Genomic DNA, 144,179 nt, shown 5'->3' with positions numbered 1-144,179 from the left:
AGAAACATACTGAACAGTAATCAATCCTTAGCAACCAAGCTTTAGCTACCCTGGAGAAGAGTCATACAGACTCGAAACATTAACTCTGTTTCTCTCTCCATGGATGCTGACAGACCTGCTGAGTTTTCCCAGCATTTTCTGTTTTTATTTTAGCTACCCTATCCTTGGCCCCAGCTCTCCATTTGTCCTAGCCACATTTGAAGATGAAGATCCTCTCATTTTTTTTAACACCAAACACAGAGGGCAGCCAAAGCAATGACGACTGATTTGGGCCAGAGCGTGGCCACTTCCTTAGTGTCCCACCACAATTCCTGCCCCTTTGCCCTGGCCACTAATTGGGCGGCAGACCCAGATCTGAGGTCATTAAGACCCCAAATTGATGAAAATCGCGCGCGTTGGTGCCTGAGGCAGGTTCGTGACCTGGAATCAGACTCGCTTCCCATTCCCACCTCCAGCGGGAAAATACAGCCCAGTTGAAAGTTTGGTCAGAAATATGTGTTTGAAGAAGGGTTTTACAAGAGGTCGCTGGTTTATGGAGAGTTCCAGGTTGTGGAACTTTTTCCTTTATTCTTTGTGGGATGTGGGTATCACTGGCGGGGCTAGTATTTGTTGCCCATCCCTAATTGCCCTTGAACTGAGTGGCTTGCTAGGCCATTGCTGAGGGCAGTTAAACCACTATGTTATGAGTCTGGAATCACATGTAGGGAAGACCAGGTAAGGATGGCCGATTTCCTTCCCTGAAGGGCATCAGTGAACCAGATGGGTTTTTACAACAATCTATGATAGTTGTCATGGTCACTATTACTGATATTAGCTTTATATTGCAGATTTATTCACTGAATTTAAATTCCACCAGTGGTGGGATTTGAACCCATGTCCCCAGAGCATTAGCCTGGGCCTCTGAATTACTAATCCAATAGCATTACCATGATCCAACCTTCGTCCCAACTGAAGGCTGTAGCATCAATTATGGGACAAAGGAAGGGGTGGGCATGCACAACAGGCCAGAATCAGGAGGTTAAAGAGTGGGGAAGGCATGGAGTGCTAAAGGGGGGTAGGGTGAGGTGAAGTTGTGTTGGGTTTGGAGGATGGTTTTAGAGACAAACACCTAGTCTATCCTTGATCTGTAGTGTTCTCTCTGTCTAAGCTCTAGGTAGGGGGGAGACCTCCTGCCAAAATTGAGACGTCACCTCCTCCTTTGTCTTCCTGCACCTCCCAAGCTCATTGGCAAATCTGATAACTTTCTTCGGAGAACAGGCAGAGCCTTGCACTGTGGGTGATAGTCTGATTGCATTCAGACCTGTTTGAACCCACAAAGCACAGTCTGACTGTAATCAGTGTGTTCGCCATAAAAATTTCAACTTCAAGTTACAAAAATAAAATTAGTTATTACTACTCAGTGCAGTGTTGCTCTTTGTGAAAACATGGTGAATTGTGGTTTCTCTTGGATTGCATTGGCAGATAGGTTGGGGTCAGAAATGTTACCTGACTATAAAGTGGAGTCTGTTGCTCTGTACTTGTGGTTAAGACAAACACTGAGCTAAAACCACACTGCATCTTGCTGATTGCAGCCTCCTTGCACTATAGTTCTGCTAAGAGTCAAAGTGAAACTCAGGAGCTCAAGCTGCACTCTTGGTCAAATCCTGTTGAATTTGGAGTCAGTTCTATTATTTGTTTAGCTGCTAATAAGAACCCATTGAAATCCCAAGGTCTTTCCTTCTTAATAACTCAGAGCTCCACTTGATGACTCACAGCAGGAAGCGGTCAAAAGGCTCTCGATGGCTTGGTGGGTAAATTTAGGTCCCATTATAGCTGAGCCCCACAGGCAAGTTATTCCCAGATTCCTGGTCTGTGTTGTTATGGGGCTGGAATGTGCTGATAAAATAAAAGCACATGAATGACACTTACTCACTTACATGCAAATGAGACAGCAAATTCAGGGGTTAAGAGATATGACATGAGTTGAGAAGCAGAATAGTTGATTAATGCCTCTCTTCCATTTACCTTAATTGTACAACCAGCATTTCACCTGTAAGATCTTGCTGGATTTACATATGAAATGCTCAATAAATTCGCAGCAGAAAGTTAAGTCTAGTAATTAATAGCGTAAGTTTCTTCAAGCAACATGATAAGTGTTAATGACTGCCAATTAACCCCTCCGGCCCAGAAAGTGAAAAACTGTGTAGTGTCAAGTCTTCAAATAGTAAATTTATTATTGGAGATTTTAAACATGTCAAATTTTAATTTTTTAAATTTCTTCTCTCACATCTCTTCTGTCTCTTCTTTCTGTCAATCCAATCTTTCTTTCCCTCACTTTATTTTTCTTTCTGCACCTGATTTATCCCTAATTCACCCCAATTCTCAGTCTCCCCTCTGTTTATTTCTCGATCTTTTAATCTCATTGGTTAAGAAGATAGATAATTGGTCCTAAGTTTCGCTTATGTCCCAGATGCCCTGTTGCCCTAAACGCAGCATTATCAGCTTGCACTTTCAGCAAGTTAGGACACAAAACATTTTGAGCTGAACTTGTAAAATACATCTAACTATGGTAAACACTGCAAGAAGCTCCACTCCAGCAAGGTTCAACACTTTTGAAGTTCTTTCAGGCTTCTCTCTCTGCACTACTTGTTGACTCCTGCTAGAGATGTGAGCATCACATGATGGCAGAATCGAGTTGACTTCTTTAACTTTTTAATAAAACTAACTGGCAGAGGAGTCTCCCTGAAATGTCCCCATCCTCAATGATGGGAGAGCCCAGCACATCATTGTAAAAGACAAGCCTGAAGCATTTGCAACAATCTTCAGCCAGAAGTCTTGACTTCCTCCTAAGGTCCCCAGCATCACAGATGTCAGCCTTCAGCCAAATTGATTCACTCCAAGTAATATCAAGATACAGTTGAAGGCACTGGAAACTGACAACATTCTGGCAATAATACTGAAGACTTGTGCTCCAGAACTAGTTGCACTCCTAGCCAAGCTGTTCCAGTACAGCTGCAACATTGGCATGTACCCGGCAATGTGGAAAATTGCCTGGGTATGTCCTGTCTACCAGAAGCAGGACAAATCCAACCCAGTCAATTACGCCCCATCAGTCTACTCTTGATCATTAACAAAGTGATGGACAGTGTCATCGACAGTGCTTACTCAGCAATAACCTGCTCACTGATGCTCAGTTTGGGTTCTGCCAGGGCCACTCAACTCCTGACCTCATTCCAACCTTGGTCCAAACATGGACAAAAAAGCTGAACACCAGAGGTGAGGTGAGAGTGACTGTCCTTGCCAGAGTATGGCACCAAGGAACCCTCGCAAAACTGGAGTCAATGGGAATCAAGGGGAAAACTCTTCACTGGTTGGAGTCATACCTATAGCACAGGGGAAGATGGTTGTGGTTGTTGGAGGTCAATCAGCTCAGTCCCAGGACATCACAGCAGGAGTTCCACAGGGTAGTGTCCTAGATCCAACCATCTTCAGCTGCTTCATCAGTGACCTCCCCTCCATTATAAGGTCAGAAGTGATTATGTTCACTGATGATTGCACAATGTTCAGCACCATTCATGACTCCTCAGATACTGAAGCAGCCTGTGCTCATATGCTGCAAGACCTTGACAACATTTAGGTTTGGGCTGATGAGTGGCAAGTAACATTTGCGCCATACAAGTGTCAAGCAGTGACTATATCCAACAAGAGAGAATCGAACCATCTCCCCTTGACATTCAATTCATTACCATTGCTGAATCCCCCACTATCAACATCCTGGGGTTATCATTGACCAGAAACAGAACTGGACCAGCCATATAAACACAGTGGCTTCAAGGATGAGTCAGAGGTTGGGAATTCTATGGTGTGTAACTCACCTCTTGACTCCCCAAATCCTGTCCACCATCTACAAGACACAAGTTTGGAGTATGATGGAATACGCTTCACCTGCCTGAATGAGTGCAGCTCAAACATCACATAAGGAGCTGGATACCATCCAGGACAAAGCAGCCCGCTTGATTGACACCCCATCCACCACCTTCAACACTCACTCCCTCCACCACCTACGCACAGTGGCAGCAGTGTCTACCTTCTACAAGATGCACTGCAGCAATTCACCAAGGCTCCTTAGACAGCACCTTCCAAACCCACAACTTCTACCACCTAGGTGGACAAGAGAAGCAGATGCATGGAACACCACCACCTGCAAATTCCCCTCCAAACCACACACCATCCTGATTTGAAAATATATCACTATTCCTTTGCTGTTGCTGGGTCAAAATTCTGGAACTCCCTTCCTAACACTGTGGGTCTACCTACACCACATGGACTGCAGTGGTTCAAGAAGGCGGCTCACCATTATCTCAAGAGCAATTAGGGATGGGCAATAAGTGCTGGCCTAGCCAGCAATGCCCACATTCCATGAAAGTATGAAAAAAATTATTGTACACAGTCACTTGGTAGTGCATAAGTTGACTATTGCTGAAAAGAGAGACATGTTGCCAAAGCTTTTTCGTCTTGCACTCATCAGGACAAACACAATAATGCCAAATTTCCAACAATCAGATCAATTTATACTAAAGGAAAAAACGGTGCTGATTGGTTGGCAAATTGACTCTGATTGGCTGAGGCATTGCCATGGTGGCTTCCCAAGCTTCTAGGTAATTCAAAAATGTGCAAGGCTTGAACATATTCCTTGTGTCCCTGTGTATGAATGTATGTTGATTCTAGCAAGTGTAAATAAGCCTTGTTATGAGTTCTACTGATTATCTTAAATTGGTTGTTAGTGTAGCTATTAGCACACTCAGGATTGTTGCACCGCAATCAGCCTACACTTGCAAAACCCAAAATAAAATGTTTACTATTAGGTGTGACTTGCAATTGGGCAACACTTGCTGAACAATGCTGAGTGCGCTAATAGCTACACTAATAATCAATTTAAGATAATCAGTTGAGCTCATAACATGGCTCACTTACATTTCCTAGAAGCAACATGCCGTACATTCTATGCAGGGACCCGTTCTCTGCAAACAGAAGGAATATGTTCAAGCCATGTGCCTTTTTAAAATTATCTGGGAGCTTGGGGAGCCTATGGTTCCCATTGCTTTCTCCATGACAACACCTTGGCCAATCAGAGTCGACTTGCCAACTAATCAACACTCTTTTCTCCTGTAGTATAAATAGTGATCATTTGAAATTGGGCATTCTTGCATTTGTCCTGATGCATGCAAGATGAAAAGCTTTGACTACGTGTTTGTCTTTTCAGCAAAATGTTTGTATATTTGTTATTTTTGGGAAATTCTTGGCATTTGAGCTAGCACCATGGGGAGGCATAGTGGTATTGTCACTGGACTGGTAATGTTCTGGGGACCTGGGGTTGAATCCCACCACGGCAGATGGTGAAATTTGAATTCAATAAAAATCTGAAATTAAAAGTCTGATGATGACCATGAAACCATTGCTGATTGTTGTAAAAACCCATCTGGTTCACTAATGCCCTTTAAGGAAGGAAATCTGCTGTCCTTATCTGGTCTGGCCTACATGTGACTCAAGACCCACAGCAAATGTGGTTGACTCTCAAGAGCATTTAGGGATGGACAATAAATGCTGGCCTAGCTAATGACACCCACATCTTAGGAACAAATGAAAAAAAACAAATATGTGGAGTAGACTTCTATGGTTGAATTTCCTGCCCATACTCATTGCCTAGGTCTGTACGTGAAGAACAAGGTACCAAAGGTGACTAGCAACCCCATGGAAACACTTGACAATCAGCAGATGCATTTGAGAGAGGGGAAAGAAAAGCTGGGTTGAGAATGAACCTTAAGTGGCCCAATTTCATAAGGGAATTTCCACATGTGGTGAAATTCCCAGGGGAAATTTCTGATGTCAGCTGCTTGAGGGAATTCCCTGTTCGCGTTGAAATACAGCAATTGCCACCAACGTCCTTGAAGGAAATGGGAGAGGACTTGGAGAGTTGTGGTTTAGGCAAACATTTTGTGTAGAATTATGTAGAATGTACAGCACAGAAACAGACCACTCAACCCAACTGGATTCCACTCGAGCCTCCTCCCACTCTACTCCATCCAACCCTATAAATATATTCTATTCTTTATCCCTCATGGGCTAATCTAGTTCCCCTTAAATGCCTCCATGTTACCCGTCTCAACTATTCCATGCGTAGGCGTATATTTCCAATTAGTCAGTTCCCATACGAATGCTAATTGCGCTCGTCTTCTGCGAACTTTCTTGTGCATTCATTACTTGTACAAGGGTTAATGTGTGTGTGTGTGTGTGTGTGTGTGTGTGGTGGAAGGGCATAATGTAATCGTCTAGGATCAATGCTGGCCTGAGAATGCATGCCAACACCCTGTGTGCTGTGATAGAGGCAGAACTGTCTGGTCCCACTACCACCAGGAAAGGAGGCCGATGGGACTGAAGAATACAGGTGCTGGCCAATGTGCTGCTTGTCCAACCCTATTCCTGGCTCCAGCTCTTTTAGGGAGAGCGGGTTCTGGACCCAACAGTTCTGCATGTCCCCACAAGGTGGGCAGCCAATTAGGCTCATTAAGATTCTTGAGGGCACTGAGAGGAGGCCAGCTGGGATTTTCCAGTCAGCCTCCAGTTTCTTGATGCAATGGATCAATTTAATTGCCTGGAGATGGGCACCCAGCGGCAGGCCGAGTATCAGCGTTCCTGGCAGGCCTCCCTGTATGCCTGGCTGGAGGTACAGCCAAAGGCTGTCCTGTAGAGCAATTCCTCCCCTCAACCCCTGCCCCCAACACGCAGTGGTATCCTGGCTGCCGTTTCTGTTCTTAATTTAAAGTTTTCAAAAATTTGGTGAGAGGGCGCCTCCATGTTGAAGCACCTTCTCAGTTACTTACTCTCTACTGCAGCCTGCTGTTCCTCTTAAGTCGGGTGGCTCCAATTGGCCCTCCAACTTTGAAAGGCTGCCTGCTGCCCTTAACTGGGCAAGGAACCTGTCTCCATGAATCTGGAATGAAAAGTTAATATCAGCAATTGTTAAAAACAAATCTGGTTCACTAATGCCTTTCAGGGAAGGAAATCTGCCATCCTTAGTCAGTCTATTCACAACTCGAGACCCACGGCAATGGCCTGCTACAAGAAGGTTGTGCCAACCTGCTACAAGAAGGCATAATAAGAATAAAATTGACAGCAACCTAAAGACCGAATTCAGATACGACAAAGACACCAAGCCCAGTCAACCCTGCAAAGTCTTTCCCATTAATAAATAGGGAATTGTGCCAAAGTTGGGAGTTGTCTCAGAGACTAGTCAAGTAACAGTCCAACATAGTCATACTTGCCAAATCATAACTAACAGCTGATATCCCAGACTCCTCCATCGCCATGCGTGGGTATGTCCTCTCCCACAGGGAGGAGAGACCCATCAAATGTGGGAGTACAGTGGGTATTCAGCCAAAAGGGAGTTGCCCTACAAGTCCTCAACATTGACCCCAGACCCTATTAAGTTTCTATCAGGTCAAACATAGGCAAGGAAACCTGCTGATCACCACCATCAGCTGATGAATCAGCGTTCTTCCATGTTAAAAACTACTTGGAAGAAACACTGAGGACAGCAAGGTCACAGAGTATACTCTGGGTGGGGGAACTTCAATGTGCATCATTAAAATTGACCTGTAGCACCACTACTGACCAAATTGGCCAAGTCCTGAAGGACATATCAGCCAACTTGTTGGTTCTCTCACCGCCTACCACAAGAGGGAAAACCCTCATCCTTACCAAACTACCAGACAAAGTTGCATCTGTCCATGTAAACATTGGTAGGAGTGACCACTGCACAGTCCTTATGGGGATGAAATTCTGTCTTCACACTAAGGACACCCTGTATTGTGTTGTGTGGCACTACCACCACGCTAAATGGGATAGATTCAGAACAGATCTAGCAGCTTAAAACTGGGCATCCATGAGGCACTGTGGGCCATCAGCTGCAGCAGAATGGTATTCAATCATAATCTGCAGCATATTGACCTGGCATATCCTTCACTCTACCATTACCATCAAGCCAGGGGACAAACAATGATTCAATGTGGAGTCTAAGAGACCATGCCATGAGCAGTACCAAGCGTGCCTAAAACTGAAATGCCAACCTGGTGAAGCTAAACACAGAACTGCATTCGTATAAAACAGCAGGAGCAGCATGCTCACTTCCTCAACCACCGATGCACAGCAGCAGCAGTGTGTACCATCTACAAGATGCACTGCAGCGAATAACCACGTCTCATCAATAGCATCTTCTGCTTCAAAGGACAAAGGCCACAGATACAAGGGAACACTGCCATCTGCAAATCCCCTCCAAGTCACTCACCATCCTGACTTGGAACCATATCGCTGTTCCTTAACTGTCACTGGGTCAATATCCTGGAACTCCCTTCCTAACAGCACTGTGGGTGTACCTACACCACATGGACTGCAGCAGTTCAAGAAGGCAGCTCACCAACATCTTCTCAAGAGAAATTAGGGATGGGCAAGGGAGTAGGACTAGGTGGAATGCTCTTTCAAAGAGCCAGTGCAAACTCGATGGGCCGAATGGCCTCCTTATGCACTGTGATACTGTGGCATTAAATGCTGACCTGCCTAGTGACATCCACACTCTGTGAATTTTTTTTTTTAATCCTATAGACAGAGCTAATCAATTCCATGACCAACGGATCAGATTAAAGTTCTGCAGTCCTGCCACATCCAGTTGTGAACGGTGGTGGTGGATAATTGAACAACTAACAGGAGGAGGAGGTTCCACAAACATCACCATCCTCAATGATAGGGCAACCCAGCACGTGATTGCAAAAAAATAGGCTGATGCATTTGTGCCCATCTTCAGCCAGTGCTGACTGGGTGATCTACTCAGATCTACTCCTGAGGTTCCCAGCATCGCACATGCCATTTTTGAAGCAATTTGATACACTTCACATGATGCCAAGAAACAGCTGATTGCACTCTATACAGCAAAGGCTATGGATTCCAACAATTTCCATGTTGCAGTGCTGAAGATTTGTGCTCTAGAATTAGCTGTGCCCTGAGCCAATCTGCTCCAGTACAGCCACAACACTGGTATTTACCCAACAATATGGAAAATTGCTCAGGTATGACCTGTCCGGAAAAAGCAGGATATATTCAATCCCGCCAATTAACAGCCCATCAGTCTACTCTCAATCAACAGCAAAGTGATGGGAGGTGTCGCTTATATTTATTAAGTGGCACTTATTCAGTAACAACCTGCTCACTGATACTCATTTTGGGTTCCACCTGGGGAACTTGGCACCAGAGCTCTTTAAAGCCTCTGTCCACATGGACAAAAGAGCAGAATTTCAGAGGTAACGGGAAAGTGACTGCCCTTGACATCAAGTCAGTATTTGACCAAGTGCGGCATCAAAGAGTTCTAGTTATATTGAAGTCAATGGGAACCAGGGGAAAACTCTCCACTGGCTGGAGTCATAGCTAGCATAAAGGAAAATGTTGTAATTGCTGCAGGTCAATTATCTTAGTCTCAGTACATTGTTACAGGAGTTCCTCAGGGCAAGGTTCAATTAGCCCAACCATTCTTCATCTGCTTCATTATTGGCCCCTACATCATAAGGTTAGACGTGCAGATGTTTGCTGATGATTGCACAGTGTACAGTACCATTCACAATTCCTTAGATAATGGCTGGAATTTTATGCCCGCTCAGGCTTGCAGGCAGGGAGGGGTTAGGGCATAAGATCAAGTGGCATGGTCTACCTGCTCTGCAGATATTTTACCAGTGGCAGTGTATGTGTCTTGTACCTGCCTGCCTTTGGACCAATAAATGATCACATAAAAGCCTCTTTCTGCCACTGTGGGATTTTACCAGTTGGGGGGGGGAGGATGGCAGGTGCCCACACCACACCACCTGACAAAGCACCAGGTAAACGCTGTGCCCAAAGGATGGCCCCCACCTGATGGAAATGGCTGCCTCAGCTTACTCAACTCTCAGCCTCTCAATCGAAATGCCCCCCTCCTTCGCTAGGGCCTGTCTGACTGGCTCAGTTGGTTATCCAAGCTCCTCCGTGGCTGCTTGCATTGACTGCAGCCCAAATAGTGAACACTGCTCTGTGGGTGGTGCTGCTGGGACTGGAGAGCTGATTGGCCGGAAACACTTAGAAGTGGGACATCCTCCCACGAGGGCAGTTAACTGCCTGACAACCATAAAATCCAATCATGACTTCCTGGGCCAGCAAAGCCAGGATCGCTCCGGACTTTTCAGCTGATGGGCGGAGTCACCGCCTCCACAAAACATTCAAGCCAATGAGGCAGTGTGTGTCCACAGATTGCAAGACCAAGAAACTTTCAGGCTTGAACTGATAAGTGTCAACTAACATTCGCACCACACAAGTGTCTGGCAATAGCTATCTCCAACATGAGATGGTTACTTTCACAATTTTGGAAGTCTAACCACTTGTCCTTTACATTCAATGGCATTAGCATCATCATCATCATCCTGATAATCACTGTTACCCAGAAACATAAATATTGTGGCTGCTATACGAAATTAGAAGCTAGTAATTCTGGAAATAATGAGTGACTCACCTCCTGACCTCCCAAAGCCTGTCGACCATTTATAAGGCAGGCTACACAATACATAAACTGCCGCTGGCAAGATACCAGCAGAGGCAGGTAGACTGTGCCACCCAATTTAATGCCCTAACCCCTCCCCACTGCAAGCCTGGGCAGGCATAAAATTCCAGCCATTATCTAAGAAGCTGCGAATGTGATGGAAAATTCCCCAATACTCAAGAAGCTCAACACCTTCTCAAGGGTAATTAGGACCAGTCAAGATACTGGTCTTGCCAGTGAAATCCATATCCAGTGAAGGAATAAAAAATAACTCACAGTTATTTACCGACATGATTGGCACCCTTCCACCACCATCAGCCTGCAGTCACTGCACGGTGACTGTAATGTGTGCCATATACAAGATGCACTGCAACAACTTGCCAAGACTCCTCTGGCGGCATCTCCCACACTCACAGCCTCTACCAGCTAGAAGTACTAGGGCAGCAGGCACATGGGAACACCACCACCTGAAAAGATCCCCTTAAAATTACACATCTTCTTAAATTGGAAATATATCACCATTCCTTCATTGTCATTCGGTCAAAATCCTGGAATTCCATACCTAACATCACAATGGAAATGAGTGACATCCTTCGCCCCCGTCGCATCTGTTCTGATGATGCCACTTTCAAAAACAGTTCCTCTGACATGTCTTCCTTCTTCCTTAACCGAGGATTTCCACCCACGGTGGTTGACAGGGCCTTCAACTGTGTCCGGCCAATCTTCCGTGCATCCGCCCTCACAACTTCCTCTCCCTCCCAGAACCATGATAGGTCCCCCTTGTCCTCACTTATCACCCCACCAGCCTCCGCGTTCAAAGGATCATCCTCTGCCATTTCTGCCAACTCCAGCATGATGCCACCACCAAACACATCTTCCCTTCATACCCCCAGCGGCATTTTGCAGGGATCGTACCCTCCGGGACACCCTGGTCCACTCCTCCATCATCCCCTGCACCTCAACCCCCTCCCATGGCACCTTCCCTTGCATCCACAGAAAGTGCAACACCTGCCCCTTTACTTCCCCCCTCCTCATTGTCCAAGGGCCAAAACACTTCTTTCAAGTGAAGCAGCATTTCACTTGCACTTCCCTCAATTAAGTCTATTGCATTCGCTGCTCCCAATGCGGTTTTCTCTACATTGGAGAGACCAAACGCAGACTGGGTGACCGCTTTGTAGAACACCTTTGGTCTGTCCGCAAGCATTACCCAGACCTCCCTGTCGCTTACCATTTCAGCACACCACCCTGCTCTCATGCCCAAATGTCCGTCCTTGGCCTGCTGCAATGTTCCAGTGAGGCTCAACGCAAACTGGAGGAACAGCACCTCATCTTCCAACTAGGTACTTCACAGCCTTCTGGACTGAATATTGAGTTCAACAATTTTAGATCATGAACTCTCTTCTCCATCCCCACCCCCTTTCCGAATCCCCTTTTTCCAATAATTTGTATATATTTTTCTTTTCCCATCTATTTCCATTATTTTTAAATGTATTTCCATCCATTGTTTTATCTCTACCTTTTAGCCTATTTCGATCCCCCCCCCCATACCATCCCCACTAGCTCCCTTGCTCAACTGTCCCTTGCTCATCTTGCTTTCTACCCTTAATGTCCCCATTAGCACATTTCTTAGCTAATCTCACCACCGTCAACACCTCTTTGTCCTTTGGTCTATGACATCTTTTGGCAATCTCCACCTATCACTGGCCCTCTATCCAGCTCTACCTGTCCCACCCCCCCTTAAACCAGTTTATATTCCACCTCTTTTCTATTATTCCTTAGTTCTCACAAAGAGTCATTCAGACTCGAAACGTTAACTGTATCTCTCTCCGCAGATGCTGTCAGACCTGCTGAGTTTTTCCAGGTAATTTTGTTTTTGTTTTTGTTCTAGATTTCCAGCATCCGCAGTATTTTGCTTTTATCACAATGTTAGGACCTTCAGCAATTGAATTGCGGCAGTTTAAGATGGCAGCTTGCCACCTCCTTCACCGCCACCTTCTCAAGGGCAATTCGGATCGGTCAAGATACTGGTCTTGCCAGTGAAATCCATATCCAGTGAAGGAATAAAAAATAACTCACGGTGAACTGATAGATCACAGCTCCAAGATAGAGATCAGATGTACAAACGGCCAAAATAGTGAAAGTAACCATCAAGGCTGTGAAAAACCACAGCTCAGCACATGTACTGTGAACAAAGGCTATGCAAAATCAGACAGTAAGGCATCTGGGAGTTTCCAGTAATTACTGGCATCTTTCCCTGTCATATCTTCAGCCTCCTGAATTGCCTCTGTGTTCTCACCTTGTTTTCACTGGCGAGTTCCAGGAAACCCGAGAAACTCATCCACACCCACAGTTAAATTCCAAAAGCCATGCTAATATCACTGGAATTGAGTAATTAACACAATGAAATTGACATTCCTTCTACCCCAAGGTTGCCTGGCTGCATCCAGCCTAACATGGCACAGTTACATGTGGGTTGGAGCTGCTTTCCTCATGCACTGTCATTTTCTATGTCTTTAATTTCCACCCACTCCCAAACCCACATGGGCTCTCCAAGTTAAAATTCACTGCAGAATGACTATTCCATTTTTCATAACTTTACCCTATTTTCACAGAATCACAGAATTGTTACAGTGCAGGAGGAGGCCTTTCAGCCCATCATGTCTGCACTGGCTCCCAGAATGAGCAGTTTACCAAATGCCATTCCCCTGCCTTCTCTCCATAACCCTGCACATTCTTCCTTTTTAAGGAGGCATATTCAGGGAAACCTCCTAAATCAGGAATATACAAGCAAGGCTCATTGAATTATCAATAAAACTCACTCAATAGCTCTCTTGCTTGTTGAATAAGTGCCCCACCTGCTGAAGCACTAAATCAAGTAGACAAGTAAAAACTGGTCAAACAAGTCAGCATGGATTTGGGAATGGCAGATTATGTCTGACTGATTCAGGTTCAATTTTTTTGAGGAAATTACTCGCTTGCCAGATAAGGGAGTGCCTCGAATGTTGTCTACATGCACTTCCAGAAGGCATTTGATGATCGTACAAGAGATTGTTAGCAAAAATGAGAGCACATGGAATTGGGTGTTAGGAGGTAGGCATCGATAGAAGGAGTAAAGTGAATGTTATTTAATTGACAGGATTTGATAAGTGCTGTTTCCATGGATCTGTACTGCAGCCTCAGCTTTTCACCTATATGTCGATGATATGGATGAAGGAATAGAGAGTTGTATATCCGAGTTTGCAGCTGACGCTAATTTTGGAGGGCTAGCAAGTTGTGCAGATGGAACAAGAAGTTACAGAGGGATAGAGATAGATTAACTGAGTGCGAAACATGTGATAAGCAGGGCAGGCTTTTTAGGCCCACCAAGGTTGGGAATGGAAGTGAACAGGCCCAAAAATCCCAGTGCAGGCAGGTGCCAGTTTTCCGACCCTGTTCCTGGCGCTGGCCATTTTGGTCGAGGTGAGTTCCGGGCCCAGCAGGCCACCTGCCTCCAAAAGATGGGCAACCAACTAAGCTCATTAAGAGCTGAAAGGAGGTCAACTTTGAATTTCCAGTCAGGCTCCAGTTTCCCACACTACAGAGTGATGAGGCAAGCACCGAACAGCAGGCCAGGTGGCCAAAGCTTCAGGTAGGCCTGTAGGCTCTGGCTGCCTGTCTGGGCATGGGTGCAGCAAAAGGGCTACCCTGTAGAGGGATTTACCCTTACTCCTTCCCCAACACCTGCAACAGTGATGGCCTGGCTGCTTATGCTTTTTGTTTACATGTTTTAAAAGGTTGGTGAGAGGATGCCCCCATGTTGAACCCTCAGTTGCTTACCTTCTACTGCAGTCTGCTGCTCCTCTCAAACTGGAAGGCCTCTGATTGGCCCTCCAGCTTCAAGAGTCCTCCCGCCACCCTCAACTGGATAGGGAACCCATCTCCATGTCAATTAAAGGGATTTCTCGGTGAAAATCCAAGATCAGTGATCGTTTCCTGGGGAAACAATAGGGTAGGTTCGGTACCTCAAAACAGTTCCAACTCCTGTTTTTTGTCCCCAAAGCTAAAATTCACTTCATGGAGTTCAATGTGGGGAACTGTGATGCCATCTACTCCAGATACAAGAAAAAAATGGAATAATGGTGAACTGTAGGGAAACAATGGGATTTAGGTGCCCATGTACACAGATTATGAAAAGTTGGTGCACAAAAACAATTCGTAATCTAAAGACTCAAATATCTCAAGGGGATTGAATTCAGGATTGATGCCTCAGTTGTACAGAGCTTTGGCCAGATCCCATCTGTGCTCAGCGTTGGTCACTGAACACCAGGAAAGAAAGGAGTACATGCAGCTACACCAAAATTATACCAGAGCTTAAATGGTTAATTTCTGAGACTAGGGATAGAATTTTGTAGGGCTGATGAGGGTCTCACGTACTGGTTGCAGAACCAGCAGGGATCCCCCATCGGTCCTGTGGGGGAGGCTCAACGGAATCAAGTGTCCTTTAGGCACTTAAGTGGCCACTGTTACACCTGCACCTCTCCCACCCCCAACTGAGTTCCCCAGCAGCAGAGGTCCCGCCCGCCAAGTGCTGTCAACCAATCAGAGGCTGGCTGCTACTCACTACTGCCAGCACCAGGAGAAGTGGTGGCTGCTGGCAGTACTGTGCCCACCAGGGGCCCAGGAACATTGTGGGACCCCAAACATAAGGTGAGTGAGGGTGGGCTGGAGGTTGCTAGGTGGGGGTTGCAGGAAGGGCAGGGAGGTAGTTGCAGGTTGTGTCAGAGGCAAGGACAGGGAGTTGGATTTCAGTAGATGCCTGCCTTCCCGATGCTGGGTCCCTATCAGGCACAGAGTGCCTGAAATGAGGACGCCCACTCCCTCCTGGGAGGTCACTGGTAAACCCGACAAGGTTTGCTGGGTGGCCTTCTAAAGGCACGAGAAAGCCACGCCGATCCCGCTAAATCCCTGAGGCACCACTACACTGCAGTGGCCTCAGGGATAATGTGTGTTATTTGGCTCATTAATGAACCTAATTGACATCCTGCTGTCAGTGGACGGGAATCCAATGTCAACCCTTTCCACTCTCCAACTTACTCGGGGGGAGGTTTTCCCACTGCTGGGAAATGGGGCTTTTCTCATGATTAAGTGGGCCCGGCCGCCATGGTTCCCGTTGTGACGGGTTACATTAAATCCAGCCCTAGGTTGCTTAAGCTTGCCTTTATTCTCTTGAATTGAGGGGAGATCTAATTAAGGTGTTTAAATGACTAAAGGATTTGAAAGGGTAGATACACAGAAGCTATTTCCTTGATGGGGGAATACAGGACAGGAAATATAATTTTAATATTAAAGCTAGACCATTTTGGAGTTATATCAGGGTCTTTCATACGAAGGATAATGGAAATCTGCAAAGCTCTGTCACTATGGATACTGGGACATTTGGAATTGTCAGGTCTGAGATCAATATCTTTTTGTTAAGTAAGGGTATCAAGTGCTAAAGTGGGTAAATGGTGTTGAGGTATATGTCAACCATGATCTAATTGAATAACAGAACAGGCTCGAAGAGCTGAATGGCTTACTCCTGTTTCTATCTTCCTATGTAGAAAAAGGGGCTCAGGTTGGTGGCCCTGGAATTGTGAGGGAAAAATTGGCAGTGGTTCCTGCCCCAGTTTACTATCCAGTTCTTCCTGCTGGTCTGTGTGTGGCTACATTTTGAGCAGAGCATTGTGCAAAGCACTGTCTAGACGTAACAAAGACTTGTATTTATATAGTGCCGTTGACAAAATAAAATGCTCTAAGGTGCTTAACAGGAGCATTATAAAGCAAAATTAGATACTGAGCTATACGAGGTGATATTAGCGCTGATGACCAAAAGCTTGGTCAAAGAGGTAGGTTTTAAAATGCATCTTAAAGGAGAAAAGCAAGATAGAGCATAGAGAGGTGTAAGGGGGAATTCCAGAGCTTATGGGCTAGGCTGGGGTTGCCAACTGTGATTAAATATATTCCTGGAGGTTTGGCTTGCACATGACTTGCCCCCACACACCAACCAACAAATCCATCCTTGTGATTGCCTTCCTGCACCAATTGGAAAGCAATAAGACTCATTATCCAATTGGTTGATGCTTGACCATTAGCCAAATAGTCTTTTTTCCCCCATTTTCAATATTTTTATATCTGGTGAAGGGAAATGTTCAAAGAAAATGACAAAAAAACCACACACTTTTTCAATGTCCCCATGATTTTTCTGCACACAGCAGTGTCCTGGAGATTGATCTTCAATTCCTGGAAACTCTGGGCCAATTCTGGAAGGTTGGCAACCTAGGCAGGTGAAAACATGGCAATTAGTGGTGGAGCGGTTAAAATCACGGATGCTCAAGAGGCCAGAATTAAATGAATAGAATCAGACCCACAGATAAAGAATGGCCACTCGAGTGAGGTATTGAAAGGAGGCCAGGTACCTCCTTGGCATTGGAGGTCTCCCCACCTCACTTTCATGTTCCTGAACCTTGCAATGGTGTTGGTGTTGTGTTCCCCTCGGTATTAAAACAATGTATGGTGAGAGGGAAGGGGAGGATATTGGAAGAGATTAAACTGAATGGTTTGGTTTGTTGGTGATCAGCAGCTGTTGCTGTCCCAATTTCCAGCCCTCATAGAGACTCATAGACTAAAGATAATCAGAAACATGGGGCATGGAGACGGGGTGAGAAATGGATAGTGAGAATCGAGGAAAAGGACAAAGGGTGAGAAAGAGGGATGAGGGGGGAGGGTGAGTAATGAGGGATGAAAAGCAATGGATGAGAAACTAAAGAGGAAGGCAAGGGGTAAGGAGTGATGGGAGAGGGCAGAGGGGCAAGGGGAAAAGAGAGGAGTGAGGATCGAAAACTGAAGGATGGTGAGAAGCAAATTGAAAGGACTGATGTATTTGTACAGTGAGAGTCAGAAGTCTGTCGATAAGGATGTCTACAAAGGAGATGGACGAAGCTCTTTATTGAGTTTGAACAATGGGTGATTTGAGTGCAACACGGCTAATGGGAAAAAGTGACCTCTACACCAATGGGCAAAACCACATTAGCCATTTGTGTGCTGAACATAGTCATCTCCAACCTCATAATTTTCACTGAAAATGTTAACCTTTTCACCAGTGTTCAGTGGGTAAATGCCTCCTTAGAACATTTCTGAGTTTTACTGGGTGGAAAGGTCCAGAGTTCAAAGTGTACTGAATTACCTTATACAGCTGGTGCACCTTTTGGGATGCTATAGTTTGCCTAAGTGCTCCTGGTGTTAAGGAGATCAGGTAGGGCTTCTGCTACTCAGCTAGCAAGTGACCCCTGCTGGAAGATAGATGGGAATTGGCTGTCAGGTGTGTACTGGGCCTGGTGTCTTTTAGAGTCTACAATCTCTGTCCAACCTCATAACTGCAGAATGCTAGCTTGACTGAGCTACCACAAGGAGTCCCTGTGAGGAAAGGAAGAAAATCAAAAGTAAATACAGCTCAATTACTGAACCTTAAACACTGGCCAGAGCTATCATCTTGATTGGGTACATACAAATGTAAGAACATATGAAATAGGGGCAGAAGTAGGCCATTCGACCCCTTGAGCCTGCTCCACCAGTCATTAAGATCATGGCTGATCTGTTTGTGTTTCGAATTCCACATCCCCATCTAGCCTAGTATCCAGTTAGTTATGACCACAGCTGGTGTTAGTTGCTGGGCAACTTAAATCCCAGAGGGGAACTTGGCTTATGGGCCATACCTTTACTTTTGTATTCTGAAACCGAGAAGAAGTCATACCAATCCCAGCAGTAAGAGGTCTAGTAACACTTCTGGGATTTTAAAAGTTAAAAGTACAAGTTGTATTAACAAAAATAAAAGAAAATTTAAGCACAAAAGATTAAGTCACACAATTAAGGTTATTCGGACAAAACATTCTCCCAAAAGCTCTACTTGGTCAAACCCACAAGTAAACGCCTTCCAGGCAACACTCCCTTATAGATATCTACTATGAAATTCAGTAATATAGCTCAAGGCAAGTTGCTGTAGCTTCAATAAAGGTACACCACATAAACCGCTACCCTCTTCCACTCTGTGATGGAATCTGCTTCAGAATAAAACTGCTTGCTGCAGCCCAAGACTATTCTAGCTTGACTGGATGGATGATTCAAACTGCATCCTCTCCCAGCCAGGAGCTCCAGCTCAACAGTTCAAGTAGCTCCATCTACCTCCACCTATTTCCATAGCTCCATCTCAACAGCAACTCCAAAATACTGTTTTTCCCCTTTCTTCTCAGTTCCATTGTTCTCACACCTCCGTGAAACTCAAACTCTTCCAAATATAAGATCTTTAATGTTTCCACCTAGTCTTTGCTTTCAGGTCAATAAAATATATTCCCACTACTACTTACCTATGGAACTCCTGCAAGATGCAATAATGTTTCTTGCTACCTCTGACTCCCCTTTGATATTCAAACAAACTCCCAACTTATCTACAAATGCAAATGTTAGATCTAACCTATTTAATTGTACCTCAAACTTAACACCTCTATCCTTTTCATGTTTTAAACCCCCAGGCAACCTGACTCCTATCAATCTTTTCCTAACTTAATTAAATCACACACATACATACACCCAGCCTTCTTTACAGAATAACATAATATCCCTCAAAATATTTTTTAAAAATCCATTCTCACACAGTTCACTTCAGCTAGCTCAGCTTTCATGCCCACATAGTTGTCCTTATTTAAGTTTAAAATACTTGTCTTCAACCCACTCTTCTCCTTTTCAAACTGCAAGTAAAATTCAACCATATTGTGGTTGCTGCTACCTAGGGGTGCCTTCACTCTGAGGTCATTAATTAATCCTGTCACATTACATAATACCAAGTCTAATATAACCTGCTCTCTGATTGGTTCCAGAATGTGCTGCTCCAAAAAACTATTGCTAAAGCATTCTAATAATAATTCTAATCATTCTCATAACTTTGTGACAACAATTCTATTATCTATATATAACTATATTTGAAACATCCTCCTTGCTAGCCTTCCTTAGTCTCCACTTGGCTTTATCAGGTAACAGAATAGAATGGGTAATGGAACACACACAGATGAGTAGCACAATTGTTCTCCCAGTTACTTGCTGGAGCAGCCAGTTACTTTGGGTTTGTTCCCAGTAATCGTTAAGACCTTTGACCTTAAAAGGGGTTATGGCACATTTGTGATAAATGCAAGACTGATCTTATGTTATGTAATGATCACAGTGTTATGTGACAGCTGGGGATCAGTGGAGGTCGCTGAGTGTCTGGATAGTTGGAGCAGCTGGCAGCTTAGGATGCAGCCTGTCCCAGACAGTGCACAATGAGTTTTTTCTGAATAGAAATTTTTTTATGAGCGATCCAGTGAATTGAAGTTCAGGGTGACAGCCTGCAGGGTCGCACTTGTGGTTCCCAACTCACTGTGCCCTCTGTCTCAGCAGAGCTGTCAGGATGAATGCAGAATGCAGGGCAGGCATGTCCCAACACAGGCAGGGAGAGAGTCACTGTGCTCCTCTTCCTTGGAAACAGTGTGGGAATGGGACAGGGAACAGTCAGGGGATGATGAATAGGTAGAGAAATGGAAACTGGTAGAGGATTGGGAAAAGGTTGGAGATTACGAATAGGTATGAAACTGGGAACAGGTAGAGCATTGGAAATAGACAATATGTTTATGATTGGGAAGAGTCAATGACAGATAATGTGTTAATAGCATTTCGAGATTTTCTGAATTTATATGTATGTAAAAAAAAATTCCAAGGGTCAATGTTGACGAGCCTCATTCCATCCCCACTGCCTATGATCCAAATATCCTTGACAGTGGGACTTCCATTATCCACACTCCAGTTATCTGTCAGAATTTTTATGGGACAAAGCCATGCATGGGATTTTCAAACATAATTTTTTATTACCTGATGTTCACTGTTCTTCCCATCATTCCTGTGCTGCAGTTATTGTGTGTCAAACGTGAAAAGGTGAAATTTGGGAGTCTCCGTTTTCTGCCTGCTCACTGCTGTGTTTAATGGAGACTCCAGTGCACCTCTAAGAATGCAGCTGTTCGATGGTACAAAGTTTACATCAATACTCTCAGTAAGATATATATTGCCTCAGTCATCCTTTTCTCCTAAAAACCCAATCTCGGTGTCTCGTAATCTCTACTTGATTCTTCCTTTCCTTTTTTCAATGCGCTCCCAGACTTCTGACTCAGTTTCTCAATAATACAACAATGCTGCTGGAAGGCTTCAGGATAGCTATAGGCCTCATTGGAGTTAGCTACCTATTAATATTCTATTCATTTCTAGGGTTGACAACCCTCCAGGTTGGCCTGGAGTTCCCAGGAATTGAAGATCAATCTCCAATTGCTTCAATTGCTGTGTGCAATCGTGGAGAAAACTTATTAGGGCATTAGAAAAGATTGGGGTTTTTTGTCATCTTCTTTGAACATTACTCTTCACCAGGTATAAAAATATTGAAAATGGGGAGCAAAGGCTCTATGGTTGATAGTCAAGCATCATTCAATTGGGTAATGAATCTTTTGGCTTTCCAACTGGCGTAGGAAGGCAGTGCTTCACAGAGGTGGATGTGTTGGCCGACTAATGCTGGAGCGTGGGGGCAGGTCATGTGATGAAACCTTCATGAATACGTTTAATCACACTTGGCAACTCTATCCACTTAATTCTTAATTTATACATTGCAATTGAATATAAATTATATATCCCTGATATCAAATGTATATCCTTTGCATATCAGTCAAACCTCGCTCCCATTAAGTCTTTAAGGGTAATGTCTCCAGAACAATATAGAAGAAGAGGTTTAGTTTGAACTGCTGCTGGCCCCTGTTTTCACTGGCTTGGCTGATTGTTTCCTGTACTTGGTATTGTTAAACACTCACTTCCAGATTTGCAAAAATCGGCCTTCACCAGTTTCAGGCTTCATGTTGTAAATTGTATCCATGATCCAAAAAAAACATTCTGTTGAGACCCCAGGGCCTGGTGGGTCAATATCTTTCCCACAGTAGTTCTGAACCATACGGGCCAGCAGGGTCCCGGGTCCCACTTCACTGATTTCAGCCAGGGTGGGGGTTTGGGCTCTACAATTGGCCCCCAACCAGGTTGAGAGGAAGGGAAATCAGCCAGGTACCTGACCGCTGTCCAGTGATTGTCTGATGTCTGCCGGGAGCTGGTCTTAGCTGTGACAAATCTCATTCACCCCACAGCCAAATCTGCTGTCAGCACACAAGAGAAAGAAATACCTCTTCAGAGTAGGATACTAGACAGAGCAAGTTGACCACAGAACGCAAGGCCAACAGTGAGAGTGAGTACCAGTGGAACTGTGCCTAGTCAGATCTGTGTCTGAGGAACAGTGGGGATCAGGAGGTGACGGGTGGGGAGAGGTGGGAGTGGGGGTCACCTCTGAGTCAGAAAGACACGGGCTCAAACCTAACTTCAGGATCTAAACCCATAATCTCGGCTGAAGTTTCTGTGCAATAACAATAACTTGCATTTGTACAGCACCTTTACTATTATAAAACATCCACGGGAGCACTTTAAAGCAAAATTGGACACTGAGCCACATAAGGTGATATTAGGGCAGATGGTCAAGGCTTGTAAAAGAGCAAAATACTGCAGATGCTGGAAATCTGAAATTAAAACAGAAAATGCTGGAAATACTGAGCAGGCCTGGCAACATCTGGAGAGCGAAACAAAGTTAACAGTTCATATGTGTAATCTTTCAACTGTTGCATGTTCATCCTGTCTGTCCATGCAGATGGATGTAATATACCCAATGGCACTATTCAAAAGAGAACAGGGGAGTTATCATGCCAACATTCATCCCTCAATCAACCTCCAAAAACAGATTATATACTCATTTTTATTTCATTGCTATTTGTGGGAGATTGCTATGTGCAAATTGGTTGCCACATTTTCCTGCATTATAACAGTGACTTCAAAAGTATTGCATTGGCTGTAAATCAATTTGGGAATGTCCTGTGGTTGTGAGAGGCGCTATATAAATGTAACTCTTCACAACCCAAGCTGAGTTGCCAAAACACATGAAAGTATCTCCAATCGCAGCGATGTCACCCTGAGGACACAACACCTGACCCCTTCAGTTTGTGTCATTCAGAGCCCTGTGGTCCCAGCTCTGGGAATGTCGCACATGTGAAACATGGGAGCGGAAAACCCAGATCAGTTTGCTGACCTCTGTGGAGGAAACATACAAATATCAAGTTGCAGGAGAGGTCAAGTCAGGATTAGCATTGAGGAATGAAGTCATTAGTCAGCTACTGTAAACCTTGTGCCTAATTGTTCTGTGTTGTCATTTGCTTCTAACGTGCAGCAACAGGTTTTGAATTCTTGGTGCCAGCAATGTGAACTTGTTGTTTGTTACATCAAAGAGCTCTAATAAATTTGTCACACATGATTTCCCTTTCAGAAGAAAATCATGTTGACTCTGCCTGATTGTATTATGATTATCTAAATATCCTGACACTACATCTTTAATAATGGATTCTAGAATTTTCCCAATGACACACGCTCGGCTAACTGGCCTACAGTTTCTTGTTTTCTGTCCCCCTCCCTTCTTGAATAGAGGTGTTACAAATGCAGTTTTCCAATCCACTGGGATCTCTCCAGAATCTAGGGAATTAACAATATCGCTAATTCACAGGACAAATTCAGAATTTATTTTACACTCATTTCATGTTTTTTTTAGCCCTGGAGTTTGATGAATGAGGCTGTCCCTTGATTTGAGGATGATGTCTGCTCATGGTCACGAGTTTCTGTCAAGGGTCTTCATGTGACTTAGCAGGCCAATTCTTGACCTGCAGATCTTTGGGCACGTGGGACAGGATGTCCCAAGAGGTAGTGGGATCCAGAGTGCAGGATTTGCTTCGTTTCTTCCCTTCTCTGCCTTATTAATACAATGTGACTCAAAGCATAATGCAGCTTGATGGACAAGTTGTGGCCACTGATTATTTGTACAGCATCTTCTAAAATTGGGTTTTAAAAAAAATGACTGTGCTGAATCTGGGTTAGCAAGAAAAATAATTATATACTTTGTGGAGGAAACACACAAATATTAAGTTGCAGGAGAGGTCAAGTCAGGATTAGCATTGAGCAATGAAGTCATTAGTCAGCTACTGTAAACCTTGTGCCTAATTGCTCTGTGTTGTCATTTGCTTCTAACGTGCAGCAACAGGTTTGGAATTCTTGGTACCAACAATGTGAACTTGTTGTGGGATCATGAATTACTGCATCAGTTATCAGGGCCCTCTCTTCTCATTCAGAACATGGCGTGTTCAAGACACACCCCAGCCCTTCAGCACCTCATTTAGATTGCAGTATTGAGGGAGTGCTGCATTACCAGAGGTACCATCTTTTGGATGAGGTATTAAACTGAGACTGCAGGGGTAATTTTAACTGAACTGTGTCAGGGGGAAACTAAAGGCATTGGTTCGGAAGCTTCCCACTCATTCCTGTCAGCTTCTGAGATGGCTTGGTTAGAATTAGTGCTTTCCTCCATCACTTCTCCGTTCAGGCCAGTGTAAGAGATCCCATTGCATTTGTGAAAGAAGAGCAGCAAAGTGGTCCTAGTTTTCTTGAGACAATGACTCATATTTATTCCTCAACAACACCTGCAAAACAAATGAATTGGTTATTTGGCTCATTGCTGTTTGTGGGGTCTTGCTGTGCGCAACTTGGTATTACAATTGCCTACGTTACAATGTGACTTCACTTAAAATATAATTCATTGGCTGTGCTGCACTGGAATTTCCTCAGAATGTGAAAGGCACTATACAAATGCAAATTCTTTCTCTCACCGATGGAAGGGTGCGACTTTGGCAACCAGTGTTAATGGTAGAGTTCTAATGCCCTCTGGTGGTTGCCTGGTAACTCAGCCATTTTCAATGTTGGTGCTTTCTCACCAGCTTTCTCCCCTCCTCTCAGGTGCTCTCTCATTTGATATCTCACCCAAGTAATTGATAGCGTGCTAGGATCAAAACTGAGGCCAACTCCTGTCCTGACCTAATGCCCACCAGCGGGCATTTTCCAAAAGGAGTTACTACACAGTGATCAGACACAGAACAATGTCAATTGAACCTGCAACTCCATCCAGCTGAGACCAGGCCTCGCGTGCATGATGCAGTAACGCAGTGGGCTATGAGTTCACACTCTTGGACATTGGCAGGGAAATTATTTCATTAAATTTCATGCAAGCTGATTAATAATGTGCCCATTCTCAGCATTAATGGTCGATATAACTGGCACAAGGTAAATCTACATTCATAGGCAAAGAGAGGTTTGTAGCATCTATTTTTAAATAACTTGTGCAGAAGACAAAAAGATAAGCATCTGGTGAAGCCATGGTTAGGATTATAATGAATGTTTTCTATAATAAATGGTACTAGGTGGTTGACAAATTGTTGAAGGTCTGAGGCTCTGAGTGAGTTTATGTGTGAGTGGTGTATTTGTGTAACTGGGGTGTTCCTTTGAGCGTATGTGTGCATTGAAAGTGTCTCATGTTGTAAATAAGATTTATTTTGTTTAATTTGCGCCTTGAATGATTTTTTTTTTGCAAGGCTGAAAAGAGAAGACAAGGTGAACAGATTAAAGCAGCTTGTACACAGCGAGACCATTAACACTGCAGTTTTTCGATGCATGGGTTATGCTGCAACACACAAACAGAACCTGTCAGAGTTGCTATGGCTGGCTGCCAGAAATATCTGGTTAAAAAGAAATGTCAGGATTCATCAATGCTTGCGTGGTCTTCATGTTGTTCAAAAGCACTTGCGATAACACTAAACTCAGGCCATAGGTTCTAGAAGGAGGGAGGAACTGAGGAGCTCCATCCTTCTAATGTCTGGGCATGAGGCTTCATTTAACCCTGCTGGTAGAGAAGAAAGGGGGATCTTGTGATGCAGTGGTAGTGCCCCTACCTCTGGACCAGAAGTTCTGGTTTCAAGTCCCAGTTCAGGAGGATGGCTATTGTAAGGCAAGTTCAAAAATTGAGAAAACAGATTGATTATCAACCTGTAAATCCTTCCAATACACTTGATTGCAGGTGGTAACGGTGGGACAATTTCCTGGTCAGCCATACTACAGAAGGCAATGGCAAACCACTGCAACTCTTTGCTAAGCATCAATGGAGGAAGTCCATGGTTGCCAATGCCCTCTTAGAGCATGGTACCTGAAGGAGGAGGAAGAGTGGAAGACTACAGTGAAGTGAAACAATAGCAACAGCTACTTACATTTATGTAGCATTTTTAACATAGAAACCATTACAAATTATTTAACAGAGGTAACACGGGCAAAGAGTAGGAGAGGACTTAACAGATGTGACCCGAAGCCTCAAATTATAGGAAGAGCTTACTGGATGATGTGTTTGGAGTTTAACATGAACAAGAAGGGGAGCATTCACTGTGTAGCACCAATAAAATGGAAAGAAACACAAGGAAAGCTTTAAGGTGGAGAGTAAAGGATTGCAATGACCATCTGTCAAGTTCTCTTATGCTTCAGCTTCACCCACACGTCACCCTGAAATGTGCCGAGCAAAATCACAACAAACGACAACCTGAGGGGGTTAATCCAGATTAAAATACTGGGTTGGAAGACCTTCGTCCTAAAACATTAACTTTTGTTACTTTCTTCAGAGATGCTGCCTGACCTGCTAAGTATTTCTAGAAATCTCCACTTTTTATCTGAACAGTTTGGTATTGGCCCATTAAGAACATTAGAAACAGGAGCAGGAGTAGGTGTCAGCTCCACCAGTCAATAAGATCATGGCCAATCTAATGCGGCCTTAACTCCACTTTCCTGTCTGCCTCCCCATAATTCTTAACCCCCTTGTTGATCAAAAGTCTGTCTAGTGCAGCCTTGAATAAATTCAATGACCCAGCCTTCACTGCTGAATGGTGGAGAGAATTCCAAAGACTAACAACACTCAGAGAAGAAATTCCTCCTCTCTGTCTTAAATAGGAGACCCCTTATTTTGGAACTGTGCCCTCTGGTTCTAGATTCCCCTGCAAAGTGAAACATCCTCTCAGCATTTACCCTGTCAAGCCCCCTCAGAATTTTATATGTTCCAATAAGATCACCTTTAGTTCTTCTAAACTCCAATGACTGTAGGCCCAACCTGCTCAACCTTTCCTCATAAGACAACCCCTTCATCCCAGGAATCAGCGTGGTGAATCTTCACTGAACTGCCTCCAATGCAATAAGATGACCAAAATTGCACACAGTACTCTAGGTGTGGTCTCACAAATGTCCTGCACAGTTGTAGTAAGACTTCCTTACTTTTATATTCCATCCCCCTGGCAATAAAGGCCAACATTCACTTTCTCTTCCTAAATACTTGCTGTACCTCATGCTGACTTTTTGTGATTCATATACAAGGACACCCAGATCCCTCTGTACCACAGCATTCTGCAGTTTCTCTCCATTTAAATAATACTCTTCTTTTGTATTCTTCCTGTCAAAGTGGACAACCTCACATTTTCCCACATTATAATCTATCTGCCAAATTTTCGCCCACTCAATTAACCTATCTATATCCATTTGCAGATTCTTTGTATCCTCCTTACAACCTGCTCTCCTACCCATCTTCATATTGTCAGCAAATTTGACTACAATATAGTCTGTCCCTTCATCCAAGTCATTAATATAGATCGTAAATAGTAGAGACCCTAGCACTGATTCCTGTGGCACTTCACTAGTTACAGTTTGCCAAACTAAATGACCTATTTGTCCCGGCTCTCTGTTTCCTGTTAGATAGCTAGTCCTCTATCCATGTTAATGTATCCCCCCAAACAACATATGTCTTATCTTGCGTAGTAACCTCTTATGTGGCACCTTAAGTCACTGGACTGGTAATCCAGAGGCCTAGGCTAATCCTCTGGGAACATGGGTTCAAATCCTACCAAGGCAGCTGGTGGAATTTAAATTCAATTAATAAATCTGGTGTATAAAGCTAGTCTCAGTAATGGTAAACATGACAACTATCATCAAAGGTTGTAAAAACTCATCTGGTTCACTAATGTCCTTCAGGGAAGGAAATCTGCCATCCTTTCTTTGTCTGCCCTACATGGGACTCCAGACCTACAGAATTTTGGTTGACTGTTAACTGCCCCCTGAAATGGCCTTGCAAGCCACTCAGTTGAAGGTCAGTTAGGGATGGGCAACAAATGCTGGCCTTACAAGTGATGCCTACATCCCAAGAAAGAAGAAAAGCTTTATCAAATGCTGTTTGGAAATCCAAGTACACGACTTCTACTGGTTCCCCTTTATCCATGTGGTTTGTTACATCCTCAAAGAGGTCTAATAAATTTATCACACATGATTTCCCTTTCAGAACAAAATCATGTTGACTCTGCCTGATTGTATTATGATTATCTAAATATCCTGATACTACCTCTTTAAGAATGGATTCTAGAATTTTCCCAATGACACACGTTCGGCTAACTGGCCTACAGTTTCTTGTTTTCTGTCCCCCTCCTTTCTTGAATAGAGGTGTTATAAATGCGGTTTTCCAATCCACTGGGACCTCTCCAGAATCTAGGGAATTCCCAGGAGTTTGGGAATACAAACAGGCTCTTCATTACCTGATTGAATGTCTTTTGACTGAATACATGGAACAACCTTTATTCCAACTCCATTTAAGTGACTAATAAGTGAGTGTTCAAGCAGACAATTCTAATTGCCTCAATCTATCTCCTGCGTTGCTTGGAACAGTGTCCTGAAGATTTGTCCCAAATTCCTTGGGGCGCCAGGCAATGCTCCCAACCTCTCCCATCCTAACCTGCTGACAAACTTTCTAGTTTTTTCTTGTTTCAGGTCCCCAATGTTATTTTAATTTTTATGGCATGAAGCAGTGTTTATTTTCCAGTAACTGACGTATTAAGAAAGGTGGAGTTTTACAACTGATACTCACTCAGGGCGTTATTTAGAAATTAAAACGACCACGTGATCGCGAAGCTCAGGAGGCCGCGGGCGAAACGACGTCATCATACAAATGAGGGATTGATGTCGATCGTGCGTCAGGACGTAGGCTGTGCGTCAGATGTCACGACGTCCAGTCGGGGCCGGTGCCGGTGCCAGGCCTACTGTTGGAGGCTTCCCGGACTTTGGCCGGCGGAGTGGGAGCAGCTAGGTGGCCTGCAGCCTGTCCGATCCGATGCGCAGGCGGGAACGGCAACAGCCAGGAGTTTATTCAGGTCGGGACCGCGGCCTCGGACCTTGCAGTAACTGCAGCTCGGGAATGGCTTGGTGCTTGGGCAGCTCGAGTGGTCCTGAAACAGCCCCATCCCAATAGGGGCTTCACCAGAAGGCAGAGCTGTGTTCACTGTGAGCGGGCTTGGGCTCTCTGCACCCAGAGTGGGGTTCACTTTAGGTGGGTTTCACTATAATCGGGGTTTCGACACCCTAGGGCAGTGAGAGCGGGTTCCTTTGTCAGTTTGTGACCCTTCCATATTCATCAGCGTCCCCTTGCCCTGACTTAGAAAAACATCTTCCTGTACAAATAGCAATAATGGGAGATTGATATGAACAATCAGGAAAATCTCACTGAGGTTGATCACCCCCTTCTTGCTTCAAGTCAATGCATGAATGGGGTGAGGATGGATGATCAAGAACTGGAAAATGATGATGAAGTAAATGTGGAAACTGTCCTGACTGAGGTTAGTAGAGATGGCTCTGAGGAAAACCTTCAAGGCAGCAGGAATGCCAATGGAGAGGGCTTGGGGGATGACTTTTATGTGGATAAACACTGTGTGCTTGTGAACGAAAATATTAACGGAGATGACAACCGTCCGGACAATTTGGAACTAGAAAACTCAATGACTAAAGGAGGCAGTGCCTCTGTTGGTGCTGTGCACTTGTATCCGGCAAACCTAAATGCAGATTCTGAAAATAATTTGATTGAAGATGGTGTGATAGACTTCAGTTCAGGAACTGACAACACAGAGGAAACTTCAGACCTTCAAGATAATAAGGATGATGATCACTGCCAGATCAAACTGCTTTTGGCTCAACTACGCCTTTATGAACAGGGCACGGTGACCTTGGAAAATAGAGCAAAACTGGCTCCCCAGCCTTCCCAGTTTGATGGTTTTACTTTAGAAAGTGGCAGCAAATTCACAACCGATGGAGAGACTGATTTATTGACAGGTGATGACAGGCAACGATTTGGCATGATTAACCATCAGGATGATTTGACTGAGATGAATCATGAGCCTTTCATGTCAACTGAGAGACCTAAAAGTTTGAACAGTAATGAAATGGAAGATCTGGTTCATCATGACAACGAACTAATCCAAGTAAGTTGTCTTGGCTCAGGATCTAGTGTTATCGGCCACGTGGTTTGTAATGATCAGACTATGGGTACATTCAGTCACTCACCAGAAGGAACTGATAGAAAACGCAGAACCTCACGAGAAGCTTGCTGTTGGCTAGAAGCCTCATCTGGGAATGAGTTTGGTCAATCTGAGGAAAACATTGAGAGAATGCTCCAGGATCAACAAACTCCCGATTTCTGTCCAGACAAAGATAGGTCAATTGATGATGATTCAAATTCCCCCCTAGATTGTGGACCATTATTTAGGCTGAAGAAAGACTGGAGGAAAGAGGGAGAGGCTTTGTCTTTAGCCCTTAAAGAGTTAAAGGAAGAGGTCGAGAATATTAGCAAATCCTTTCTGCCTGAAGATGGTGTTGAGCACATTGATCTGGAGAAGCAAGGCACTTGCCACGCAGAAAGCTGTGTCTATGAACATAATAGACAGGTAAGAAAGAAAACTGATTAGAATACTGCCTAATGACCTCTAATCTAATCCAGCTCAGACTAATGAAATACAAGAAATAAAAACAGAAAATGTTTAAAGTGCTCAGCATTTTTAAAGGGAGAAACAGTTAATGTTTCAGGTCAATGAGCTTCCACCAGAATGAAATACAACCTTTGTTTGACTTTGAGTCAGAGGTGATAAAAGTCAGGACAGCTTCAGCTCCCGGTGCAAACTTTTGATAGTCTTATTAAATTGGCAGGCTCACTCTTCAGCCTCAATGTATGATCTGGGAAATGGATTTGGCACTGGCAAGATGGTGGTGCTTCTCTGTCTTTAGAAGTGAAATCTGTCATTAGGATAATGTAGAAGAAACATTGGGGTGGTTCCAGTGCTGAGATTCCTCTGCCGGTCTATAAAACCAGCCTTGGCTCACTGGTGACCTGAATTAAATGAAGGCCCTGAAGGTAAATGACAACAGGGACAGCCATGTACCTTTGTGGACAGCAGCTCTCTGTCTCTGGAAATGCATCATTTATGCAATAGTGGGGCCTAATTCAATCTTAATGATTTTATACACTAACTCTTCGATTTCCTGTAATGTTGCGTATAGTAAACCTTTGGCTGACTGAGATGTACCTGTGACATTTTCAACCCCTCTCAGCAGTGTTACGGGCAGGCTAGATGAGTTCAATTAATGAAAAATTTGCCAATTGAAGCAAGCAGCAAGGGGGGAGGTGTTGGTAAAACAAACTGGTACCATAGGAACCCACAGTGTTACTTCTGATCATTCTGATCATTCAAATATACCTGTGTTAAACTTCTTTGCTTTACTTTGCTGGCAGTCTCAGAGCCAGTTTGTACTTGTTGCAGCAATAATTTCCAAGTAAGGGAACCCTACACTTCTACAAGCACTGAACTTTTTAGTGAAGAGGTGTTTAAAGGGTGGGTTTGCATTCCTGTTCGAATAAACTCCACTCATGTGTAATATTGAGGGCCACTTATTCCACATCTGCAAAAGGGCATCGAGCAAGCAAGAGTTACAGAAAATTATGCATACATTCAGATACGCAAATGTACACGTGAAGTACATACATAGCATCTACAGCACAGATAAAGGCCATTTGGCCCAACAGGTCTGTGCTGGTGTTTAAGCTACACACGAGACTCCTCTCACATCACTTCATCTCACCTTGTCACCATATCCTTCTATTCCTCATTCCCTCATGTACTTATATACACCTATGTTGTTTGCCTTAACTACTCCACATGGGGCCTGGGGCCAAATTAAATGTAGGAATTTCGTGGATTAGTGGTGCATCTTGTAGGTTGCTGTACTCTATTATTGGAGATTAATATTGGTTCTTGCTTTTAATTTCTTACAAAGTGAGTTCATATCATTTGTCAAGTTGTTACGAGTGGTCCTAGAGTGAGGGTGGGACTCCTGCATTCAAGCAGAAAGTGGAAGGGAGTGAAACAGTGACTCTAAGCCTGTGCACCCCATTTGGTGCCCTGACTGAGCTCAACTGATTCTGCTTGGGAAGAGCCTTCCATTTGGCTCAACAATACACAGGATGGTTTATTTACTAGAATTCTTCTTTTTATTTATGTGTTCAAATAGAAACAAAAACTCTGCTAATTATTTAATTAAATCACCTTAAACAAATGAACAAATGTATTTAAATTTCTTTTGTTACTGAAAGTCTTCCTTTTTTAAAATTTCAGCCAAAGAAGAAACTTTCTTACCCAGCATTTAAAGAAGGTAAGTTGGTTCCACCTTGGGAATCTTCAAATATCTGCCTATTGTTACTGTACAGTGAGTCAGAGTATTGAAAAGAAAAAGAAAGACTTGCATTTTTATAGCACCTTTCACAGTCTCAGGAAATCCCAAAGCGCTCTACAGCCAATGGTTGAAGTACAGCCATTGTTGTATTGTAGGAAACACAGCAGCCAATTTGCGCAGTAGAAAACAGTAGGCCTTATATTTTTATTCTGTAAATTAAGGAGACCAACATTTTGCGACATATTGTAATTATTAAAAAGAACAAGGGAGGATTAAACACGCTCCTTAGTGAGATGCGCAATGCATGGTTGTGTCCACTTACATCACATTAGCACTGGATTATCTGTATACTTAAATGTTCATAATTGTGCCAAATCTTTTATTATTTTATACTTTATTTTTGTTTTAATTGTTTATAACCATGCTATGAATTATGATGACTTGTTTTATTTGTATCGTCATCACAATTCAGCACCTGATGATTTTCAATAAACTAATTATCTATCTCTCTCAGGCCCAACAGCCGTGTGATGGTGATCAGAGAATCTGTTTTAGTGCTGTTAATTGAAAGATAAATCATATCCACACCACTCGAAAAACACTGTTCTCCCAATGGTGCTATGGGACCTTTATGCCCAACTGAGGGGGCATATGTGGCCTCAGTTTAATGTCTCATCCAGTGCTAATGTTGTGATGTAAGTGGAGGCAATCATGCCTTGTGTATCCCATTAAGCAGCAAGTTTGATCTTTAGTTGCTCTATGTATGTATCAATCAACAGGATGCCAGTTCCTTGGTCAGCGATAAATTGGCTGATTTCCACTGGGCGATGTCAGAGTCTCTGCAATTTGTCTTGGCATCTCCTGGGTTAGAGAGATAGAGGAGGAGGGAAGAAGCCAGGCTTCCAGCTCCTAAACATTATCAATGGACTTTTGCTGGAAAGTACATTTGCATGGATTTCAGTTGAAGACCATTTCAGTTTCAGCTGTAATGAGTTCTAAGATCAGAAATACCTGGCAGCATTCGTTATGCTTACCCATGAAGAATGGTCACATGGGCAGGTACGGGAGGACAACCAGCACCCATGGAATCCATACACAGTGCCTTGAAGAAGGCAGGGGGTGGGAGAGGAATGGTGTAAAATGCAATGTTCAGTAACAGTGCTCTTGTTGCTTTTTGTTCCCCCTGAAGTGTCGGGACCCTGCGATTCTGAGGATCTCCTTGATGGAATCATATTTGCAGCAAGTTACCTTGGGTCAACCCAACTGTTCTCTGACAAAAATCCATCAACCAGCGTCCGAATGTCACAAGCGCAGGAAGCAGTGGGGAGGATAAAGGTGTTTGTCAAAAGTGTTACAATTTATTTAATTCGTTTGCCGAGCACATTTTCAAATTCTAGCAGTTTGTAATGTGATGCAAATATAGGTAGAGCAGCATTCAGTTGCCTTTGTGTTCATTGTGGTATTGATGGTATTCAGTGTAGTATTGCGTCAGACAGACCAGGAGGCTCACATGGTTTGGTACTTAACCTGTACCTTCAGCTAATCTTGAATATGATATTGCAGTTGGCCTCAGTGTTCCTGGGCAAGGAGAGAGGAAAGATTTTTTGAAAATCAGGTATACAGCTTCTTATTGCTGTACAGTGACTCCTGCTGGGAGGATACCATTGGGTTTGCTTGTGATGTCCCTTCATTGTACAGATTGCTAAAATTCACTGACTGGGTTCATACTTGAAGAATGGCTGCTTGAATGAGGCACTGAGGAGTTCCTGCTACTTGAAGACTCCAGCAGGGTGTAAGCTTCTCCAGAGGAGCAGAGAAATTTACAGGAGGGCATAATGGGAATATAGATGAAGTAACTATCTTGTTTGTTTATTAGGCACCAGAAGGAGAGTCGCAGCCAATGACTGCAGTGGATCTGTTCATATCAACGCAGCGAATTAAAGTATTGAATGCAGAAACACAGGTAACAGAAGAAGCTACGATTAAGAAGTTTACTCTGGGGTATTCTAAGCATGATACACTGTCACTGGGCTTATTCAGTCTGTTGGTATCAAGAGAGTATATGAAAAATCCCACTTAATTCATTTTAATTTTGTGAAGTGCCCTTAGTTTGTCATTATCAATTGCTCCTAATGGCATTACCACCATCAGCATCAGTGAGAGACCTGCAACCATCAGTAAAGAAAGAGAGCACTTGCATTTACATAACACCTTTCACAATCTCAGTGCGTCCCACGTGTAGTCTTTTGTAATGTAGGAACCACAGCAGCCAATATGCATGCAGTAAGGTCCCACAATTAGCAGTCGGATAATGACCAGATTTTCTGTTTTAGTTGAGGCAGAAGCATTGACCAGGAGACAATTAACTCATTTCCTCTTCTAAATACTGTCTTGGGATATTTTACACCACTCCCCACCCCCGAGAGGATAGATGAAGCTTCATTTTAATATCCCACCTGAACGATTTGCTTCCGATTGTGCAGAGTTCCCCCAATTCTGCATAGAAATGTAGGCTACCTTTTGTTGCGCAGGTCGAAAAATTTTCCGCAGTCACCACCCAAGCTTGGAATGGCAGACTGATTTTTTACAGGGTATTTTCGCAGTTCATATGGATAGACTGAAGATTTCAAATGCCTGTTAGACTTATTGAAATCCTCATGGCAGAGCCAAACAGCTGTATATTTAACTGGAAAACATTTTTAGCATATTTAGCAACTGATTGCAGGAATCTGTCTTTGGATTATCGCAAATGTGATCACTGTTTCTGTAGGAAACCCTGATGGATCACCCTCTGCAGACCATTTCGTACATTGCAGATATTGGAACTACAATAGTTTTCATGGCTCGCCGACGACTGCCACGTAAATCCCCAGACCGGGAGACCGGGAACTCTCCTGCTGGAAAACGAGAATACAAGATGATATGCCATGTCTTTGAGTCAGAAGATGTGAGTAGTTTGCATCATTTCATTATAGCCATAGATGTTTAAAGTTCCCAGATTATAGGGGACCTCACAGCTTGAGTCATAAGAATTCTGTATTTATTGACTTAGCAGCATACTATTTACATTGCTGCAAATTAATTAATGTTTTCTGCAATAATAATACTGTTTTTCTTTGGCTGCCTGTTATTTCTTTGAGGTCAGAGTTCGAATGGGATCCCCAGGCTTTTGTTGATTTTGCAAACGCTTCCCCACATTAAAAAAATCTGATAAATTCACTGCTACAAAATGCCCTGTAAAGAACTTGTGGTTGTATGTGTGTGCACGTATACAAATCCCATTGTGCGATCCATCTGTATGTTTGTTTTAACTGCTTGCAGGCATCACTTATCGCACAAGCAATAGGCCAAGCATTCACTGTGGCATACCAGCAGTTTCTAAATGCTAATGGCATCAATCCTGCGGATCTGAGTCCTAATGAATATAATGATTTACTTGATACTGAGTTTTACAACGGGGATCTAGTACACTTCTCCAAATCGGAGAACTCCAAAGAGGTGAGCATCTGCCCTGAAGTGAGAACTAACATAGTTTTACTTGTTTCAATGTTAAGAGGCTGTTTGACAATATCTGGTGGTGGGTAACTTTGGATTCACAAAAAAAAACTTGTGGGAGGAGAGGGGCAAGATGATCTATTAATATTGGATGTTGCTCAGGAGTCATCTTTAATCTCCAGTATTCCAAGATTTTTGTTTGTCAGCTTTTCTCCCACCACTCCTAAAGGCACCGACTCTTCGTGGTTTATGGTTCCACAATCCAGGCAAGCCTCCACCACCTTGCTGAAATGGTCATTCATTGTGTGTGAGTCTGTTCTTTTCTGGACAATGGGATATTGCAGCCAAAACTGATTCTTCTCTTGTATTAACCTAGTAGCAAAGGTTAGGAACCCTCAGGCTGACTTCTCTCCCTTCCACCCCATCTTTCCCAAATCCAATGTGTAATTTGGAATGCTTGGCCATTTATAATGACACTATTACTGAAACTGAACATGTTAGCACAGTCTAGGATTGTATCCTTAGACCATTTAGTCTTTATGGCTCAGTAGGCACAATATCTAACCAGCTGGGCTGCTTGGTGAGTTGTGAAATCTCCTAGGTTAATTCTTGGTGTTTTCTTCCTAAATTGGTGTCACTGCTGGAGCTTAGTTTTAAGCAGTACATTTAATTTGCTGTAATGTGCTCTGATGGATTTACTAAAGTAGCAAAGAGGGAGAGGGCAACAGAGTGAACAAGGAAGAAAGGCATTGTTGTATTTGAATTTGGGGCATATAGCAGCCAGAAGTTAATCCGAAAATAATTAGTCAACTGGGGACCCTGGTTTATATATAATGTGTTTATATATAATGTAATAGAACATCTATTCTATAGTGGCTCAAAAGGTATATTAGAGATGTTTCTATGAAGGGACACTATGCACTAAAAAAAATGAAGGGAATCTTAGTGCATATGTATTGGGTTATTTTCTTTATTGACCTACAGTTCAGAAGAAAGTGGTGTTGAATGTTAATGGTGGTTGTAATTTTGTAAACTGCAATCCTGACACAGGGTCAAGTTAACAGCAAGCACGGTAGTGGAGATTGGGCCATATTATTGTAGCCCTGATTTTTTTTTATTTCATGGAATGTGGGCGTTGCTGGTTAGGCCACCATTTATTGCCCATCCCAAATTGCTCTTGAGTGGATGGAGTTGTGCTGCCTTCTTGAACCGCTGCAGTCCATATAATGTAGGAACACCAACAGTGCTGTTAGGAAGTAAGTTCCAGGACTTTGACCCGGCAAGGAACGATGATATAGTTCCAAGTCAGGATGGTGTTTGGCTTGGGGGAAATCTTATGGATGGTGGTGTTCCCGTGCATCTGCTGGCCTTGTCCTTCGAGGTGATAGAGGTCACGGGTTTGCTAGGTGCTGTCAAAGGAGCGTTGGTGAGTTACTGTAGTGCATCTTGTAGATGGTACACACTGTTGCTACTGTGCATTGGTGGTGGAGTGAGTGAATGTTTAAGATGATGGATAGAGTGCCAATCAAGCAGGCTGCTTTATCCTGGGGATATTTGTGGAGTCTCCTCCTCCAATGAGTTGTTTAATTGTCCACCCCCATTCACGACTGGATGTGGCAGGACTGCAGAGCTTAGATCTGATCCATTGGTTGTGGGATTGCTTAGCTCTCTCTATTGAAGACCGCTTCTGCTGTTTGGCATGCAAGTAGTCCTGTGTTGTAGCTTTACCAGGTTGACACCTCATTTTTAGGCATGACTGGTGCTGCTCCTGACACATCTTTCTGCACTCTTCATTGAACCAGGATTAATCCCCTGGTTTGATAGTAATAATAGAGTGGAGGATATGCCAGGCCATGAGGTTACAGATGTGGTTCTATAAAATTCTGTTGCTGCTGATGGCACCTCATGGATGCTCAGTTTGGAGTTGTTAGATCTGTTCAAAACCAATCCCATTTAGCACCGGTATCCTCAATGTGAAGACAGGATTTTGTCTCCACAAGGACTGTGTGGTGGTCACTCCTACCAATAATGCTCCTACTAATACTGTCATGAACAGATACATCTGCGACAGATTGGTGAGGATGAGGTCAAGTAGGTTTTTCCCATTTGTTGGTTCCCTCACCACCTGCTGAAGTCCCAGTCTAGCAGCTGTGCCCTTTAGGACTTAGTCAGCACGGTCAGTGGTGGTGCTACCGAGCCATTCTTGGAGATAGACACCTGAAGTCCCCCACCTGGAGTAAATTTTGTGCCCTTGCCACCCTCTGCTTCCTCCAAGTGATGTTCAACATGGAGGAGTACTGACACATCAATTGCGGGGGGATGGTAGGTGGTGCAGAAGGTTTCCTTAACCATGTTTGACCTGATGGCCTAAGACTTCCTGGAGTCCAGAGTCAATGTTGAGGACTCCCAAGTCAGCTCCCTTCCAACTGTATACCACTGTGCTGCCATCTCTGGTGGTGATGGGGGTGTCTGGGGCATTGTCTGTAAGGTATGATTCTGTGAGTATGCCTATGCCAGGCTGTTGTTTGACTAGCCTATGGGACAGCTCTCCCAATTTTGGCACAAACCACTAGATGTTTGCAGGGTTGACAGGGCTGGGTGTGCCATTGTAGTTTCCGATGCCTAGGTCATTGCAGGGTGATCCTGATTTCATTCCTTTTAGTAGACCTCGTAGTGGTTCGATACAACTGAGTGGCTTGCTAGGTCATTTCAGAGGGCGTTTAAGAGTCAAACACAGTGCTGTGGGTCTGGAGTCATATGTAGGCCAGAACAGGTGAGGACAGTAGGTTTCCCTCCCTGAAGGACATTTGTGAACCAGATGGGTTTTTACGACAAAGCGAAACACTGCAGACACTGGAAATCTGAAATAAAAACAGAAAATGCTAGAAAAACTCAGCACGTCTGGCAGCATCTGTGGAGAGACAAACAGTGTTAATGTTTTGAGTCCATAAGAATCTTCTTCAGAGCTAAAAAAGAAGAAACGCGATGAAATTTATACTAAGGAGGGTGGTGCCGTTGAAGCTGGATAGAAGGTCAGCAAAAGGTGGGGGCTAAGTAGAGATTGACAAAGATGTCATGGACAAAAGAGAAAGGGAGTGCTAATGGTAGTGGTAAGGGCTAAAAAAGGTGCTGGTAGCGGCCTAAAGGTAAGAAAGCAGAACATGTGAATAACAGAACAATGGTCAGCACTCTTTGAAAGAACAACATGGAACAAATAACAAATGGCCCTTTTGGGGTGAGGAGGGAGGTGGTTGTTGGGGAAAAGGATAGAGAAAGGGATAAAAAAATGAATAAATGAATAAGAAGTAAATAAAAAATTAATTAAACTTAAAGGAGTTAAAAAAGGGGTGAAAATAGAGGAGAGAGTTCATTGTCTGAAGTTGTTGAATTCAATGTTAAGTCCAGAAGGCTGTAAAGTGCCTTACTGAAAGATGAGGTACTGTTCCTCTAGTTGGCGCTGAGTTTCACTGGAACATTGCAGCAGGCCAAGGACGGACCTGTGGGCATGACAGCAGGATGATGTGTTGAAATGGCAAGCAACAGGAAGGTCTGGGTCATGCTTGCGGACATACCAAAGGTGTTCCGCAAAGCAGTCACCCAGTCTGCGTTTGGTCTCCCCATTGTAGAGGGGACTGCAATGGGAGCAGCAAATGCAGTAGACTAAATTGAATGAGGTGCAAGTGAAGTGCAGCTTCACCTGAAAGAAGTGTTTGGGCCCTTGGACGATGTAGAGGGAGGAGGGGCAGGTGTTGCACCTTCTGCGATTGCTTTGGAAGGTGCTGTGGAAAGGGGATGAAGTGTTGGGGGTGATGAAGGAGTGGACCAGTGGGAACAGTGCCTACGGAATGCTGACAGGGGAGTGAGGGAAAGATGTGTTTGGTGGTGGCATCATCCTAAAGTTGGTGGAAATGTTGGAGGATGATCCTTTGAATGCAGAGGCTGGTGGGGTGAAAGGTGAGGACAAGGGGGACCCTATCATGTTTCTGGGAGTGAGGGGAAGGTTTGAGGGTAGAGGCCTGGGAGATTGGTTGGACATGAGGGTCCTGTCAACCACAATGGGTGGGAAAACCTCGGTTAGGGAAGGTGGAAGACATGTCAGAAGTGCCGTTTTGGAAAGTGGCAACATCATCGGAACAAATGAGACGGAGGTGAAGGAACTGAGAGAATGGGATGGAACCCTTACAGGAAGCAAAGTCTGAGCAGCTATACTTGAGATAGCTGTGGGAGTTGGTGGGCTTGTAATGAAATTTGGTAGATAGTCTATCACCAGAAATGGAAACAGAGGTCAAGGAAAGGAAGTATCAGAGATGGACTATGTGAAGGTGATGGAGGGGTGGAAATTGGAAGCAAAATTGATAAATTTTTCCAGGTCCAGACGAGAATTTTTACGACAATCTATAATGGTTGCATGGTGACCATATGCTTTTAATTCTAGACTTAATAATTGAATTTAAATTCCACCTGCTTCCATGGTAGGATTTGAACCCTAGATCATTACCTTGGGCCTCTGGATTATTAGTCCAGTGACATTACCACCACAGCACCATCTCCCCATATTTTCCAGCTAATGCTTTCTGGTAACCTTGCAAAATCACTTGTAGTTTTCTTCACCTAATTGCCTGATACAGTACTGAGCCCCAGAGACCAGAAAACCTCTGGCATGCATCGGTGGAGAAGAAAAGAGTTGACGTTTCGAGTCCTCATGACCCTTCGACAGAACTGTCGAAGGGTCATGAGGACTCGAAACGTCAACTCTTTTCTTCTCCACCGATGCTGCCAGACCTGCTGAGTTTTTCCAGGTAATTCTGTTTTTGTTTTGGATTTCCAGCATCCGCAGTTTTTTTGTTTTTAACCTCTGGCATGCATTGAGTTGTCAGCTGTCAGCTGTAGTGACAGTAGGAGTGCCAAGTTGGCCTCTCAAAGTCTGCACTAACCTGAGGAAACATCCATCTGAATTAATGAACCATGAGGGTGGGGAAGTGGTATCTGATTTTGAATTAACTTGAGATAAATGTAGAAAAATGTAACAGAGATCAGAGTCAAACAGAAGCTAAGTGGTCCGCATGTCTAGCAGCATCTGTGGAGAAAAAAAAGAGTTAACGTTTCGAGCTCTGAAGAAGAGTCATAAAGACTCGAAACGTTAACTCTGCTTTTTTTCTCCACAGATACTGTTAGACCTGCTGAATTTTTCCAGCATTTCTGTTTTTGTTTCAGATTTCCAGCATCTGCAGTATTTTGCTTTTATAAGAAGGTAAATGGTATTGCTCCTCAGAACTGTTAGTGCTGTGGGATAGCAACTGAATGTCCTCAAGAGGTGAGGGGGAAAATTGGGATGAGAATGTGGGGTTGGTGGGAAGACTGCTGGTTGGAAATTGTGTGTCCCAACATGTAATTTTTTTGGCCTAATTGAGAAGTCATGCGGTTATTTTATTTGAACCTGTGATGCTGTTTTACCAAGAGGATTTCCACTGTGAATGTGAGTGATTAATGCAGTTCTGTTCTTTACACAGGTCCGTATAGAAAAGGCAAAGGGAGAGATCCTTGGCCTTGTGATAGTGGAGTCTGGCTGGGGTTCCATCCTTCCCACAGTGGTGATAGCCAACCTCATGCATGGTGGGCCCACAGAACGATCAGGAGAATTGAACATCGGTGACCAGATCATTTCTGTAAATGGCACTAGTTTAGTTGGACTGCCACTTGCCACCTGCCAGGGCATAATCAAGGTACCGAATTCCTGCAGCTCTGCAGTTTCTGAGCGTTGCTCTCTTTTTATTTATCTCTTTTTAAAGTATAGTTTCTGAGCAGTAACAGCCTTTGTTATAGATTATAGTTGGTTCCTCAGATATAACTTAGATGTGCATTGATATAAGCCTCTGAATGCAACATCCCCAGATGTGTCAATTGGATTTCCTGCTGGCAGTGACACTGAGCCACAGAGACCAGGAAGGTCTTGCATTCAACCTAAGTTAATGTCATAGTTGAGCACAATTGATCTTAACACCCGTGAACTATGAATGGGCAGTCACCTAAGGCCTTGATCTGTATCTAGTAATTGCTACTGGGAAGTGAAAACTTGTGGACGTCAGGTGAAGACAGTATTGAACTCTTTTGATGGCCACGGTGTTTGATTAGCTAGATAGCATTCTATTGTCTAGGCTTGCAGATAAAGAATGGTCAATTGTGTGCAGTACTGGGAGCACATTGCCACTTTGGGATTGTACTTCAAAAATAGATGTCCAAAGGAGGGATGAAGACAGAATTGGACACATCAAAAAAAAATTTGGGGAGAAGATATCAGACTTTCAGTAAATGCTTTATTCGAAATGCCAGATTTTTTGAGCACAAAAGCAAAAATTTGAAAGACTATTATTGAGTGTCAGGATGAGTGGATCTGTGCAACTGTGAAGGCAGAATTTCAAATTATTCGCTTGTCAGAACCCTCAAGATACTGTGGTTTGCGTAGTCCTTTTTTGCGGGTGAAGTTGTTTATACAAGTGGTAGAAAAAATATAGCTAGGATGTATTGATACACAGAATCACAGAGTTATTATAGCGCAGGAGGTGGCCATTTGGCCCAGCACTGAAGAAGAGTCATACGGACTCGAAATGTTAACTCTGTCTTTCTCTCCACAGATGTTGTCAGACCTGCTGAGTTTTTCCAGCATTTTTTTTTGTTTCAGATTTCCAGTATCCGCAGTATTTTGCCCCTAACTTCTCCAATCTATCTTCATAACTGAAGTTCGTCAACCCTCATCACAAAGGGTCATTTGAATGTGTAATCCAGTGCAGCAAGTGAAGTTGAGTTGATCAGAATATTTATGCTGTCAACACGCATACATTTATATTCTGAGTTGAATAGGATGCTCTGCTTCAGAGGGTCTGGTTTAATCTTAAGCAGTGGCTGAAAGCGGGGATGGAATCAATGGCATGGGGACAGAATTTATTGCAGGAGCTAAAGATGCTGACTTTGGCCTTTTCTATGTTTAATTGGAAGAAATTTTGGATCATTCATAATGACTGTTGGACAAGCAGTCTGACAGCATTGAAGCAATGGAAGGGAGAGAGGTAGAACTGAGTTGTCAGTGTATATGTGGAAGCTCACACCATGCCTTTGGATAGAACAGCATGTAGAAGAAGAGGGCTCCCAGGAGGTGATCAGGTTTCTGTGAATCCATCTGATCTGTAGTGGTGTAAAACTTTCATACTTTGACACCTCAAAACAGTTTGAAAAGTATGCTTAGCTATTCCACTTTATAGCTCACCATTCAGCTACCTAGAGGGCACCGTGAGAAGAAATTAAACCATATAGGTCAGAAAGTTCAAAATTTAATTAGACAATTCTAGCTGGGGAAGCAGTTGGGGTGCTACAGATGTCCTGCGGCCCTGAAGTTAGGGAAAGAAAATTCAGCCAGAGAGAGGTTCTTGATCATCACCCCAGTGCTGCATCTGGTTAAATGCATGTATGTGGCAGTCAGACAATGACAGGATATAAATACAGAAAATGTTAGAAATAATCAGCAGATCAGGCAGACACCATGGAGGAGAAACATTAATATTTCTTTTTCCATAGATCTTGCCTGACCTGCTGAGTATATTCTGTTTTGTTTTATTTCAAATTTGAAACATCTGCAGTATTTTGTTTTTGTATTCATGATCAGATATAGTTTGGCAGTATTGCCCCCAACAGTGAAAATGAAGCTGCTGTACAGCTTCAGCATAGGAAGAATGGCTGCTACGTCCATGAAGCTACACCTCAGCAAACCATTGAGAAATAACTAAATGAATAAGAAATTAAGCAAATGGCCAACAATTGCTCTAAGATGCAACTGAACCATGGAATGGTTACAGACAGGAAGAGTCTATTTGGTCTGTCATATCCTTGCCAGCTTCCTGCAGGAGCAATTTAGCTAGTTCCACCTCCCCAACCTTTCCCTGTTGCCCTACTAATTTTCTCTGTTCAGCTGCTTATCCAGATGGCCTATTCAAAGACCTGATTGTACATGGCTCCATTACATCTTCAGTTCATTCCAGAGCCTAACTGCTCGCTGCATTTAAAAAAACTTTTCCTTGTCTCACCTTTGATTTAAAGTAATTGGCAAAAGAATCAATGTCCTGTGATTCTCAACCCTTCCAGGGAACAGTATCTAGCTACTCTGTCTCGATCCCTGATAATTTTGAACACGTATTAAATCTCCCTTCAAATTTTTCTTCTCTATGGAGAATGACCCCAGCTTCTCCAGTGTACCCACATAACTGAAGTTCCTCATCCCTGGAACCACCCTTGTTCATCTTTTCTGCACTCTTTCTAAAGACTTCATATCCTTCCTATTCTTGTTGAGGCCAAAGCAGAGTTTTACAACTTGCTTGTCTTTGTACTTGATGCTTCTATTTCCTACCACTTAAGCTAAATGACTGACATATAGTTGCTAGGTTTATCCTTACATCCTTTTTTTTTTAACAAGTTTGCTGCTTATTCAGTATGACTCCTACTAAGATGAGGAATGGTTAGCACAGCTGAGCGGCCTTTGCATGGTTTTTGTGGTGATCCTAGCACCAGTTAGAGACGTTTTTTGCAGCAAATCTTTCTTTCTGACATTTAATGTATTGCTTTTAAAGGACTTGAAATACCAGTCTGAAGTGAAGCTCAACATTGTACGCTGCCCACCAGTCACAACAGCTATTATCAAACGACCAGACCAAAAACACCAGCTCGGATTTAGTGTACAGGATGGCATTGTAAGTAAGATATTGTGTTTTGAGATGTTAAAGTATGAAAGTTTTGCACCACTGCAAATGATACTGTAAAACAATTTTAAGTCTTAACCCTGAAGGAACTTCTAGTCTCTTAGGTCCTGCCATTTGGTAGAAAAAATGTTGACACTGTTCAGAGAAACAAGTACTAATATTACAGCATTCTACTCGTGTCAGGAATCAAAGTAAGTTTAACCCCATACTATGGAAATAATTTAAGCTAAACTTTTAAACATGTCTTTTACCCTGTCTCATTTACCTTCTCTCTTATTATAATTTTAAAGGCTAAATTTTAATAAACTCTCCATTCTAAACCTTTTTAAATTTGATTTACTTAATTATTTGTTTTGCCTGCTGGGTTCCACTGTTTGTGATAGAGCAGGGAGTAATGAATAGTGTCCGCTAGCTGACAACTTGTCACCAAGCAGAACCAGTGGCCATTGTGATGCTGGCAACTTCATCGTATTTAAGTGGGATAATTTGTCTGTTGTACCGAAAGGATTAAGGTCGATTTTCAGTTTACGAATCAAATTGAATTTAACCAAATGATGTTTAACTTAGAATTCACCTGAATGCCCAGGGGAAATTAAGTGGCATTATCCTTTCTGTCTATTGCATTGATAAGTCAAGGTATCTGTGATTATTAATTAAATCAGAATCTTGATAATTCTGTTGAGTATCTATTTAAACCAACATCACTGAAACAGAGATTATCTGGTCATTATCTTATGGCTGTTTGTGTGACCTTGCTGGAAACTTGCCTGCTGTGTTTCCTGTATTATAACAGTGACTGCACATAAAAAAGCAGATAATTGACTAAGGTGCTTTGCAACGTGGCCCTGTGAGGTGCTATGTAAACTCTAGTTCTTTTAAAGGGTTTAGGTTAGGTCCTAGTTATAGCACGTTCATGCCCATGTGTGAATCGTACTAAGTTCCCATGTTTTAAAATCTTTGCATATGTTCAGACAGTATTAACTTTTCCTACCTTGAGCTGTTTACTTCTTTAATAAAAAAGTACTGGATTTTGAATGAGCTAGCATTGACTTACATTGTAGGAAAAAGTGGCAGTCCTTTTGTACATAGCAAGATCACATTAACTGCTATGAGATGAATGAACGAGTGATGTGTTTTTGGCGATGTTGGTTGAGGATGGAATATTGGCCAAGACAAGAGAGTGGTTCTTCAACTAGTGTCATAGGGTGTTTAACAATCATCTGAACAGACTGACAAAGCCTGAGTTGAAACTTTCATCTGAAGGACAGCACTACTGACAATGCAACACTGTAGAAATGAGTACATTTACATATGTTGTGTTGGAAACATATCTTCAAGAACTGTATTTTCTTTTAAAATTTGGAAGGACATTGCATTATTTGGACACTTGGTTTTTTTTCAAAAAGGTAGTAAGTTCATCTTGGACTTCGAGCAAGCACGCTTTTCCCAAGAAATCACCTGACCTGCATGGTACTTGAGGAGAGCTATTTGCTAATTTGAACAGTAATTACTCTAATAGCTGGGGGAAAGAAATTGCTTTAAAGGCAAAGGCCTTGGCAATTTACTGGAAATTACCTGACAAAGATGAGCTTTATGTTTTGAAAGCTAAGATAAAAGCAAAATACTGCTGATGCTGGAAGTCTAAAATAACAACAGAAAATGCTGGAAAACTCAGAAACAGACCCTTCTTCAGAGCCATATGGACTCGAAACGTTAACTCTGTTTCTCTCTCCACAGATAATGCCAGACCTGTTGAGTGTTTTCCAGCATTTTTTGCTTTTATTTATGTTTTGAACTTGTTTTTTTAACTCAATTGGGAATAAACTTAGAAGGGGAAAAGCTGTCCAGCTTGTACTTTCTTTGCCTTGCCTGAATGTAGTATGGCTATCAGTATCCAGCTAGGAATCCTCATCTCAGGGGAACTTGCCTGTATTTGGAAACCCAAAAGGCTGAGACAAGAAGGATTGGCCCAGCTTTATTCTCCTCCACGCTGAAGCTGTTGGTGAAAACTTCTAGACGTCCATTGGGACCAGCGATCCGCCTTCACATGAGGAAGCACCAGATCAACAAATTCAGAACCCCACGAACTTTGTTTTATTTTTACAAAGTTTTTCTTCAACTGTCCCTCTCTGCAGAGACCCTATTTGTTTGTCCTTTATTTATGTGTGTGGTGCGCATGCTACAGTACTTTAAAAGGGCTAGATATTTAAACTTCCAGATTACAAATTGTGTGTAAACAGTTATTGCAACTTGTTTAAAAGGAACTTTTGTTTTATAATAAATCAATCATTGAGTTTATTGAAAGAAACCCAGTTAAAGTATCTTTTATTCTGGGTCTGACAGTAGCGAAAGTAAATAATTGGCCACTTTAGTGAGTGAATTAAATATTTACACCAATGTTGTGACCTATGGAGTAGTGGGGCTAGATCAACTGTGCACTCTTCCCATCCTGATCGCAACAGTTGTACTCTTCAAAGTGCATGATGGAAATGGAATACTTAGCCAGGGTCAGCAGCTCAGGTACAGCACAGGTTAGCTGCATTGTAGTGCTCCCTCTGCTCTGCCTTTTATTGTAACAGTCTGCCATATTTTAAATTTTTGACATCAGCTATTTTCTGATTACTCTCAGATTACTAATTGGTGTTAAATCAGAAGCTGTCTCATGCTGTTAATCTATACCCACTATAAGTTGCTTGACACTTTAACCATTAAAGCAAGTATTGTGCGTCTTTGTCATTGGATACTTTGGACATCCGATGAATGCTGGAGTGAGTTACTGGGGCTGTAACTTAATCCAGAGATTGAGATCAGCGCTCACATCATCTGGACCCATCGGTCAGTTTAATCTTAAACTTACTCCCAAATAACTTGGCTTAAAAAATCAATTTTTATTCAAAATTGCACCACCAGCTGAGTTCCTTATGCGTGGTGTGTTCTGAGTGAGATTTTTAAAATCACTTGACAGTAGGTTAACCCTTTGTATGCTGTGAGCAAGTCCACTTTAGCCAAGTATGCTTTCCCCATGCTGGCTGCTGCTGAGTGAGTACATTTCCGTTGTGATGCTTAAGAAGGATTAGAGATTAAACATTTGACTGTGTCATTCAAGATTCTTGTGGTTTTTTTTGATTGGCTAGTCAAAACATTTTTAGAAACCTTTCAAAGATGGCTCAGAGGAAGAAAGATTACCAAAGGAGTTTTTAATTTATTTTTGAGAAATAAGGTGTAGAATAGAGGAATCAGAATCATGGAATGTTTACAGCATGGAAGGACGCCATTTGGTCCGTTGTCTGTTCTCTGTTCTGTGCAAGAGCAACTCATCTGGTGCTGCTCCCAGCATTTTCCTGTATAGCTGCAAAGTTTTCCTCTTCAGATAATGATCCAATTCTCTGATAGAATCATTGAATGTAGAACTAAATTTTTTTAAAACTCAAACATTTTAAAAACTGGGAAAGGAGAAAATAAGGGAAGAGGCAACAAGGTGAGCAGAATTGGTGTGTAAAATTGTTCTTATTTTTAAGGAACTAGGGTTGGCCTTGATGTAAAGTCAACAACAGTTCAACATGCTAACCAGCAAACAAGTTAATGTAGCTAAATGTTCTCTTGACTTCTTGATTCAGATCTACAGCCTCATGAGAGGTGGAATTGCAGAACGAGGTGGAATCCGAGTAGGGCATCGCATCATTGAAATAAATGGACAAAGCGTTGTTGCAACTCCACATGAAAAGATTGTGCAAAGACTGTCGAATGCCACTGGTGAGGTAATTGGCAAAAATACAGAGCAGGTTATTTAAAAAAAAACTGTATAATCTCTGTTTATTGAGAAGTACCCTGCATACTGATGGCTGGCTGGTTGAGTGCATGCACAGTCCAGTGTGATACTGAGGCATACAGACCAGATTCCATTTTCAGTCCCTATTGATCCAAACTGGGTCAGCATTAGGGTTCCTACAATTGTCCTCAACGTCTTTGAGTTAGGGAGGGTCAAAAAGTTAGTAAGGTTTCCTGCTCATGATAACTATCCAGTGGACTTGGTGCAATGTGCATCTGTCTGGATATTATGTAAAGGCAGAGTTGATTTGGGCTGTGATTCTCCTCCTACAGTTAAATGACCTGTCATTTGGACAAGATACCATTGAGAGCAGCTGATGCCCATGGAATTATCCCCTAGAAAGAACCTGTAACAAGAAGTGGCAAGGAGCTAAAAAGCTTAATAAATTGATAGATAAGACATAGTCAACTTTTAATTGATTCTTGGGTGGGTTCCCTTGGACAAATACATAATCTTGAATTCATTCCTGTGTCAAGAGTGTTGCTTCACCAAACCTGTATGACTGTTGTTTTAGAACTCTCAATTGTCTGCCAGTCACCAATATTCACCAGAGGATACCCCCATGTGATGAATAATTGCACTGCACTAACTCTGTTTTCATGCACATTATATTGTGCAACCTAACATGTAACATTTTTAAAATGTTTTAATCTTGCTTTCAAAATATGTCCCAAAATCAATATGTTAGAGAGTCAAACTTCTGTGAGGGCATTTTTGGGCAATTAATTCCTTTCTCTGCTCCTCCTCTCACCAACTGACATCTGGGTTCTTGCTCAAAGTGGTATACTGCATTAATGAACTTGGGCAGTAAGTGTTGGCAGACTGGTCATCTCCAGTGAGGCATCACAGTCCAATCCATCCTAACCAGATGCTGATATACTTGCAATTTCCTAAGGGGGTCACTGTTGGTGATTAGGAGCACTAACACTAGCTTGTTCTGCACTATCTCGTCCCCATCCCTAAGCTAGGACACTGAGGCCAGTTGGACAACCCCAGTTGCTGCCCTGGCTCATAATAGCACAGACTTGATCAAACCTGGGCCTCTGCTCTGAGGCTCAATGCTGCCTGCGACAGGCATTATATTTACACGAAGAAGAGAGATTTGGAAATGCTCTGGAGTATTTATGCCATGGTAACTCTTTTCCTTTTCCAGATACACATAAAGACGATGCCAGCTGCTACATACAGACTGCTAACAGGACAGGAGCAACCAATATACATATAAAAAAAAAAGGATCATCACTGCTAGCCAGCTCAAACATTTTGGGATCTAAGGCTTCCACATTAACATGGCTTGGTTTACAGTGCCTCGATAAATTACAGCACCATTTTTAATTGGCATGTTCAAGAGATGACTTAACACAATCGTTCTACTCTGCACTAAATTGGCTGCCATCCAGGAGCTAAGAGCTACAGCATTACCACAGGCCAGCGTGTGAGAGGAAGAAATAAGTCAACTTCTTGGGTAGGCAGGCCTACATGCTACACATTGGAGATGCTACCACAGAAATGGAATGTGGCATTGTGCGTTTCATGGAAAAGAATTCATACCAAGCTTTTGCCATATCACCAGCACAAATTAGTTATCACATGGCATCTGTAAGCAAGCTCCATTGTTTTATTTAAGTAGAATCTCACATGGATTAATTTTATCATTGGTAAGGGCATGAGCTTGACAACTATCTTAACCAACTGATTTATTTAAAAATAGAATAAACAGACCAGTGTGCCACATTTTTGTTTAAAAGCACTAGGGATAACGGCATGTATGTCATCCCAGAGAGCATGCACATCTGACCCTTTCTTATGTGAATACTGCCTTTCCAACAGCACGGCTTCCTGAGATAAGGACTTCAGATTCAGTTTACGTTCTTGAGTTTTGCTTTGGCCTATACAAAATGCAGTTTACAACTTTCTGTTAAAAATTCAAGGTACAGTTACAGTTGCTAAAATTAGTGCCTATAAATAAGGAGACAAAAATATGTCTGGGGTTCCTTCTTCTGATCACTATTCAGTGATTCTTGCTGGAAAGCGCACATATGGTTGAGGAACAAGGACAGATTGGGCTCATTGAAATATCCTGCTGACTCTTAATGTCTCACACAAATGCCCACTTTGTTAAGTTGCTGACAGGCTGTTTGCACTCTTAGAACTGCGTCCAAAGCCAGTTTCAAAGCCCATGAACCTGCTTCCCAACAAAGGTCAGCACCCACGGAACTATTCCCATGGGACCCCACTTCACCAGTATAAAGTAAAGTTTAGATTTATACATATAGGAGAGCTCTATTTTAGTTCATATTTTATTCATGTACACCCGGGTGTTTAAAGTATGACAGGGAATTTTAAAACAACAAAGCTTTACTATTTTGGAGGAGGAATTTGTCTCTCAGAAATTTATTGAAAGAACAAATCTGGTTACCATCCAGTGACTCCCACTGGAATGTTTGTGGACATCAGGGTTAGGCATGGCTGTGATACACTCCACAATAGAAAAGACTGCTGGCACTTACTGTCTAGGTTCCTGTGAGGAACAGCCAGTTGGATGATGGCCTAGAGTGATTAATGCCTCTAGAAGTTAACCCCTATCAGTTATTCTTTCAGTAGAAGAGAGATGGAAAGTAGTTTTTGGTGGGGGAAGGAAATTAAGTGCATTGAAAAGATTCTGAGGATACCTCACTTACGAATACTTGCCTTTGGTGCCTTGAAAAGCACCATTAAACTTATAGTACTTAACGTGCTTAGGGTGCTTATTAAGAACTATAGTTCTGACTTGACTCCAATGCATACAACAATGTTTGTACAGTGTTTCGTATTCACAAGGACTTACTGTTAACTGTTGAGAAAAAGGCTACCCTCATGGCTCAGTTGATAACTGCACCATCTGATGTGTTATTGAACAATACAGACAGAAGGACCCTGTTCAGGCATTGATCTGTGCTGAATTAGCTGATCTCAGCCGAGACTGTTCACAGCAGAGTAGGATCATGGGATATTATAATTTCTATCAATGCCCCTGAGCAAGGAAGAGGAGAAGAATCAGCCCAGAGCTCCTGCACCTTATCATTATCATTTCCCTGCTGGAAAATACTTAGGTGATGGCTGTGAGCTTCTCAGATCTGTGGCACTGTACCCCATCAAGAGTCAGTGTCTTCAGACAAGAGGGAGGAGAACTTGAGGGCAGGAAACTCTGCAACCCTCAATGCATCAAAACTATTCTCTTGAGCTGTATCCTTATACTATATCATTTACATCGGAAGTTAATAACCAGCGAACTACTCTGATCAGAGTTTGATCCATGTAGTGTTTAACCATACACCTGTAATTTGCCTTTACTACATGGGTCTGCCCTGAATTCTTCCAAAGGAATGTGCTATTGACGTGTGATATTTAGGTATTTTAAATGAAAGTGAGAGAATGGGCAGATTGTTGAGTTTTTAAGTAATTATATAATAATGCTTCCTTTATGTGGTGCTCATTTACATTTTTCATCGCAATAAACAGTTAATATGGCATCAGTGCATTTCTTAGTTAAAAATGGGGATGGCTTAGGTTTTCATATTACCTTTTCTGTTTAGTTGAATTCTAGCAAATGCTATAAAATCACAAACAATTCATCTGAAAGAGACTTCAGTCACATGACTCCACCTTCCAGACTACCAGCCCCACAAAATTTCAAACCACATCATTAGCTGTTTTCTAAACAAGGCCAGTGTCCTGGCCACAACCACATTCCTTAGTACCCGACTGCATCTTCATGCAAGGAATTGTCTACTGGCATCTGTCCCAGGCCCCCTCAACCTTGAAGATACGCCTGTGCTAGCCTGTTACAGAAAGTATCTGAATGAATCTTTGCGTTCCTGTTAATGGAATGCATTTTGGCAATGAGTAGGTTGATGTATGCAGGTAGGGAATGGGCCAAAAAGTGCCAATAATGCATGTTGTGATTGGGAACAATGTGCTACAATTAATGGTGTGCATACATGAAACATACAAATGAACATATGAATTAGAAGCAGGAGTAGGCCATTCAGCCCCTCGACCAACTGGGTTGTTGCTGAACCAAAACCTGAACAGTTCAGCATTGAAAATCCAGTGGGACATTGTCTAATCTGAGCATTACATACAGACATTATGGTATTGTTTCGGAAAATGAACTGAATAATAATAAAAGCAGCATACCTAAGTTCTTTAACTTAAGGGGCTGCTGGAACATTGATTTGATTTGCAAACCATTTTATACCAAGTGACAACTGCAACATCAGGATTGGGCCAGGGAGAAATCAAGTAAAATTGGCAAGTACATTGGAAAAATCACAGCAAGTTTCTGAATTCTGATCCAGTTCCTTCTGAAGGGGGACTTACTGTTTTGATTGCGGGGGGGGGGGAGGAACTGCATTGGTATCAGATCTTCCCTCTCTATCGACTTGCATAGCTTAATTAGTTGGTAGCCTGTTTGTCAGTTTGCCATATTTGATATCTCAGCATCCGCTATAATCTCAATTGAGAAACATGGACTCTTTCGACCCAATACACTGTCCTCCTCCCATCATCATTTCATAGAGTAAAAGGTCCTTGAATGTGCTGACATCGGGAGGGTTAGTATTAGCATTTGGTGGCTGAGAGGTTTTCAGGTGGGTTAAGTGGATCTCACCAGTTAGTTTTGGACAAAGCAGTTCTTTATTAACAGCAGACTTCCAATCTCACGTTGAATGTAGAGTGAAGGAGAGTGTGTTTGAGTATGGTTGGTGCATTAGCTGCTTTACCAAATTGAGGCACTAGATCCCTTTGGAGTTCATGGATTTAGAACGGCAGCAGTTAGTATGCTGAAAGTACCTGTAATTTGGGAGGGAAAAATCAACCAGAATTCCTGCTTCTGATCCCTTTCCTTTGGCTCCGATGGGAAAGTGAATACAAATAGTTGGAATGAAAGGATGGGAAAGGACATGATGGTGATGATCTCTACAGTTAAATAATTTACATGGCACCTGTAATGCAGCAAAGATTCCGAGGCAATTCACAGGAGCATTATTGAACAAGTTGACACTAAGTCGCATAAGGAGATAGTTGATCAGGTGGTTTTAAGGAACACTTTAGAAGAGGACAAAGCAGGAAGGAGATTTAGTGGTGGGGTGGGCGGGTGGGTGGGTGGTGCGTGCAGGGATCCAGGGCTTAAGACTCTGGGCAGCTCACACCTTAAAAAGAGGGGCTAATGGTGCATTCAAGTTACAGCTAAAAGTATTTAAGTTCAAATGGATCCAATAGTTAATAATGCTGTTATATTCAAACATACGAAATAGGAGCAGAAGTAGGCCATTTGGCCCCTTGAGCCTGCTCTACCATTCAATAAGACCGTGGCTGATCTGTTTGTGTTTCAATACCACATTCCTGTCTACCAATGATAACCTTTAATTCCCTTGCCTAACAAGAATCTATTTCCCTCCACCTTAAAAATGTTCAATGATTGCACCTCCACCACCATCTGAGGCAGAGAGTCCCAAATTCGCACAATCCCCTGAGAGGAAAAAAAGTTCTCTTCATCTCTGTCCTAAAAGGGCAACCCCTAATTTTAAAACTGTGCCCCCTAGTTCTGGACTCACCCACAAGAGGAAGCGTCCATTTCACATCCACCTTGTCGGGACCGTTCAGGATCTTATATACTTCAATCAAGTCACGCCTCACTTTTTAAACTCCAGTGAAAACAAGCCCAGTCTGTCTAACCTTTCTTCATAAGACAACCCACTCATTCCAGGCATCAATCTTGTAAACCTCTGAACCGCCTCCAACACATTTACATCCTTCTCAAATAAGGAGACCAAAACTGCACACAATATTCGAGATGTGGTCTCACCAACGCCCTGTATAACTGAAGCATAACATCCTTACTTTTATGTTCAATTTCTCTCGTAATAAAGGATAGCATTCCATTAGCCTTCTTAATTATTTGCTGTACCTGCATTCTATTTGCGACTCATGCCTAGATCCCTCCGCACCTTGGAGTTCTGCAGTCGTTTTCCATTTAAGTAATACTCTGCTTTTTTATTCTTCCTGCCAAAGTGAACAAGTTCACATTTTCACACATTATATTCCATCTGCCAGATATTTGCCCATTCACTCAACCTATTTATATCCATCTGCAACCTCCTTATATCCTCTTCACAACCTACTTTCATACCTTTCTTTGTGTCATCTGCAAATCTAGCAACCATGCCTGTGCCCTCAGCTAAGTCATTTATATAAATTGTAAAAAGTTGAGGGCCCAGCACAGACCCCTGCGGGACTCCACTCATTATATCCTGCCAATCAAAAAAGACCGATTTATGCATACTGTTTTCTGCCAGCCAGCCAATTTTCTATCCATGCTAATATGTTACACATGAACATCTGTTTGGATGAACTGCTGGTGCCAATACAATTATATGTCATTAAGAGTCAGCAAACTTAAGGAGAGGAGGGGAAGAGAACAGCTGGTTGTTTGCCCTCAGCCCAAGTCACAGAGCACTGGGAGCAGCCTGTGACTGATGTGCCTGGACCTGGTACTGAACTCTGAATAAATGAGACTGGAGAGTCTCTGCAAATAGTCTGAAGGTTACCTGTTACCCAGCAATGGTAAATGCCAGCAAGAAACGAGTCAACACATAGTAAAAACATACATAATATATATATATATATAGGTAATCTTACAAAACAGTTGCTTAGGAAGAGAAGCTGTCAAGACATGAAGCTCCTTTGTCTACAAGGCAGCAAATCATGGTAGCATGTGCTTAAGATCCAACACCAACCTCCTCCAGACCAGTTTGGCACAGTCAAAGCAGCAATTGGAGTTCCACTCTCCCCACCCTCCAATTATTGTGTACAAGATATTGCTGAAACAAAAAATTAATTCTTGCACTCCTGAGCAGATGATAGACACAATTGTAACTTTTCTTTGTGAATTTTGTTCTCAAGTTGCTGGGTGATGGAACACACTCGATTTCAGACACCAGATGTGTGAGTATCAAGTTTCCCCGAATCAGCTGCAGCACAGCTGAAAGGCAGTGTACAGTTCTCTTTGTACTGTCCCAACAATATCCATCAGCCCTAACCTCAGGAGTGTGCTCCTTACTGCCTCAGAGATACTGAGGACCAGTTGTGACATCCTGTCTGTTGCATCCAGATCAATGCTGGGAATTTTCCCAAGCTCATTGCCATCAATAGGTGTAGTCACAATTATTAATATAGTTTACTTGTGATTCTAGAATTCAATTGTTTATTGAAAATATATGTGAAAGGGATTGTGAAGATGGCTGTATTGCTAAACTCAGCAAGAATTAAGAAGTGCCAACTTCCAATTCCTGGTCTATGAAATTGACAGATAATGAAAGTGACATTCCGACATGCACGTTCCAGCATCTCCCACACCATGAGAGAGTGAAAATAGTAGTTGAATGCCAAATTAGGGGCTGTTTCATGTTGTGTGCCTATGCCCACCAGGGGCTGAGATTGGCCAAACTTATTTCATATAAGCAAGGCCATAGATAAATGGAAGAATTCTGAGAATTTCTGTACATTTTAAGATTGTCCATTTTGTTTTCCTTGCAATGAAATAATCAAACCAACTCAAGCTAACGTAATTCAACATAAACCATTCAATAGAAATATTACTGAGAACAGAGACGTTGAAACTAGTTTCCCACATGATGGTTGTTTGGAATGCTTATGGTGTGGATGCTCAGTTTAGTTGGCATATGTCATACTTTGTTTTCCTCCAATTCTCTCCCCTCCTTACCTGAATGAACTTATTCCTTCAAATGTTCAGTTCTATGGACATTGGTGTGAAACCAGATAGTGTAGTGGACTGGTGAACTGAAAGCATTTATTTTACATCAGAGGTTCCTGGATAATGATGAGGAGTGGGAACCCAGGCTGGCTGTTCTCCCATTCCTAATGTAAGGGTGCAAAGCCACTTGTACAGTCAGAAATATGTAGGGAGAAATAGCAGAAACAGCCCTCAGATCAGTCTCTGAACAACATTGATTTTTGAAGAAAGATAAGGAAAATGCTGAATTGTTGTTCTAAACCTGCTGTTGTGCTGGCTGGAGGTTAGGAATGTTGTTGGTGCTCTGGAGCTGCGGGACTGTTTGAATAGTGCTCTGTGCAAGCATGATTATAAGGGATCTGCAAGACTAAATGCATTGCCCTGTGAAGCAGCTGGTGCAGACTTGATGGGCTGAATTGCCTCCTTTGTGCTGTATGACTCTATGAGTATTCCTACTCCTATGGCTAAATGAGGTAACTTAGAATTAATATTACTACTATTTTTGATCAGCAAAGAGGGAGAAAAACAGCAGGATATGACTTTCATCCTTCCTCTTTGCCATGTTCCCAGAAAAAAGATTGCTAAGCAATTGACATTACCTGTAACTGGTCCAGCTGAGTGTGGACTGACTTCACTGGCTGAGGCTGCACCAAGCCTCAGTATACTTGATAGCTCCTTGTTAGAGCATAGAATACCTTATCAAATTTCAGATCAGATTGGACTATATAGATGTTTTGGACGGAAAGATGTGCTAAATTTGGAACCAGTAAGATAAAGTAAGACACTGGCCTCATTTGTGCTCAACCACATTGGAGTCAGACTGGGAATTCTGAGGCAAGTAACTCACCTCCTGAATCCCCAAAGCCTGTCCACCATCTAAAAGTCACTTGCCTGGACCAGTGCAGCTCCAACAAAACTCGAGAAGCTTGACAACATCCAAGACCAAGCACCCCACTTGATCAGCATCCCATCCACCAATTTAAACTTTCACTCCCTTCATCACCGTGCAGTGGCAGCGAAGTGTACCGTATACAAGATGCACTGCAGCAACTCTCCAAGCTCTTTCAACAGCACCTTCCAAACATGCAACCACTACCATCTGGAAAGTCAAGGGCAGTAGATATGTGGGAACACCACCACCTACAAGTTCCCTTCCAATCTACACACTAGCCTAACTTGGAACTATTTTGCTGTTCCTTCACTGTCGCTGGATCAAAATCTTTGAACTCACTTCCTAACAGTATTATTGGAATACCCACACCAGATGGACTGCAGTGGTTCAAGGCAGCGGCTCACCATCACCTCTTCAAGAGCAATTTGGGATGGGAAACAAATGCTGGCCTTGCCAGTGACCCACATCACATGAAAGAATAAAGAAAATCACTTCACTGGATTAAATACACTGTACATAGCATTTCAAATTCAGGATTCTTTTCTTTTCAATTTTCTCTCCTAAATGCACTGACTCACTAGAGTACAGTTCCCTGGGCACTGAATCTTGTAGCCCAACTCTCACACAGACCTCTGTCCTTGGCCTTTACACTATACTAATGAAGCTCAGCATAAGCTTGAGGAACAGCACCTCCTCTTTTCATCAGGTACTTTACAGCCTTCTGGACTCAACATGGAGCTTAACAATTTCAGATCTTAATCTCTTCCCCTATTTTTCAGACACGGCTGTTGGTAATGATTCTGCTATAGCCTTTTACATCTAAGATCCATTGTTGTTTCTTCACCCGTCACCATCTGTTCTTGGCTTGCATCATCAACCCTTTGTCATTAAATCTTTCTTGCCTTCCACCCTATCAGAGACCTTCCTTTTTGCTCCCTGCCTCTGTGCTTGCTTAAAATCTGTTCCATCGCCCTGAAACATTAACTTTATTTTTTCCACAGATGCTGCCTGACCTGCTAAGAGTTTCCAGCATTTTTTGTTTTTATTTCACTGCAGTGACCTGACATGCTCTTTCTAGCGGAGGTTGCTGAAGTGGGAGTCTACCTAGCTTAGAGATGCTGAGGACCAGTTGTAGTGTTGCAACGAGCTACCCTTCAAGTCTCACACCATCCTGACTTGGAAAAACATCACAGTTCTTTCAGTACTGGTGGGTCGAAATCCTGGAACTCTTTTATCTAACAGCATTGTGGGTGTACCTACACCACATGGACTGCAGTTCAAGAAGCCAGCTCACTACCACCTTCTCGAGGACAGTTCAGTATGGGCAACAATTGCTGGCCTTGCCAATGAACCTCACATCCATAAAGGAATAAAAAAATCCATTGCACCATGATTGAACCTGGGAACATCTGGGACTCATTGCCACCAACTAGGCAGATGGCCCATTCCATTCATCATCATCTTCTTCTGAATTATTGGAATGGTGGGGAATTTTTAAATAAATTATTCCTAAAAGAAAATCTTTAATATGCAGCATCTGGCAAACAAGTTGGTCTATTACTTCAATCATTTCACAGAAACAAGTCAATTAATCCAGCAGAAATGTCCTCCTTGGTGAAAACAACCATAAACCCTCTGAAAGAAAAACCTGGGCAGCAGTACTTCTGATTCTAGAGTTCATTTGGTTTTAATAAAAAACGTATATGAAAAGACTTACAAAGATGGCTCTATAATAAGCACAAGGATCGGAGAATCCCAGGTTCAACAGTTGGTTTGGGAAATCAACAGAGTGCAAGTGGCATTCACACAAACAGGAATCTTCCAATAGGAGCTACTGAATAACCATCAACACAGTAACCCTGGCTGCTTTCCCCTGGACTTGGGAGACTATAAACCAATTGTAGCCCAAAAACCATCTCAACGATCAGTTAACTCCACACTGACCAGATATTGAATGTGGAACCGTCCAGGCATGTACCATTCTGAATGATATATGATATATTAATCCATCAAGTGTTTTGGGAGGTGAGCTATCATACATGCCAAAGCACTTACCTCTTCCCTAATTATTGAGAGGTGGAAATAGTTTATGACTAAGGTGTAACAATGCTATGTTAGTGTTTAAAAATCATTTATGAAGGAGTTAAAAACAATTTGGTTACTGTTTGAGAGCAGCAAAACTGTCCTTTGTTTAAACACTGTTCCATTGCAGGAGTGGCTTTTTGATGGGGCTTCACTTACAGCTCGGTGGCTGGCCCATTCCACTCATCATCATCATCATCATCTTCATCTGAACTGTAGATTAAATCTCGCCTGGACTTGATTGCATTGAGATCCTGTTCATTTAGCCTTTAAAAGGGATCAATAAAGAGATATCATCGCTTATCTAAATTCATAAGGTGCACATACCATATTATCAAATCCAGTGAATTGTTTTGAAGTGTGGTGACTGTTGTGTAGGTAAACTCAAAGCAGCCAGTTTGCACAGAGCAAAGTCCAACAAACAAAAATTAGAAACAAACTGTCCTGTTTTTCTTTTCGCCAACAGTCACACTTATGGAGCTTTTGGCCAGTTTTTGGCACAGAAAGGAATTGGAAAACAAATTTCTTTTCATGCTGGGTTTTTAAAAGCAATGTGTATTTTTACAAGTTTAAAAAAAATAAACACCTAGATAAAAGATGGTTAATATGCTAAATGGAAGCTGCTGCTCCCAGAGACTAAACAATAAGCAATTAATTAAATTGGCTATTCAACACCTATTATGTTGAAAAGCTCTGTCGATGTGTGAAGGGTACATGTTCCTTGACACAGAGTAAGAGAATTTTAAGAACAGAACATAGAAAACCAGGGAGACAGCCAGGCCCTTTAAGGACAGGAAGCTGCATTGGTGGGTAAAGAAGGGTACAGCAGAAAGAGTGATTCTGTTCTGGGCTGTAGGACAGGACACTGAAGGATTATTCAGTGTAAATTAAGTAAGATGACCCAATGAGTTTGGTGTATTCTTGCCCGTTCCATGTTTTGTATTATTATGTGAGTTAATTGAAATGAACAACCCTGATCATATCTGTTGCTCCTGCATGTTTCATCAAGCTTCATCTCATCCAGTCTTAGCTCAGTCTACTTTCAGAGATATTGGATGGTTAATCTGGCCTGGATCACAAGGGGATCCTACCAGTATATTCCTATCATCCAATCATACAAATAGGTGAGACAACTCCCATTAAAGGAAGGTACTCAGATTCCTTAAAAGATTGGCTGAAGCTATTGAACCCAAGAAAGTGTCTATGGCAGAACTGGATTCATAACAGTAGCCAAATTGGTGAATGAACCTTTGGTGGTTGGCTGAGAGCAAATAACCTCCTTGCCCCTTTTCAAATGGTGCCATGGAATCTACATGCAGGAGCTCATATGAAATCGGAGCAGAAGTAGGCCATTCGGCCCCTCGAGTCTGCTTCGCCATTCAATAAGATCATAACTGATCTGTTTGTGTTTCGAGTTCTACATTCCCATCTACCCCCGATATCTTTGATTCCCTTGCCTAACAAGAATCTATCTACGTCGGCCTTAAAAATATTCTGTGACCCCTTTTCCACTGCCTTCTGAGGCAGAGTGCTCCAAAGTTGCACAACCCTCAGAGAAAAATTCTCCTAATTTCTGTCCTATAAGGGCGACCTCCAACTTTAAAACAGTGCCCCCTAATTCCGAACTCACTCATATCCACCTTGTCAAGACCATTCAGGATCTTATATACTTCAATCAAGTCACCCCTCACTCTTCTAAACTCCAGTGGAAAGAAACCCAGCCTGTCCAACCTATCCTCATAAGACAGCCCACTCATTCCAGGTATCAATCTGGTAAACCTCCTCTGAACTGCCTCTAACACATTTACATCCTTAAATAAGGAGACCAAAACTGCACACACTATTCGAGATGCAGACTCACCAATGCCCTGGATAACTGAAGCATAACATCCTTACTTGTATGTTCAATTTCTCTTGTAATAAAGGATAGCATTCCATTAGCCTTCTTAATTACTTTGCTGTACCTGCATACTAACTTTTTGTGACTCATGTACGAGAACACCTAGATCCCTTTGCACCTTGGAATTCTGCAGTCATTCTCCATTTAAGTAAAACTCTGCTTTTTTATTCTTCCTGCCAAAGTGAACAACTCCACATTTTCCCACATTACACTCCATCTGCCAGATTTTTTCTACATCCGTCTGCAAATTCCTTATGTCTTCTTCACAACATTTCTTTCTAACATCTCACCTGAAGGAGATGGCATCTCTGCTGATGCAGTTTTGTCCTGATGTTAGTCTGGAATATGTAAACATGCAGGGGGTTGAGATGCAACATCTTCTGATTCGGATACAAAGGTGATCCCAGTTAACTAACCCAAGCTGATACCTGTAGTCACTGCACAGCATAGTTCTTCCAGCTCCCACCCCCAATAACTGTCTCCAATTTCCTTCTCATCAAAGGCAATAAGCATTGCTGTGGGCATATTGGGGGTCAGAAGGGAGTTACCCTCCAGTTCCTTACCAGTGCTTCATTGTTGAACTTGGGAGTTACACGCAGCAAACTCCAACTCCGACCAATGGGTGACAACCAGGTTGTTGGGGGTGGTGGAATATGGGCCTGTCTATGCGCCATTGTCAGCTTCTTTAAATGCCTTGTAAATGTTGTCAACTTGTGGACTAGGCAATCTTCAGCAGCTTTGCCCATGGGCAGGGTGGAGTCTGGAGCTCAGCTGTAATGTTCAACTCCTAAGACTGTGTTGACTTTCTCCAAAACTAACAACCCGCCGACAAATCATGGACATGTCAGAATGAGCGCTCATAATCAACAAGAAATCATCCAAGTCAAAGTTTCACATTCCAAGGATTTCATTAGCTGTCATCTACAGAAAATCCCAAATATTCCTCTCTTTTTTCTTTTTATTTGAATTCCTCCCATTTCGTTTAGAGAATTATGTTTTCACACTGGCTTAACAGAGGATTTTGGTTTTGTGGAGCAAAACCATGCAGACTGTTGGAATCTGTGCATAGAAAGTTCCTGTAATAAAGTGGCTTGGGAGAGAGTCCCTGTAAAGACTCACCTTGTGAATTGAGGACCCCTTTGCTGACCCTGAGGCTGGGCCTGTGGAACAAACAAATAGACAACTGAAATGGAACAACTGCACTAAATCCAGCAACTTCAGATAGGTTTACATTGAATGTTTCTAAGTTGTTTGAGTTGTAGTGAAGCGAAATCCCTATGCCAAATTCCTACATTCATTATTAAAACTAGGCTCCTGGTGAGGGTCTTCTATTACTTTTTTTAAAAGAAAAATTTAGGACCGTTAGGTCAAGAACGATGGCTGGTGGAATGCAGAGCAATGCATTGCCCTAATTTTGCACCTGCTAGGGTACTCAATTTTAGTTCCCAATCCCTTTGCTGCTCAGGTCTCATTTTTTTAATTACTACAAATTGCTAATGCTACCCTGACTGTAAGGCAGAATCCTGGTGCCACAGTTTGGGAAGTTGTTTTCACTGGTCCTAGATGGAGACTGTCCAGATTTATATTAATAGATCCAGGGAGGATTATTATGATCCTTGTGCTAATATTTGCAGTTTGTTGGACAAAAAAATGAAGTTGAAGCTATTCATATTGAACATCTCAGACAAAAATAATGATCACATTGAGCTACTACATTAAGCCTCTCCAATTATTGTATTAAGAGTGTAATATATAGGACCAAGAGAAGGTCATTTGGCCCATCAGGCCTCTTCACCGTTCAATAAGATCATAGCTGATCTGACTGTTGTCCTAACTCAACTTTCCTGCATGCCAACATAACCCTTGACTCCCGTGTCGATTAAGAATCTGCCTAACTCAACATTGAGTGCATTCAATGACCCTGCCTCCACTGCTCCCTGTGGAAGAGAATTCCAAAGACTAACAACCCTCCAAGAGAAGAAATTCGTCCTCATCTCTGCCTAGAATAAATAGGAGACCCCTTATTTTTAAACTGTGCCCCCTAGTTCCAGATTACTCCAAAAAGGGAAACATCCTCTCAGCAATTACCCTGTCAAGCCCCCTCAGAATCTTTTATGTTTTAATAAGATCACCTCTCATTCTTCTAAGTTCCAATGGCTATAGGCCCAACCTGCTCAAACATTTCTTCATAAGACATCTCCTTGATCCCAAGAATCAGCCCAGTAAGCCTTCTCTGAACTGCTTTCAATACAAGTATATCCCTACCTAAGTAGGGAGACCAAAACTGTACACAGTACTCCAAGTGTGGCCTCACCAATGCCTCGTACAGCTGTGGCAAGATTTCCCTACTTTTATACTCCATCCCCCTAGCAATAAAGGCCAACATTCCATTTGCCTTCCTAATTATATGCTATGCCTGCACGCTAACTTTTTGTGATACATGTATAAGGACAACCAGATCCCTCTGTACTGCAGCATTCTGCAGCCACTTTCCATTTAATAATATTCTGCTATTCTATTCTTCCTGCCAAAGTGGACATCTCACATTTTCTAAAATTATACCCCATCTGCCAAATTCTGTCCACTCACTTATCTATATCCCTTTGCAGACACTTCATATGTCCTCCTCATAACTTGCTTTTACTTATCTTTGTATTGTCAGCAAATTTGGCTACAGTCTGTCCCTGCATCCAAGTCATTCATATAGATATTAAATAGTTGAGGCCGAAGTACTGATCCCTGTGGCATTCCACTAGTTATAGTTTGCCAACCTGAAAATTACCCATTCATCCTGACCCGCTGTTTCCTGTTAGTTTGCTAACCCTCTATCCATGCTGACATATCACCCCCAACACCATGAGCTCTTACCTTGTGTAGTAACCTTTTTTGGCACCTTTTGAATGCCTTTTGGAAATCCCAATACACTAGACCTACTGGTTCCCCTTTATCCACCTGCTTGTTACATCCTCAAAGAATCTAATAAATTTGTCAAACACGATTTCCCTTTCACAAAATCATGTTGACTTCTGTCTGATGGTATTACAATTTTCTAAATATCCTGATACTACCTATTTGATAATGGATTCTAGTATTTTCCTGAAGACATATGTTAGACTAACTGGCCTACAGTTGCCTGCTTTCTGTCCCCCTCCTTTCTTGAATAATGGTGTTACATTTCCAATCTGTTGGGACTTTTCTCTAGTGATCCTGGTTGTTTTAATTTCATCCTTCCCTTTTGCCTCTTGATTTTAAGGTCTCTGAAGTGGCCCCACCACCTTCTCAAGGCATCCATGGATGGGCAATAAAATGTAGTTTTGTCAAAAACAAAAAATAAAGTTATGTGAATGCATAACACTTTTCTTTAGTGCTTTAACAGGAGAGTTTTGAGAGGGGTCCATTTGACCCAAGATTCCCTTTTGTGATTTTTAAATCATTGATCACTTCAAATACCTGTGAGTAGGTCGTTGGTGTTGCATGGGCTGTTGCTATAGAGATTTGGGATGCTTCAGTCCTGATTGGTTCAGAAGACCTAGTGATTGCAGGCTCATCTAGCCTTTCATCCAGTTCATTATCTGTGTAAGCTCCACCTTCTGCGTCTGTGTCCTCATAATCACTGTTTGCTCTGCTCTCATCACAGCTCAGGTAATCCATGCTCATGCTGGTTGATCGGTTCAACAGTTCCAGGCCTTCAGTTCCTGTTTCTTCAGTCTGAAACATAAAGTACAGAGTAAGAAAGGTTGCTTGGTACTTTAATCCTACTCCTTAGAGTGTCAGCCATGGCTTAATTGGTAGTGCACTCGTCTGAGTACAAAAATCTTGGCTGATACTCCAGTGCAGTACCAAGGGAGTGCTGCACTGTTGAAGGAGCTGTCTTTCAGATGAGGTGTTAAACTGAGGCCCCATCTGCCTGATCACATGGATGTAAAATAACCTGTGGCACTATTTTGAAGCAGAGCAGGGAGTTATCTCAGTGTTCTGGCCAATATTTATCCTTCAATCAAAATCACACACACACACACACAAAAACAAATTATCTGGTCATTAATGCATTGCTGTTTGTGGGAGCTTGCTGTGCACAAATTGGCTGCTGTGTTTCCCACATTGCAACAGTGACCATAATTCAAAAAGTACTTCATTGTCTATAAAGTGCTTTGAGATATCCAGTGGTTGTGAAAAGTGCTATATAAATGTAAGTCTTTCTGTGTTTTTCTTCCTACTCCACTTATTTAACTATTTCTACAGTCCAAATACTATTTACCCTATCACAGGCTCTACCCCATTCATTTAATCTCCTGAGGATAAGGTCTAATTAAATATTCATAGATTCCAACAGCAATAAACCAAAACTGCAGAATAATTTTTCATCCTCATATCTCCATTATTCATCAACATACTGCTGCTCTGACAAGCAACATTTAATTACTACCCCAACGCCCCATCAACATGCCCTCCGTGACCATTCTAAGACATTACAGACTTTGTGTCAGAAAAAAAGTTAGGAGTGCTCCTAAGGTCCAAAGAGTGATACAATAAAGTTTCTTTGATCAACTTGCTACAAAATCATTTGAAAAAGATTCTCCATAAAGTACTTCCATTGTTGCAATGCCATTTGAGGGAGGAATCTTGTTCAGGACACCCAGTGATCAACTAACTCAGGACAGAACCTCAGACCTCCCTGGTGTTTTGGCTCAGTACAGCTTCAAGTGGTCTAGTTACTAACTGACTGATCGAGGAAGCTAAAGATCAACCATCTTAAACTACTTTCTCTACATGGATGACATTTGGAGTTTTTTTCTATGGAGTAAAATGATTGGAAGTTTCAAAGAGAGAAAATAAACACCTTTTCTTCAGGAAACCACACAGGCTGAGTCTGCTGCTCTTTGATTGTTGCTTTCAAAGCTTCAAACCATGCACTAGAACCAGAATTCAGATTTATTGTACCTGTGGATAAAATCCATAAAATTAAAAATTGCACTTATTCAAAAAGCTACTCAACACACAACGGTTCTATCTGGACTTATATTTGAACAAGCGTGGGAACAAACTGGGAATTTTCACAAATGTAGAATGGCACAAGAGAGGCCATTTTGTGAGGTTCCATTGGTGGACAGTGATTTCTAAGTGCCAGAGTTGTGGCTGTAACACTACAGCCTAGCGTCTCACCCACACTCATTGCAAGTGAGGATGTCAACAGAAATTCACAAAATGATCCTTTATGTTTGAATTGAGAAACACAGTGTGATGCCTATACTGCAGGACCCAACCAAGACTGAAAAGAGAACCTTGAAAAACCAAGTAGCAATGATTAGTTTCTGCCTAGTAATTGTAGGAATAAAGGAAGACTGTTCTTGTATTTTCAGTTTTTTAGTGCAGTTCCCTTCTGGAGAGAATTTAACAGATTGGAATCTGGCAACTGGAAGTACTGGCCTCATTGCTACTATTCACTTGGGCCCTCATACAGAGCTGCCAGCAATGCTGGGACCATGTGCAAAACCACAGGATAAAGAAGGTCCTTCTTTCCATTTTATCTCCTCCCTCCAGAAAAACAACTGCCATCACAGCATCCAGCTGCTTCTTAAATGGGTGATCTGGCCTCGACACCAATCAGGACACCAACCTCTTCCAGTTGTTGATCACCCTTCTCGACATCAGTTCAAAAACTGCTCCTCCCAGTCTTCATTTCCTGCATGGCCTGGCATTCAGTTAGGTGTCTTTTTACACCTATATAAAGTACTCCATGAGAGCTGTCTTCGAGGCTGCAGAGCCCCAGTTTAACTATTCATTCTTCATAGCTGATCCCTCTAACATTGTCTCTGGGGCTTCCATGACTCCTGATTGGAAGGGGCTGCAGACCAAGAAATGTAGCTCCCTGAAATATATGTCAACAACAGTGTTGGAATTCGTTCCTTCCTTTCTCGAGTCAGAGACCAAGAACGGACTGAGATGCTTTAACTCTTCAATCCGCAACTAATCAGACTACAACAGGGCTCAATGCTGGCCCCAATCCTGTTCAACATGTATACAAATGACCTGCCAACAACCACATCCAGCAAATTCATCTACGCTGATGACATATGTTGTGCCACCCCAGCTCCATTCTTCTGCATTCTGGACCAGATGCTTAATGCAGACATTACAAAGTTGACGGACCACTGCAGCACATGGTGTCTCACGTTAAATCCCTCTAAAACCATATCCAGTGTATTCCACCTCCACAATGCCAGTGCCTAAAAAGAATTGCATATCCACCTGGATGGCCAGAGACTAAAGCATGATCCCAATCCAACATACTTGGGAGTGACTCTAGGTTGGACTTTGAAGAAATGTTCCAGGAAAATTTGAAGAAAAGAGCATAAAGGGTGAAAACCAGAAACGACCTACTAAGCAAACTTGCTGCTGTTACAACACTCCCGTCCTCAGCACTCGCCCTGTCATAATCCACAGCAGAGAACTGTGCATATGTCTGGCAAAGGTCATCACACACACACCTTGCTGACACTCAGTTGAATGCAACAATGTGCATCATAACAGGAGCTCTCTGCTCAACACCCCTCTCCTGGTTTCCTGTCTGTGCAAACATCACTCCTCCACACATCCGTCGACTTACGAAAACCCACAAGCTGGTTGAAACCATCCATGCTGCACCTCATTTACCACTCCATGATGATCTGTTCAACCCACCTCCTGCCTGCCCTCCATCTCAGTGCCCCATATGGAGTACCCTTTCTGAGCAATGTCTACCAGCAGACATCCTATGGATCAGGGAATGGGAAGCATGGAAGTCATTAACAAGCTCCTTGTGACAAACCCCATCTGTCGAATGGCAGACTTTGAATTACAATGGAGAACATGGTCCTTGCTAACAGATTCAGGACAGGCCAGGGCCCCTGTACAGCCAACCCCCACTACTAGGGCCTCAGTACAAAGCTCTTATGCACTTGTGGAGAGACACAAACAATGCTGCACAGCACCCCCTCTACAGGCTAGATGGCGGACTAATCGCATTAAACTCAGCAAAATGAGGAAGCTATTGCTTGGCTTTGGGGATTTGCATTTGCTAAATTATGGTAATATAGTAATAATAATATTGGAATAAATCAATTGTCAAGATATTATTCCTATTAACCGTGCAGTGGTAAGTTCAATCACCACATTATGTGAAACATGGAAGTTAAGCTCCAAATCAAATGTAACCAGCTAGTTAACTTTTGATGTATCAAATAGATTTGAGCTATTTTTATTGAAAACATTCCAGGTATTTAAAAGCTGAGGCAACAAAATGTAATCATAAATCAATCAGTGTTAGGAGGAAGTTGAAAAATGATTGCACCAAAGTATCTTGTGTACTTGAAGTTGAAGAGTTTACCTGTGAAGAGGTGAGACCAGTATTTCCTCAGCTTTACAGCCTGGTTGTAGAGACTCTTGGAGCTTTTCCTTGACTGAGGGTAGAGGTGCTGCCGCATGGCTTTTACTTCCTGTTTGTTCTCTGGATTGAAGAACACCACAATCGGATACCACTTGACGTAATTTAACCGCTCAATGGCTGAAGGTGTGATATCAAGTAGTCCATGTTTGTTCTGAAAATTAAATTGAAATTACATTTCTCACACTGGGTCACTTAACAGAATTCAGCTCTTTGCTAGATTGGCCTGTTTAAATAATAATTACTTTTCTGCCCCTCTTCTTTCCTCAAGGTGCTGACTCTTGCTGGATTGCACTTCCACGTGCTTTGGTTACCCATCAGTACCTTGCCAAAATGGCTGTACTGTAAGTGTGAGCTTAAATAATGAGCATGAGAAAGCTATTCGACTTTAGGGAGTATCATAGCCAAGAATATCCCTGCTGAGTTTGTCCCACCATTCAATAAGATAATGGCTGATCTATCTTTGCACTCAATCCATCCACCTTGGTTCTGTATCCTTTAATACCCTTGCCTAACAAAAATCTATTAATTTCAATTTTTAAATTTCAATTTCCCCCCGTCTCGACAGTTTCATGGGCAGAGAGTTCCAGATTTCCATTACCCTTTGCATGAAAAACTGCTTTCTGACAAGACGCCTGGTTCTAATTTTAAGGTTAGGCCCCCTTGTTATGGAGTCCTCCATGAGGGGCAGTATTTTCTCTCAATCTATGCTCATTGATGTCCACATTTGCGAATACTGAATTGGCTGCGGTGTGGATTCTGCTCCTTTTCTAACCTCGGAGCATTGAGGCCAATTGTAATATCCCACCTGCTACCTGGATGGGGATTAACTAGCTAAGGCCAGAAATCAAACCTGAGGTTTTACTGGTCTGTATTGCTGTGGTTGTCTATTAACCTAATGAGCTATTGATTTGGTTGCTGATTAAGAAACTCGAATAAATGATGATTAACTGTTACACAGTCAGCAGAGTTCACCTCACCTTTTGAGCAATAAGACGTACAGTTTCAAGTTTGATGACAGATGATGATCCCACTTCTTCAGAATTCCTCTGTACAGTTTCTAGAATGGACACATTGTAGGATTAGTGAGAGTTCAGTACATCCATCTTGATCACAATGCAACAATGAATGCCAATGGATTACCAGGTCATTTATCTCAAATGTTGTTGTAGGATTTTGTTGTGTGCAAAATATGATTGAAAGTGGTTTGGGTGTAATCAATACATTAAACTTTGGCATGGTACAAAGTTCATGGAACATTAGATTCTCTTGGGAAGGAGCCATGTTTTTTTGGCAAACTAAAGCACATTCTTCATTCACAAACTGTAGATGTTCACACTAAGGAATATCTGCATGTATAGTTATGTACAGGACAATAGTTTTCTGCAAAAAGATTTAGCGGGGCTGGAGGAATGGGACTAATAGTGGCATATGGCGTTTAATCTAGACAAGTGCAATGTGATCCATGTAGGCAGGTTGAACACAAAATATGCTTACCATTTGGAGGGAACAATACTGAAATTAGTCAAGGGAAAAAGGATTAAAAAAGATAATCGATCTGAAATGTTAACTCTGTTTCTCTCGTCACAGGTAATGCCAGGCCTGCTGAGTCTTTCCAGCATTTTGCCTTTTTATTTCAGGTTTCCAGCATCTGCAGTATTAGAAAAGGATCTAGATATTATTGTTCACAGATCACTCTAGGTTCATGACCAATGCAGAGAAGCCATGACCAAAGCAGGCAGGGTATTGGGGCTGTATTCATAGAACCATTTTATATATGTCAAAGCACACCATTATCTCTTTGTGCAGGTCATTGGTTAGACCATAGCTAGAGCAATGTGTTTAATTTTGTTTCCCTCCCATGGTGGGTGATAAAGAAGCTTTGGTAAAGGTTCAAAGGGAAGCATGTGAATAATTCGCATCTTAAAAACCTAAATTGCTCTGATAGGCTTAAAGATCAGTGTCGACTTAGAGGTGACCTGATAAAAGTGTATAAAATAATGAAAGGGCTGCATTGTGTACCCACAAAATAGATTATTTCAGTTTGACAGACTGGGGAGGAGCAGAGATTGTGTATTCAAACTATGTAAGGGTGAGAATAGGGTAGATGTTGGATGATTCTTCCTTTCCCAGACAGCAGTGGACCTTTGGAATAAGGATACATGGATACAGAAGAAAGCTGACTTGTGTTGTAGTAGAGATGAGATCTTATATAAGATACACAATTTACCAGCTACCATAAGCATGGCTAGTGTGATGTTCTGGATTTATTTTGATCGTCTGAGGGGTTTGGAGAAGAATTTTCCAGATTGTGTTTTCCTTTGTGGCCCTGGAGATTTTTGCCTCTGTTTTTTTCCCTCTTCCAGGTGATTAGATGGTTACAGGTGAGAGGAAGCATCTCATCATTCTCCTGCAGGCGTCAGGAATTTGAAGCAGGGTTAATGGACCTGCTCATCCTTTCCTACCTGCCATTTTCTATGTTTTAAGAGAGAATGAATTAAATGAAAATGAATGAATTTTCTATGAATTAAGAGAGAGCAGGTCTCTTTTGGGTAGGGAATGCCTTTTGGTTGCAACCCTGATCCTTATTTTATTTCCAAACAGCCAACACTTGCTTCTAATTTCATGTGTCTCAGAATAATGAAAGGCTGAATGAACTGAAAGGCACAAATGCAAGAATGCACCTGTTGCACTGAGCTGAAGACCTAAAACCAATCAATCCAATACTGACCAAAAGTACCTCTATTTCCAGGTAACTGAAAGTCACAGCGAGATGAATACTCACGGGCAAGCTCAAACTGGTCAGGCAGGTCGCGGGCCAGTCTCTGGGTGGCAATATCCGAAATTGGTCCCAGAATCACAACAGGCCTTTTATAACTGGCTATAATAAAGACATTAAATTATTAAAGCAAAATCAATCCATTCCAGATTAATAAATTAATACATATTTTGTTTAGTAGACATAATATCCATTAGAAATGGGAGTTCACCTCAGGCAGTTTTGCTTCCACCAAGCCAGGGGCAAACTAGGGCCTTCTTAGTAGTAAATTCTCTGTCCTTCAGTTGAAAGGTTAAACTGAAGTCCTAGTGGCTCAGGTGGATGTTTAAGATCTCATAGTGCTATTCAAATAAGGGCAGAGAATGCTCCAAGCCCTGGCCAATTTTCCACCCTCATTCAACATCACCAAAAAACAAATTAACTGGTCATTCACCTCATGGTTGTTTGTACAAAATGGAGGTGATATTTATCTAGAATAAGACCAGGAACTGCAGTGATGTAATTCATGATGTCCAAAGTGCAGTGGAACACTTCAGAAATGTAATCAGAAGTAAGGAACTTGCATTTTGCAGTTATTTCCACACTTCAGGATATCCCAAAGTACTTCGCAACCCAATTGAATACTTTTAAAATTGCACTTATGTAATGCAGGAAAACATGGCAGCCAATTTATGCACAGCAAGGTCCTGCTAACAGCAGTAGGAGAAATCTGTGTTAGTGATGTTGGTGGAGTTGGCCAGGACACCTGGAGAAGTCCTTTTGTCTTCTTTGAATAGTGCCAGAGGATCTTTTGCATCTACCTGAGTGCAGGTGGGATCTGTTAAACCATTCAAAGAAATCATCTCTGACTCGATCATTACTGTACAGTACAGTGTCAGCTTAGAGTTTGAGTACAAATCACTGGAATGGGGCTTCAATGTACAATCTTCTGACTGACAGTTGCAATTATTGCCATTGATGCAAGACTGATAAAGTGCTGGATTAATGCAAGTCTGTCTTTAAGAAAAACTCAATTGGTGAATCAGAAAATTCACTAACTGATATTAAACATTATAATTAAGATAAACAACAGGCAAGATATGAGTTCCACACCAGCACTTACAAGTTCCATAGTTTTGCCCCAAGCACCAATCCAAATTCCAATCGTTTACAAAAAATTGAAAGTTGAGAGCTGTACAAAACTACAAATGTAGCAGCAGAATGGACTGTGATGGTTAAACTTGTCACAGATCTGAGACTGTCAGGGATTTGACGCTGTTCTCTTCTCCCTCCTGTCCATTGCTCTCCCTCTCCCTGTATTTCTCTGTGTTTTGCAATTCTACTCAATTTCTCCCATTTCTGCTCTCACAATATCTGTGTGTGTCCCTCTCACACACAAACACACACACACTTTTCCACCAGTCTTCATGAGGTCACTGAAGCTGATGTAATCGTTGTGACTTAGACATACCCGGGTTTATGGCTTCCCTTGAACTTGGTCATTTAAGTGACAGAATCCACTATGTGTTTATTCTTTATACATGCCAAGTTATGCAAACAACTTTAATCTTGTTCCAACAACATTTTCTATTTTTTGTACCTTCTCTTAGAATGACCCTTTCATAGGGGGGAAATTTGCCCTGAATAGTCAAGGCTGAAAGGTCATCTCTGCTCTTTCTTAAGTTTTTCTTGGCACCTCGCAGGCCGCGCATTTTCCAGAACTCCGCCCGTGCTCCACTCGATGAACTAGATGAGGCTTTCTGAGTAATTTCAGCTTTGGCAATTTGTTCAGCTCTATACGGAAATGAAAAACACAAAATGTGATGTTAGATTGTTGTACCCACAGTTAGCTTTCCTGTACGTTAAATTACCACAGCCCAACTCCATTGCACTACGACATGGCTCTGTAATGGGTATGGTAGTAGTCCAGGAGCCTAATAATTGAGATGTCAATTAAAATTCTGCTAAGGTAGTTTGGGAATTTGAACTTGATTTTTAAAAATTTGCAACCAGAAAAAGTGACCATGTTGTCAGGATTTAATGAAAACCCAACCGGTTCACTTATGCACCTTGGGGAACAAAACTGCCGTCCTTACCAGCTCGGGTCCATGTGTGACTCCAATTCCACACTAAACGGGTTGATTCATAACTGACCTTCAAATTGACTTAGCAAGCAACTCAATTATATCAAACAACCATTTTCACTAAGAAGGGTCACCACCACTCTCTCAGGGCAATAAATGTTGAGTTTGCCAATGATGCCCACATCCCAAAACTGAATTAAAAACTCCTTTATGAGGTTGGAAATTCTACAAAATTTTTAATTGAGTTTAATGCCATGCAATTTGCTTTTAAAGTCCAAATTTACACCTCTCCCTGACTCAACTAACTAAGTCAGCAAATATCTAAGGCCTACAGACCTAGAGGATCCCAGGCTGGATCTGTGGTTTCTGCTATTAGCTTATCTCAGCCAGTATAATGGTAGACATTATTAATATCCGTGTCCTTGGGCTAGAAATAATTAGGGGTGGGATGTGGGGAAACGACAGGGTGGGTGCAGCTGAACTGGCCAAGGTCCTTCCAATAATCACTGACTCAGACTCATGTGCTTATGTTTTAGCCTCAGGTGGGGAAAGGATCATGCTCATCTGTGATGCTCTCACTCTCTTGGTTCACACATGGAAAATTGCCATCAAAAGAAAGTAGCAGATGATGGCCTTTACCAATGCTTCCCTGCCACGGTAAAGACTTCAGAGGAAAATGAATGTGGGAAAGGGAAATTTTAAAATTAATTCGCTAAGTATAAGGGTCCCTGTTTAAATTTCAGACTGCTCCTGAGTTTGTTGATCTCAACCAAGGTGGTGGCTAGGACCTTGAAGAGTCAGCACCTTGAAGAGCATAAGGGAGCAAGGTTTATTAATTTGATGCATCTGATAACATAATTTCATGAAAGCAATGACTTGACATTCCTGACCCAGATTGAAGTGAAACTACACTGGCTCTGCACCCTTTACCCTGTCTTTGTTACAGAGTCCCAGTCAGACCACAGACCTGTTCTTGCTTGGGATGGTGCCTTTATCCTGCTCCTTGAAGTCTCGGCCAATTCGCACAGCGTACCATGCTCCCAGCTTCCCTTTGTACATGGTGTCGATGACTCGGAAAACCTCTCCTCTCCTGAAGCTTCGATCCTGTGTCCCTTCTACCTCATGGTCAAAGTGTGTTCGCACATAGAAAGAGTCCCCAACATTTGAGTTGATCATTTTCTTATAAACTGAAAAGAAAGAATCTTGTGTGTCATTTTGTGTTTATAAATAGTGTAGTCAATGAAACTGGGCAAGACAACAAGAACTGTAGTTTCCAATAATTTACATTTCTTAGTTTAGAAACAATAGGGAGTATAGAAAATAAAATAAATGTAAAGGCAGAAATCTGTTACATTTATTTCTAAATATAAAAGCCTGTAGTTTAATGACCGTCAGTCACACTTCACAGTGTCAAAAGCATTAAAAAAAAGTGAGAAAACTAATCATGTCCTGCTGCTTTTTGACCTTGAGCCTCTCCCAAGGCCATGATCTGGGGATTTATTGCTGGTGCCAAATAACAGAAACTTTCCTCAGCAACCAACTCCACCTGAGCTTAGTCTGTCCTATTTAAATATTTACCACAGAGCAAATTTAATACAGCTCCACCGTGGAAACAAAACATCCCAACTGTGCTCCAATCTGTGAGCAATGTCATGAAGATCAGCTAAAGTCAATAAAATAGAAAAAGCAAAGAAATTCTGGTGAAGGGTTGCACCCAAAGTGCGAAAGTGGCCTTCTCTTTCACACTGGTCAACCAATGTTTTTAGCTTTCCTTTTAGTACCCACCTGCTGTCCTATTCTTTGAAGTAAAGACCAGCTTGTGACTATCTTCCTGGGGGATGGGGGGCAGGAGGGGTGGGGGGGCTGGTGGGTGTGGATATTGGGTGGAAAGTAGATCAGCTTTTTTTTTGGGTGCTAAGTGCCTCAACTGCGGCGGATTTGCTCATCCAGACAGGTGTGTAGGGCATTGATGATGATTGATCAACCTGCCCAGCTCAATAATTTAGGGATAGGCCTGTCATTTTGGGCTGGGAACCTTCCCAAACCAACTCCAGATAATCCTGCCACAAAGGCCCAAACTGGGCACAAGCTGCGTAAATTTAGTCGGTTAAACTCCAGCATATCTCTGTACACATTTGGAACCAAAACCAACCTACATCTTAAATTCTCTAGTCTGGTATGTTGGATGTGTCTCTGTGGAAAAAGTATGCACTCTGCATTAAATATAAATCCTGCAGAGGTAGATTTCTCAGCACTTTGATTTGAAGCATTTAAACATGGTGATGGGCTGCCACTTGTGCTAGGCACCCAGCTGATCAAAGATAACCATGGAATGGAGTCTGTAAAAGGTGTATTACAGTTACTGTACCAGCACAGTTAGTTAGTCTCAGCTGTAGCAACAGTAAGGGAGTTCCATGTCCTTCGGATAAGAAGGGAAAAATCAGTCCAACTTCTTACTCCTAATCATTATCCACTAACTTTAGCAGTGGAGGTGCTACAACTGCTCACGGACATTGAGTAAGAACAGGATCAGCCTCCGCTGTTAATGCCCTCGTTGGTCAAATAAAATTCCTGGGCGAACTCACATATGATGAATGGCCACTCTGGAAGGACTCTGAGAATTTGGAGTCCTGCCCCTGAGAGAATCAGCCTTCAGGAGAGAGTGGGAGAATTATTTGACAAAAAGCACGAAAAAAAAAACATAAATATGTAAAATAGGCAAAAGGTAGGAATTTACACATCAGGTTATACTCACTGTCCTCCTTCCTCTGGGCTTTAATCTCCACCTGCTCTCCTTTCGGTATATCTAACATGAGCAGCACTGCCTCTTCGCGGGTGAGGTTTTGGAAGTTGACATTGTTCACCTGCACTCGGTCAAAAAAAAAATTGAACAGCTCAGCTTTGCAATGAAAACTCAAATTTTCAACTTTGTCCTTTAATTGTAGAGCACCGGGTCTACAGGACTATTCCTCATGGATGATCCTCAATAGCAGTTGTCCACAGGATACTGGACTGCAGATGAAATCGCAGCCAAATCCAATCCTGTCCTCACCTGATATCTATTCATGTGCTTCCAATGGGAATTGCTGGATAATGATTAGCAGTGGCGTCATCACAAGGTCAAGTGTTGCAGCTGTGTTGTCAAACTCAGCCAAAGATGAGACCTTTCCAGTCTGTATAAATCACCACAGCATGGTGCAGTTATCTCTTGAGCCATGGGAGTGCTTTAATTTCACACATGCTGTTGCCGTTTCTGTACGATCACAAATCAGGTTGTACAAACAGCCTCTCTTACGTTCAGGGTCTCAGCTGAGTACACACACACATGAGCATCTGCCTCTCTGGGCTTGGGCATGTCTTTCATCACATTGAAGGTCAACCTCACTGCACACATCTTAGTCAGAGACCTGGCTCTCTACCACTGGTGCAGAATAATAAAATGTTCCAGCACAAAAATTAGCCCATTAACTGTGCTCATGATTTCTTCCCCCTCCCATGAGCAAACAAGTTTAATCCCACTTACCTACTCTCTCATCATACCCTTTAATATTTCTCTTTTCCAAGCAAATACCTAATTCCCTTTTAAATGAATCTGTTTCCTTCTTCAACAACAAGTGGTTTAGGATTTCATATTCTAACCGATTAATGGGATCCAATCTAATCCCATCTCCTATCACTTTCCTGAATCCTTTTCTATTATTCCTTTTCAAATACTTATGCCATTCTCTATTAAATTGTGCTTTAGTCTCTTCCACAGAGCATGCTGATTTTGAGCCCCTTGTTTAGAGTTGACTCTGCCCTTTCTTCAATACCTCCAGATAAATGAATTTCAGTGCCTATGTGTTGTGGTAATGGAAGCTGTGGGTGGATCTGAGGTTTGTCAAATGTGGACCCCTGAGACCTTTGCCCATATAAATTCTTCACATTGATGAGCCAAACATTCACACAACAAAAAAAATCCATGAAGGTCATGACAAGACAATAACAATTTGAGGTTTTGGGATGTCAATAACAACAATTTTGAATTGAGCATTCAGTTACCTGCAGAATTTGGTCTCCTTTCTGGATTCCCTGTCTGGCTGCAGGACTATCATCTAGAACTCGGGATACAAATATTCCAACATCATTGCCTCCAGCCAGCTGCAGCCCAACACTGGCATCCTTGACAAACCTCGCAACTTTCATGTCTGGACTGTAGCTAAATATTGAAATATAGGATAACCGGTTAGTGAGCACATTTGGGGAGGGGCCTAAATTGGATAGGACCGAAAATTAGCAGGGGGATTGCGATGCGCTTATCTCATTGATGGGATACAGGCAGCACAGCGATTTCATGCTGTTTGCTCATTACAGTGATTGATGCATGGAGCCAGCGTTAACTGCACTGGGTCATTGGCTCCATGCAATAGCTTGCCAGCACAACTTAAAGCTAACCTGTACTGCAGAAAGCTACCTTGCACCTCTTAAAGGAAAGGTGCATGCTGAAGGTGCTGTGCAACAAGGAGAAATAGCTGAACATTGGGTAGAGAGATTGGGTAGAGAGACATTCTGATCTGTAGGAGACCTCAGTTTACTGTATGCCTGCCATTATATTAACAGCTTTTACTTTTAACACATCAACAGATTTGCTCCTGAATTTACACAAAGAAAAGCCATATGTTTATCTCGCCTCTCCCAACAGTCCCATTGGCCCTGGTCATCGTCTGGTAGCTTGTGCAAGTGGCCTTTCTTCATGGCCTAGGCAACAACCAGCAGCAAGAGTGCAACAGGGTACTGGATGCCCTTGGAACTGTATCTCAAGCATTGAACAGTACCTTAAGGAGAGGAGGGAAGGAATTAACAGGTGGATAAATTAAGCTCCATTGTTCTCATCAAACCTGTAATTTCCTGGGCTAAATTGGTAAATCAACATGCAGTAGTGTACATCTTGCATACTACTCCTAGTTCATTTGGTCTCATTGTTTGTTGGTACTTACCCAACATTATATTCATCCTGTGGCCTTGTGTTTGAAGTCTTTACAGGAGCAGCATATATTGGCTCCTCAACAACTGCATTTGGAAAAGTGAGGACAAAGATTTTGAATGAGAAACAGCCATTAAGTAGTGAACAAATGAAAGATCTTCACTACACCTTATAACCCAGTTCCTCACTATACCATACAACTCAGCACACTTCATTGAAAAAAACAAGCTTCTCTATTATTAGAGGTCAGTAACTGGTGAGTACGTCTGGATTCTCATATTCTTCAATTAAAGCTGAATTTGGGCTTTGGAGGGATAAATTAGCCAGGATTCCAAGTCCTGATTCCTTTCTGGCTACTTCTGCTGGGAAGTGTGGAGGTCCAGCGAGACTAAATTGGGTTTCATTTTGTTGCTCCACCTCTAGGGTTCGAATAGCTTAGTAACTCTAGCTCTCTAGGCTCACACATGAAGGATGGTCACTTAGCTGAGACAACAAAGGGCAGCTGTGAAACATTGTAACTTAGCAAAGAGGCAATGCCTTCAATTGAGATGGGAAAATTGGAATAAAATGAATGCTGTCTTTACGTATATTTGAAGGAGGTGGGTTCCAATGTATGTGTGGCTGCTGGAACAGAGGAATTTTCTTCCTTTGCATTATGGATTGAGAGTCATTATTTCTGGCAGATATATATAGCCTGCTTGATTGGTACCTCATCACCACCATCTGCAAGTTCCCCTTCAAGCTACACACCATCCTGACTTGGAAATACATCATTGTTCCTTCACTGTTACTGGGTCAAAATCCTGGAAATCCTTCCCTAACAGCACTACACCACATGCACTGTAGCAGTTCAAGAAGATGGCTCACCACCACAATCCCAAGGGCAAATAGGGATGGGCAACAGAAGTGCTGCCCTAGCCAGCGACAGTCATATCTCGTGAATGAATAAAAAAAAAACATAAAACTTAACACAAAGGAGCAGTCCACTCAGTCACACCAGTTCATGTCAATGTTTATACGTCACACAAGCGAACAGTTCAATCACATTTACCCACCATGTTTGCAAATCCCTTCAATCACCCGTCTGATCTAAACGTGAATGTTGATAAAGTCTCTGCCTCAACCACTAACTCTGGAAATGAAGTTCTCATCTTCACAATTCTCTGTGTGAAGGGGTTTCTTTTGCCCTCTGTTCAAAATCTTTTACATTTAATCCTCAATCTTTTGCCCCTTGCTCTTGACCTCTCAACAACTAGAAGTGATGGAATAAATAGTAGCAGGCTCCATTGGAGCCAATATTGGAGTTGCTGACTCTGGAGACAGTTTATAGAAACTATGGGCTCAGTTTACCCAGCTGTGGTGAGCTTCTAGGTGGCTGGGAGCAGGTAAATAGTACACAGCTGCATTGCGATAGATCCCGACCAGCTTAATGAAGGCTTGTGGTAGGCTGGGGTACCATGAAACAGGAGATTGAATTCAGTGGAGGAGGTACTGTGCTGATAAACAGCCACAACCGCAGCCATGCCCATTACTGTGGGGGGCTTTGCCATTCCTGTTTGAAGGTACTAACCCTTTTGGACTTTCTTATATCCCCCATTTGTGGCCAGCAACTGGGAATGAAGGCATCCTCGAGCTTCGATCAGTCTTCAGCAGCACCCACGTCGCTGCTGGAGTTACTGATCTTTCAATATTGGAGGGACTCCTGTTGATTCTCCTGATTTGGGAGTCACCTGCCATCCGTAATTGGAGGCAAAAAATTAGGAAACCACCTCTGGGAAAATATTTCCACCCATCGGGCTCTCGGCCAATACAGGCACAGGACACCAATCCAGCCCTGAGGTCCCAAAACCTGCAGGAAAATTACGCTGTATGCCTTTCAGTCAGTCTCGGAGCTAGCAGCACCACCTAATTTAGTGTACAGCACTGGATCCAGGCCACAGTTTCTGGGAGCAGCAGAGCTGTCAGGTTATTAATGTATTAAAACCCATTCACAAACAATAACTTGCTATGTGCTATGAAGGATGATTGTTAAGATCAATCAGCTAGCACCAAAATAGCTAAGCTAGGTTCCAACCTTAGCTTCTGTACGAAGAACTGACTAGTTACCCACAGGTACTCACCATAAGGGGATTTGGAGGCTGTAGGTCTGACCTCCATCTCTGACACTGGCTTTGTGTTTGGCTTTAAGCTGAAAAAGAGGGAGAAATATGGGTCATTGCTGGTCAGCATCAACTCAGTCCTGAACATAAGCAAAATGGAAGGATTGGGTTTTGGCACTAATTCCACACAGGACAGCCATCACAATGTGTGGAAATTAACACTGATCATGTGCATATACAATGAATACCCTTAGTTCACTGTTTTAATAGAAAAGTTAATCCATTTTAAATGGGTTAATGTCTTAGGCATTGGAGCAAAGAAACTATGTTAAAGGTTTTCACCGGCTTTGTTGCAGCTCTCTATCAACCAGTCTGAGTTTCAAAAGCTAAACCCTTAACCAACAGGCTCTGGGGCACAATGCCAAATGGACATTGGACTCTTAAACTCTGATTTCTCAATAAAGTTGTAGCAGCCATGGTGCCAGTATTGGAAAGGAATATAACTAGAAGTGGAAAATACCAATCCCAATGCTCGATAAAGTGGCCTCCACATCAATGTTGTGCTTTATAAAGTGGACTCTATATTCCATTGCTGTGCTCTGTAAAACACCTACCTTCCATTGCTCTTCATTGTATTGTTAGAATGCACCACATAACGTTTTGACCGATTCTCGCTTGGTGAAGCTGTCCTTTCGGGCTCAGGGTCTGAAAAATCTGTACAGAAAAATACAGTTAATCAGAACAATTCACAAAATAAAACTTTATTCCCCATCTCTTTTGGAAAAAGGTCACATTTTTGTCTCCTTTGACAAGAGTCATCACCCGACAAGATATGGGACAGGCAATGTGGCTTTTAACTGGATGATCTAGAAGTTTCTAAAAAGAAAGTTGGATATCAAAAGTCTGATCTTGTAGTTTACCTTCTTAGAACTCTGTCTTGTGGAGGAGTTAATGGCAGCCTAGCAAATATTAGAACTCAAAACCTGGATTTCACAGCACCCCCACTGTCCACCAACATCTAGTTCTGCCCTTGTCCAGTTCCCAGATGGTGACACTTGATTTTTAAAAAATTGAGAAGATATCACATTGGAAATGACTTTCTGTGATACTAGCATATGATTATAGGACATTCCTCTGCGAGTTGTTTGAGTGGAGGTGTTGGTCCATTGATTTTAGATGGGTTCTACACACATATTAACTACCTGCATGCTAATATTGGCAATGTAATTTCTAGGCATTAGTATAGTTTGTAATAGGACCTAATTAAAAGAAGTAAAATGAAACAAGAGAATGCAGAGATAATGCAGGAATTGGAGGGCAGAGTGAGCAGAATGTAAAAGGTTCTCCAGAGAAGTTGGACTAGCTAAATTGCTTTTACAGGGAGCCAGTGAGGACTCGATGGACCGAATGGCTTCCTCTGTGGTGCAATCAGTCTGATTCTGTGATTCTATGACTTGGTTGGAAAATCAGCAGAAATGTTGGAGACATGGAGACATGTATTTTGTTTTTCACCAGTTTCCACCAATCATCCAGCAAAGTTACAGTGGGAGATTAGGGAAACCCCATAGAAATTCTATCACAGTCTTTATTGTGGCTGTATATTAGAATAGACTTATTACTGTAACATTAGTGTGTGTTTCAGTGCCACAGTGTGTGAAATGGGAACTTAACAAAATGGGAACAGAGTTTTCTCTGGACCTGCTGGCAGTTTAAGGATTAAAATGAGAATACATTATAATAACAGCATGTTTGTGGTTTGGTCACTTACATTCCAGGCTGTTTTCATCACTGTCCACCAGTTCTGGAACATTGATCAGAAACTGTTCATTATCCCGAAGGACCACCAACCTCAGCTCCCCCTCTGACTTCTCAATTAGTGTCCTTGTATCTTCCAGTGATATATTCTCAGTCACTATACCATTAATCTAAACAAACAGAGAAAATGGTTCATCACTGTGACCTCTTATAACACTTGTCCATTAGGAACATGAAGATAGTTAGAATAGGCCACTAGGCCCAATGAGTCTGTCCCTATTTGGATTGATCTTAATGCAACCTACTGGCTGTCTCCCATAGTCCTCAATCCCTTCTCTCTCCAGGATGGCATCCAATTTCCTCTTCACCCCGCCGATACCTTCCACTTGAATTGCTTTCCCTGCTAATTAATTCCCAAAATGCATCCCCTCAAAACTCTTCCTCATTTTGCATTTCTGGTATTTAAGCCTGTTGCCTGCCTTTTATTTGTTAGTGTTCTGGTAAGATGAGGACAGATACAAATAGGTTCTATAACCAATCACATTAATGGATTGGAGACATTGGGCAATCATTAGATTAAGTTATTAAGGGTTTGACTCTTTTAATCCACCATCCTCCAGCAACCTTTGCCCTTAACATTGGTTGCAGTGGGTAATTTATTCCTGAGAAATCCATGGGGGTTTTAAGCTGAAGGGGGAATTGGGGAATTGAAACTGTCAGACAATGGCTCTAGAGGATTGATCACACACTGCTAGTGGGGGCCAATGCTCTCAGGGAGCACAGGTCAAGGGGTTCATGTGATAGTGTTGTCGTTCTGTCTTCAACCCATTCTTCCCGGGATTCTGAGATCCAAGCTCTTTGTGAGTGCTGCTTTGCACTGATAAAGTGGTGTCACTGAATCACTCCTATGATGGGCTGGGTCCCCTTCTGGAGATCTGCAGAAACAGTCTATTATCTTCATTAATTAATAACTCTGAGTCTTGAAAATTGATATTTTACCTTTAGTATGATGTCTCCCTCCTTTAAGACTCCTTCATTTGAAGCAAGGCCACCCGATGACATGTGTTTAATGAAAATTTGACTCCCCAATCTCAAGCCATATTCTGTGAAAAAATGGTGCATAGAAGTAGTTAGGAATTCATCTGCTGAACAGTTCAGAAAAGCTGATAACCCACAAGAATCGAGAAGACTTCAATCTCATGTCCCTGCTCTTATGTTTTAAAAAAGGACACATGCAGTCCAATTATTCTTTGAGGGGTGTTTATTAAAAGCAAAACGATAGTCTAACAACATAAATGTGTGACTGCACTCTGCACCTTGCTGAGCAAAGCCCACTCAGCTGTAAATTTCTGCAATATTCAAACCTTACAAGCATTAGGGACAAGGAGGGTGATACCTTCTGAAAGAGGCAAAGGAAGGCTAGAATTCTTAATGAGCACTCTAGTTCAGTGTTTACTAAAGAAGAGAACGCTGACAAAGCATTGGTAGAAGTGGGGATGGTAGAGGTAATGGTTGGGGTGAAAACTGATGGGAAGGATGTACTTGAAAGGCTGACTATGCTTAGAGTGGATAAATTGCCTGGCTTGCATCCCAGGTACTAAAAAAAGGGAGAGTGAATATAGCAGGCATGTGTACATTCTACATTTTGCTTGTATTATGTCTCATAGAGCAAAATAGACAAAAAAGGGAAAGAAAGAGAAAAGGAAGGAAAGGACAAAGAAAGAAAAGCAGGAAAAGGAAAGGCGGTTGGCAGGAAGAAAAGAAAAATGAATGAACTCAGTGAAGGCAGAGACCAAAGAGGCAGCCCAGGTCATTTTAAGAAGGTACAACACTAAAGTGACTTATAGGCTATTTTACATTACACGGTGCGTATTGATTCAAAAGACAACGGCCCAGAATTTCCACAAAATGAACTCCATCACTTACAACTTAAATTTGCAAAGGCAATTGCATGCGGATTTGCTGGGTCTGTACATTTGTATTCCCACTCATGCTGTCATTGGCACAAAACTTGTGGAAAATGGGTGTGACCTACCTGGAAATGTTTGTGCTATCTTTAAAAAGATATTCATCTGCATTCCAGCATTAGACTGGTAAAAGAGGAACAGCATTTGGCTTCTGGCATGTCATATCAATATTCTCACTGTACATTGTACTGTGCCCAGCAGGCAGGGCCCATCCTGGAGATAACAGAACATTACGAAAGCAGAACTTCAAGCACTCGACTAGAAGATCAAAGGCAGGAGGCACAGGCTCCCTGGCGTAGATGTCATCAAGCCTACCAGGAGTGCAAATCGTGCTGTCTAGAGTGAGTGCCAATTCCGTCACACCGGAACTGGACATCAGTACTGCAAAAACCTAAATGACATCACCAGGGTAGGCAAGGTAACACACTGGGCATTCTCTCCATTGCTTTGTTGCCTAATTTGAGCACCATCAGACTCTTCGCCTTCCTAAATTTGGTGTCAAATTTGGTTTGGTAAAATTCCTGTGAATTGCCTTGCAATGTTTGATTGCATTATAAGCGCTATTTAAATGTAAGTTGTGTGGTTGTGCAGCATTTGCACAATAACCCTTCACGATGCCTGGTTAAGGACAGTTCTAACTTGGAAGCACAAAATTACAATGAGATATAAGCCTGGATTTTTGATCATTATCATTACTCCACTGAAACTGACAGCAACCTTGGGAGTCCACACTTGTACAGGAAAACATGGAAACCCAGCAGTTGCTGCCAGTGATTCTGTGCTCCATCAGAGGGTCGGGTGTTGAGGAACCCCAGACCAATATCAATGGGAAAATCAATAAATTGAGGAGAACTTCCACTCATGATCTGCTGGTCTCACTGTAAAACCTTTGAAAGAGTTACATCTTGTTGAATAAGGTGTAACTGGGATTTTAACAGCTTACCATGTACAGACTTACTGCTAAACACTTTCATTGGCCCTGAAAATATTAGATTTGTGGAATGTCAAATTTCTCCATATGTTACAAAAATTCTATGTATTTTTGAATATTCTTTAAGACTTTTATGATATGTTAACTTCTATCACAATCGAGTCATAATTTATTTCACAATTTGAAATATTTAAATTAAAAGTGAAGTAATTCAGTTCCTTTAATTTCCCGGTTGACTTTCTGTGAGGACTCTTCAATATGATTAGCTGTTTACCCTGCTTTCTTTTTGATTTATTTATAGGATGTGGGTGTCGCTGACTGGGCCAGCATTTATTGCCCATCCCTAATGCCTTTGCGAAAGCGGTGGTGAGCTGCCTACTTGAAACACTGCAGTCCATGTGCTGTAGGTGCACCCACAGTGCTGTTAGTGAAGGAGTTCCAGGATTTTGACCCAGTGAAAGTGAAGGAAGTTAAGGAATATTTCCAAGTCAGGATGGTGAGTGGCTTGAAGGGGAACTTCCAGGTGGTAGTGTTTCCATGTGTCTACTGCCCTTGTCCTGTTAGATGGTAATGGTCATGGGTTTGGAAGGTGCTGCCTAAGGAGCCTTGAGTTTCTGCAATGTATCTTGCGGATGATACACACTGCTACCACTGTTCCTCAGTGGTGGAGGGAGCGAATGTTTGTGGAAGGGGTGTCAGTCAAGCGGGCTGCTTTGTCCTGGTTGCTGTCAAGGTTCTTGAGTGTTATTGGAGCTGCACTCATCCAGGCAAGTGAAGAGTATTCCATCACACTCCTGACTTGTACCTTGTAGACGGTGGACAGGGTTTAAGGAGTCAGGAAGTGAGCTATGTGCCACAGTGCCTCATGGATGCCCAGTCTTGAGTTACTAGATCTATTCAAAATCTATCCCATTTAGCATGGTGGTAGTGCCACACAACATGATGGCGTGTATCCTCAATGTGAAGATGGGACATCATTTCCACAAGGACTGTGTGATGGTTACTCCTACTGATATTGTCATGAACAAATGCACCTATGACAGATTTGTGTGGATGAGGTCAAGCAGGTTTTTCCTGCTTGTTGGTTTCTTCACCACCTGCTGATGACCCTATCTAGCAGCTATGTCTTTAGGGCTTAGCCAGCTTGGTCAGTAGTGGTGCAACCGAGCCACCCTTGGTGATGGACGCTAAAATTCTTGCCCAGAGTACATTCTATGCCTTGCTACCACCCAAGTGATTCCTTGCTTCATTGCTTCCTTCAGGTGATTCAATATGGAGGAGTACTGATTCATCAGTTGAGGGGGGACAGTAGGTGGTAACCAGCAGGAAGTTTCCTTGCCCATGTTTGACCTGATACCATGAGACTTCTTGTGGCCTGGAGTATTTGTTGAGGATTCCCAGGGCAACTCCCTTCTGACTGTATACCACTGTGCTGCTACCTCTGCTGGGCCTGTCCTGCCGGTGGGACAGGACTTACCCAGGGATGGACATGATCTGTAAGGTATGATTCTGTGAGTATGACTATGTCAGGCTGTAGCTTGACTTGTCTGTGTGACAGCTCTCCCAATTTTGGCACAAGCCCCCAGATGTTAGTAAGGAGGACTTTTCAGGATTGACAGGGCTGGGTTTGCCATTGTCCTTTCCAGTGTCTAGGTCGATGGCGGGTGGTTCATCCAGTTTCATTTTTAGCAGCTTGATACAACTAAGTGGCTTGCTAGGCTGTTTCAGAGGGCATTTAAGAGCCAACAACATTACTGAAGTCGCATGTAGGCCAGACCAGGTGAAGACAGCAGATTTCCTTCCCTAAAGGACATAAGTGAATCAGATGGGTTTTTACAACAATGGTTTCATGATCATCATTAGGTGATTTTGTCATTAGATTTTTAATTCCAGATTATTTTATTGAATTCATATTCCACCAACTGTCATGTGGGATTCCAACCCGGGTCCCCAGAGCATTACCCTGGGTCTCTGGAAAGTGAAAATACGACTACGCCACCACCTCCCCCCTCAATGATGCTTGCTGGCATCACTGCTGCTGATGCCTGGAGATCTCCTTGGCTTGACACCAGGTTTAAGCTGCTGTCAGGAATGAGGAAACCACACCACAGAGATCACTAGATCATTGTGGGAAGTTTTCTTCAAGGTCAGCAGTGAGCATCATTGCTTTGCCATTATTAGCCAAATCCAGTCCATTAATAGGTTAAGCAAATGGCCAAAGTGTGGCAAATGGACTTCAATGTAGAGAAAAGAGAGGCCACCCCCTTAAGAACTAAATGGTAAAAACTGGAGATCCAAAGAGACTTGGGGGCCCAGGTACACAGATCATTTAAATTCATGGACAGGTACAGAAAATAATGAAGAAAGCTAATGGAATGCTGGCTTTTATAACTAGAGAATTAGAATACCAGGTAAGAGCTATACAGTGCCCTGGTTATGCCACAACTGGAGTACTATGAGCATTTCTGGGCACTACACCTTAAGAAAGATATTGACCTTGGAGGAAGTGCAGTAAAGTTTCACCAGAATGACACTTGGACTCAAAAGATTAAATTACAACACAAGATTACACAATAGATGGTTGTATTCCCTGAAATTTAGGAGATTAAGGGGTGACTTGGTTGAAGTTCAGAAAATATTAAGGGGAAGTGGTAAGATAGATAGAGAGAAACTATTTCCACTGGTTGGGGAGTCTAGAACTAGAGGACATAGTCTAAAAATTAGAGGCAAGCCTTTCAGGAGTGAAATTAGGAAACACTCCAAACACAAAGGATGGAGGAATTTTGGAACTCCCTTTAGCAATCAGCAATTGATGCTCAATCAATTATTAACTTTAAATCTAGAATTGATTGAGAATTTATTTTGTCAACCCAAGGTATTAAAGGATATGGGGCACAGGCAAGTGCATAGAGTTAGGTCACAGATCAACCATGATCTCATTGAATGGCAGAACAGGCTCTAGGGGCTAAATGGCTGACCTCTGTTCCTATGTTCCTATGAATCATGTGCTATGACTGTGCAGCCCCCAACACCAATTACTTGCAAGTACAACCTGAAAATCCCTTCCTCTACTTTAATACCTTTATAATCCCTTGCTTTTGCTTCAGCTTTCATTTCACTTGGCGTGCAGTCCTCAACTGTTTGCCTCAGCCTCATTTACATACCTTTTGCAGGACAAATTGGTGCATAATTCCCACCAAAGAAATTTAACAAGAGGGGGCATTTCCAGTTGTAAACCCCTCACCCATTTTGAGGTAAAGACCATGGAGATAGTTGTCACTCAATCACTTTTTGCGATGGGAGATGCTGAAGTCAGCAGCAACTTTCCCAAGCTAATAGTGACTGAGTAACTACACCATCTCCCACAGTCATATTCAATGTCATCATTTTTCCAAATATGTTTGCCCTGAAGATGATTCAGAGAGAGCAGCACTAACAGTGATTAGAACAGCACTAATGGAGATTCAAAGAGAGCAGCACTAACAGTGATTCAGAGAGAGCAATACTAACAGTGATTCAGAGTGGGCAGTGCTAACAGTAATTCAGAGAAAGCAGTACTAATGGTGATTCAGAGAGAACAGTACTAATGGTGATTCAGAGAGAACAGTACTAATGGTGATTCAGAGGGAGCTGTACTAAAGGTGATCCAGACAGAGCAGTACTAATGGTGATTCAGAGGGAGCAGTGCTAACGGTGATTCAGAGAGAGCAGCATTAATGGTGATTAAGTGTGTGCAATGCTAGATATGCTTCCCAACTAGGAATTCTGGTTTCCCACTGACAGAAATCTCACCTTCGTCAACCTTATTTTTAATAAGGAGACTCTTGATGGGTTTTTTTATAGCACGGGGGTCATAGTGACTGTTGGACTGGTCAGCTTCATGGTAACTCCCAGTTGGGCTGTGTTCTCGTCTGTACTCCTTAGCATTGTAATCCTGATCGTTGTGTTGATGATTGTAGCTCCTTAAGGGGCTGGGACTCCGATCGTAGCTCCTTGAGGGGCTGGGACTCCACTCGTAGCTCCTTGTGGGGCTGGGACTCCGACCGTGACTCCTTGAGGGGCTGGGACTCTGACCGTAGCTCCTTGAGGGGCTGGGACTCCTATTGTAGCTGCGATTTCTGCCGGAGTCCTGGTCATAGTCATCACTGTGATGGTAGTCACCATGGTACAGATTTTGGTTCTGAATCCTTCTTAGTCTCCTGTCAGCTGGATCATAGTCTTCATCCTCATCAGAAGCATCATCATGTGCATAGTCTGATCGACTGGAATGGTAGCTGGTTACTGGTGCTGTGTTAGTCACAGGAATTTGTACTTTACGGGGCCTCTTCACTGTCTTCAAAGAAAGACCACAGCCATTAATTAGCATGAGATCACCCAGCAACCCAGTAAAACAAGCGTCTGTACATCAAAACTTGGACTATCCAAAAAGAACACAACAGGAAAATCCAGTTAGTTTAATATGAAGAAGTTAGGGGTCAGAATGGAGGTTGGCCAAAAACTCTTCACCCAAAATTTGTGGAATAATTAATTTCCAGGAAGGTTATTGAAGTGATCAAACAATTAAGATGAAGGAATGATTAAATGTATTTCTAGAGAGAGATGGGAGGCTACATCCCATGATCTCACATTTCCAGCAGGGGTCAATCCTTGCGGTTTGTGCGGGTTGGAGAATTGGTGCTACAATATTGCAGCCCCATCTCTAAGACACACTCCAGGCGGGTATATGTGATCCAAGAGACTAATAAAATTACTCTGTGGTGAGAAGGACAGTTGGTGAGGCTGGTCTCTGAAAAGAGATGGCTTTGTTGGATCTGCATTTTCTGTTCCTGTAAAATATTTTAACTTCTTGTTTCTTAAATGGAGCCTAAGAAAAGAAAACCTCTCATGTTTGGTTAAAATGTCACCAGCTTCTCCTTGTCAATTTTTATTGACACTAAAAGGAACACCAGGAGAATTTTGGGCAGAGTATCTCACTTTTCCGTTTAAAAAATCTGACCTCATTCCATTAGAGTCACAAGGTTTGGATTTCCTTTTTATTGGACAAAAGCTAAAAGATTTAGTGGATACCTGGCAAGAGTCCCTTTCCTGAACTTTATGCTCTATTCCTCTTGTGATTTTTCACAAGATTCTGCCCTCCTCCTGACTTTTGACTGTTTACATTAAATGAATTATCTCTAATATTAAAATAATTCTGATCAGAAAATTTAGACTCGAGTGTTGACAGGTCGATTGACCATGGTAGATCTCACAACTAAGTCCATATCCACATATGCTTTTCTGTAATGGATAGTCGTCAGGAGAAGAAATTATGACCGATTGTTCCCTCTCTCTCCAGGCAAACTGTGATCAAGCGTATGAGATCCACAGCCATTGCATTGTCATTAGACTTATAAAACAGGGCTACTTATGCATCGGCATTGATTCAGTGGTAGCACGACCACCTCATATCAGGTTCAAATCCCATTCCAAACTCAAGCACAATGTCTTGGTTGGCACTTCATTGCAGCACTGAAGGAGTGCTGTATTGATAGAGGTGCCATCTTTTGGAAGAGGCATTAAACTGAGTGCCTCTTGGATAACACTCAAAACATAAGAGATCCCATGGAATTATTCAAATAAGAGCAGGGGTGTTTTGGTCTCCTGGCCAATCCCTCAATCAACAGCACCAAACAGTTTAATTGATCAACATCTGCTTGTGGGATATTGCTCTATGTAAACTGCCTGCAATAGTAATCTTCACTTGAAAGGTGCTTCATTGGCTGTGAACTGCTTTAGTATTTGTGAAGCCGTCATGGAAGTTGCCCCCTGCTGAACTTCTTTTTAAATTTGTTCTTACAATTGACAAACCAGTATCTATTGCCCATGCCTGTTTACCCTGAGGGTAATAAGACCCAAACCTGCAATGTGGGAGTGGGGTTAAAGTAGGCCAGGCTGGCGTAGTGGGGGCAGTTCTCTCTCTGAAGGAACATACTAAACCGATTGGGTTCCTCAAACAGGCGGGCAGCTTGCAGAGATTTTTTTCTGCTGCTGATCCAAGAATGAGCAGATTTATTGAATTCAATTTCACAGTTTGACATGGTGGAATTTGAACCCATGACCACTGGGTTGCTCGCCCAATACTGTTGTGACCCAGAGCAAACTGATAACACTAGATATTTCAGAGTAAAAGGATTCTTTGCCTTAGGTCTGCACAGAACCCTTTGACACTCACTATGTTCGCAGATTTCCCAGAACTCTTTAGACACTGGATGGCAAATGAAGAGGGCACATTTTCCATGGAAACGCCATTCACCATAACAATCCTGTCCTTTATCCTGAAAAGAGACACCCATTGAAATTAAAGTGGAAAACATTACGATAACACAGCATTCCCTATCACAATCTAGCTTTGTGTTATTTCCTCCCACCAAATTGCTACATTCCTTTCTGAAGAGCACTGATTTAAATGGGGTACTCCAGCTAATTGATGTGAGAGCACAGATACTGCATGCTTCCAGGGTATTCAACCATAAACAGCTTAACACCTAACCCCAATCTTATCATCTCTCACTGGGGGTGAAATTGGTCATATAGAGGAAGGCAAAATACATGAATCGCATTTGCCATCCATTATACAATACATTTGATAGTCAGTCCTGACTCCCCAAAGCCTGTCCACCATCTGCAAAGCACAAGTCAGGAGTGTGATGGAATACTTGTCTGGATGAGTGCAGCTCCAACAATACTCAAGACGCTCAACAACATTCAGGGCAAAGCACCCGCTTGATCGGCACCGCAACCGTCACATTAAACTTTCACTCCCTCCAAAAATGATGCGCAGTGGCATCTACAAGATACAACTCATCAAGGCTCCTTTGGCAGCACCTTCCAAACCCACAGCCTCCACCACCTAGAAGGACAAGGGCAGCAGACACATGGGAACACCACCACCGGAAAGCCACACACCATCCTGACTTGGAACTATATCACTGCTCCTTTACTGTCGCTGGGTCAAAATCCTGGAACTCCCTTCCTAATAGCACTGTGGGTGCTGCAGCAGTTTGAGAAGGTAGCACACTATCACTTCTCAAGGGAAGTTAGGGATGGGCAGTAAATGCCGGCCTAGCCAGCTGATGCCTTCATGAATAACTTAAGATAAAATTAGGGGAACTGAATATTGGACAAGTAATAGATAGGATAACAGCTGATTTCTTTCCTTGTACTTCTCACTCCCATCGTCTAGACACACAGACGTGATCAGGAGCAGGCACCCAGTATGATTTCCCTCCTCTAAGGGTAACAGTGCTTGGGTAGTGCTCCATCACTGCTGCACTGGCTGAGATCAGAAAATTAAATCTGGTACCATCTTAGTTTCGATGTCTTATTGCATTATTGAATAAGGTCAATGTGCCATTGAGGTTATTCAACACAGTTCTATGTTTGGTTTTGAGTTTGCCATTTTTTTGTTAGGGTCGGTCAGTTCACTTCCACCACCCCGTCCTTTAGTAGGTAAACGCATTGCCCTGTTCTGAACTGTCTCAGATTTGATTTATGTCCTGTGCAGAGTTACCCGATTTCAGCTGGGGCAGCAGTGGGAAAGGGTTGTTACTTGCCTTTGGACTAGTGAGGAAGAAATCAGCCCGTGCCCTGCTTCTTATCATTAGTCTATCACCCCTGTGGAACATGCTTAAGCATGGATCTTGAATAGGGCCATCTCACATGGTGGACGGAATCTTACGGGCCCGCCAGCAGCAGGAAGCTTGGCGGGAGGGGGAGCTTAATTTGGCATGAGGCCAAAAATCAGTTTCCCGATGGCAGGATGATGTTCTAGGGACTTTTAAGACGGGTTGAGCTTCCCGACCACCAATGTTGGGACGCTCTTTTGCATGCATTAGCATGTCATGAAAGCTCATTAAAAGGCCACCTTGCTGGAATTAAGTCCCCCCTCCAAATTAAGTTTCCGCCATCGAGAAATTAATACATTCACGTTCACGTTCACGATTGCACATAAGTGACATGCACCTGGCAAGGTAGACTTCTTCCATGATTAACGGTGAGTTGCCACTGCATTATCCTCTTTGGGGAATGCCTGTAAATGCCTGTCTATGCTTGAGACTGGGTAGTGGCAGTGCAAGTTGCGTGGAGATTGGCCAAGGAAGGGAGGAAGGGTTTGTGGGGAAAGATGATGCAGTGGCTGGGCAAAGGTGAAATGGATGGTATAGACTGTCTGGGTGCTCCTTAAATATGGCATCTGGACCTTCAACCCTATAAGGTAATGGCAGGGACGGTGACATCCTGCCCTCCTCCACCATGAGAATTGGTGAGCTCCTCGCGGATGCATATGGAATGAGTTGAACAGTACAAGATTGCATGTGGGATCAGCCATCCCTCCTCCCAGGAGAAATCACTCCCACTTCCACTCCCACCACTGAAGTTAGACTCCAAAACGGAAGGTTCAGGCAGGTGTGTGGTAGAAAAATGTCATACTGGTATAGTAGGGCCATTCTTATGGAGTTGGGGTTGTATTATTTTCAGGACAGTAGAGGGACCTTCACTCAGTAGCTAATCCCTGATGTGCATGACCAAGAAGTGCTTGATGGGACAGTGCTGAGGAAGTTTTACTTTGCTGTATCTGACCTGGTACAGTGTGAACAGACAGTGTAGGGAGAACTGGGTAGGAAAAGTAGTCTGATTCTCCACCACTGACATCTGTCACCTCAGTTAGTAGAAAAATTATCAAGCAACCTTTATAGTTCTTATCAACTGTGCAGGGATGTGAGAGAGATCATTTGTACCCTGTGTTGATATTGCATTAAAGCCAGTGAATCAAAATGGCTGAATTTTGACAGTGCGGTATTTGTAGAGCCTCAAAGTGTGGCTAGGGGGTCAGTCTCACGATTCTCTGGAATTTGAGTTCCCTATCTCAATTTAATGGAGGGACAATTATTCTCAGCTGCTGGATACAGAGGTCTAGGAGTAGATTGCCTGGCCCCTCTCTTGGATCAAGATGGTTAATGGCATCAGGAGAACCGAAAAATAAAGGGAAGAAAGGGCTCTTTTGGGATTTATTTTTGCCAAAGGTCTAGCTATTATTATAATCATTAATCTTCCCTGAGAAGAAGTTTGAATCATTCCAGACACATCTTGACTTGCACTGTTCTTTCAGCCACTGATGTGATGGTCTGCAGTTTGGGTATCTGTATAATCTAAACTGCACTTTGAACCTGATGATTATTTAAATGCAAGTGTAGTCCCAATGAACCACAAGTAAATTAAAGTTTGTGACGACCTGAAATACAATGTAATGAGCTACTAATGAGATATAATGAGCCATTCTTTGCGCTGCTAAACTCCGGTATTAAGCCAGTATCACTCCAGCTGGAAAAGATAACTGTTATATCTGAATAAGCACTCAAGTTGGTGTGACAACTTATTGGCTGCTTTTCAATCAAACTCTGATCGAAATATAACAACAGCCAACAAAATACAGGTCGAATATCCTTTATCCGTTCATCCGAAATATCAGACACATCCAAAAACTGAACGTTCATTTGAACGGCTATGCAGTTAATTTGTATGTTAATAAAGCAAGGTAATATCATACTACAGGTGTAATAAGTGTTAACAGGTAGGAAGTAGGGTGTGTGAGAGTTGGAAAATGGAGAAACAACCTATTATTTGTAGACTATAGCTAGCCTAGACTTAGGCTATTGTAATGTAAGTAGGCCTGGGCCTACCGTGTATAAAGTAGATCTGAAAACCAAAACACAATCGGCCCTAGGAGTTTTGGATAAAGGAGACTCGACCTGTAATTGTAAATATAATTGCTACAATGTATACTAACTCCCTTTGGGGGCCCTCTACTGCTCGATTAATGTATAGGTACACATTTTTCAAGAATTATTGCTCATGTCTCTGCCTCTTTAAAGTATGGATAGAATAACCCCGATGGAGAGATCTTTTTACTCACAGGATCTTCCCTTCAGCTGGTCCAGACCGAACAACATCTGAAACGAGAATGGCAGTTTCTCCAGTGCTGATGTTGGGTTTGTCCTTCCCACCAGATATCGCAATGCCAAATCCTATCTTTGAATCCTGAAGCACAGTACAAAAGAGTAAGAATTACTACAGGGAGCAAGATGAATTAGATGCCAAATGGATGCAGTACGAGGTACTTTTCTGACATTGGGGCTGAGAGGGAGCTTTAGCAATTAGCCATAGCCCACAAAGGACCACTGGCATCTCTCTCCATTAGAGAGACAGACAATTGATTTTATATATAGGCTGAAGAATGCCACTCCACAAGCACTGGGCAAAGTGAGGAAATAGGCCTCCATGAGCTATCACAGGCAGTACAGGGATTGAACCTGTGCCACTGGAATCATTCTACATCACACTCCAGCCATCTAGCCAACTGAGCTAACCGTCGCCCAAACTGCACTTAATTATTTTATTCTTAATGTAACAAGAGTGGAAATTGACTGACCAGGAGCAGAAGATGGCTGATAGTGCATCGGGATCTGATTTTACGCTGCGCCAATGGGAAAAAACAGAGGCCGAATGTAAAATGGGCTGTCAGTGCTCTAGTGCTTGTTTTGTGTTACTGCTGAAGACAAAATTTACCCCAATCTCTTTTACATAGAGGCAGTGGGGTGGCCCCAGCCTGATAGAAGCAGTCCTTTAGCTTTCTGCGGGTTAGCTTGTTGAGCAGCTTGCTGATCAGAGAAATCATCGAGGGGGGTCGGCGGGGCTGGTGGGTGGGGTTGTGGGGCAATGGGGGAGGGGGGATTTGTGAGGATGGTGCTGCACCATGGAGCCCATTTCGTGCAAATAAAGTTAGTGGTGATAGGAGGAGGGCTACCATGACCCTGGGGGAGAGCTACAGCAGGGTGGGAATCGGAGGTAGGGTTTTTTTTTAAAACTTTAATTCTGCTCCTAGATCTACAATTATTTACAAACCTCTTATATTCAGTTTGGTAACAATCATTTGCCATTTTATTTAAATCTTTTTTTTTCAGTGAGCTGCAGCGGCTCCTTTAAGGCCACTGATTAGGCTGCACAATGCCAGGAATTGATGGGTAGAGCATGCGGGGCCTATGTTCGGTCCATTGGCATTTCAATACTGCATTGTGAGCCTATTAACATCATAGGCTGCAGATTTGCCTGTGTTACTAAGGCTCCTGCCTGTTTCTGGTGGTTGCCTGGGCTGCCTACTTCATGGTTCTCATCAAAATTGCAAGGGTCCAGAAATTGGTGGGAGGGAGTCACCACTACTATTTTAATTGCAGTACCTCTAAATCTGGCTCACTTCTCCCGGCATCAAATTCAGTTCTTTGTGGTTCATGAGTCTATTCCTGAGATAAGGGAGCCTGGTTTAAGCAGTGTAAATGCTGGGAACAGGTTCACAGTCTTCTCGAATTTGAATTAAAACAGCCACCAAAGTAAAAGTGACTTAAGATGCTCTTGTTTATTGACATTGCATCCTTTTTGAAGGAGGATGTTTTGTTCTTTGAACTCAATCTGTACCAACAATCAACTCAATAGAGAGAAGGATCAATCCTTCACTGATTGATCCTACTGAGAATCAGGAAGTGTTGATAGAATATTCCCTCAGGAAATTAAATGAATTGGTTAGGGTCCATGATGTATAGATCATACTGGGACACTGAAGGAACATTCAGTAGATGAGGTAACGTTCATTATAGGGTAGATTGTAAAGTGGTTTGAAGGAAGAGTAGGATTGATAGGCGAACAGTTCCAATTTTTCAGATTCTAAAAGAAAACAGAGGAAATAAGTGAAGACAGCACTCAGTAGAATGCATACCTCCGCCATGCTGTGTTAATGCAACATTATTACAAATACGCCATTCTACCTTGAGGCTTTTCCATACCTGTTCGATGCTCCATACACTACAAAGCTGAAAAAATAAATCTTTGTATTAAGAGCTTCCATCTCACTAAGGAGGCATCAGGCCAATGAATATCTAATAATCTGTTCTGAAAACTCTGCTCACATTTTGACAGCTGTGACAAATTCCAACATAGCAGCTGAGACAATTCACAACATTCTAAAACATCAACAATGTTCTAAATAAAATAACCGACAACATTCTAAGAAAAAAGTCAATTTCCCCTATCTCCTAAAGTTAATGGATCCTTTAAAAGAATTCCAGGATCCAGATCCACATCTTTGTCAAAAACTAACCAGTTCTTCCTGTGCACTGAGTTTCATTGAAATCTGTCCATTAGTTTTTGAGAGATACTGTTTATAGGTAAATAGACTAACAAATAGGGGCAAACATTACCTCCTCCCACTTTCAGTGGCAGATGTAAAAATGGCAAAGACTGAGGAATATGAATTTACCCGATTTATCACTACCGTTTGCTGCTCCCATATCAGAGTTTCCTCCATCTCTACGACCTGTGAACAAAAAACAGATTATTATTAAATTGAATTTCAATTAAGAGACTTTTTTTGACAGCTTTTTCACATCTCTCTCCATTGAGGATGTTCACCCTTCCCTGGGTACACTTCCCCAGACACTGACCCTTCCCCAGGTGCATTTCCCCAGACATTGACCCTTCCCCAGGTACAATTCCCCAGACACTGACCCTTCCCCAGGTACACTTCCTCAGAAACTGACCCTCCCCTGGGTACACTTCCCCAGACACTGATCCTTCCCTGGGTACATTTCCCCAGTCACTGACCCTTCCCCAGGTACACTTCCTCAGAAACTGACCCTCCCCTGGGTACACTTCCCCAGACACTGATCCTTCCCTGGGTACATTTCCCCAGTCACTGACCCTTCCCCAGGTGCACTTCCCCAGAAACTGATTGTTCCTCAGCTACACTTCCCCTGACACTGACCCTTCCCTCGGTACACTTCCCCAGACACTGACTGTTCATCAGCTACTTCCCCAGACATTGACCCTTTCCTGGGTACACTTCCCCAGACACTGACTCTTGCCCAGGTACACGTCCTCAGAAACTGACTCTTCCTTAGCTACACTTCCCCAGACACTGACCCTTCCTCAGGTGCACTTCTTCAGAAACTGACTCTTCCTCAGCTACACTTCCCCTGACACTGACCCTTCCCTGGGTACACTTCCCCAGACACTGACTGTTCATCAGCTACTTCCCCAGACATTGACCCTTTCCTGGGTACACTTCCCCAGACACTGACTCTTGCCCAGGTACACGTCCTCAGAAACTGACTCTTCCTTAGCTACACTTCCCCAGACACTGACCCTTCCTCAGGTGCACTTCTTCAGAAACTGACTCTTCCTCAGCTACACTTCCCCAGACACTGACCCTTCCCCAGGTACACTTCCCTAGACATTGAATGGTTGGGCTGCAGTTCCCAGGCACTGACTCTTGGTACACAGTTATCTGGGCACTGACTTGCTAGGGTACAGCAAGTAATTAGGAAAGCTAATAGAATGTCATTGTTCACTGCGAGGCAAATTGAGTACAAAAGTAGGGAGATTATGCTTCAGTTGTATAGGGCACTGGTGAGGCCACATCTGGAGTACTGTGTACAGTATTGGTCTCCTTACTTAAGGAAATAGGTAAATGCATTAGAAGCAGTTTACAGAAGATTTACTAGGTTAATACCAGAAATGGGCAGGTTGTCTTATGAGGAAAGGCTGGACAGGTTAGGCTTGTATCCACTGGAATTTAGAAGAGTAAGAGGTGATTTGATTGAAACCTTTAAGATCCTGAAGTGTCTTGACAGGGTGGATGTGGAGAAGATGTTTCTTCTTGTGGGAGAATCTAGATCTAGAAGTCATGGTTTAAAAATAAGGGGTTGCTCATTTAAGACAGAGATGAGGAGGATTTTTTTCTCTCAGAGGATTGTGTGTCTTTGGAACTCTCTTTCTCAAAAGGCAGTGGAAACAGGGTCTTTGAAGACATTAAGACAGATCTAGAAAGATTCTTGATTAACAAGGGGGTGAAAGGTTATCAGGGGTAGGCGGGAGGTTACAATCAGATCAGCTTTGATCTTATTGAATGGCGGAGCTGACTTGAATTGCTGAGTGGTCTACCCTGCTCCTAGTTTGTATGTTCATATGTAGATCTCTGGGTGCTGACTCTTGTTGGGTGCAGTTTTCTGGGGGCTGATTCTTATTGGGGTACAGTTCGTTGGGTGCTGTATTTTGATAGGGTATCATACAACGACATCCAGATGCCCCCTTTTATGTTGCTCAATTGCCCATTCTTACTTTTTGAGCCTATACATAGGGGTGGGAGGGTGTCGGCAGGTGCTTCAACATTGAAGACCATAATCGCTGACATTCACATACAAGCACTTTCCAATACGAATCAATAGATCAGTAGTGGGTATCTTGAATTTATTCCTTTCCCTGATCCTAAGATGCCTCAGTTGTCACTATGATGCGCATGCACCTTTAAGGATGGGGATCTTAAACTACTATCAATCTATACCACCTCGAGACAGGATATGATGCACTAGTCCCACGACCTGAAGTGAGTCTGCAAGCAGCTGAAGTAGAGATTAAATGTACAATACTTAGTCTCCCAGTCAACTCTATCTGTATATGGTCTTATCTACAAATAAATTACACACATTATTGTTTCGCCAATCCTTGTGTACGATTGGTACATTTACAGCGAAGAGAAGAAGAACGTAACAGCGGCTGCTGCCAATACTAGATCCACCCGAGGCTTAGGATTGCCAAGGGGCCCAGATCGCGTTCCCACCTCAATTCCTGATGCTGGGTTCCTCAATCAGACATTGTGTGCCTCCCTCCCCGCAGCCTCCAGAAGCAACCCCAAAGGATTGCTTTTTGAGCTTCCCGTATGTCGAGTCCCCCAGCCCGCTGCTGGGATCATAACCAATGGCAGTGGAATGAAGCTATTAAATGTGCATTAATTGCCCATTTAAAGGCCTCAACTGGTGGCGGGTGGAAAGACAATCCATTTAATCGGATTTAATCGGGGCAGAAGCGGGAGGAAGGCAGTGTCCTCACATGCCACCTGCCTGCCCAATTAAATGCCCCCCCTATCTGTAAACTCACCTTGGGAGGGCATTAAATGCTGCCCTTGGTCTTTCTCACCTGTGTTGCTCAGTTTGAAATTTACAGCATGTTTACCATCTGAGCCACAGTGGCTGGAATATTTTGTTACAACACAAAGCCTTCATCACTTAATTATTGGTCAAACATTTTCTAAGTAACTTCCTTAGGAATCAAGAAGCTTGTGGATTCAAATTCCACATCCAGACTTAAACAGTTAATGTAGACACTTCAGTGCAGTACTGAAGGGGTAATGCAATAACAGAGGCCAGTTCTGCTGTTTACTGATTCAAAGAGGAACAGAAAATTTCCCATGTTCTAGACAACATTTTCTGCCAAAGACAAATTAACTGGTAATTCATTTCCATTGTGGGATCTGCTGGTGCTATGTTTGCTGATACACAACAGGAAGTAATTTACTAAAGTGAATCCGTTTGAAATGAAATATGATTAGATGCTATATGAATACAAGTTTGTAAATCTTTTTAATCCCCCCATGTTGATAGAAAGGGAGTAAGAAATTTTCCTCTGACCTCAAAGTTAATGGAATAGCAAACATCCAGAAGATTAATCTTACCTTCTGATCTAAAGTCTGCACCCAGTACATTCCAGGAATGTCAGACCCATTGTCCTAGCAAGGTTGAAGTTATAACTTCCTATATTGTGGTAATGTCTTTATTTAACTCACTCAGCTTCAGTACATGTCAAAATCTAATGTTGCCTAATTGACTCTAAAATTAGAGTTCCCACCAAGGATACAACAAAAACAAAAATAAAAATACCTGGAAAAACTCAGCAGTTCTGACAGCATCTGCGGAGAGGAATACAGTTACGTTTCGAGTTCGTATGACTCTTCAACAGAACTAAGGAAAAATAGAAGAGAGGTGAAATATAAGCTGGTTTAAAGGGGGGGTGGTGGGGGGCAGCTGGTGGGACAGGTGGAGCTGGATAGAGGGCCAGTGATAGGTGGAGATTGCCAAAAGATGTCATAGACAAAAGGACAAAGAGGCGTTGATGGTGGTGATATTAGCTAAGAAATGTGCTAACAAATGTGCTAACAAACATCAACTAACTATCAAATTGGGGGTGTTGAAGTGTTTGGGGGGGGAAGAGGGGAACATTTCTAGCATTTAATTGGTTCACTTATCAGCTTTGCTCAGTTGGTATCACTTCTACTTTGAAATCAGAAGGTTGTGGGTTCAAGACACACTCCCGAATTTGAGTATGTACTCTATGCTGACATGTCAGTGGAGCACTAAGGCTGCTCTGCATTGTTGGAGGACTATGAAACCTATGTGTCTTTTGGGTGGATGTGAAAGATCCCGTGGAGCTATTTGAAGGTGAGTAGCGAGTTCTCCTGGCATTCCTGCTGTCATTTCTCTCTCAACCAACGCCACCAAACAGTTTACTTGGTCATTTATCTCACTGCTGTTTGTGTCATCTAGTTGTGTGCAAATTGGCTGCGGGGTTTGCTATGCATAATCATTCTTTCCACTTCTAATTCATCAAACATAAAGCATTCTAGATTCCCTGAGAATATGAAAACACTTTCTTCTAATCTGCTTCCTCTGTAGCTCAACATGTGAGTGCACCACATGCCTTAGTATGAACCATATGGAAGGCCAGAGGCTGATCATGTCGGACAACAGTTCAGATGCTTCAATTGGCCAATGTGTCCTGGGACAGGAAAGGACAAATCATCCAGGGTTCCTGGTCCTGATCACTGTCTGGTATCAGCTGCATCTTAGTTGGTAACACTTTTGCCTCTGAGTCACAAGATTCTGGGTTCAAGTCCACCCCGGGGCTTGAGCATAAAAATCATGATGGATGCTCAAGTGCAGTAAGTGCTGCATTGTTGGAGGTGTCGAGATTGTAAACTGAGGTCCCTTCTGCCTTTATGGCAGTTGTCCCTCTTGTCCTGGCCAATATTTATCCCTTAATCAACATCACAAACATAAAATCAGGTTATCTGATCTTAATCATATTGCTGTTTGTGGGAGTTTGCTGTGCACATATTGGCTGCCTTGTATCCTACATTATGACTGTGACTATACTTCAAAAGTACTTCCTTAACTGTAAAGTGTCTAGTGGCCATGAAAAGTGTGATATTAATGCAAGTCTTTCTTTTTCTTTTTCAGTAATCCCTGTTGAAATCTGTCCTGTCAGCCCACAGCCACATACTACAGTTTCCAAGTGCTAATACTCCCAACAAATGCTGCTGGCCTTAGATAAATATGACCAATTTATCTTTGGTTCTGCAATGACTGCATGATTTCATGGGTCTGGCGGCAGTAGCCAATAGAAAAATGGCTTGATAACATTTTATATTTGAAACTGGAAAACTATTGTGAAGCACAGAATCGCTTGACAATCTGGAAAACAGAATCTTGCCTCAGGCTAGACTCTTGGTGTAACACAACAGCAATGCAAAAACAAAATATATGAGAACTTCTGGATAATTACTTGTGATTGTAGAGATTATAGTTGGTGGTAATGAACCAGCTTTGTTTGTCAATGTGCTGGAAGGATGGCATAGCTTTCACCAACCAGCAAGCAGTTCTTCTAACAAAAAAAATGGACTAACTTCAGATATCCAGACCTCCATTCAGAGTTCACCAGAGTTCAGGCGTGAAATACTAGGTCTGGTACTGAGCCATGTAGAGTGACCCAAGGTTCAAACCTTGTTCTGAGCTGTGATAGCTGATCTCAGATGAGGCAGCTTAACTGTAAATGAGGTGCAAGTCCCAGACAGGTTGAAGGGGCTCAAAACAAATTGAGCCTCAGAAATTGATGGTATTTATCCCTGAGGAAGATGAGGAAGGAGATCTGTGAGGTGCTGAAATTCAGTGAGGGAGTCAATGGATGCTCGGGAGGGGACAGTGCATTTTAAACCAATTAATAAAGAATGACCAAACAGAACAGAAGAAACTATAGACCCATTAATCTCACATTGTAAAATAATGGAACCAATTATCAGGAGTACATTTGAGGATTATCTGTAAACTGGTTAACAGCAGTCAGTGGTATTCAGAAAGAGAAGATCCTTCCTGAAGATCTCCTTGACTTCTTTGAGGAAATCACAACCCAAATTGATTACTGCAAGCCCTGTGACTTGATGAAGCCCGACTTCCAAAACGATTTTGATAAAGTTCAACATATTAATTAAACTCAAAGCTGGACAGATTCAGGGTAAAGGCTGGGAATGGATAAGAAACTGGGAAGATGAGTGTTTGCCTCAAAGCAATGCTGGGACCATAATACAAAAGAACAATACTCGGGTGCTGGAAATCTGAAATTAAAATAACAACAAAAAAAGTGCTGGAAATATTCAGCAGATCAAGCAGCATCCGAGTTCCCAACAGGATAAAATTCACGCATACCCTGTGTGAATAAAGAACAGCATGTGGTACTGTGTCACCATGTAATGCCATAAATACTGAAGGGAATGCTTGTAGTTGTATAAAATGTATTTGTTCTATCAACTATCCAAAGTGAAATTTACCTTTATTTGAAGCAGGCCTTTGTTAGGCCTGTTACGCCTAATTTATGTTCAAACTGATGCGTGTTGAAGTAAAAATGTGAAATTGTGTTGCTAATTTCTTCTTTTAGGGGTCATTTAGTAAATTTGGTTATTTTGGTTTCCTCATGGAGATCATAACACAGGTCAATGGAAACACAGTTCTTCTGGTTTCCTTCAAGTTGTCAGTTCACACAATCCAACACAAACACCAATGAATTGCAGCTATAAATGGCAGCATCAGCCTTCTCAAAGGCACAGAAGCACAGAATGCGCTGCTTGAAAGGACAGTGGAAACAGGTTCAATACTAAATTTCAGCAGAGAATTGGATATGCACTTGAAAAGAAAACATTTGCATGGCAGTGGGGAAGAAGTGGGGAGTGGAACTAAGAGAGCCAGTGTAGGTACAATGGGACAGTTTCCTTTGTATTGTTGCATGGGAGCTAAATTCCCTGAAAATGGTTGTGAGGATTGTGTTGCAGAATTAACCTGCACCCGTTGCTTCAGATGGAGGAAGCATGCCAAAGTTATGCTGCCTGCTAATTAACATGATTGCAGCATGCAGCTGGCACTAACTGCAATCTTGAGTGGCTGCATTCCTCACGATTCCAAAATCATGAGAGACTAGCAGTAGTTAAAACTAACACAAAAGCAAATTACTGCAGATGCTGGAAATCTGAAACAAAAACAGAAAGTGCTGGAAATACTCAGCAGTTCAAGCAACATCTGTAGAGGGAAACAGAGTTAATGTTTCAGGTCAGTGACCTTTCTTCAGTTCTTACTTAAATTCAGCCTGTAGCTCTTGGGAGGTGTGTTGTGGCTGGAGCAGATCCTGGAAGCCATTCTATAACTGAATCTGACCTGGGAAAGGCACAAGAATGACACAAGAATGGCACAAGATGGGATAGAGTGTGCTCCAAGATTTTCCAGCACTGCACTGAGGCCTTGGTCAAGGAGGTGCAGAGGAGAGATGTCATCTACCTGCAAATTCTCAGAAGGCAGAGGGAAGTGGAAAGCTGTGGAGGTCACTGCAGAAGTCTAGCCCCAAGGACACGGATACAATGCTGCAAAAAGTTTATTGACTAACAGAAATTGCTGCTAGGGGAGTTGTGGTGCATTGAGCAGTGTCTGAGGTCAGTGGGCCAGTCGATGTGGGATATGGCATTTGAAGGGGCATTCACTAACTTTGAACAATAATCCCAAACCTTACCTTGCTTATATATCACTGACCATTGCAGCATCCACTTGGCCGCAATACAAAAATAAAAGCCACCACAAATGAAACATTCCAAACTAAATTTATAAATTAAATCATGGGCATTGGGGAATTGGGGTTGTGTTTACTGTTATCGCGGTCAGACGAGTTGTTCAGAGAGACCCCAGCCAGATAGTGGCTGTCTAAGTTACCTTCTCCCTTCTTCTTCCTCCTCCTCCTGCTCCTCAACTGCTTATAGTCTATTTGATAGCAAGTTTGTACTGCATGCAACAGGCCACCATGAATCTTGGACACAGGCACTACTGATCACTGCAGGGCTTTTCCAGAGTGGTTCAGGCAGCAGGAGTGTTGTTTCAGTACCCCAGTAGTCTGATATATCACATTACATGTGGCAATATGGCTTTCATTGTATGCATGCTGCCCATGTGTGGTGAATTGGCCAGAGTCATCAGCCATGTCATCAACGGATAGGCCAGCAGCCACCCTCTGGATTGTCTTTGGTGGCTCAGATGCAGATGGTACAGTGGACTACTGCAGAATGAAGACCATGATGCTGCCAAGACACTGGGCATTGGCCTGCATGACTCACTGTGTATGGCTGCACACAGGCTGGATATTGAGGGAGTAGAATCCCTTTGATTGCAGTACATCTTAGAGTTGAAAGGCAGTGCCTGCAAAGCCATGTGCTTGTAGTCAATGACATCTTGTTCCATGGGGGATCCTGAAACCACCGCAAAGCCACATGCTTGCTCCACCTGTAGCTCTGTGGCAAGAAAGAATGAAACATGGCCTCTCTTTAAATACAGTCTCAGTAATCTCCCTTATGCAACAGTGGATAGCAAACTGTAAGATGTGCAAAAATATCCAATTCTAGCTGGAAGGAACCTGATGTGTAAAATTTCATGGCTATACTCACCTTCACAGCCACTTGCAATGTAGTTTTCACCCTGCTCTGAGGTTGAGGTTGTGGCTGCAGCAGGAGGCAGATTTCAGTGAAGATGTCCTTCGTTAAGCACAAATGTCTCACATATTATTCCTTGCTGAGTTTCAGGTAGAATTGCTTCTTGAGCACTCAGGGCAGATATAGCCTCCAGCTGAGGGCCTTCTCCCTTCTCCCTGCTTCCTTCTCCCTCTTCTAGTCACTTGTCCTGCTCTGTGAGGCCTCTGCTTATTCTACCAGTCATATTGTATTCCAAGGGGAATGCCTATTACTACATCTCAAGGTCAGGAACAGGTCCTTTAGCATCTACCACACACTTCCTGTGGACTTTAGCAACTTTGAAGAACTGTAGAAAGCACCATGGATATGTACAATCATAGTCAGAGCCAGTAGAAATCAATCAGCAACAAGTGTCATAGAATGGTCACAGCACAGAAGGAGGCCATTGACCCATCACATCTGTGTCGGCTCTCTACAACTCTTTTAGTCCCACTCTTCTGCCTTTAGTCCATAGTCCTGCAATTTATTTTCTTTTCAGCTAATGATTCAATTCCCTTTTGAAAGCCACATTTGTAGCTGCCTCCACCTCACTCTCAGACAGTGCAGTCCAGATCCTAACGACTGGCTGCATAAAAATGACTTTCCCCATGTCGTTGTTGCTTCTTTTCCCAGCCACCTTAAATCTGTGCCCTCTAGTTCTCAATCCTTCCACCAGTGGGAACAATTTCTTCCTATCAACTCTGTACAGAACCTACATGATTTTGAATACCTCTATTAAATCTCCTCTCCACTTTCCCTTCTGCAAGGAGAACAGCCCCAGCTTCTCCAATCTATCAACTCATTCCTGGGAACTATCTCATGAATATTTTCTGCATCCTCTCTAATGCCTTCACATCCTTCCTAAAGTATGGTGCCCAGAATTGGATGCAATACTCTAGTTGAGGCCAAACCAGTGTTTTAACAGCGTTTTAGCTTTTGTACTCTATGCCCAGGATCCTGTACGATGTATTAACTGTGCTCTCAACCCTCCCTGCTACCATCAAAGATTGGTGCACATATACCCCACAGCTCTCCCTGCTACTGCACTTGCTTAGCAATAGCCTGCTCACTGAGGCTCAGTTTGGGTTCTGTCAGGGTCACTCAGCCTCTGACTGCATTACAGCCTTGGTTCAAAAATGAACAAAAGAGCTGAACTCAAGAGGTGAGATGAGAGTGACTGCCCTTGACATCAAGTCAACGTTTGAGTAGCATGAAGGAGCTCCAGCAAAACTAAAGCCAACTGAAATTGAAGGGTGAAAACTCTCCGCTGGTTGGAGTCATATCTAGCACAAAGGAAGATGGCTGTGGTTGTTGGAGGCCAATCATCTCAATTCCGGGACATCACTGCAGGAATTCCTCAGGGTAGTGTCCTGGGCCCAGCCATTTTCAGCTGCTACATCAATGATCTTCCTTCCATCATAAGGCCAGAAGTGGGGGTGTTCGCTGATGATTGCACAATGTTCAGAACCATTCGTGACTCCTCAGATACTGAAGCAGTCCATGTCCAAATGCAGCAAGACCTGGTCAATATCCAGGCTTGGGCTGATAAGCGGCAAGTAACATTCGCACCACACAAGTGACAGGCATCAAGAGAGAATCTAACCATTGCCCCTTGACATTCAATGGCATTACCATTGCTGAACCCCTACTGTCAATATCCTGTGGGTTACCATTGACCCATTGACCAGAAACTGAACTGGAATAGCCATATTCTGACTAGACTGTGGCTACAAGAGCAGATCAGTGACTAGGACCTGAATTTTTCGTTCGTCAGGCACGAGTGATTAGCAGGCCCAGAAGCGGACAGGAAATGGGCCTCCGGCTGCAATCGGCCCCTGACCATGATTTCACGCTGGCTGACCAGTGCTGCTGGAGTGGGGGCGGGAAGAGGACAGGCACCGATCTAACTGAGGGTTCAGGTGAGCGCTTCTAGTGAGCTCCCTGAAGGCAGACAGCTGCCCCAAGAAGCTGCAGACCCCAGAATAAGGGAAACAACAAAAATGCTGCAGAATATGTCCATGCAGCACAATCAAGCACCTGAAAGCTTACCTCATGAAAAACAAGTCCCCTGATATCTCTTTTTATTTATCTCTCCACGGAAATTTCATCCTGCCCTGGATCAAGGTTTGAACAAAAATGTGAATGCCACCTGGGAGAATGGCCCATCCCCCAACCATAAATGTGGATGTACCACGTAAAATCGCTGGTAATTGCATATTTAATGGGCTCAATTGCCTGCTTACTTGTCGGCGTGCGTGCTTCCGACTGCCGCACGTGCCCGCCAAGCAAAATATCGCAGGAGTGTGCAATGGCGTAGGGGTGCTCGCCCAACGTCATCTTATGCGATTTCACGTCCATTCAGGTCAGGCACATGCTGGTCCATGGACGTAAAATTCTGGCCTAGGAATCCTGCAGTGAGTAACTCATCTCCTGACTCCCCAAATCCTGGTCCACCATCTACAAATGTACAAGACAGGAGTGTGATGGGATACTCTCCACTTGCCTGGATGAGTGCAGCTCCAACAACACTCAAGAAGTTTGACACCATCCAGAACAAAGCAACCGGCTTGATTGGCACCACATCCACAAACATTGATTCCCTCCACCACCGACAAACAGTGGCTGCAGTGTGTACCATCTACAAGATCCACTGCATAAACTCACCAAACCTCCTTAGACAGCACGTTCCAAACCCACGACTGCTACCATCTAGAAGGACAAGGGCAGCAGATACATGGGGACACCACCACATAGAAATTCCCCTCCAAGGCATTCACCATCCTGACTTGAAAATATATTGCCATTCCTTCGCTGTTGCTGGGTCAAGATACTGGAACTCCCTCTCTAACAGCATTGTGTACCTACACTATGTGGACTGCAGCAGTTCAAGAAGGCAGCTCACCATCACCTCCTTAAGAGCAAATAAGGATGGGCAATAAATGCAAGCTTAACCAGTGATGCCCACATCCTGTAAATAAATAAAAATAAAGTATTGCATCCTTTATCTTATATTGCCTCTCCTTGTTTTTTCTACCACAATGAATCACCAAATTGAAATTATTTGCTTATCCCTTCACATAGCACTGGCAGCGAGTCCTTTCAGCCCCTGAACACGCATCCAGATGTCTGAAGAGCCAGTGTTAGCTGGAGTTTCTGTTAATGTGGATGCTGTGACAATTGAGGGAATTCTCTAGTGATTAAAAGCAGCTAATACTAATTGGGGAAAGGTTAGGGCATATATCTAAGAACCAGTTTCCGCCTGTGTGGGGGATCTGTGCGGAAGGGAAAAGTAGTCTGTACATATGTTACACTAAGTTTTGTGAATAAACCGATGTCAGAGACAGACTGGCTCCAGTTTCTGCCTTTGCCAGATGGATGTTCACTGGAATAACTCCTTGAACTCCACAATGGCAGCATTACAAGTTGATTGATGTCATGATCTACCAACTCTGCATACTTCCGGGAGACACTAACTGTGAGCCTACTAACAACACCCTAACCAATAGGGCGTCCAGAGCAACTCATGTCAGCAGTATGTTTGAGCATCATGGATGTTATATTGGACCTATAAAACCACTCATCATCCAAAAACATCATAATTTTGTGCCACTTGATTTTATGATAAAGTTAAATGAACTAACAACAATGATAAGAGTGCAAGATGAGACTGGAATCACAAAACAATGCATTGAAATTTTTTAAAAATTCATTCACGGGATGTGGGCTTCGCTGGCCAGGCCAGCATTTATTGCCCATCACTAGTTTCCCTTGAGAAGGTGGTGGTAAGCGGCCTTTTTGAAGCACTGCAGTCCACGTGGTATAGGTACACCCACAGTGCTGTTAGGGAGGGAGTTCCAGGATTTTGACGCAGTGACAGTGAAGGAACAGTGATATATTTCTAAGTCAGGATGGTGAGTGACTTGGAGGGGAACTTCCAGGTGATGGTATTCCCATCTATCTGCTGCTCTTGTCCTCCTAGTTGATAGTAGCTGTGGGTTTGGAAGGTGCTGTCGAATCCTGTAGATGGTGCACACTGCTGCTACTGTGCATTGGTGGTGGAGGGAGTGAATGTTTGTGGATGTGGTGCCAATCAAGTGGGCTGCTTTGTCCTGGACGGTGTTAAGCTTCTTGAGTGTTGTGGGAGCTGCATTCATCCAGGTAAATGGGGAGTATTCCATCACACTCCTGACTTGTGCCTTGTAGATGGTGGACAGGCTTTGGGGAGTCAGGAGGTGAGTTACTCGTCACACGATTCCTAGCCTCTGACCTGTTCTTGTAGCCACAGTATTTATGGGGTCCAGTTCAGTTTCTGGTCAATTGTAACCCTCAGGATGTTGATAGTGGGGGATTCAATGATGGTAATGCCATTGAACATCAAGAGGCGATGGTTGGATGCTCTCCTGTTGGAGATGGTAATTGCCTGACACTTCTGTGGAGTGAACGTTACTTGCTACTTCTCAGCCCAAGCCTGGATATTGTCCATGTCTTGCTGCATTTGGGCATGGACTACTTCAGTGTCTGAGGAGTCAGGAATGGTGCTGAACATTGTGCAATCATCAGTGAACATTCCCACTTCTGACCTTATGATGGAAGGAAGATCATTGATGAAGCAGCTGAAGATGGTTGGGCTGAGGACACTACACTGAGGAACTCCTGCAGTGATGTCCTGAAGCTGAGATGACTGTCCTCCGACAACTACAACCATCTTCCTTTGTGCTGGATATGGCTCCAATTGGTGGAGAGTTTTCCCCCTGATTCCCACTGACTCCAGTTTTGCTCGGCTCCTTGATGCCACACTTGGTCAAGTGTGGCCTTTATGTCATACATCTATATGAGCTCCTTTGATGGCTCAGGGGGCTGCCAGGGCCAAGCTCCATACTGTGATGAGTTGTAGATCTCAGCAGAAATTCACTATACATGAAGTATGGTCTTTTTGACAAGCACAGGGTGGAACCTGTGAAAATGAACCAGAGTGAGAGTCTGCACCATCAGGAGAGAAGGTGTTTGATGGGAAATAGAAAGCACATGGATTTATATGTATCATAAATCACAGGACATTCTACAGTGTTTCACAACCAATTAATTACTTTTGAATTATGTTCACTGTTGTAAAAGCAAACACACAAATTAATTTGCACACAAGGTCCCACAAAGAAGAGTAACCTGCTTTTGATGAGGTTGGTTAAGGGAGAGACTTGTCGAGAAACAAAATTAAACATATTTTCAAAGGTTTAGAGCTCATTTAATCTCCCTATCTCTTCATCCTGACTCCTACACTTATGATGTAGAAAGCTTTTTCAAAAAAAAACAGCAGCTTGGACCTAATCTTGAAGGGTGACATTTCAGGCTTGATTGTAAATATTTACAACTACTTATGTTTTGACAAAAAGCTTCAATGTAACAAAAATTTGTGAGGCACTTCATGGTGGCAGTAATTGGGTGGGGGACAGTGATTGATTTTGGTGTTGGAAGAACAGGAACTAAGTAACAATAGTGGAGGAGAGTTCTGGCAAGTGACCAAAGTATGGTCAAAGGGAAAGGCTGTAAGGAGAGTTTTAAATGTGAGAAGAGGGAGGGAGCAAAGGGAAGCAGCAATGGTAAAAACTTGCAGGGAATAGGGAAGGCTGTGCAAGCACTGACGGAGCAGACGGAGGAAGTGCACAGTCAGCCGGGATCGGTACAATGGAGAGTTGACCAGGGACACTGGGCTGCTGAAGCAAGTGGGATAAGACCATAGAGGCATTTGTAGGCATAAATGATTTTGAAGTTGATGTGTTGCAGGGAAGAGAACCAGTGGAGGTGAATGGAGTCAGGAGTAGCGAGTGAGTGAGGTAGTGTAAGCGACAGAAGGCAGCGAGTGGAGTTTAGGCTGAATTTGAGCTTTAAGATCCCAAGCTTTAGTATCAGAATGTTTCAGGTTGAGGTTTCATCAGCACTGCCAATAAGGTAAAGGCAGAAGAGATTGATGGTTGCATCAAAGGTGCAGTGGGCTCTGGCCTCTTGGTTGAACGCAACAATGCCTCTTTGAGTGCCTGGGTGACTAAGGGTTAAAAATGGAATGAGTTCAAGTGGGGGTGAGGTACCAGTGATAACAGAGTACAAATAGAAGGCTGTTCAAGTGTCAGGGAGTGCAGCTGGTCTACTTGCTTTATGTAAGTGCATGGTTATTAAGCATATGACACTGCACAGTCACTCCACACAGATGGCGTTGTACATTGTGTGTTCAGTTCCGTTGCCATAGATGAAGAGAGTACTTGTAAATTTTGTTAATTATCTTGATTGCGTTTATCATTTTAAATGCCATTGACCTTTTAGCATCTCAATGCTATTACTTATTACACAGATACTGAATTGGATAGCATTTTCTCATCTGATTATACCTTTGATTTTATTTGTGATTTTTTTTTTGATCTGTGGGTAAGAATGATAAATACATTAGAATTTTAAAATTTAGATCTTTTTTGTCAATGCTGGGGAATAGGTACACAGGTACACAGTTAATCAGGTACACAGTTTCCCATCAAATATGCCAGGCCAGGTACAGCATGGGTTAGGTGCAGAGTACAGTTCATTCTGCACTGCTGCAACAGTGGGCTCCAGCTCCCATGTCAGAGGGAAGCCCTTACCACACCAGTGCGATGATTTTCCATTTCCCCCACTTTGATCCTTGACCTCTATGAAACTGCTAAACTGACAGCAATGCTCTGCTATCAAACCTCACTAGTGGATAGATTGAGATTCCTGAAAATCAGTTGAAATCTACAACTACTTTCATCCAATCCAGGCTACTGTGAGCCCATAAAAGAAAGGCCAGTATCTAACGCATTATAATGACCTATTTAACCTATTATGTTGCTGAATATCTGACTCACTGCACCACTCGGTATCTAACACCCTGGACTACTGCATGTCTGGGTCTCCACACCATTTGTGTGTGATATTTTTTCTTGAGTCCTATAAGGTGGGTGGTGGTGCTGGTGCTGGTGAGAATGCCGAAGCAGTTAAACTACATTTTGGTAGGAACTGTTGTTGTAACATTTCTTGTGGCAGTTTTCAGGGATTCCATAGGGAACCCACCTGAAGGTCACCAACGTATATCAAATGGGAGAGATTGTAGGGCATCTCACATCATATTGGAGCATCTTTTGTTTCATTTGTTCTTAGGAGATGGTCTACACTGGTAAAGTTGTATTCCTTGCTCTTTCTAGTTGCCCTTAGAGGGGAACTTGAAGGTGATGGCATTCCCATGACATTGCTGCTCTTGTCCTTCTTGATGGTGAAAGGTTCTCAAAATTTTGAGATTGTTAAGTTTGGGTGTTTTAGTTAAATTTTAAATAAGGTGGTTGGTAGTTTAAGTATTATTGTTTAGGAGTGTTTGTATTGAATTGAGGTCGCAAGACTCGACTATGCTTTACCCAAGCCAGCGAATCTGTTTGGGACCTGGCTATATGCTCTTATGTCTCCTATTTCGATAGGATGGGGGGCATACTCCTACTCGCCCTGATAGGAATGGCCGCTGGGAGGTGAGGTGATGTAGAGGACTCCCACATTTTTGGATGCTCAGGGGAGAGAGCACCGGTTGTGACTGCAAGGGGCAGCGAAGGTAACGTGGAGGAGATCACTACCTATTCCCATGTGGGAAGATGGCCAGGGTGGCTGAGATCTAACTCCACCCGATACTCCAGTCAGACCGGGTTCACCTACGGGGAGGCCTCCCTCCCCTGCCCCAGCAAACAGGTTGTGGCCACACGGGTAGGGGTCACTGAGGGGAAACGCATGTGCCTGACCTGCAGAGGACAAATATCCCTGGGAAGGTGGTGGTGGCAGGAAGCTGAGCAGAGACATGGGGGACGGTACAGCTGACTGGGAGCGACTGGGGAACGACAACCATCGGACCTTTACTGGGAACCATTGGGGGGTGAGCATGTGCTGGGACAAGTAGTGGAAATCGGAACAAGGAATCTATGTCTGCATGTGGGGATCACGGAAGACCTGCCCCACAGGTGTATCCATTGTCTTTTGCGCAGCATGGCTGAACAAAGGGAAGGGGGTGGAATGGGATTCCCACTTACACACTTGCATAACCCCATCCTCTCCAGCCTCAGTTGAGGCCATTGAACTTGTGGAACCCACCCAAAAGCCCCTGCCACGGCCCGGACAGTAAGTACACAAATGGAGAAGTGCCCTGCCACCACCAAGGGACCAGGGAATGGGCTGGTACTAGTGCCAACTGAAAAGGTGCAATACCAGGGGGTACACTACGCGGAAGCTTCCGTGATTCTAAACCTCACAGAGGTACACTTACCCGAGTGGTGCCCCAAGGAGACAGAACAGCTATACCAGGCCCTGTTAAGAGAAATGTTCAGGAAATTCTACGAGTTCGATTTTGCCAATATAGACAAAACAAAACTGTACACTATCCACACTGAGTACTTTAGCATTGCGGGGAGACAAAGAAGGGGAACCTGGAATGATGTTTTCACAGCATGTAATACAGGATCCTCTGTGATAAACAGTCTGGATGAGATAGAATTGCAGACACAAATAAAAGGTTTAAAAACACAGTTACGAAAAATCTTAACAGAGGAGAACACAGTGCTAGGCTCAGAGCTACACGAGGACCAGGCCATGATGGTCCATTTAAAGATTATAGCTGAGTTGGAAAGGCATGCCAAAACAGTGAATGCACTCATTTGAGAGGATAGGAATGCTTCGGACCAGGCTGCACAGAATGAGGTGTGGGTGCTCTGTGGGGCATGGTTGCTGGGCGAGGGCCGCAGCAACCTCGAGGATTTAAAACAAGATTTAGTCCCCTCCTGGATCAGCAACAAGCACCTCGCAGCCCTCCACCCATTTGAGAATTCATTAAGCCGGTGTCAGTTCCGCCTAGCCTCTGAAGCCTACCCTGTCCCAGTAGATTGTGGGTGCTCCAACCACACCATCATGGGTATAGTAGTGAGGATGCTGGTCATGGCTGGGACAGCCCGACCTGCACCGGTATTTAGGGTGGAGAACATTGGAGTCATTCAAGGGGGTGCGCACGTCATAAAGTGGGAGCACATGATGACAGGTACAGACCTCTCTGGGTGCCGGAGTCGGGGTGCACATGTAGTACTAGTCCCCAGCACTTAAACATCTATTCCAGAGCACAGCAACCATGCCCCATACAGCACCCACACCTCATTCTGTGCAGCCTGGTCCGATGCATTCCTATCCACTCAAATGAGTGCATTCACTGTTTTGGCGTGCCTTTCCAACTCAGCTATAATCTCCTTTAAATGGACCGTCATGGCCTGGTCCTCGTGTAGCTCTGAGCCTATCACTGTGTTCTCCTTTGTTAAGATTTTTCGTAATTGTGTTTTTAAACCTTTTATTTGTGTCTGCAATTCTATGTCATCCAGACTGTTTATCACCGAGGATCCTATATTATATGCTGTGAAAACATCATCCCAGGTTCCCCTTCTTTGTCTCCCCGCATTGCTAAAGTACTCAATGTGGGCCTATAAACTGTACCATGGAGGTAATGGCACAAGGCCATGTTTCCCCACAGGTAGCATTTATAGAGGGTGGGACATATTGTGTCACCACAAGTGCTCCCCACTATCAGCTTGGACAGCACATCCGGTGTCCAGTAAGTGACAGCAGTTTTTGTTTTAAACCCGAGGCAGAAGTTCAAGTGGCCCAGGAATGGATAGTCCCCATTCCTGAATCCTCCACTGTTCACCTCACTGTTAGGGAAAACATTACCAACCAGCAGCGCTCTGTCACACATTTCAGTTACGAAATTCCCCCTCTACCAGAACATCTTACTAAACTACTAAAAGCTGTAGAGTTATCACAAAAGTATTTCTATACTTTGGAACAGAAAACACACGAGTTAGAGGGAGAAATTCAAGGTATCACAGTCCCACCCTGGTGGGACATTTTCGAAAACATAGAGGTCCCTTCATGGGTCAGAATGGCTTCCCACATCCTCGTGGTTTGCCAGCTGGGAATAGTGTTGTACCTGTTGTGCTCTCAGTGCAAGGAAAAAGGCAAAATCCTAGAGTTCCAAAATGAAAGGACCTGGAAGAAGCATTATGCTAAGGTGGAGAGAGATACACCTGTTTGAACCTTTCATATTTTTTTTGTGTTCCTGAATAAAGCTTGTTGGTTTTTTTTGTATTCGGTTATTTTTAAGAAAGACTTTTACATGTTGTTTTCTTTTAATAAAGATGTATGTGCACCAAGTGGGGTGTTGGACCCCCTAAATGTTTGGATGTATGTAAATAACTGTATTTTGCCTATGCATACTTACATACACCACATTTTAAAGAATGGGGAATGTATGTGTCATGAGATCTTAGATAGGTAATTACAGGGGAAGATTGACTATGGAGGGTCAGGAATTTTGTTTTTTTTTTCCAGTGTGATACTTGAAGCAAGGTTTAAGTATCACGGTGAGGGGGGTGGGGGGGGGTGGGGGGGGAGGGGGGTGTTGTCTGAAGGGTTCTCAAAATTCCCACATTTTTCATATCATCAACAAGGATTTGACTTTTGGACTTTTATGGCAGAGGACCCAACTGCTGAGTTAAGTGTAGAACTCTGCAGCCCATGAAGGCCTGGGACTGGACATGCCCAGGCTTGTTGAATGCAGTGTGGATTGTTGCCTGTAACCAGACAACGAGAAGAGACAGAATACGCATTCTTCCCTTTAAAACAATCAACCTAGAGAATGACTTCATCTTACACGAAACTAAAGCCCATCAAAATCTTGCATAAATAATCGCTACTAACTACTAAGGCAGGAAGGCCGCAATCAATGCAATTATGTGAACCTATCAATACTCCACATATACGATGGTTTTCAGTTCAAGACTCATTACGGGGACAGGAAGACAACGATAAACATCATGCGAGCCCATTAAAAGCAATGACACAACAATCACCTGAAGAAGCCCAAATCAGACAAAGAACTAACCTTGATTTGGATTGAGATAAGAAATTCGAAAAAACAGTATAACTGGGCCACCAGTTACGAAGGTGAAGCTGAGACAAGCGGGTGAGCAGTTTTGGAGCTGTTGAAGCAGAGTTTAAGCAGAGGAACCAGGTAGCTGAGCCAGGCAGAGGGAGGAGATCTGGAGGTTTGCAGGCCCTCAGGCAACATCTCGGCGAGGGGCACGGGGTGGCAGGCTCCACCGAAGACAACAAGGCCGCAACCACAGCCCTCCACGAAGATCGACCACCCACAACCGTGCCCTCCACCCAACTGAAGAACCTTTGCAGATTCCACAGACCAGAACCACGTGGGGACGGCAGGCCCCAGAGGACACAAAGAGCGTATCCCAAAACTGCAACTGACTTACCTGGCTGGATTTCAAACTGTCAAGGAACCCTGGTTGGTGAGCATGATCCCTGACCTCTTCTAGTTCAATTTAGTTAGGTTTTGGGGGTGGGACAAGGGTAAGGGGATTAGTAGCGTGATTTTCCCTCATTATGCCGTGTGTTCCCCATTCTTAACTAAGCGTACTTTGTAGGTCTGTATAATCTCAGTGTAATCCTAATGTTATAAGTTCATTTGTGACTTCAATAAACCCAGGTTTTTTTCTTGCACCAAAACCTGCTGTCTGCTGCACTTTGTCACAACCCCCAAATAAGTCCAAGGTCTAGAACCCAGGGAGTGGGAGCGATTCGGACCGCTCAGAAGTCAGAGGTGAAGCTGACACACACCACCACCCCCTACAATGGTAAAGCTCATGGACTTGGGAGGGTTGGTTAAATAAACTCACTGAGTTGCTGCAGTGTCTCCTTAGGGAGTACATACATGCAGCCACAGTACACCAGCAGGTAGAGATGCAACCAGTTAATCTAGTGGCAGAGCACTGATCAAGCAGAATGTTCTGAAATGGTGTCAAGTTTCTTGAGTGCTGTGCAGCACCAAGCCAGGCAAGTGGTGACTATTCCCAGATATGACATTTCAGTATAACTATGTCGCTTGAACAGTTGAATAATGAATAACTGAATGGCTCTCCCAACTTGGAAACCAGTCCTCTGATGATAATGAAAAGGACTTAGAAGGATCAAGTGGGCTGGGTTTGCCTTAGATGTTTCAATGCTTAGGTTGATTCCAATCATTTTGTTCTTCTTGGATCCTGCTTGGACCAAATGCTTACAACTGAGGGGCTTGCTAGACCATTTCAGAGGGCATAACAGTCAACCACGTCTTGTGGGATTGGTATTAAATGGGTTGTTGCAACTTTCTGGGACTCTTGATGATTAATTTTGTTGGTTCAAGCCCATAATTTATGAGATTAATTAAATTCAGTTACACAATTTGCCACGGTGCGATTTGAATTCATGACCTCTGGTTGCCAGTTCTGTACTGTAACCATCACCTACTCCCCTACAGCCAGCTGGCTGGATGACACATGGACTGATTTCTGCCCTAGTGCAAGCCATTTGCTGTTATTATGAACATGTCAGACTCAACATCTGCAAAACCGGGCAGTTTTCTGGCTTTGACTAATCGGTTGGATGGGATGACCAACTCCAAACCAGTGCTCACTTTAAAATGGGACAGCCACCAAATTTCTCTGAGCTCTGGGGCGGTCTTTTCAAAAAGTCTATGGTGAGACACAGTGGCATTGAGGGAGCGGAGGCCATTTAGCTGCTGTTTCTGACAGAAGGCAGCAGGCAACAACTTTTCTCAGACTATGCATTACCGCAGGCCTGTCGGCTTTTCCCAACCACAATTTGATGTGTGATCTGATTCCTATCAGCCATTTTGAGAAGTGTCTGTTCAACATAAGCAAATTAACAGCTCCCAGAAAACCGCAGAGTTCAGCTGAGGTCAAAACCAGGAGAATATCCTGCTCTTCTTCAAATAATAGCAACAAAGACTGACATTACCTTTAAGTAAAATGTCCCAAAGCACAGATAGAAGCTTAATCAGACAAAAATTGGAACTGAGCCAAGGAAGGAGAAATTAGGACCGAAGTAGGTTTTGAGCAGTCATAAAGGAGGAGTGAGAGAGAGATGTGGTGAGGCAGAGAGGTTAAGGGAGGGAACTACAATGCAGGGCGGACAATTGTGAGGTGAATTAAGTCTGGTATGCATAAAAACCCAGAATTGGTGGACATTAGAATTCTCAAAGAGATAGGGAAAGTGAGGTCTGGACGATTTGAACACAAACTTTAAAATTTTAAATTTGAAGTTTTGGTGGAACAGGGGCCAATGTAGGTCAGTGAGCACATATGGGTGATGGATTAATGGGAATTGGTGCAAAGCTATGATACGGACAGCAGGGTTTTGGCTGAGTTGTAGTTATGGAGAGTGGAAATGGGAGGCTGGCCATGAGAACATTTGAATAGATGAGACTGGGGGAACAAAATGTGATAGTTTCTGGAGAAGATGGGCAGAGACAGGTAATATTACACAGGTAGAAGCAGGCAGTCTTGATGATGCAGAAACTATGTTGTCAGAATCTCAGATCAGATTCAAATAGGATGCTTAGGTTGCAAACAGTCTGGATCAGCTTGGGACAATAATAATATCATGAGATCCTTTATAATACCCCCGAAGCCACAGTTTGGCCTTTCAGTTCAAAGATGGCACCTTGATAAATGCAGCACCTCCTGGGGTGTCAGCTGAGATTTTAGGCTCAAGTCCTCAAGTGAGGCTTGAACCCATGATTTTACAAGGCAATTCACACAGAGACAAACCGACACTCAATTTTGAAATTTTAAGCGATGCATTGAAACTCTCCTCACTCTTTCTCTCTAAAGATCAAAGCAAAATCATCCCTCTTAACTTATACTAACAGTGACTTTCCGAGCTTTGTCAGATTGGCTTTACTTCCTGTCTAACAGTCACTGACCAGAGGTGTTTTGTGTACCTTAGTCACAAGGGGTTAACATATTTTGGTTTATCAGTCTGGTTTAAGTCCGTAGTAACTGCAGTGCTAAAGTTAATCAGTTTAATAGCTTAAAGTTATGCTTACCTGATCCTGAAATCTGACAGCCATTTTGCAATTATCTTCTCATATTTCCTGATTTCTCTCACTCCTCCTGATTTTGCTCCCTGGTATTCTGGTAACTCTTCACTTTTGGCACTCCTGAGTTCAAAGAGGCGTGGAGATTTTGCTCGAGGTCTATATAATAGTTCCCAGTTAAAGGACGTGCAGCAAATTCCACTCTGGTAATTTACACCTGCACCTTTAACCACAAAGTAGTGAAACCTGCTGAGCTGAGAGGCCAAGGCCTACCTCTGCCCCCGCCCTGTGACGACACAGCAACAGCACAACCTCAGATAAACACAGCTATTGTTCTGGGTTTTGGAATTTGAAGCCTAATTTACATCCTGCACCAGGGCCCTAAATTTATTCAACATTCCAAAATTATGTATATAGATGCAGAAACACAATAGCATCAATTAACCCAGCACCTGGAAAGCTTTCCACCTACCCCAGGCGAATTATAAAGGCTATCAAACATTAACTGGTTAGTATGGAGGAAGTGACCCTTGCATACCAAGGTTGATGTAAACATACCGTAATCCTCTGCGCACGCGAACTAAAGTTACAGAACTGTTTCATTTCAAACTCAAAGTGTTTCTATTGGTCTCAGCACTCAGTGCGAAACCACTTGTTTAAAACCTAGGACAGCTCCACATCACACAGGCCAACAGGTGTATGCACAATCATTTAAACACGCATCTGCTGCTGAAACCCTCACATGAATGTCTTTGCTACTTTTAGACATGACTATTCTGTTACACTATTCCTGGCCAACCTCCATCTTCATCCAAAACTCTTACTGTCTGTATCTTAACTTGCACCCATCTCATTCACCATCACCACTGTGCCTCCTGACAAACATTGGCTCCTGGTTTAATATTTTCATTCTTGTTTTCAAATCTTTCCATAATGTAAGCTCTCCCTATCCCTACAACCTTCTTTTGCATTCTCTCTAAGCTGCAACTGCAACCCAGGAGTTCCTGCACGGGCTATGCAGATATCCACCCCTTTAAGTTAATGCGTGTGTATGGCCCTAAACAAAAATTTAAAGGGGCCACACGCAATTGACCATGCATTCCAAAAAAACTTATAGCGTACGCTGCCTACACCCTCTGAGGTATCTACACTCCTCAAATTCTTGCCTCATGTGCATCCCTAATTTTACTCACTCAACTGTTGGCTACCATGCCTTCAGCTGCCAAGGCCTAGCTTCAGAGTTCCTTTCCTGATTGTCTCTATCTCTCTACCTCTCTTCCCTTGTTTATGACATTTCTCAAAACTTACCTCTCATCTGCCCCAGTATGTCTTTATGTGGCTTGGTGTCAAATTTTATTAGATAATGCTCCTGTGAAGTGCCTTGTAATATTTTACAGTGTTCAGATGTTTTATCAATGTGAGTTGTTACTGTTGTTATTCAGCTGGTGCGCGACCACCACAACCACATCCTGCAGGTCCGCGAACAGTTCCCATGGATTGTGCATGCCTCCTACATCCTTAGCAGGTCTCAGATCCCTGACGTCTTCCATGGTCCATAGAGATTGCAGGGTTGGCTCCTCGGGGACAAAGTCTACCTGCAGAGGACGTAGCTGATGACAATGTGCAGCGGCTTCAGACTGCAGTCGAGTGAAGGTATAACGAAGCTCATGCTGCAACTTGCACCTTGGAGGAGCAGATCATTGGAATGTTGAAAATGAGGTTCCGGTGCCTGGACCGGTCTGTTGACGCCCTGCAATACAGTCCACAGAGGGTGTTATATATTGTCATCTCCTGCTGTGCCCTTTACAGCCTGGTGCTGCAACGGGGAGAGGAGCTAGCTGATGATGAGATGGAGGATCTGCACATCTCCTCTTGCGAGGACATCAATGGGGTGAGGGTGAGGAAGGCCTCAAAGGCAATGATGAAGACGAAGAAGCTATCATACTGGTCAGACAAGGCAGGCATGCTCGGGAGGTCCTAATAGCTACTAGATTTGTAGAGGATGATGACGACATGCAATGAGGGCACACTATAGATCCTCACATTGCATCTATGCACGTTTGATCCCAGTCTGGCTTATGGCAGCGCACAAACCCTCTGACAGGCTCCTGTCATTGTGACGTAGCAGAGACCCTTATAGTCGCTTGCAAGAGGATGATAACAACATGTAGTAAGGACACTCCATAGATCTTCATATGGCCCCTGAGAATGTCTGACTCCTGTCTGGCCGAGGGCAGCTCCCTTGCGCTTTGTGATCAGGGACATATCATGGAGATGCAGCTGTGAAACTTTAAATGCATCTGATCCTTTGTCATCCTTCAGCACCTAACCCCTTCAGGAGCACAGCGTCACTGGTCACAGATGCTGATGAGATGGGACCCAGCCCACCTTAAAGGTGCTGAGGACACACAGAACTCTGACAGAACTCTGTGACGCCTGCTCATGACATTCTGGCAGCAAGGACAAGCACCATCAAGGTGCAGGTATCACTAATGTATCCAGTGAGTGTGAGGCCAGACCATCACTTTGGTCTGAAGGCTGCACAGACACAGGGAGGAGACCCTGGACTGAGACACCTGCCTTTATCTTGTGCAGAAAGGTTTCACATCTGAGTGACACAAACACTGCTGATCAGAACAAGGAGCCATTGACAAGGAGACATTCTTGGGAGTTTATTTACAATAGTGAACATTATGTACAAGTGATTAACACCCATGTCTAGGCTGTGCAACTGCATAATATTAACCTTCCTAAACCTGCTCCCTGTCTTGGTGCTTTCCCCGAAATCCACAGAGGTGGAGGCAGCCTGCTGACTGCTACGCCCTGTCTGTGACGGCTTTGGAGGGTGTCCTTTGGAGGGCCGAGACCTGGAGAGCCCCAGCCCACTTTTAGGGTCCCATTGTGTGGCAGTGGCACCCTCCTTGACCTGTGGAGCTGGAGCTGCTGAAGAGGGGAAGAGGGGCCAGGCACTCCCGGAGTCACCTGGGTGAATAGTCCCGGGTGTCGAGCTGCTGATCCTCCTCCCTACGGGTGCCCGATGGCCCTGGTTGACTCCTTGAGGAGAAGGGGAAGCTGGAGTGAAATTGAGCTGCCCCGCACCCCTCTTATGTACAAACTGTTGGAGGCCAACTATGACATCAGCGATGGAGTTGAGCCCGTGCAGCAGTGCAGACCAATGTCCTGGAACAAAGTCTCCACGGCGGCCGCCATTCTACCAGTGCTGACCACGGTGCATTGGCATGCTGGCACTATCACCTCAGACTGAAGGTAGGTGGACTTCTCCATCGTGCCTTGCAATCTGAGTATTGCAGCGGACATCCCATCCTGATGTTCCCGAGCTTGCCTTTGCAGCTCCGGGAACTGAGATATGACTGAGTCCAGTGGCTCCTCATCTGACTTAGAATCAACAGATTTCTGGCCTCCAGCAGTCCTCTGAGTGTCGGAAACCTGGGAAGTCCCTGCTGCCACCTGCTGTGGATCAGACAGTGCTCACCAGATCCTGGGGCTACTCTAGAGCTAGCTCCCACTAATGTGTGTGTCCCTGCACTGGTGGAGGGTGTGGGTGAGGACTGTGATGGGTCTTAAATGAGGGTGTCATCAGATTCTTCTTCCAAGGTGTCTTTGGGGCTTGAGTCAAGGACCTAGCTTATGGACCCCTCGGCTGCTTCCCAGATGTGCCTGTGAATGCAAGGAGAGATAATTAGTCTGGCAGGGGGCTGCAGAACAGGGGAGGTGACTCACAGCATGGTTGTCTGATAGATTTTGCACTGCTGGATCCTTACTAGGTTGAGCACCGCCGACCTCACCGTCAGCCCAGAAATGGTTCAGATTATCGCCGGCCAGCTGGATGATTCTATTTTCAAAGTCTGTGAGGACCTTGATGTTAGGTATTCCTCCACCAGTCTGTAACCTCTCCTTTTGCTGTGTGCCAGCTGGACCTACATGAATTATAGATGGAGAGTGTGTAAGCAGGACGCCTGCCAGGCCAGATAATAAGGATGCCTGGTATGTATGGGTGGTAAGTGGTGCCATGGACAGAATGAGGACACAATCCCCAGGGCAGATGAAAGTGTGTGTGAGAAAAAATGGTGATGGCCCTTGAACTGGCAGTGAGTGAGATCCCCGTGGATGTGTGATGTGCTTATGAGTGTGTGAGTTGAGAGTGATGAGAAGAGTGACTTACCCTGGCGGAACGGAGGAGATCATTCATCTTCTTTCGGCAGTGGGTGGCTGTCCTCTTTTGCAGGGTGTTGGCGCTGACCACCGTTGCTACTGCCTCCCATGCTGAATTGGTGACATTGCTTGCTGGTCTCTGCCCAGAGTGGGTGTAGAAGACTTTGCAGCGGGCCTCCATTGCATCCAATAGGTACTCGGGGGAGGCGTAGCTGAATTTGGGGTAGCATGTTTCCTCTTTTGGGCAGCCATCAGTTCCCAGCAGCTTCCTATCCCTTGAATGGTGCTAGCCCTGTGCAGGGGCAGCTTTAAATATGGTTAAAAACAAAAAACTGCGGATGCTGGAAATCCAAAACAAAAACAGAATTACCTGGAAAAACTCAGCAGGTCTGGCAGCATCGGTGGAGAAGAAAAGAGTTGACGTTTCGAGTCCTCATGACCCTTCCTGGTTTACTGAAGGCCTGAGGTGGCAGCGGGGTAGGCGAGTCAGAGGCTGTCCCGCCAGCGACCTGGCGTGTTTCCCAGGAACGCATTATTAATGAGGCGGGACACACTGGGAAAAGGACGATACGGCATGAAAAGGCACCATTGCGGCCAACGGGTAAAACGTCCTTTTTCCTGCCCATTACCACACACAGTGCAAAACTGGGATGATTCCGCCCAATGACTTAGCAATAATTGCTATTTGTGGAAGAAAATTCCAAACCACTTTTTGAGTGTAGGAGTGTTCCCAATTTCACTCCTAAAAGATCTAGCTCTAATTTTAGACCTTGCTCCCCAGTCCTGGAATTTCCAACTCGTGGAAATAACTTATCCCAATCTACCCCACTGTTCCCCTTATTGCCTTGAGAACTTTCACCAAATCACCCCTTGACCTTTTTAATTCCAGGGAACACAACCCTTATTTGCATAATCCTTCCTTGTATCTTAACCCTTTCAGTCCAGGTTTCTGGTAAATGTAGCCTGCGCTCACTCCAAGGCCAATATATCCTTTATAAAGTGTGGTGCCCAGAGCTGAATACAGGACTCCAGGCATAGTCTAATCAGGACTTTGTAAACTATAGTATTACTTCTGGACCCTTAAATTTTCACCCTCCAGTTATAAAACCTTGTGTTCCATTAGCCTTTCTGATTATTTTCTGTGCCTGCCGATGTCAATTTAATTATTTATGTGCATGGACCCCTAAATCCCTTAGGACCACCTCACCTTTTGCCATTTAGAAAGTACTCTCTTATCCTTTTTAGGTCCAAAGTGGATAACTTTACACTGAAATTCATAAACAACATTACTCATCGTGGGCAGAACATCTTTTAGGACAGATGGCAGCATCTTGATAGTACCACTTGCGTCGCCACTGCATAGTAGCAATTCATTGAAATCCATTTTGTCCATTCACTTTTTATTTATACCTCTTTGTAATTCTATACTTCCATCCATGTTGCTTACAATGTCAACTATCTTTGTGTCCTTGACACAATGGACATGTGTCTCTCTAACCCATCAGCTTTCTAGTATTGTAAACATCTTCGGGACACCCAAAGCACCCTGACTGCCAATAATTGCTTTTGAATTTTAGTCAGTGTTGCAATGTAGATAAATGTGGAAGCTAAATTGTGCACAGCAAGTTCCCACAGTAAGCAATGAGATAAATGGCCAGTTAGTCTGTCTTGGTGATGCTAGTTAAGTTTTATATACATTGACCAGGACACCAGGGAAACTCCCTGCTGTTCTTCATGGTGCTACAGGATCTTTTAGATCCACCTGAACATCCACCTTAACATCCCAGCCAAAAGGCAGCACCTGCAGCAACATAATATTCCCTCATTGCTGTACTGGAGTAGATTATGACTTAAATGAATGGACTTGAGCACTGTTTGAGGTCCTGATTGTACCTTTCACTGAATTATGAAGACCTCCAAATTGAATGGAGAGGTTGGGAATGGATGTCGGCCACATCCTGACAATGTAAAAGCAACAACTCAAGAATAAGAGGAGCTGCAATGGGAGGGGTAGGAAAAGGAGAATTTCCAGAGGTGAGTAGGGTTAGGCAGGGGATGGATAGAAGCTTAGTTGTTGGGATAGAAGGTAGGTAGGGAATTGGATATATAGGCAAGGGTGAGAGAGGAACAGGGATAGAAGCAGGGCAGGAACGGAATAGGAGCAGGGCATCAGTAAGATAGGTGAAAGCAAAATACTGCGGATGCTGGAAATGTGAGATAAAAACAAAATGCTGAAAAACTTCAGCAGGTCTGGCAGCATCTGTGGAGAGGGAAACAGAGTTAACATTTCAAGTCCATAAGCTTCTTCTTCAGAGCTAAAGAGGAGTAGAAATGTGATGGATTTTATACTGTTTAAGAGGGATGGAGCAAAGTAGAAAGTCAGGGGTAGGTGGGAGCTCAGGAGAGACTGACAAAGATGTCATGAACCACAGGACAAAGAGAATGTAAATGGTGGTATTAAAGACTAAAGAAGGTGCTGGTAATGGCATAACGTTAAGATAGCAAAATGTGTTAACGCAGAATAAGGGTCTGCGCTCTGTGAAAGCACAACGTAGAAACAAGTGACAGATGGCCCTGTGGGGGTAGGGGTTGGGGAAAAATAACAGTTTCTCACACCCTGCTTCTTGTAAGGACTCCATCCTATTCTCTCAGTTCCTCCATCTCCGTCACATCTGTTCAGATGATACTACCTTCCAAAACAGCGCTTCTGACATGTCTTCCTTTTTCCTTAACCGAGGAATTCCCCCCACTGCGGTTGACAGGGCCATAAACCACGTACAACCCATCTCCCGCACCTCTGCCCTCACTCCTTCCCTTCTCTACCAGAGCCAAGATAGGGTCCCTCTTGTCCTCAATTTTCACCCCATCAGCGTCTGCATTCAAAGGATCATCTTCCAGCATTTCCGCAACTCCAGAATGATGCCACCACCAAACACATCTTCCCCTCACCACCCCACCATGCATTCCGTAGGGACCTTTCCCTCCGTGGCACTCTGGTCCACTCCTCCATCACTGGCAACTCCTCATTGCCTTCCCACAGCACCTTCCCATGCAATTTCAGAAGGTGCAACATCTGCCCCTTTACCTCCTCCCCCCTCACCATCCAAAGACCCAAACACACCTTTCAGGCGAACCAGCGCTTCACTTGCACCTCTTTCAATTTGGCCTACTGTACTCGTTGCTCCTAATGCGGTCAATTGTCAATTTCTCCTGATCTCCCACCTATCCCTGACTTTCTATATTGCTCCATCTGCTCCATCCCCATTTCTACTTCTCTTTAGCCCTAAAGAAGAGTCATATGGGCTCAAAATGTTAACTCTGTTCCTCTCTCTTGAGGAGGAAGATAGGAACGGGATAGGAGCAGGGCAGGAGAAGGATAGGAGTGGGATAAGAGAAGGGCAGGAGCAAAAATCATGAGTTCTGATTTTTTTTCTCATTCAGAATGAATCACTAGAACTTGGGTAGACTAAGTAATATACAGTGAGTTCCATACAGTTCACCTCTAGGATCTAGATTCCAGTCCAGACCAATGAGATTAAAGTATAGCTCTCTCTACTGGCTGTAATGTGAAATGCGTTTCACCAACCTCAACCCGTTTCCCAGTAGGTAGGAACCCAATGCACTAAATGTCCCTAGTTAACACTTTATTGGCAATTTTGCTTTGTGTGGTACAGTTGGCTGGACTGGGAAACCTGCCTGCCCTGAACATGAGTGATGGTGAAACCATAGCGACCATGAGTGCAGGGGCTCTGAAGGCTTCTCTTTCAATCCCTAGTCTAAGCTGAGTTAGCTGATCTACACTGGAGTGATAGTGGGGCTGCTACAATTTACCATCAGCGTGCCTTTGGCCTAGGGTGAGGGAAAAATTCACAAGGGCAGTCGCTCCTGATTTTTATCCAGTGACGCCCTACACTGGGTGTGTTGATGGCAGGCAAACACATGATATCCATTCTCCTACCCTCACCACGGGGTACCAGAGGACGATTGATGACCACAATCAACAACGTCAGGAAGGGATAACTGGCAAATAGAAAGTGGGTGTAGTCTTTCTGTCAGAGTAGATGGAATTGTCTGTTACTGTAGCTGTACAGCTATGTAGCTGTCTGTAACTGTTTGAGGAACATGGATGTAAGGTGAAATTTTAACCCAATGAGAAAACAGTTTAAATACCAAATTAAAGCAGAAAATGATGGAAATACTCAGCAGCTGTGGAGAAAGAAACAGTAATGATATAACTTTAACTCTGTTTCTCTCTCCACAAATGTTGCCTGACCTGCTGAGTATTTCCAACATTTTCCATTTTTAATTTCAGGTTTCCAGCATCTTCAGTATATTGCTTTTATTTTAGCCTGAGTATTATCTGTAAACAAATAAATACTTACAATGCACCTATACTATTGTAAAATGTCCCAAGGTGCTTCACAGAAATGTTATCAAACAAAATTTGACACCAAGCCACAGAAGGTCAAAGAGTTTTAAGGAGCATCTTAAAGGAGGAAAAAGAGGTACAGAGGCAGATCCAGAGATTGGGCTGAGGCAACTGCCAATGGTGAAGCAATTAGAATGAGGGATGTGCAAGAGGCCAGAATTGAAGGAGCACAGATATCTTATACGAACACAAGAAATAGGAGCAGTAGATGACTATATGGCCCTTCAAGCCTACTCTGCCATTCAATATGATTGCAGCTGATCTTGGGCTTCAACTGCATTTCCCTACCTGTTCCCCACGTTCCTTGATTCCCTGAGAGACACAAATTCTGCCTATCCCAGTCTTAAATGTATTCACTGATGGCCAGCATCCACAACCCTCTAGGACAGAGATCTCCAAAGTTTCACAACACTTTGAGTGAAGTAATTTTGCTTCATCTCAGTCATAAATGATTTGCCCCTTATCTTGAGATTGTGTCCCTGGGCTTTAGATATTCCAGGTAGTGGAAACAACCTCTCAGCATCTACCTATTAAAGCCCCTTCAGAACCTCTGAAGAAGAGTCATATGGACTCGAAACGTTAACTCTGTTTCTCTCTCCACAGATGCTGCCAGACATGCGGGGTTTTTCCAGCATTTTCTGTTTTTATTTCCCTTCAGAATCTTGTACATTTCAATGAGATCACCTCATTCTTCTAAATGCCTGAAAAAATAGACCCATTTTGCTCAGCCTCTCATCATAGGACAAACCCTTCATCCCAGGGACCAAGTTCATGAACCTTAGCTGTACTGCCTCCAAAGCAAGTATAACTTTTCTTAAATGTAGAGACTAAAACTGCACACAGTACACCAGATGTGCTCTCACCAAAACCCTATACAACTCTAGCAAGACTTCCTTATTCCCGTACTCCAATCCACTTCCAATAAAGGCCAACATGCCATTTAACTTCCTAATTGCTTGCCGTACCTGTATATTAACTTTCTGTGTTCCTTATATGAACAAATTCAAGTTTCTTTGAACATCCACATTTACAAATTTCTCACCTTTTAAAAAATATTCAGCTCTTCGATTCTTTTGACCAAAAGTGAATAACTTCACACTTCCCTATATTATAATCCATCTGCCATCTTGTTGCCCACTCACTTAACCTGTCTATATCTCTTTGCAGCCTTTGTGTCCTCCCCACAGCTTACCTTTCCACTTAACTTTGTATCAGCAAATTTGACTACTCTCTGTCTCTTCATCTATGTCATTAATATACGTTGTAAATAACTGAGGCCCCAGCACTGACCCTAGTGGTATCCTACTATTCACTACCTGCCAACTTGAAAAAATCCCAATTATGCCCACTCTCTCCTTCCTACCTGTTAAACAATCCTCCATCCATGCTAATATATTACCTCCAACTCTATAAGCACTGATTTTGTCTATTAACCTTTTGTGTGGCACCTAATCGAAAGCTTTTTGGAAACTCAGGTATACAACTACTGGTTCCTCTTTATCTACCTTACTAGTTACATCCTCAAAAAACTTCAACAAATTTGTTAAACAGGGTTTTCCTTTAGTAAAACCATGTTGACTTGTTCTAATCACACTATGCTTTTCTAAGTGCATTGTTAACACTTTGTTAATAATAGATTCCAGCATTTTCCAAACAACTGATGTTAGGCTAACTGGCCTGTAGTTCCTTGCTTTCTCTCTCCCTCCTTTCTTGAAAAGTGGAGTATCATTTGCCAACTTCTGATGGAGCCATTCCTGAATCCAATGAAATCTAAAAAATCACAGCCAGCCCATCCACTATCTCTGCAGCCAACTCCTTTAGAACCCTAGGGTGTAGGCTATCAGGGATTTGTCACATTTTAGTCCCTTCAGTTTCTCCAATACATTTTCTCTGTTGATATTAATTTCCCTAATTTCCTCACTCTTTATAGCCCCTAGTTCACCATCTATTTCTGGAATGAAACTTATATCTTCTAGTGTGAAGACAGATACAAAGGCTGGAATTTTCCAATGCTCCCCCCCACCACCAACCATGGTGGGTTTCCCTGCGGAGGGACTGGTGAGCCATTGAAATCATCATTTGCTATCCACAGGACTGGATGATCCTGCCGGTGTGAGGGGCTGGAAAATTCTGGCCAAAATACTCATACAATGCCTCTGCCATTTCCTCATTCCCCATGATAATTGCTCCTGCTCTGATTCTAATGGACCAATATTTACTTTAGCTACTCTCTTCCTTTTTTATATACTTATAAACAATCTTACAACCTGTTTTATATTTCTGGCTAGTTTACTCTTATATTCCATTTTTTTCCTTTTTACCAAACGTTTGTTTGCCCTTTGCTGGTTTCTAAAACACTCCCAATCCTCAGACTTGTTACTGTTTTTTTGCAATTTTGTAAGCCTCTTCTTTTAATCTAATACTATCCCTAACATTCTTAGTGAGCCGCTGATGGGTCTTTCTTGCTGAGTTTTTGTTTTGCCATGGAATGTATTTTTGATGGATATTTTGAATTGTTTCTTTACATATTTCTCACTATTCATTTACAGCCAAATCTTTTCATCTACTTATCCAATTTACCTTAGCTAGTTCTCCCCTCATATCTATGTAATCTTGGAGGATTGTAAGTTTGGAAGCAGTTACAGAAATTAAGGGGAATGAGGACATGGAGGGATTTAAAAACAAAGACGGGAGTTTTAAATTTGAACTCTTAGTTGACCAGGAGCCAATGTAGGCCAGCGAGCGCAGGGCTGATGGTGAATGGGACTTTGTGCAAATCAGAATACAAGCTGCAGAGTTTTGGATGGCCTTAAGTTTACAGAGGGTAGGATGTGGGAGACCAGTCAGCAGTGCATTGAAGTAGTCAAGTCTAGAGGTAACAAAGACATGGGTAAGGGTTTCAGTAGTAGAAGGTCTGAGACAATGAAGGGGTTGGGTAAAGTTAGGCTGTAGTGAAGTTGTGAAAATGTGGTCAGAAGCTCATCTGGGATCAAATACGATATCAAGATTGTGGGCCATCTGGATCAACATCAGACAGCTGCCAGAGAGAGGGATGCATTTGGTGGCTGGAGAAGGGAGTTTCTGATGGGTACTGAAAACAATAACTTCAGTCTTCCAAGATTTAGGTGAAGGGAATTTCTGCTTATCCAGTATTAGATGTCAGTAAAGCTGTCTAATAATTTCAAGGCAGTGGAAGGGGAAAGAAGGTGAGGTAGGACTGGGTGCTGTCAGCGTGTTTGTGGAATGTGACATTGCGTTTTTGAGTGGTGTCACCAAGGGGCAGCATGTAGATGAGAAATAGGATGAGGCCAAGGAAAACTAAAGTTCCTTCTCCTCCCCATTAGGCTAAACACAAAAGCTTGTTTCTGCTCCCCTCTTCACCATCATTCTGTCTCATCTTTGCTGTTGCTTAAATGTGAAGCTAAGATCTGAGATCCATCTAGTTCTCGTAACTCCTAGTGTGTAACCTGGCAACAACCCCAAAGGATTTCCTGAAGTCAGCTGTGGAAAAAACCAATGTGGAAAAAAACAGGTGCATTGAGTGTGTAAATGTAAAGCTTCATCTGCACTCTGAAGTCTTCTTTGATTTGAATTAGTACTCAGACAAAATGATTTTATTACTGAAGGGCTCCAGCTTATAGGTTGTGTTTGCTCTGTATCTGTCATGGTAATTTTGACTTTGAATGATAATATAAAATATCTAATACCAGCTCAGCCACTTGTTAAACAGATCTCCTGAACTTGTGTTTCTATTGAAGTCAGTGGAAATGGAAATGAGCAGAGATATTTAAAGACTCTGTTTAACAAGGTGAGCCAATACTGCCTGTTTTACTCTTCCCTCTAAACTCAGTTCCTTCGTATACCCATGCTTAGTAACTCATTGCATATAATCAGTCCAGTGATTCAATCATCGTAATTAGTAGGGTTTTCTGCTTTGTTTTCACCTGCGCACTTGTAAACTGTGATGATTCTTGCTGGGCACCAGTCCATAACCTCCACTCTCAGGAACTTGTGTGTATACTTCACCTTTAATGCAGGAAAATGTCCCAAGGCATTCTACTGAGGGATAATTGGCACCAACCTTCATGGGAGAATTAGGAAAGGAGTTAAAGAACTTGGTGGTGAAGATAAGTTTTAAAGAGAGGGAGACGTGGTGAAGTGGAGAGGTTTATGTAGTTCTGCATGGAGAGTAAGACCATAGGCAGTTGAAGATAAAATGGTGAGGTGAAGAGCAGGTGGAGCACAGAAACCAAGAGGCAGAGTATCAAAGGCACGGAAATGAATGTTAGGCTGGAGGAGGTTGCAGAAAGGGCAGAATGAGCTTGGGGAGAAATTTGTAGAGGAAAGGTAGTTTTGATCCTATTTAAGATCCTATACTGTAAGTGGAAACATACTATTCAATCAGGTGGATTATTATAGTCAAGACTGATTCTCACTGTCTGGACTCATCCATTATGAATGGCCACATGGGTTTCCTCTGGTATCTCATCCATTACCCATGGAACCATAAGCAAAATATTGCAGATGGTGGAAATATGAAATAAAAACAGAAAATGCTGTATATCCTCAGCCTGTCTAGCAAGATCTGCAGAGAGGGAGAAACAGAGTTAATGGCTGGGATTTACAAAGGACTGAGGGGTCAGGATCTGGCCAGGGCAGGCTTTGAAAATTGCAGTCCCAGAGCCAACTCGGGATCCTGACACCTCCAGGACTTTCAAATTAACAGTCCCTTAAACTCCTTAAGGAGCTAGTTAAGGGGTAAAAACAAAAAAACTGAGGATGCTAGAAATCCAAAACATAAACAGAATTACCTGGAAAAACTCAGCAGGTCTGGCAGCATCGGCGGAGAAGAAAAGAGTTGACGTTTCGAGTCCTCATGACCCTTCGACAGAACTTGAGTTCGAGTCCAAGAAAGAGTTGAAATATAAGCTGGTTTAAGGTGTGTTGGGGGGGGGGGGGGGTGGTGGGGGGGGGGTGGGGGGGGGGGGGGTGGGTGCGGAGAGAGAAAGAGAGAAGTGGAGGGGGTTGGTGTGGTTGTAGGGACAACCAAGCAGTGATAGAAGCAGATCATCAAAAGATGTCACCAACAATAGAACAAAAGAACACATAGGTGTTAAAGTTGGTGATATTATCTAAACGAATGTGCTAATTAAGAATGGATGGTAGGGCACTCAACGTATAGCTCTAGTGGGGTTGGGGAGAGCATAAAAGATTTTAAAATATTTAAAAATAATGGAAATAGGTGGGAAAAGAAAAATCTATATAATTTATTGGAAAAAAAACAAAAGGAAGGGGGAAACAGAAAGGGGGTGGGGATGGGGGAGGGAGCTCAAGACCTAAAGGTGTTGAATTCAATATTCAGTCCGGAAGGCTGTAACGTGCCTAGTCGGGAGATGAGGTGTTGTTCCTCCAGTTTGCGTTGGGCTTCACTGGAACAATGCAGCAAGCCAAGGACAGACATGTGGGCAAGAGAGCAGGGTGGAGTGTTAAAATGGCAAGCGACAGGGAGGTTTGGGTCATTCTTGCGGACAGACCGCAGGTGTTCTGCAAAGCGGTCGCCCAGTTTATGTTTGGTCTCTCCAGTGTAGAGGAGACCACATTGGGAGCAACGAATGCAGTAGACTAAGTTGGGGGAAATGCAAGTGAAATGCTGCTTCACTTGAAAGGAGTGTTTGCGTCCTTGGACTGTGAGGAGAGAGGAAGTGAAGGGGCAGGTGTTGCATCTTTTGCATGGGCATGGGGTGGTGCCATAGGAGGGGGATGAGGAGTAGGGGGTGATGGAGGAGTGGACCAGGGTGTCCCGGAGGGAGCGATCCCTACGGAATGCCGATAGGGGGTTGAAGGGAAGATATGTTTGGTGGTGGCATCATGCTGGAGTTGGCGGAAATGGCGGAGGATGATCCTTTGAATGCGGAGGCTGGTGGGGTGATAAGTGAGGACAAAGGGGACCCCATCATGTTTCTGGGAGGGAGGAGAAGGCGTGAGGGCGGATGCGTGGGAGATGGGCCGGACACGGTTGAGGGCCCTGTCAACGACCATGGGTGGAAAACCTCGGTTAAGGAAGAAGGAGGACATGTCAGAGGAACTGTTTTTGAAGGTAGCATCATCGGAACAGATGCGACGGGGCCTGTCTGTTCCTGAATGTAATTTTAAAAATTGTTTCCTAGTGAGCTGGTACAGTAGGGCTGAAATACATTTCTCTGCAGTTGTCTAGGAAACAAATCCGTCATGAGTGCCGGTCCTCACCTTGTGTACAAAACCACTGCCCACTGGTTCCACCTTCATGGCCGTCCCAGAAGCTGCCTGCTCTGATTGGCAAGGCAACAGCAGCACCCAACATGGCTACCTCTTGCCTTTACTGCTGGTGCCAGACAGGTAGCTCGGCACCTCTAATTGAACGCCAAGCTCTCCCCCTACCACCCCTGGCCAATTAGGCCATTTACATTTGAAAATTGCATCACAAGAGTGCCGTAGCCCGGGCACAGGGTGGGCCCCAGAATTCAGCTGGGTGTCGGGTTCCCAACCGGCATTGAAAATCCGGCCCTATGTCTCAAGTCTATGACCTTTCATCAGGGCTGAGAGTTCTGCAGTTGCTGTTATTGCTGTGTCAGTATGAATTTGTGAGTGCTGTAATATATTTAGTGTTCCAATTTTTGTCTGATAACACTCCTGAATGTTTTACTTTGTTAAAGGTACTATATAATTTCAAGCTGTTGTTGTAACAAACAGCATTAATGTGTTTGTGTTGGAATACACTGTATCAGTGTGTTGCAATGTCAGTATTTTTTTATTCTTTCGCAGGATGTGGGAGTCGCTGGCAATGCCAGCATTTTTTGCCCATCCCTAATTGCTCTTGAGAAATTGAACCACTGCAGTCCATGTGGTGTAGATTTGTCTCAGTGGTAGCTCCCTTCTGAGTTAGAAAGATGTAGGTTCAAACTCCATTTAAGGATTTGAAAACACAATCTAGATTGTTTCAGTGTAGAACTGGGAGTATTGCATGAACAGAGGTGCTGCTTTTAGGATAAAACTTTAAACTGAGGCCTCATCTGCCTGTTCAGGAAGATGTAAAAGATCCCATAACCTATTTTTTAAAAAAACCTGTAGGCCTTTTATAAGTCTGTAGTACAATGTTTTACTGTCGTAATGTATCAGTGTTGTAATGAAGTGTGTTACTGTTGTAATGTGTTAGCGCTGTAATGCAGAGTATTACTGTTGTAATATGTTAGTGCTGTAATGCAATGTATTACTGTTGTAATGTATCAGTGTTGTAATGTAGTGTGTTACTGTTGTAATGTGTTAGTGCTGTAATGCAGTGCGTTACTGTTGCAATGTGTTAGTGCTGTAATGCAGTGTGTTACTGTTGCAATGTGTTAGTGGTGTAATGAAATGTGTTAGTGCTTAATGCAGGCTGGGATTTAACATGGAGATGGTAGCTATCGGCCCATGAGCTGGAAAGTTGGAGGCCTCCCTCACCGCCTCTACCGGCCTTGGAAGCCACAACCAGATTTTATGGTCTTGGGCACTTAGTTGCTCGAGGCCCAATCAGAGGGCCGCCAGTTCTCCAGTCCCAGCAGAGCCAACAGGGGTGCTACTTCTGAGACTGCAGCGGGCCCTTGAGACGATGGAGCAGGACGGGACAAGTGCTGGACAGATGGGTCTGGGATCACCAGAGCAACCAAGCTGGCCCCAGTGAGGGGGTACAGGATCTGATGGGAAGGTGCTCCTGTGCGGAGCAGGGGTTGGGGGGGGGGGTGGGGGGTGTTGGGTGTGGCAGAGGGGTTGGCCTGTGCCACAATAGGGCACAGAGAAAATCTGGCAGCCTCACTATATGACATCCACCCCTCTCCACTACTGGTAAATACAAATGTTGGCAGGAAGAGGTTAAGGGCTTCAAATGACCTAAGAGAGGACAGGCTGCCCACTTTCCCTGCTGCCTATAGTTTGGTGGCGGAAATGCAACAGGCATCCCACCCCCCCCCACCCATCTCCCCCTCCACCAGCTCCCATCATCGCATCTGATTTTACACCCCACTGCCTGCCAGCTCGCTCTTGGTTTGAAATTTTGGCTACAGTGTGTTAATGCGGCAACGCAGGGTGGAATTTTCCGTGCTTGTTGGCGGCAGGCGTGTTTGGTGGCGTGAGTGGACAATATGGCGAGAAGGCCAACAATCAGTTTCACAATGTGATGAAACCAGTTTGCAATCGTCTGTTTTACATGTCAGTGATTGCACGTTGATGTGATTCACAACTGTACATAAGCCATGTGCATCTGGCGAGCTGCACTTTGCTTGGGACTTTGAGGTTTGTTTGCCTACCTTTCTTTGGGCAGAACTCGCAGGCATCAGTGCCAGACTTCGCAGACAGGACCACATCACTTTTAGGGGGACTCACGGGAAGGTCTCTAACTACCAGACCAGCCATAAGGCCGGGGTGGCTTTTCAACTGCTGCAGGACTAGAGTTTGTCTAGGGACAAAGTGGCCTCAGGCAAGGAAAGAGGCTGGTGAATGGGAGTTATCCTGGGGAAGGGGGGGGGGGGGGGGGGGTGGGGTAAACCAGGGTGTGCGTGAGGCACAAGTTGGTCTGTGCAAGTGGCCTCAAGATGGTGAGGGCTGAGCAGGCAGCCTCCAGAGGAGATGAGCCAGATGGAGATGTGAGAGTGTGTGTGAGAGAGTGAGTGGTGATGTTCCTTGAGCTGGCAGTGAGTGAGATGCCAGTGAATGTGTGATGGGCTTGAGTGTGTGAATTTATAGTGATGAGATGAATGCCTTAACCTGGCAACATGGACGAGATCATTCATCCTCTACCTGCATTGAATGGGCAACCTCTTCTGTGCAACATTGGTACTGATCACCACTGCCATCACCTACCAAGCGGAGCGGTGAGATTGCTGGATCCCCTGCAGCCAGATTGGGGGTAGAGGAGATCATGGCGAGCCTCCACAGCATCCAAAAGGGGTTCCAGAGATGCATCACTGAATGCAGTCTTCTTGCCTTTTGGGGCCATGTCTTCTGTGCAGCAGTCCCGGGCTGGAAACACTGAGAGGTATGCACACAGCTGCGCTTTAAATATGGCAGTGAGGTGATGGCGTGGAGGACAAATGAGAACCCACCTGCCATTGAAATGGTGTGTTTCCCAGGAATGCATGATAAAAGGGGTGGGGCTGGGATTATATGAAGTGAAAAGCTGCTATTGCAATCAAGGGGTAAAATGTACTGTTTTCCATCTGCTACCACACTTAGTGCAAATCTGGGACGATTCTGCCTGTGTGTGTTAGTGCAGTAACACAGTGTGTTAGTGCGGTAGTGCAGTGTGGTATGGCGGAAATGCAGCATGTTATTGTTGTAACCTCGTATGTTCGTGAGGTAATGCAGTGTGTTAGAGCGGTAGCGCAGTGTATTAGTTTGATAACGGTCTGTGTTATTGTGGTAACGCAGTGTGTTATTCTGATAACGTGGTGTGTTAGTGTGGTAATGTAGTGTGTTATTGCAGTAATGCAGAGTGTTATTGCAGTAACCTGTAACACAGTGTGCTAGTGCAATGTGTTAGTGTGGGGTAACGCAGTGTGTTCTTGCGGTAATGCAGTATGGTCATGCAGTGTGTTAGTGCGATGATGCAGTATGTTAGTGCGGTAATCACAGTGTGTTATTACGGTAACACAGTGTGTTAGTGCGGTTACGCAGTGTGTTAGTGCGTTAACGCAGTGTGTTATTGCGGTAACGCAGTGTGTCATTGCGATAACGCAGTGTGTTATTGCATTAACGCAGTGTGTTATTGTGATAACGCAGTGTGTTATTGCGTTAATGCAGTGTGTTATTGCGATAACGCAGTGTGTTATTGCGTTAACGCAGTGTGTTATTGCGATAACGCAGTGTGTCATTGTGTTAACGCAGTGTGTCATTGCGTTAACGCAGTGTGTTATTGCGATAACGCAGTGTGTTATTGCGTTAACGCAGTGTGTTATTGCAGTAACGCTGTGTGTTATTGTGGTAACACAGTATGCTAGTACAGTAACACTGTGTTATTGCGATAATGCAGTGTGTTATTGTGGTAACGCAGTGTGTTATTCTGATAACGTGGTGTGTTAGTGTGGTAATGTAGTGTGTTATTGCAGTAATGCAGAGTGTTATTGCAGTAACCTGTAACACAGTGTGCTAGTGCAATGTGTTAGTGTGGGGTAACGCAGTGTGTTCTTGCGGTAATGCAGTATGGTCATGCAGTGTGTTAGTGCGATGATGCAGTATGTTAGTGCGGTAATCACAGTGTGTTATTACGGTAACACAGTGTGTTAGTGCGGTTACGCAGTGTGTTAGTGCGTTAACGCAGTGTGTTATTGCGGTAACGCAGTGTGTTATTGCATTAACGCAGTGTGTTATTGTGATAACGCAGTGTGTTATTGCGTTAATGCAGTGTGTTATTGCGATAACGCAGTGTGTTATTGCGTTAACGCAGTGTGTTATTGCGATAACGCAGTGTGTCATTGCGTTAACGCAGTGTGTCATTGCGTTAACGCAGTGTGTTATTGCGATAACGCAGTGTGTTATTGCGTTAACGCAGTGTGTTATTGCAGTAACGCTGTGTGTTATTGTGGTAACACAGTATGCTAGTACAGTAACACTGTGTTATTGCGATAATGCAGTGTGTTATTGTGGTAACGCGGTGTGTTAGTGCAGTAACACAGGGTGTTAGTGTGATAATGCAGTGTGTTAGTGCAGTAACACAGGGTGTTAGTGTGATAATGCAGTGTGTTATTGCGGTAACGCGGTGTGTTAGTGCAGTAACACAGGGTGTTAGTGCGGTAATGCAGTGTGTTAGTGCTCTTTGTGCTGAACCAGGAGTTAGGGTGCTGCTTTTGTTCCCAATGCCTTTGGGCTAGGGTTGGGAACAGGGTTGAGGATCGATCATTCCAATATCCAATGGTCCCTGCTGGCAAGAGCTTGTGTGTGGATTTTCAGTGAAGATTTGATTTGGCTCGACTGCAATGGACCCCGTAGTCAAATCAACATATACCAGACATAAACCTGCGACCTTCTTGGTCAATGTTAGATATTAGGCATGGCTCAGTGGTAACTTTTTCATATCTGAGTCAGAAGTTTTTAATCAATCGCCTAGTGCAGAGACATCAGCACATTTTCCAGGTTGGCACTTCAATGCCGTACTGTGGGAGCTGAGGTGCTGTCTTTCAGCTGAGGCATAAAGGCCTCATCTATCCTCTCCTGGCATTATTTCAAAGTACAGCAAGGCATTTCTCCCCAATGTCCTGGCTAATATTTATCCCACGACAAACATCAGTAAAACATCAATTTGTCACTGCTGATTGTTGGTTCTTGCTGTGCACAAACTATCTGTCATGCTTTCTACAGTACCATAGTGCCACAGGTGGCAACATTTCAAAAACTTTAGAACATGCTGAGCTTGGGAGAGGCACCACATAAATGCAAGTTTCTTTCTGTGATGGAGTTCCAGTGCAAATTATCTTCACGTATTTGGAAAGTCCGGAAGACTAAGTGAATCATAATAAAAGTCTGCAAAAACCTTTAAAATGATTATAAGATGCTGTGGTATGTCTTGTGCCACCTTGACTTGTCCCAAATTTCTAAAACATAAATACATTAAAGTGTAAAATAGCTTTCCACATGTACAAATCCAATTAGCAAACAACAATAATCTATAACTAGCAGCATTTCATTCAATTCAGCTTGAATTTAAACCAGTAAATTATCTAAATAATGTTAATCCTCTTTTAAAAGATCACAGAAGTTTTCAGATTGCTGTGCAATTGAGTTTCTAGGCAGGGTAGCAGCCAAGCAGAAACCTTTGAGCAGTCAGACTTGTTCAGCAGGAACAGCAGCATAGCTAAATGGTTGGTTATTCGCAAGAATAACTCTTGTGCCATCAGCTCTCAGTCGCTGGTTTTGTTCCCACTTTAGTCTGTCACAATCTTATAGGCTGGAAATTAGTGTCAGATCAACCTTCAACTACAAGCCACAGACTTGAATGTCTATGGCCGACAGCTGGTTTGGCCATTCACCGCAAGATCTGGCTGGACCCCATACAGCACTATTGGTCCTGTTCATGCCTGGCAAAAATTGCTCACTATTGCAGGATTGTCCTGCAACGCAAAGATAACCAGCTTCTTTTCTCTACTGATAACGCCTTTTAAACCCCTTTTTGTTGTCCTCTTCACTGTCAACTCAACAACAAGAGCAAGATCTCATAGTGTTCTTTGTCACTAAGATCAAGATCATCCACTCAGCTACCTCTGCTCTTCCGTCGCCTTGATCACCAGGCTTAACATCCACGAATGCTCCCCCCTGACCTAGCCCTGAACTCACATCTTTCTCTAGTTTCGCTCCTATCTCCCTACAAGCTCTCTCCCTTGTCCTTGAGATCCACCTGCTGCTTCCTTGACCCTGAACTACTGACCACCCAACTTCCTTTCCTGGCCGTCATGTTACTTGTTAACCTTAACAGTCATTAACTCTCTCCTCAGGTACTTTCCCCCACTCCTTCAAATCTGCCAACATCATCCCTCTCCTCGAACTTCTTGACCTCTCTGTCTTTGTAAACCATCGTTCCAACTCCAACCTCCCTTTCCACACCAAACTCTTTGAATGTCCTGTCGTATCTCAAATCTGTCCTCATCTTTCCTGGAACTCTGCTTGAACAGGTTTCCAGCCATACTAAGTATAGAAACAACTCTTATCAAAGTCACAACTGACATCCAATGTGACTGTAACAGTGATAAAATATCCCTCCTTGTCCTTCTTGACCTGCCTTCAGTCTTTGACATAGTTGACTACATCATACTCCTCTAACAGCCTTCCTCTTTTGTCCATCTGAGTGGGGGTACCCTTGTCTGGTTCTGATCTTGTTTATCCAGCCATAGCTGGAGAACCACTTGCAATGGCTTGTCTTCCTGCTTCCACACAGTTACCTCTGGTGTCCCTCAAGGATCCATCCTTGTTCCCCTCTTATCAACATGCTGCCCCTCAGCACATCATCCAAAAACAGTGTTAATTTCCACATGTATGCTGACAACACTCAGTTCTCCCTCACCACCACCTCTCTCAACTTCTCCACTCTAAATTATCAGTCAGTATATGTAAGGCATCCAATATTTGATAAGCAGAAATTTCTTCCAATTAAATATTAGGAAGACTGATGCCATTGTCTTTGACTCCTGCCACAAGCTCCATTCCCCAGCCATTGACTTCGTCCCTCTCCCTGGAAAACATTCGAGGCTGAATCAAACTGTTTGCAATCTTGGTATTATATTTGACTCTGAGATTAGCTTAACCAACCACATACTCATGCCATCACTAAGATCCCTGGCTCTTGACCTCTCTTTCCTCTTTTAAAATCTTCCCCTTTGACCAAGCTTTTTAACCTGCCCTAATATCTCTTTAGTGGCATGGTATCAAATATTATTTGATAATTCTCGTGAAGTTCCCTGGGATGTATATATGTTAAAGGTGCAATATAAATACAAGTTGTTCTTGTTTTCCATGTGGTATTTCTCCAGTTGAAGCCCATGTTAAAACACTCATGCACTGATACAACCAATGGGAATTTCCTGGTTCTCAGTGACTTACTCAGCCTAGCCACTGGCAATCATGGGCCTTTGCAGGCAAATAGTGTAGTACAAGTCAAGAATGAAGAGTTTGAACAGCAGTGTCAGTGATTTTATTGACAAAATTTCCATGACTGCGACTGCTTTGGCATGAAGCAGAACATTCAGGGTGATTCCCTCACGTTGTGCTGCCAATGATGAGCTTCAGCTACAAACAGCGAATGTTGGACAGTTTTTCCATCACTGGTTCAGGCCTTGCAGTTGATTCTACAAAACCACACTGTTGGCAGGAGCACGGTAAATAAAACATCTTTTGCAGGTAACCTGCAAGGATTTAAAGATCTTTCTTACTCCGCAGTTTAATCAATTACTTTAGTGTCACTTAATCTTTGATACCACTGCAAAACCAGCAGTTGAATGTTTGACAGATCCTTGATGGCTCACTGAACTTATCTGGTGAATAACTAAATCATATAGATTTAAGGTCCCTGGTTCAAATGCTGGTCTTTGAGGAATTAAGTGCTCAGGGTAGTGCCTGCCCAGAAGGAAAGAACAGTTCAGACCAGTGCTCTTATTTCCCAGTTCTTACTGGTGTTCCATTTTAAGGAATACAGGACCAGTCCGGACCAGTATTCTTATTTCCCAATTTTTACTGTTTTTTCCTTCTGGGTGGTGAGTCACATTGGCTTAATGTCTATGGACATTGGGGGAATGGGGAATTCACTAACTAACCATTGATTCTTGCTGCAAAGTTTGTGTGTAGATATTGGGCATGGTTCCCCCATCTTTTACTCCCACACATAGTTGAATAGCCTGCTGATAGCCATAGGCCAGGCTCACCAAAAATCTTGAAAAATTGAGGCCTGGCATCTTTGGGGAGAGAGAAGCTGAAAGGGGGAGTTGCTGTATGTGTGAACTAGAGTATGTGTTTTGAAGAGCAGGATTCATACAAACAGGGTACCACATTCTTCCCTATAAAGCCATAAATTAAAATAAGACCCAGATCACTTTGAATCCAGCTTTTGACACATCAGAACTATTTAATGTACAGTATATATGACATATCAGACATGACATTGAGGCATTGACACTGGGCTTGTTCAGTATGTGGCTCTCAGTTGTGAAATGTACACTCCACCCAGTATACATTAATGTGTGATGCACTGCTTGTCCAACACTAACATTCATCACCTCAAATTGCTCTGCCATTGACAGACCTGTAACCTACTGTATTTTAATCCATTATCATACATCTCCAAATGTTCTATTCAGATTCCACTCAGCAACAGTTCATTTGACCAAAAACCAGCTTCTGAAACTAGACATGGAGTGCTTTACAATAAGTCAATTGCTTTCACTTTAAACTGCCTAAATGAAATGATGCTAAAGGTTTGTCTTAAACAGATGGTACAACATATTTCAAACAATAGGTACAAGCTGCTAGGGCTGAAATCTGAAACCCATCTCAAAATCCAATTTTAAATCCTTAAGTTATCATTGGACTGCGATAACTATTATCTTCCAAAATGTTCTTTAACTTATCATTCTGATTACAATGACATTTCACAGTAGAATTTTAATGGATAACAAAACATAACCACAAAACTGTTAAAATACGATCAGCACCAAATTTGCCCCGATACTACCCAGTTAAAACTTAGTAAAATACGGTCACCAAAAAAACCTCAGCAGTTGTTCCTGCTACAGTTTTTGAGATCATTTTCACATTCTTGACCAGGTGCTGCTTCCTCTGCAAGGTAATAGTTTTTACTCACCATGAAAAAGGCCCGTACGTATGAAAGTATGGAAATCCTGCAGTTTGATGTTTAAATCCTCACCGTAGTTAAAATATTTTCCTCATTCTTAGTTTGTAGCACGTATCAATCCACTGGGGGGAACTGAAAGAGAACACCCGCCTGCTCTTAGTTCAAGGAGTAGGCGGATAACTCTCTCCTCATTACCCTAGAGCTAGGTGTCAGGTTTACAAAGAGCTTAACTCTTTGTGGTGCTGAAGGCAGGAACCTCGAGTCCAAGCCTTCCCCCAAACCTCTGAAGTGTTTGGTGAATGTCCAGTTACCATTAAGTTTCCTTTCTGCTTGTGCTTATGGCCTGTTATTAGTTATGCCCCTTTAAAAAGGGAGCTATTTCTTTGATTTTTGATTGATGTCAACCTGTGCATCCTTATTATTTGCATTCCAAAAGACATTCACACCACAATAAAGCCGACTTGAGCTCCCCTAGTGGCTCAGCTAGTAAATATGAGATACTGGAACAGAAAGACCAGGAGGTTGAAGATTTAGTCCCTGTTTGGACCCAAGTTAACTGATCTCCGCTTAAGTATGAGGGGGTAAAATTATGCTCAGTGTCCTTGGGCTAGGGAGCATAGAAATCAATCAGATTGCCTTTTCCTGATTATTTGTGACCCCTTCTGGAAAACATGTATGTC

At 43.2% G+C, this 144,179-nt stretch overlaps 2 protein-coding genes and 2 long non-coding RNA genes across 8 annotated transcripts; 2 read left to right on the top strand and 2 right to left on the bottom strand.

The window, feature by feature from the left end:
• Nucleotides 1-15,202: 15,202 nt before the first annotated feature.
• LOC121286997 lies at nucleotides 15,203-25,711 on the top strand. The gene is made up of 3 exons (XR_005945142.1): nucleotides 15,203-15,274; nucleotides 21,805-21,902; nucleotides 25,171-25,711. It is a non-coding gene; the product is annotated as an uncharacterized LOC121286997 (long non-coding RNA).
• LOC121286996 lies at nucleotides 22,447-28,297 on the bottom strand. Its single transcript, XR_005945141.1, has 2 exons — nucleotides 28,189-28,297; nucleotides 22,447-24,225 (listed from the first exon to the last, which is right to left on the bottom strand). It is a non-coding gene; the product is annotated as an uncharacterized LOC121286996 (long non-coding RNA).
• Nucleotides 28,298-28,590: 293 nt separating this feature from the next.
• Nucleotides 28,591-51,721, top strand: LOC121286995 (amyloid-beta A4 precursor protein-binding family A member 1-like). 3 transcript variants are annotated; one of them, XM_041204404.1, is made up of 10 exons: nucleotides 28,594-30,363; nucleotides 32,086-32,122; nucleotides 33,333-33,478; nucleotides 34,020-34,106; nucleotides 34,914-35,090; nucleotides 35,465-35,641; nucleotides 41,149-41,361; nucleotides 44,254-44,373; nucleotides 48,000-48,135; nucleotides 49,365-51,721. In XM_041204404.1, exons 1-10 carry the CDS (start codon nucleotides 29,128-29,130, stop codon nucleotides 49,544-49,546), a joined length of 2,511 nt encoding a protein of 836 aa, XP_041060338.1. In that variant the 5' UTR covers nucleotides 28,594-29,127; the 3' UTR covers nucleotides 49,547-51,721. The 3 variants fall into 3 exon arrangements, with proteins under 3 accessions (XP_041060340.1, XP_041060338.1, XP_041060339.1); XM_041204405.1 differs by having other exon boundaries at nucleotides 28,597-30,363; nucleotides 48,000-48,140; XM_041204406.1 differs by lacking the exon at nucleotides 35,465-35,641 and having other exon boundaries at nucleotides 28,591-30,363.
• A 6,848-nt stretch (nucleotides 51,722-58,569) lies between these two features.
• LOC121287344 (tight junction protein ZO-3-like) lies at nucleotides 58,570-143,657 on the bottom strand. Of its 3 annotated transcripts, none has more exons than XM_041205130.1 (21): nucleotides 143,509-143,657; nucleotides 97,145-97,260; nucleotides 94,810-94,934; nucleotides 91,072-91,174; nucleotides 88,653-89,193; nucleotides 82,962-83,065; nucleotides 81,976-82,132; nucleotides 80,822-80,921; nucleotides 80,229-80,296; nucleotides 78,122-78,194; nucleotides 77,187-77,343; nucleotides 75,901-76,009; nucleotides 74,113-74,332; nucleotides 72,662-72,855; nucleotides 71,089-71,184; nucleotides 69,284-69,363; nucleotides 68,247-68,457; nucleotides 65,721-65,821; nucleotides 64,331-64,588; nucleotides 62,000-62,040; nucleotides 58,570-59,247 (listed from the first exon to the last, which is right to left on the bottom strand). In XM_041205130.1, the coding sequence occupies exons 4-21, from the start codon at nucleotides 91,153-91,155 to the stop codon at nucleotides 59,136-59,138; spliced, it is 2,706 nt and encodes a 901-aa protein (XP_041061064.1). In that variant the 5' UTR covers nucleotides 91,156-91,174; nucleotides 94,810-94,934; nucleotides 97,145-97,260; nucleotides 143,509-143,657; the 3' UTR covers nucleotides 58,570-59,135. The 3 variants fall into 3 exon arrangements, with proteins under 3 accessions (XP_041061064.1, XP_041061063.1, XP_041061062.1); XM_041205129.1 differs by having other exon boundaries at nucleotides 97,204-97,260; XM_041205128.1 differs by lacking the exon at nucleotides 143,509-143,657 and adding an exon at nucleotides 119,567-119,821 and having other exon boundaries at nucleotides 97,204-97,260.
• Nucleotides 143,658-144,179: the final 522 nt, after the last annotated feature.

The sequence above is a fragment of the Carcharodon carcharias genome, chromosome 14 (genome assembly GCF_017639515.1).
Source record: "Carcharodon carcharias isolate sCarCar2 chromosome 14, sCarCar2.pri, whole genome shotgun sequence".
Classification (NCBI taxonomy): domain Eukaryota; kingdom Metazoa; phylum Chordata; class Chondrichthyes; order Lamniformes; family Lamnidae; genus Carcharodon; species Carcharodon carcharias.
The sequence above is the reverse complement of the archived record's forward strand: the minus strand, read 5'-3'. Positions and strand labels throughout refer to the sequence as shown.

Coding starts and splice junctions, on each gene's coding strand:
- LOC121286995 (XM_041204404.1), top strand. CDS start 29,128: ATGAACAATCAGGAAAATCTCACTGAGGTTGATCACCCCCTTCTTGCT. Junction 35,642..41,148: donor AATCGGAGAACTCCAAAGAG/GTGAGCATCTGC, acceptor TTCTTTACACAG/GTCCGTATAGAAAAGGCAAA. Junction 44,374..47,999: donor TTAGTGTACAGGATGGCATT/GTAAGTAAGATA, acceptor TTCTTGATTCAG/ATCTACAGCCTCATGAGAGG.
- LOC121287344 (XM_041205128.1), bottom strand. CDS start 119,590: ATGGCTGTCAGATTTCAGGATCAG. Junction 80,922..81,975: donor TGATGAAAACAGCCTGGAAT/GTAAGTGACCAA, acceptor TTTTCTGTACAG/ATTTTTCAGACCCTGAGCCC. Junction 77,344..78,121: donor CAGGATGAATATAATGTTGG/GTAAGTACCAAC, acceptor TTCAATATTTAG/CTACAGTCCAGACATGAAAG.